The sequence below is a fragment of the Rattus norvegicus genome, chromosome 4, assembly GCF_021556685.1.
Source record: "Rattus norvegicus strain SHRSP/BbbUtx chromosome 4, alternate assembly SHRSP_T2T, whole genome shotgun sequence".
NCBI lineage: Eukaryota > Metazoa > Chordata > Mammalia > Rodentia > Muridae > Rattus > Rattus norvegicus.
Window position 1 is genome coordinate 156,927,675 of NC_141537.1, and position 144,179 is coordinate 157,071,853.

The 144,179-nt window shown below is 41.1% G+C and overlaps 2 protein-coding genes and 2 pseudogenes across 5 annotated transcripts in view; 3 read left to right on the forward strand and 1 right to left on the reverse strand.

Moving 5' to 3' along the window:
• Positions 1-3,968: 3,968 nt before the first annotated feature.
• Positions 3,969-4,781, forward strand: Vdac2-ps4 (voltage-dependent anion channel 2, pseudogene 4; annotated as a pseudogene).
• An 11,853-nt stretch (positions 4,782-16,634) lies between these two features.
• On the forward strand, positions 16,635-66,279 carry A2m (alpha-2-macroglobulin). The gene is given in 36 exon segments (NM_012488.2): positions 16,635-16,773; positions 18,647-18,830; positions 19,606-19,762; positions 19,922-19,974; positions 21,523-21,543; positions 21,805-21,973; positions 22,462-22,546; positions 24,711-24,831; positions 25,524-25,638; positions 25,784-25,893; positions 27,582-27,743; positions 28,705-28,932; positions 29,370-29,433; positions 30,559-30,701; positions 31,288-31,437; positions 34,162-34,329; positions 34,708-34,786; positions 36,127-36,253; positions 39,839-40,067; positions 40,743-40,869; positions 41,336-41,457; positions 42,194-42,245; positions 52,599-52,682; positions 53,364-53,540; positions 53,847-53,934; positions 54,694-54,850; positions 55,118-55,192; positions 56,098-56,278; positions 58,951-59,174; positions 61,874-62,092; positions 62,250-62,377; positions 63,156-63,246; positions 63,923-63,991; positions 65,259-65,361; positions 65,766-65,807; positions 66,149-66,279. Coding segments are annotated over 36 exon segments (4,419 nt in total). The 5' UTR covers positions 16,635-16,675; the 3' UTR covers positions 66,166-66,279.
• A 32,396-nt stretch (positions 66,280-98,675) lies between these two features.
• The window catches only part of Mug5 (murinoglobulin 5), a 60,017-nt gene continuing 14,513 nt past the window's right edge, over positions 98,676-144,179 (forward strand). The window contains exons 1-18 of one of the 4 annotated variants that reach the window (XM_087656974.1): positions 98,676-98,965; positions 100,139-100,322; positions 101,046-101,205; positions 101,309-101,361; positions 118,725-118,745; positions 119,127-119,295; positions 119,677-119,761; positions 120,733-120,841; positions 126,205-126,325; positions 126,464-126,573; positions 127,234-127,395; positions 134,485-134,712; positions 134,917-134,980; positions 137,184-137,332; positions 139,171-139,320; positions 140,570-140,698; positions 141,378-141,462; positions 143,763-143,946. In XM_087656974.1, the coding sequence (XP_087513100.1) occupies positions 98,880-98,965; positions 100,139-100,322; positions 101,046-101,205; positions 101,309-101,361; positions 118,725-118,745; positions 119,127-119,295; positions 119,677-119,761; positions 120,733-120,841; positions 126,205-126,325; positions 126,464-126,573; positions 127,234-127,395; positions 134,485-134,712; positions 134,917-134,980; positions 137,184-137,332; positions 139,171-139,320; positions 140,570-140,698; positions 141,378-141,462; positions 143,763-143,946 (2,249 nt within the window). In that variant the 5' untranslated portion in view covers positions 98,676-98,879. 4 annotated transcript variants of the gene reach the window in all.
• Positions 124,710-124,884, reverse strand: LOC147995048 (thymosin beta-10 pseudogene; annotated as a pseudogene).

Sequence of the window (144,179 nt, forward strand, 5' to 3'; positions counted from 1 at the left end):
GAGATTCTGAGTGACTTGTGCCACTCTCCACTGAATATCTTCAGTGGACATCCCCAAATGAGCCCAAATTCTGTACATCGAAGAGTCTCCCTCCTGCTTTCCTCAAATTTGCCAATGACAAGGCCATGTCTGCATTTCACTTAAAAAGCCAGCGTCATCCTTAAAGTGGGAGAGAAAGACATACCTATTTCATGAAGTTTTGGCTCCATGAAGTAAAATGAACCAGAAAAGTGCTAATCACAAACGCTCCTCATACCTTATTCATAAATGCTTGCTACCTCTGCCTTCACGGATTGTAAAATAAAAGCCTCATCTTTGAAGTCAGGATGTGTTTTGCCATCAACACATGCTTGTTTATTTAGATGAGATTTTGCCTCTCTAAGAGGTAGTTAGACAACTGTGTCCTTTACATTGATAGAATCTTGGACGTGATAACATACAGAATTACAATTTCCTTCTCAAACGTACTATTGCTATTAAAATGTCATTAAATATATTAAACGTTCACATTTCTCTCATCTTCCTAATGTTGTAACCGTAGCTTTGGATCTTCACTTTCTTCTCATCTGGATATACCACATTCTTTTATTGCCCTTCACTAACATTAACGCCACAGTCCAGCAGAGTATCGATGCCTCTCCTACTCACTGTTTACACAATTGCCTGCAAAAGTAAACCTGAATTCTTTCTTATGCAACTCAAACTCTGATTGTCTCTAGTTTTATCTCTTGGCCCCAGTCAACCTGAGTCTCTTTTATTTGCAGTTGGTCTAACACCTCATGTTATTTCACAATTCCATGTCTTTGGCCACGTTGGTTTATCTCCAGAATTTATCACATCTGTCTGTGGGTTAACTAGCAATTCCTCTGGCAGCAAACAACAGGAACACAGTTGCTGGTTGCTTAACCAAGCAGAGAAGTCCATAGGTTGATATTCCAAGGCTGGATAGGCTGATGCAATTGCTCAACCATGCTGGGAAGGAGCCAGGCCTTTTCTGTCTTTTGCACCTTTCTCGCAGGCAGAACTTTGACCTCATGCTGTTGCTCGAGCTTTTCAAGACGGTCACTGAACATCAAGGAGACATCATCCTGCCATGGAGGAAGAATAAGGACCAGTGTGCACACTGAGATTCTGGTTCTGTGTATTTAGAAAGCATAAAGTCCCTGTCCATAAGCCCCACCCAGCAGTTTTCTGCTTGACCTTTATGCTGGCTTGTTTTATGACAACAAGCTGGGAGTCATTTGGGAAGAGGAGCCTTCAGTAGAGAGAATCCCTCCATAAAACTGACCATAGGCAAGCCTTTGGAACATTTTCTCAGTGATTGTTGTGGAAGTGCTCAGTGCATTGTGGGTATTAGTTCTGGGTCCTGTAAGAAAGCAGGCTGAGCAAGCCATGGGTAAGCAAGCTGGTGAGGTGCACCCCTCCATGGCCTCTGCTTCAATTCCTACCTCCTCATCCCTGCCTAGATTCCCCACCGGATGGTTCTGGATGATGAACCACAAGCTATAAGATGAAATAAATTCTTCCCTCTCCAAGTTGCCTTTGGTCATGTTGCTTTATCACTGCAATAGAGACCTAAAGGCAAACTTCACTGGCCAGATCTATCACACGGTCAGTACCAGTTTGAAAATACCCAGAGAAAATATTGTTCTTTAAGCAATGTCTCCTAGGACTCCGGGGCATTGGGAAACAACTGGGAAAATGTCTTTCCACTGTGTATCATATCAAAAGTTATATCTTAGAATTATATAACACACACACACACACACACACACACACACACACACACTCACTCACTCTCATTTCATCATCACCTAAATATTTAACAAGTACCTCATACACAGTACGTAACACTGACTATTGTATAACAATGACCCAAATCCTTCATTTTATGCAATTACATCCAATATTTGGTTTTGAGCCAATATTTTTACACAATATTTTTAGTTTAGTTTATACTCCTCAAAGAAATAATTCTCAAAAAAAGAAATAATTCTCACTGAAGTCATTAATAGAATAACAAGAAGCGATTATCAGTGAGCGAGTTATTAATTACAATACGATGTAGCTATTCAACAATAGTATATTCTTTTAAAATCTATATTTATGTTATATAGGAAACTATCTGCAAAACATTTAAACAACAACAGAGAAAAATATACAGTAAAACATTTATTTGGAAATAAAAATCAATTTACAGTTTTATGTGGAATTAAAGGGACCCTACATAACTAGCTTTGTACATAACTACTTTGTACATAGCTAGCCTTGTTCTTTGGAAAGAAGCACTTCTAACTTCATATTACATAGATGCAGTCATTAGACGGATATGTACTGGAGTAAAGATGACTAAGTCACTCACTGGAATACAATAAAGTTCAAACATATGCCCTTCTGTTATTGTCAAATGATATTTAACAAAGTACCAAGACTATTAAATAGGGGACAGACTTTTTAACAATAGGTATTTGGGGAAAACAAGTATTTGTACTCAGAGAAATAGAGGCAGGTCTTCATGTTATGCCAAATTTAAAATTAAATTAAAAAAGTTGAGTTTGTAAAACAAGACCTAAATTTACAGAACTTGTAGAAGAAAGTAATAGAAAAGCCCACAGCATTGGTGTTGACAATGATTCATAGGTGAACAAAAAGCTCAGGTAATAAAAACAAATCCTGACAGGTAAGATGATGTCAAATTCAGACACAGTATTTCTTACATTTCTATTGCTGTGATAAAATACCATGACCAAAAGTTATGTAAGGTAGAGTTTATTTGGGCTATGGTTCCCAAGAGAGAGGATCCATAATGGCAGAAAGGTATATCAACAGGGACCAGGACTGGAGCCCTGGATCACAACGTCAACTACAAGAATAAAGCAGAGAATGAACTAGACATTGGGTAAGGTTGTAAAGTCTGAAAGCCCACCCCCAGAGATGTACTTTTAGCAAGACCACACCTCTTTAATGATTCTATAACAACCCACAAACAGCACAGTCAACTAAGAACCAATTACTCAGATACCTGAGCCTATATGGGGACACTTCTCCTAACCACCACAGACATAAAATAAAAAAGCAGCCTGGAATGTGAAAAAAATACTTGTAAATCATATCTCTGTTAGGAGACTGGTATACATGATATATAAGGAACTCCTTTGAATGTACAACCAAAAAAATTGGCCTGAGTTTATAAACCGACAAGTGTCTTGGACAGACATTTCTCCAAGGACAGGGTACAAGTAGCTAGAGAGCAGGTGAACTGAGGCTTTAACATCACTACCCAACACAGAAGTGCAAACACAACCACAGTCATTGCATCTGGTGACGGTCAGTGTTTTAAAATGACACAGAAAATAAGAAATATAGACGAAAATGTAGAGAAATTATGTCTCTTGGACACTATTCGCGGGGTTGCAGAAATCAGTTGTTGAGAAGAAGATGAAGTTTCCTCAAAAAGTTAAAAGGAATACATGCTTCAGCGCTCCCACTTGTAGGTAGACTGCCCTTCCTCAGCTTCTATGAGAACTTGGTCTTAGGGCGTCGTCAGACATCAAAATCCATGGATGGTCGAGTTTGTATATAATCTGTGCGTGCTGTCCTGTATTCTAAACATTACCATTAGATTATTTATAATACGAGATACCAGAAGTCATGGAAGCAAAAGGCAGATGGTGTTACTAGAAGTTACGGAGAAGGGAAGTAAATTAATGTTGATTAGTAAATATAAAGTTTCACATTTAAGTGACCAGAATTAAATTTGGGCCCTCTAGCTGCAGTGTCTGCAGTGCAACCTCCAGATAGCAAGTGGCTTCAGCTAAGAACCCTGCCTTGGGCCCCCCCCCCCCCCCCCCCGATCACCTCCTGACATGCGCAGATCACCTCTCCCCTCACCCGCTCTCTACTCTCTAACCCCACCCATGCGTTCGCCTTGGCGGACTGTTTTGTGTGTATGGACCTACCCACAGCCAATGTGAATCCTTCCATTGTATGCTGACCTTGGCCAAGCTTCCTGAAATATTTTCAATAGAGGATTTGACTTGGGGTTGGTAAAACTGGATGTGAGGAGGAAAAGTCACAGTCATGCAGTGGCGTGGAATTTTCAACAAGGAGTTCATCTAATAGAGATGCTGGTAAAGTTACTGAAACCTTTAAGAGCGAATACAAATGGTATGAGCATGGTGAGACATTCACAGAAAAATGGAACACTGATATCACTCACGTTAAGATCAGACTTGCCAACGTTTGAGACTAACCTTTGATGCGAGTTTTCCACCGATCACAGAAAGAAAGGTGATTTAAAAATAGTCAAGTCTGCTTACAAGAGGGGATGTGCAAACCTTGACTTTGATTGTGCTAGACCTGCAATCCGTGTTTAGCTGTCTGTGGTTAGAGGGCTGGCTTGCTGGGTACCAGCTGACCTTTGACAGTGTCAAACCAAAGTTGGCAAGAAGTAACTTTGTGGTAGGCTTCAGGACTAGGGACTTCCAGTTACACCCTAATGTCAACAACGGGGCAGGATTTGCGGAATCAATTTATCCTAATGTGTGTGAAGAATCCGTAAGCATCAGGTTCCAACTGTACTCATTTTGGCATCGCTGTTGAAACCTCGTTGACGCCTCCTGCTTCTGCTACTTTGAAAGTCAGTAAATCTGGTTTAATTGGAATGGGCTATACTCAGACTCTGAGGCCTGGCATGAAACTTATAACTGTCTGCTCTGGTAGACAGGAAGAGCTTTAATACCTGAGGCCACAAACTTCTTGCCTTGGAGTTGGAGGCTTAAGCCAGTTGAAAGAAACTTCTGGAAAGGTTTTCATATTTGGCCTTAATGTATTTCCATGTGTCCAGCAGGTTCTTTCTCCTCTCCCCTTACCCCGAGAAGGCGATCAAAGGTTGATGAAACAAGAACTGTATTTTGCATAGACAGTTGCCTGGTTTTCTAAAATTGTACTGCCATCTAATTATCAATGTTGCCATCATGCAGCAACCTCTAATTATTTAAATGTATTTAACTCTTAAATGTGCTACTCAGCCATAATGAAATGGATGTTGATTAAAAAATATATGGGAAAAACTCTGGGAAAAAATTAAACCTGTTTCACAACAATGTAAATGCAAGTAACGCCACTGAACCCTCTACTTAAAATCTATATGAATGGAAAGAGAGAGGAGAGAGAAATCTGTATAAACAATACAGGTAACACTTGAGGCAACTCATATCTTATGGTCTTCATATCATTTTCTGTATATTGGCTTAAGTGTGAGTTAGTTTTATAATCTAATAAATATTTGGAAACTAAAAATATTCAAATTCCTTGTCTCCTCTCAATTCTTAGAAGAATTAGTCAGACACTTTCTAACATTTCTTTTGCGAAGATGGCATAGGTGAAAATGAGTAGCATATTATACAAAGAAAAAGGGAGATGAGAAGGGGTGGAGGGCAGGAGCTTAGTGTGCCCACAGTAGCCTCCTGAGAGTCCCTAAGAACTTAGTGTGCCCACAGTGGCTTCCTGACAATAGTCAAGAACTAGGTGTGTCCACAATGGCTTCCTGACACTGTCCCAGAGCTTACTGTGTCCACAGTGGCTTGCTCACAGTACCCAAGAACTTAGTGTTCCCACAGTGATTTCCTGACAGTGCCCCAGAGCTTACCGTGCCCACAGTGGTTTCCTGTCAATGCCCAGGATTTAGTGTGCCTACAGTGGCTTCCTGACAGTGCCCCAGAAATGCTATTTATGGACATTAATTTTACTCTAGAACCTAACGCTCTACTTGTATGTTTTCCCATATTACTTATTCTGACCTTTCAAATATTTGATGCCCTTGTCCAGCATGACAGGTGGGTGACTGAGAAAGACTGAGCAAATGAGCAGAGTAAATTAGCTCCACCTTGGAGCAGAAGTCAAACGACCAAGTCGACAGGTTTCAAGGATCTGCCAGTTGATAGACCACATACACACACACACACACACACACACACACACACACACACACACACACACACATGCATACCACACACACAACACACACACACACCCCACACACACACCACACACATACCACACACACACACATACACACACATACACACACACACCACACACCACACACACACACCACACACACACCACACACACACATACACACACATACCACACACACACAACACACACACACCACACACACACCCCACACACATACACACACATACACACATACACACACACATACACACACCACACCACACACACACACATCACACACACCACACCACACACACACCACACACACACCACACACACACCATACACACACACACACATACACACTCACACACACACATACCACACACCACACACACGGAAAATGTCATTTAAAATGTTGAAACCATTCTACATTGTGTACACATCTTTGAGTGATGTTTTAGGCATGTGTGTGCGTGTGTGTGTGTGTGTGTGTGTGTGTGTGTGTGTGTGTATGTGTGTGTGTGTATACATATAAAGTCAGTTAAAATAGGTATTCTCAGTTAAAATAAATTAAGATGGTCTGGAGAAATAGCTTAGCAGTTAAGAGTTTCATGAATTTAAACACACTGAATGCATCCAAATGCATTACATTTCTTCTTGTTATGTTTTCAGTGTTTCGTCTTTTGCACGGAGCCATATTGGATTTGGGCCTAGCCGCTTTTTGACTGCATGGTTCAAAGTGACTCTGGGCTGTTTGGCCACAGAGACTCACCCCGAAGATGACTGCCATAAATCTTAAGATTGTTGGATAAAGCCTCTCCCATGAATTTACGGCACAGGAGTATAACATTTAAGGGATGCCTCAGCTCCCTTCAGCAGATACCTTCCCTCAGCAGATACCAGTTATCTCCTCAGTCAACACCCAGTGTCTCCACCACCTGACCTCATCGCCTGACTTCTTTGCCTCCAGCTATCACTGCCTATACCCTCATCTCCCCCTCCTTCATATTTCACAAAGGTCACTCCCCCTACCTGAAAGCCTTAAAAGCTGCAATGTTCATCCCAATAAACGAGACCTTGACAACAGAACTTTTGCTTGGTCTCCTTCTTCTCTTCACCCCCATTTTGGCCCACAGGTAGAAAGCCTCTTCGGGACCCTGAATAACTGGGTCCCCGCTGGCGGGGACAGTCTTTGCCTGAGTTAAACCCCCAAAGCTGTCAGTGCTGTCATATCAATAGTCCTAGCAACACACTCTAGCATCACCCTTTTGCAGCATCCATTCACAGCATCCTTCAGCAGCATCCTTTAGAAGCTTTCTTTTGCACCATCCACTGGCAGTGCTCTTTATCAATGTCCTTCAGCAACATCCTTTTTATTTGGTAAAGCGTGAAGTCCATCTTGTAGTTCTTTAAAAAAAAAGATGTCATTGAATTACACCTAGAAGAAATAGCTACATATTTTAAGTGTAAAATACCTATGAAGAGCCTTCACTCCATTCTTCATAAGCAAGAAAAACTCAAGATCTAGAAAGTGTCACTGTGCTGAGCATATGCTTTATGGAAGAAAAATGCTACACCAGGCTAAATGAGGGAGTTTAAAAAGCTGTTATAAAGTTACAGGACACACCAACAAGAAATATTTAAATTATTTTCCCTTACAAAAATGAACATTTGTGCTTTGCATCAAAAATTAAAGCACATTAATTTGAGAAAAGACATTATAATGTTTAAGCAACAAATAGAGCTACTTGTTATTACAGTCAAAATATTCAGAGTATGATACGTGATATACGCCTCACGTTCCTTTATAGATAACTTGTAATTGCCTCCAAATGGCATCATGCTATTTCAGGTTTAATGAGAATACTTAATTATACCTTTCCTTCAAAATACAAGAATTATATGGATTTTGTCATTTATTATTGACAGCCTCATTTTAACACATCCATCTTATCATCTTCCTTTTCCTCCTCCGCCTGTTCCACCAAATCACATTCCCAGCCTTTCCTATTCTTAAAACCTCACTTCCTGGCATCTGAGACCTTCTGGTGGCTATTCCCAGTTCCCCATCCCCCACTGCTGCACACCTCTCTTTAATTGTTTTTGATAGCTGAGTAATACTCTATTGTGTAGATGGACCATATTTTCTGTATTCATTCCTCTGTTGAAGGGCATCTGGGTTCTTTCCAGCTTCTGGCTATTATAAATAAGGCTGCGATGAACATCGTGGAGCATGAGTCCTTATTAAATGTTGGAGCATCTTTTGGATATATGCCTAGGAGAGGTATAGCTGGGTCCTCAGGTAGTACTATGTCCAGTGTTCTGAGAAACCATCAGACTGATTTCCAGAGTGGTTGTACCAGTCTGCAATCCCACCAACAATGGAAGAGTGTTCCTCTTTCTCCACATTCTCGTGAGTGTCAGCTGTCATCTGAGTTTTTGATCTTAGCCATTCTCACTGGTGTCAGGTAGAATCTCAGGGTCGTTTTGATTTGCATTTTCCAGATATCTAAGGACATTGAGCATTTCTTTAGGTGCTTCTAATTCATTTGAAATTCCTGTTGAGAATTTTTTTTTTGCTCTGTACTCCATTTTTTGATAGGGTTATTTGGTTCTCTGCCATATAACTTTTAGAGTTCTTTGTGTATTTTGGATATTAGCCCTCTATTGGATGTAGGATTGGTAAAGATCTTTTCCTAACCTGTTGGTTGCCGTTTTGTCCTAATGACAGTGTCCTTTGCCTCACAGAAGCTTTGCAATTTTATGAGATCCTATTTGTCTATAGTTGATCTTAGACCCTGAGCCATTGGTGTTCTGCTCAGGAAAATTTTCCCTTCTGCCAATGTGTTTAAGTCTCTTTCCCACTTTCTCTTCTATTAGATTCAGTATATTTGGTTTTATGTAGAAGTCCTTGATCCACTTGGACTTGAGCTTTGTACAAAGAGACAAAAATGGATCAATTTGCATTCTTCTACATGTCACCAGTTGAGCCAGCACCACTTATTGGATATGTTGTCATTTTTCCACTGAGTGGTTTTGGCTTCTTTGTCAAAGATCAGGTGACCATAGGTGTGTGGGTTTAATTCTGGGTCTTCAATTCTATTCCACTGATCTACCTGTTTGTCTCTGTACCCAGATGCCAGGAAAGCAAGAGACTCCCAGAACCCAACAAGGATGACATTAACTGAAATACCCAACAAAAGGGAGAGAGAACTGTAGAGACCATTTCCAGAGGTTAGGCACTGCCTGCTGTTGAGGGATGGGACCACCCAACCACCTCAAAAATATTAACCCAGAATTGCTCCTGTCTAAAGGAAATACAAGGACAAAATGTGAATCAGAGACTGAAGGAAAAGCCATCCAGAGACTTCCCCAACTGAGGATCCATCCCATATACACTCACCAAACCCAGACACTATTGTGGATGCCAAGAAGTGCTTGCTGATGGGACCCTGATACAGCTGTCTCCTGAGAGGCTCTGTCAAAGCTTGACCAATACAGATGTGGATGCTTGGAGCCAACCATCAGATAGAACACAGGGACTCCAATGGTGGAGTTTGAGGAAAGACTGAAGGAGCTGAAGAGTTTCATAACCCCGTAGGCAGAACAATAATACCAACCAACCAGACCTCTCCCCACCACCCCAGAACTCCCAAGGACTAAACCACCAACCAAAGAGTACACATGGAGGAACCCATTACAAAAGCTGCATATGTAACAGAGGATTGTCTTATCTAGCATCTGTGGGAGGGCAGGCCCTTGGTCCTGTGAAGGCTTGATGCCCCAGCATAGGGGAATGTTAGGGCGGCGAGGTGGGAGCTGGGAGTGGGGTAACACCCTCACAGAAGCATGGGAAGGGGAATGGCATAGGAAGTTTGCAGAGGGGAAGCCAGGAATGGAGATAACATTTGAAATGTAAATAAATAAAATAATCAATAAAAAACCTCTCACATCTGTGTTGGGTTCTCTGTTAAACATACTTTTGACACCATAAACATTGGAACTGCTGTGAACAAACCATACACATGTGACTGAGCCATGAAACAGCCCTGTGAACAACACATGCACACACACATATACACATGCACTTTATTCTTGCTTGATAAGAGAAAATTAACCCCAAAAGATGTCTGCTCTGTGGTTTCATATTCAGAAATTAATGGTGGACATTACAGATAAAAAAATTTCAACACAAATACTGAAAAGAGACAGGAGAGTATTTCTACACTTTGGCATGGAGAAAGTCCTCCTAATCAGAAAATATAACTTCTAAGCCAGCGGTCCTTAACCTTCTTAATGTTGCATCCTTTTAATACAGTTTCTTAGGTTGTGGTGTGTCGGCACCTGCACTGACACGGTACCGAGAATCAGGCGAAAGCCTGCGGGATTAAAGAAGCACACACACACACACACACACACACACACACACACACACACACACACACACACACACACAGGTTATTCGTGTCAAGCCAGAAGAGGAAAGGCCCCCTGTAACTTTATTCACCAAACTATATACCCCAAATACACCAGGTAGAAAATATCTGGGAAGCACAGTGGGAAACCCTGGCTCGGAAACTTCCGTAACAAAAGACTGACTATGTGACCTGAATAAACTAGGGAAATATCTGGGAAGAGCAGCCTAAATCTCAAAGACAAAGACCTAGAAGACAAAAGGCAGGAAAGAATTGACCACCATCCAGGTGTGTTGGTAACAGGCCAGACTGCTCCTTTGTTAGGAACAAAAGGCTTCCATATGCATCAGCAGGGCTCAGCAGGGGTCAAACCCTGCAAGAGACCCAGAAGGGTCTTGTTCAGGTTGAAAGCATTCCGTGATTGTTATCTTCTTGTGCCGGAAATTCATGGGAGAGGCTTTTGTCCAACAATCTCAAGACTTTATGGCAGTCATCTTAACTGTGGCCATACAGTCACAAAGGGGCCAGGCCCAAATCCAATACGGCTCCCTACAGTGGTGACTCCCAACCAAAAAATTATTCTATTGCTAGTTCATAACTGCATTCTTGCTATGGTTATGAATCATAAATATCTGATATGCAGGATATCTGACATGTGACCCCCAAGGGGTCGTGACCCATAGGTTGAGAACCACTGTTCTAAGCCAAGGTAAGCCATGAGCGACAGACATGACACCTGGAAGTGACGATGGTGCCAAGCAGCGCAGAGACAACAGACTTCAAAAGTGAGGGGTATGTTTTGTGCCCCCTCCATAAACTGGTGACATTTTAAAAGTTGACTTGTGGGAACATGGTCTTGTCTTTCATACTGCTGGCAAGAGATTTTATTTCTGAATTGATGACATGGAAGTGTGTTTAAGATGTTTCACAAGACTGTGAAAACATCATGGACAGATCAATTAAAAGGTGTCTGCAGGGGCTGGAGAGATGACTCTGTGCATGGTTGAGAGCACTGCAGCTTTTCTAAGAGGCCTGAGCTTGATTTCCACCTCCTATATTAACAACTCCCAGTCATCTCAAACTCCAGTTCCAGGATATCTGCTATCCCCCCTTGACCTTACCAGGAGTGTACGTGCTACAGAGAAATGCATGCAGGCTCAACATGCATCCACATGAAAAATACCAAAATAAATAAGTCTAAAACTAAACAAAAACACATCTGTAAGGCTTCGAAGAATGTGCATAGTGTGTGGAGACCGTGGTGGAATTTATTGGTTGTAGTAAGTTGGTTCAGTCTAGGCATTAATTCCTCCATATCTCAGTGTATGGTCTACCAACATGGGCATATGGCTGTGGGTGTCTGTTGTCTTCAGATACCCAAGGGAGCAAATAGAATTTAAATGAGAAGACAAAATATGGTAAACGTCTGATAACTTGGGGAGTCTATGGTAACGACATTGTTAGAATAGAGACAGCCGGGAGTCAGTCTGCTTTTATCTCCACTGCTGAGTTTTCATTGTAAGTTAGGGGAGGTGATGAGACTGCAGTAACATAATGTAGTTAGTCCTGAGAGCCTCGCTGCGCACATGCGCTGTCCCTCACTAACAAGATGTAGTCCTGAGAGCCTCACTGTGCGCATGCGCTGCCCCTCACTCCTCGTTCCAGGCCTGCAGCTCTCTGACTTGGTGAGTATGCCTCTGTCGACAACTTACCTTTCTCGTTTTGAAGGTAGTTAATGTGTAAACAGCTGAAATGTCCTTATCATCACGAGGGACAGAAGATCTGTTTCCCATGTTCTCTTGGCTTAGGCGACGTGAGCTAGTGCACACCAAGTACAATCACAGAACTTTCTCTTTCCTGTAAGTCATTTTGCAATGTGAGGGGGAAGTGTTTTCTTACTAATTTTTATTAAGGCCTATTTGTCTCCTAATCTTTTTTTTCTCAACTCCCAAATATGCCCTCGTATTCTTATTGCCACGTGCTCCTTCTGTGTTCTGCACCCATGAACTGCCTTCCTTATTTTTTTACTTTCAGTTACCCTATCTCATATTTCTGACTGTAACACTCGCTAAGTTCTTCAAAGTTGTATAAAACCCTCCACATCGTGTGTTCCCTTTCCCATGAGGGATGGTCTATTCAGGTAAGGAAACTCACATTTTTTTTTTCTCCTGGAAATATTTCTGGACACGGTGCCTTTGGCCAAACCCACAGAAGATACAAATAATCTCTTCAACCACTGATGTAAAATATAAAGATTGATTTTTCTCTAATGTGATAAGGTTTACAGGTTAAAGGTCACTGCTGCAGCGTCTGGTCCACATTTAGCTCCGTGAGGCTTATAGCCCATATGCCAGGCTTCAAACTTGCTGGCAGGACAGCCGAGCCCTGGAGCAGATAGCTTGGCTGGCCAGGACCACATGGTTCAGTCAGAACTGAGGTTCTGGTGACCCCGCAACTGACTGCCCTGCCCATTATCAACTGTTCCTTCTCAAACTCCCCCACCCCAAGTGAAATAGGTTTGAAAAACTTTTCCTCCTTATGAATATGTGAGGAATGGGATACATGAGGAGAGAATGTTCCTCCACCAGGGGTCATTAATTAATTGCTCCACACATTATTATTATTATTATTATTATTATTATTATTATTATTATTGTTGTTGTTGTTGTTGTTGTTGTTGTTATTGTTGTTCCACTCATGCACACAGTGTGTGCAGATCAATTTCAACTCTCCTTTTTTCTCTTACAGTTTCCCAAGCTCAAGTAATCAAGATTATACTTCCAACTGACTTGAATAATTTCCATCTATGCATTAAAAGCTGAAGCAGTTGCCTTTCTGTGTCTGGCCTGTTTAACTTAACACAGCATTCTGCCATCCTTTCATTTATTGCACACGACAGAACATAACTGAATAGTGTTTCATCGCGATACACATCTGAACACATCTGCTCATCCTGTCCTCAGAGTCTCCCTCTGAAATGATTGCTGCACACACATTTGAAATTCTTATCTGTGGCTGTGATAACATCCTGACAAGAGCAACTTAAGGGCTCAAGGTTTAGGGTACATCGTGTTAGGAAATCCAAAGCCACAGGACCATGAAGCACATGGACACATCGCACCCACAGTGGAAACAGACCTTGGGTTTCCTCCTGCATTTTCACACTGTGTAAGGAATGGTCCCACCCAAGGCAGGTAGGTCTTCCAACATCAGAACCTCAGCTATGGTAGCCAAGACATCCACAGGGATGTGTAGAGTCCCATTTTCTAGGATAGTCTAGATTCTGCCAAGCTGACAACTCACTGTAGGAATCATGGCAGCTCAGCCTTTCCCCTTTCATTGGTTGCTCCTCCCCCATTTCATTTGGTTGCTCCTCCCTACTACGTTGGTTGCTCCTCCTCCTACGTTGGTTGCTCCTCCCCCTACGTTGGTTGCTCCTCCCCCAACATGGTTGCTCCTCCCCCTTACATTGGTTGCCCCTCCCCCTTACGTTGACTGCTCCCCTTACATTGGGTACTCCTTCCCCACTTACATTGACTGCCCCCACTCAGCGTTTATAGACGGAATATTTTATTTGTATGTGTTCTAGACTTTCTTGCTCTTTAGAAAACTTCCTTTCATTCAGCATCTCTGGCAGATACACACTCCCATTTTCTCCTTTTCAGATCAACTACACAATTCTCTCCTGTTGCTTATGTTCCCCTGTGCCTGGGCGAAGCTTCTACTCCACGTAGGCACCAAGACGGATGGACGTCAGTGCTCACATCTCTCATCCAGACGAATAGTTGCTGTTCCATAATTTAATTTCACAGCAGCATTGGACACAAACAGCCAGAAATTTGGCAGTGATGACCTTCACTGTTCATCTTCACAATTTATGATGAGGGATCAAATAAATTTTATTAAGGTTTATTCATCCTGTTTAAGAGATTGTCCCTGAAAAAGGCTTGCTTGTAAAAAAATAACTAAAATTCTGTTACAGTTTGAACCAAGATGCCACGAAGCAAATCCTTTGTATTTTTCCATTTTTAATGCTTTTGTTACTGATGTGTTGGCATGAGTTCATAATCACGCTGATCTAGTAAAATGACCTTCGTTAGAATGGTCCTTTTCTTGGGACTCAGAGACCCCTTCATTCTCCTGAGCTTCCCCCATCCCACTTTTGCTCTTCCCATAACTTAACAAAGTTTCCCATGCCCTTGAGTTGAGTGTATTTGTTTGTTTGTTTGTTTTATTAACATCATCTGAGTACCACCATTCTTTTCCACAGCCTGTGCAAGCAGGTGGATGTTGGGACTTCACATATTCAGGCAACTTTAACCTACAAGAAATCACGTGTGTTCTCAAGATCCTGTCCAGAAAGAAAGAAAGAGAGAAAGAGAGAAAGAGAGAAAGAGAGAGAGAGAGAGAGAGAGAGAGAGAGAGAGAGAGAGAGAAAGAGAGAGAGAGAGAAAGAAAGCAGCAACAATATAATTTTGAGTTATGACCCAGGACATCAATAGTTGAACATGGCGATGACTCACAGAAGTAATGGCATTCAAAGTTAGGATGCAGACTACACTCCTAGAACAAACAGACCAAGAACAGCATACTTGGATAGCTCACAAGCCCTTTCTAAAACTATGCATTCTCTCAGCCCAGCCCTCTGTCCTTGTTCCTGTCTGTCTGTCTGTTTCTCATCTTACTCAGTTAAAGGCAGCACAATCCACTTACTGACCAGCTGGGGAATTAAAACAAACACTTCTTTTATTTCCTATCGTCTTCTCTTTCAAAGATACTGCCACTCTGCAACCTCCTTCCAATTCTATCGTGAACATCCGGCTACTGCCCACACGCCATCCACTCATTCTCTTGTCTTCTGGATTATCTCCTTTGCCACCCCTCCATCGTATTTCAGTAAGATTGATCTCTTCAAGGATCAAATGTGAGCTTTCGTATTGCCAAGCTCTTCTCTGATTTAAAGCCAACTCCCTTTACCACCCTCCTAAGTAGTTAGGCATTCCCTTCAGGACAAAGAAATTTCATTTCATTTCATTAAGAGCATCGTCGCTACCCTTGAATATGTATGTCGTTTTAAAGCTTAGAAGGCCCCTTGCCCATCTCCTTCCTCTGCCAAGTCACCACTCAGAATTTATGGCTTACTTTAGATTTCTGCTTCCTTCCACGTTGTTTCCAGCCCACATACAGTGTGTCTCTGGCATCTGCCCTCAGGAGACTTCAACTTCTCTAATGATATCGGTTGGCTACTCAAATGCAAAATCTGTCCTATCCCCTGCCCCGTATCTTGGAACTTTTATGGGTTCTGACTTCTACTTATTTGACATTCTATCGCTAGGTCCTAGCCAAGGAGGACCCATGAATGGTTAGAAATAACCAAGGAGCTGCAGCAACGAGAGGATGGATGCATGAATTAATGAAATTGCCTCCAGGGCCTGGAGACTAGAGAGGGGAGTGTTGGGCAAAAGTGTTTGTGTAGTGAATGGCAAAGTCAGCTGGGGTGTTGGTTAGGCACAGTAAAAAGGGGTTATTTGACACTTGTTACTTTTCACCTTCTTAAAACAGAAATGAGTATATGTGAAGGTTAAGGTCAATGTTATGTTATACTGGAATTTAGAAATTCACTGTGAAGGTTACACTTACTGACCAGCAAGCCCAAGACCCTCCTGTCTCCTGTCCTCCAGAACCCAGATTCTAGCTAAGCATTAGGAAACCTAATCATTTCTCCTGGCCCCGACACTTCATTTTCAGTCAATCTAATGTATAATAATACCTCTAAAGTCAATACCTACTTCCTAGTTTGGTTCAAAATGCTTTCCATAGAAGGGTGCTGATCATGGGCCTCACGTTAAAGACAGGCCTTATGTGGCCCAGAGCTTGCTGGCACACTCCGTTGGAGTGAACTATTCAAGCCTCCCAGGGCTGCTTAAGCCACAGCCTCCTTGCCAACTATCCAGACAGAAGCTCAGAGCATCCCTAAGAGGCTGTGGGGGAGGAGAAGCCGATTATCAAGTTTCATGTACAAAAGAGAAAAAGTGAGCAGTAACTGGAAAGTCCTTAATCCTTCTGGGAATTCTGGCTAACGGGTCAGGAATTAACCTTGGCGGTAATTAGGCCATCAGTGACTCTTTCAGAGAATGTTCAAAAACCTCAGCTTTGTTTGGAGAACTCGTGTGGGTGGGAGCAGCTGTTTGCACAAAGAACAGCATAAAGTCTAGCTGCTCCTCACCACGTCCAGGACCAGATCTCTGGCGGGGAGTAGGGTGCAAGGCAGCCAGGTCTCCGATCCTTTCCGCAGCATGGGGAAGCACAGGCTCCGGAGCCTGGCCCTGCTGCCACTGCTGCTGCGGCTGCTGCTGCTGCTGCTGCCCACCGATGCCTCAGCTCCACAAAAACCGTGAGTCCAGCAAACGCCAGACGCTTCGATTTAGGGTTTCTGTTTACTCGTTTCTTAAAACCATGACCTTCTTTCTCATCTCCGAGATTCTGAGATTTTTCCAAACCTTCCTCAGTCATTCTTCCTCCTCAATACAGTTTTAATCATTTCTCTCTAGCTCTCTGGATTTCGCGATATCCAAACTCCCCCACTGGACATGTAGGACCTTTCTAGGTACTTGTGTCTTCAGATCCTAATGTGGCTCTGTTGAGACTTTGTCCTTGCTGCCCCCTTTACATTCCTCTGTCGGTTTGACAGAAAAGACACGCCTCTCCAGCGTGCGTTTTGTCCCTGGGTTTAAAATCCCCTAGGAATGATTTCAAACGTTGATGTTGATGCTGAAAATGCAAACGACTTTTGTTATGGAGAAAAACTATTGTGTGCAAATAAGCTAGCGATGGATTCTGTGTTTCAAAGAAATGAACCAAGGAGAGTAGACAGCCAGACAGATGGCTGGAACAATACTTGGGAGCACTGGTTCTGGCTGATTTAGAGCAGGTTATACAAGAGGAACGGTGACAAAGAGGTAGTTACTGGAGGCTTTTTCTTCGGGCCTATATTTACACATAAGACGAATGTTACTTGTTTTAATGAGGCAAACCCAGCTCAGGGTCATCATCAATGCTCACGGTGGGAGAGGAGCACACACAATTCTCAACAGAGATGTGCTGTGAGAGTATCTCACTTTTACGTCTAATATATATGGGCCATGAACATATTTTTAGTAAGTTATGTACTAGAACTTCTGAAAATAATCCAATCATAAGAAAGCATTTAACACTTACTAATTTATGGGCACATATATAAAACAGGAGTTACTGTTAGACTTACGTATCCACAGGTGATATTTCTTGTACATTTATCTGTTAATAAAAAAAAATGAGAATTGTTCATGAGTTATTTTGCAGCATAAAGAAATCATAGTATAAACTCTGGATAATAGTAAGTGGCACAAAAATTAGAATTTTTTGAGCATTACAAAAAGAACCTATACATTTTATTTATTTATTATTTTCTCTCGTTGTTCATTTGTTTGTTTTGAGACAGGATTTTGCTAAGGGTGCCTGACAGCATCGAACTTGTGGAAATCCTCCTGTCTCAGCCTCTCAAGTCATGAGCCACATCTCTCAATATTTATTGTTAAGCAGGTGATACTACCTATAATATTTAATATAATAATTCTGTGGAGAAGTTGAAATCTAACTTAAGAGAAATTAAGCCTTATATTAGGTTATCAAAAGACTTTCCTGTTTGAAATTGTAATAAAAATAGAAGTTAACTGGAGTGTTACATAAGAGTCCTATGGCATTTAAGAACATTCTTGAGAGTTGCTGTTTGAAACTGGAGTGTAAGTCTTTATCATACATTATTGATAAGCTGTCTGCCCTGTTCCTGAGTTACCAGAGGATGGATGACGTTTGAATGGAGCTTTTCTCTACATTTGGAAAGGCAAATCCACTTGATGCAAGCATCCAGGTTGGGTAGCCCACACAGACTTAGTTAACTGCAACTGCAGCCGAGACTCTCCACTAGTGACTCTGTTTTCGTGAGGCTCAGCTTCCTTAGTTATAAAATAGAGGCAGGTTCTTGATGTGGAAGTTTTACAGGCTTGCTGAATACATGTGGGTGCCTTCTTATCCCCCACCACCCTCTCAACAAAGACGTTCACTGCAATGGCCTGAGGGGGGGAGGGGATTCTTAGGCCATCCACAGCCGAGTCTGCCTTCTCCTACTCAACAGCTAAGGATGATGATGGTGGCACCGTGATGGGACTCAGAGATGCTCCTAGCAACAACCCCTTCCCTCTCCTCTAACTGCATTCTTCCACCCTCAGAATCTACATGGTGATGGTTCCCTCCCTGCTCCACGCAGGAACCCCCGAGAAGGCCTGCTTCCTGTTCAGCCATCTAAACGAGACAGTGGCTGTGAGAGTGTCCTTGGAGTCTGTCCATGGGAACCAAAGCCTCTTCACTGACCTTGTAGTTGACAAGGACCTATTCCACTGTACCTCCTTCACCGTGAGTCAAGGGGTGGGAGCTTCGGGATGGTAGGCGTGTCAATAAAGAATGTAACTATGGCAACCAAGTGTAGGGATTAAGGATCAACTCATCTGTTTCCAACTGCATATTAGAAGCATTTTGAGAATAAATCCAATGACCAGAGAAAAAATTCTATTTGTCAAAACAACAACAATGATGACGACAATGAGGATGACAGAAACAGCAGGCAGTAGAGAAGGGAAGAAATGTGACTTTTAAAATTAAAATTCCTTTTTAAAGTTCATAAAGAAAGCTAGTTTAAAGGTAGCCATAAGCCACCACTGGTAGTTGACAGGCTACCTCAGACTCTTTTAAGAGTAAAAATTGTAGAAATCAACCTGAGCAAGAGTCCAATATATCTTCAGAGCTGGATGTAACAGGGAATACTTGTAATCTAGTACTGCCAAATGCTTTCTTTTTCCACAGTGTTAGACCTGATTTCACAGTGTTCTGTTAGTGTATAATTACCTGGTCAAATACAGTGTGTAACCGAGTCAAGATTGTACTGTGTCTTCTATACAAACCGAGATGACTTTTTCAGTTGTAGCTCTTCTTAGTAATGTATTTCCTCACCTTAAACTTGGGTCTTCCAATTTGTAAAATATAAGAATCCTTGCCTATGCCAACTTCCCAGAAGAGAATGAAGGAGTGAAATCAAGAAAAAGAATGAGATCTCCATAGAGATATAGAACAGGGGGAGGAGAAAGAGGCTGGAGAGACTTTCCACGTTTTCAGACTCTCTTCTGTGTTTTAGGTCCCACAGTCTTCATCTGATGAGCTGATGTTTTTCACTGTCCAAGTAAAAGGAGCAACTCATGAGTTCAGGAGGCAGAGCACGGTGCTGGTTAAGAAGAAAGAGAGCCTGGTCTTTGCTCAGACTGACAAGCCCATCTACAAACCAGGACAGACAGGTATGATGAGGTCCACAATCAGGATAGCAGCAAAAAGGAAACTCCTCTCTCCTTGCCTGTCCCTCTCAGCCCCTGGGATCCTAGTTCCTTAACAGTTTTTGTGGCTCACCGATAGGACTGGTCAAGGGCTAGGGCTCATCAAAAATATTTCTATTTCAGTGAGATTTCGTGTTGTCTCATTGGACGAAAGTTTCCATCCCCTTAATGAATTGGTAAGTCTCCTATTATTTACATAAAATTATAATTATTTGTGTACATTGGCTAGGACCCTGTTTGGATTGTAGAGGGAGGAGGAGTTGGAGAGTGGAGGAATGAGTTCCCACCTTGCAATAGTCCAGGGTCTTCATTTAAAACACTCCCCCAGGTCGAACAGTAGAGAGCATGTTCTGTCGTGATCTGGAACTCAGTTGCTTGTCATACATTTAAACTTACTCTCCGGTTTCTAACTAGAAGTATGAAAATAAACAGTGGATAGCTGTCTGAAAATCTAAGTGTTATTTCTTAGAGATGCAAAGATTGCTATGAAAGAAATTGGGGGTACTCAGTTTGTTCCTTTTTTGAGGATTCATGACTCTTCCTGCCACCACTTGGGTGACAGGCCAACTCTCCATTCTCAGCTGAGTTTTCCACCACAGCTTCCACCTCACAAAGACTCGGTTCTCTTTTAACTCCAAAGGCAAGAGGAAATGCAGTGGCCTGGGCTTCTCTGTCTCTCACTCCCATACCTACTTCACACAAAATCATGTTGGCTTGGAAGAATACCATTTCTTACAACCCAAATTGTACTCTTTGCCCAACATCTGTAAACAAGACCATGGGAGTAAACTTAATATTGTCTCTCAGCTTCCACTTACCCTCTACCTGAAATCAAATATGATATTCACCACTCTGTCAGCTTAACGTGTTTGTGTGATATCAAGTGACTCAACACATGCACACACAGAGACACACGCACACACATCAAACCCTATGTATGAAGCCAAACATATCATATAGAGTTTTTTTTTCTTCTTTGTCCATCCTTTTAGAACGAGGGTAGACAGACACATTGTTCTTTTCCATACTGCTCTGTTCTGTTCTCAGCATCTAGAATGGCACACAACAGACAGCTAGATATGTAGTCAATATTAGATTTATAAATGGATAAACTTTGGCGGTAGAGATGCTATTCCCATCCCATCTCGTTCCTAGAAGCACCCAGTAATGAATCTCAGCAACTGAGTCCAGGACTAGTTACTGGCTAGTTACTGACTAGTTACTGGCTACATAGTTACTAGTTACGTGTTTATTTTTCAGTCTGTGATGTTGCACAGCCAGGGGATATTCTTGGCTGGGATTAGCAAACGCTATTCCTAACAATAGTACACAATGAGTATCCATTGCCCATAGCCTACTAATGCTTAACATGACCTATTAATTGTTTGAAATGAGTTAATTAAAACAAATTAAAAAATTTTAATTTGTAGAATATGTTTACACACACACACACACACACACACACACACACACACACACACACACACATATATATATATATATATATATATATATATATATATATATATATATATACAGGTAGTAAGAAATGGTATTTTTCCAAGCCAACATGATTTTGTGTAAAGTAGATATAAGAGAGAGAGAGAGAGAGAGAGAGAGAGAGAGAGAGAGAGATTGAGATTCTATATATGTTGATTTAGCCCATGTAAACTAGAATTGAGAATATTTCAGAACATTATAAAATTCTTTTTTTTTTCTTTCAGATTCCTCTACTGTACATTCAGGTGAGTAACACAAATAGTCCACAGATAGAGAAAACACAAACATTTCACGGGAAACCTTCTTTGAGGATTTCTTACAATAGGCCTGACACTTAAGGGAAGGGAGCACTTCCCAGCACAACCAGGAATGCATGACTGGAATTCACCTGTCCTCTGGGCCTTTCTCATTTGCCTTCTTTATGGATAACACGGAAGTTCACATAGATTTCTTTCATAATCTATGGTGTTCTTTGCATTTTAATGAATCATGGTTATTTATTACAGGATCCCAAAAACAATCGCATTGCACAATGGCAGAATTTCAATTTAGAGGGTGGCCTCAAACAGCTGTCCTTCCCCCTCTCCTCAGAGCCCACTCAGGGCTCCTACAAGGTGGTGATACGTACAGAATCAGGCAGGACCGTCGAGCACCCTTTCTCTGTGGAGGAATTCGGTACGGATTGTGGGAACATTGTTTTTCATAACTGAGACCTCTGGAGCTCAGAGTCGGGCTTGTTTAGGTTCGTTTGGTCTCCTGTGGATGATTTCAAGCTTAGAGTAGAATCGATCACATTAAAGCCCAGTGGGGCATGAGTGATTTGTGAATAAATTTTATTTAGTTCAGTTGTTCATAGCAATGCTGTGAATGACCAAAATAAAATATTGTTCCAGTAGTGACAGTGGAAAGGGGGAAGGGAAGGGAAAGGAAGCAGGGGCAGGGAGAGAGACAGGGTGGGGTGGGGTTGTTGAGATTATAATGATCTGCCATAGTTCCTTAATCAAAGTGTGTGTTTGAGAATGAAGTGAGTGTGGATAAGCTGGAGAGTGGAGTTACCTTTACAAAATGCCAGAATATCATGAGAGAGCTGATATGAAGAACTAGGGATACGAGAGCCTTCAACTCTGAAGAGCAGCACTAACCTCCTTTACTGTGACCCACAGTGCTTCCCAAGTTCGAAGTGAGAGTGACAGTTCCAGAAACAATCACCATCCTGGAGGAAGAGATGAATGTGTCCGTGTGTGGAATGTGAGTTGACAAAAATGAAAACAACTCTGTGAAGCAGATTCATTGTTTGAGATATTTTGGATGATTTCCCAGGAGCAGGGGCCACATGGGAACTTTGAGTTCCTTTTTTGGGTTTCCTTATTTTCTTTTATATCCTTATCAACATTTCTATAACTTTCAGTGAGGTGGGGACCACTTATAGAAAAGCCACATGGCTTGGATTGAATTTACAAGTGAGAAAACTATATACATGCACACACACAAACAGGTGCATGCATACATACACACACATGTGCACACATATGCATATTCATACACACATGTGTACATGCATGCACACATACACACATGTGAACGTGTGTGCGCATACACACATGCACACACAGATTTGCACACATGCACACACACATACATGTGTCCACACACATGCACACGTACACACACTCACATAAGTGCACTGAAGGATGCTGGCTTTCCCTTAGCCTTAAGTGATAGCAATACTCTAAGGAGGGAGATGAGTAATACTTGCACATAGAGGAATGTCAGTCAGTAACAGGTCGTGGACTTGACCTTGCAAACTGTGTAAAAAGAGTAGATTTGGAATCTACATCATGCTTAAATCACCAGGCTGCTGCAGGCCTGTCACCTCCCTCTCTGTACACCATTTTCACTGAGGGACTGAACATGCTCTTTTGGGATGATTCCTTTGAACCCAGAAGTGTCTGAAGTATCTTAGGCCCCCATTCTTAGAGCCCTGTAGTAGCAGTAACAGGACAGGAGGCAAAAAGACTAGTGCCACCTTGACATCATACACGTGGCACACATGAGATTGGCTGCTTCAGACTAGCACTGCCGTGACATCATGCATGTGGCACACATACTATCGGCTGCTTCCGAGTCATGGCCACCAAGTCCCCTGTAACTGCTAATCAATGTTCTTGCAAACTGACACAGATGATGCCTGAAATAGGAAGAGAACAGAGGCAAACAAAACAGTCCCCCGTGACATGTATCCCAGAACAGTATTCACTTCATTAAACCTTACAAAGGCAGAGATTTGTACTGGGGCTACATCAAGCAGTAGTTTGAATTTTTTTAGTAGTTGTGAAAATATCTGTGGTTTCAGTTTCTATTTGTGAGTTTGCTGGTGTCACTTTTAAGAATGTGAAATCATGCATCGTCTCTCATGTGTGGATCCTAGCTCGGAATGGCCATATGAGCGCATATAAGTGGGGGAGAGCATGTGCATACACTGTGAGGCTAGGACCCCCTGAGAAGGGAAAGGGAAGAGAATATGTGTGACAAGAAAGTGGGATGGGGGCTGTAAGGGGAGGAAGGGAAAGGGCAAGAACTGAATATGGTGGCACATGCCTGTAATCTCAACACAATGGGATCTGAGGCAGGAGGGTGATGAGTTCAAGACTCCTCTAGGCTGCAGAACTATCTCAAAATAAATTCAATTACAGTTTTTAAAATTTAAAAAATATGCCAGACAAAAGGGGAGTGCAGTGAGACCTAGCATGTGGCGAGGAGGTTTTCTGAGTCAGAGTTCATCTGCCTCTGGTGTGTAATGTGTGGCCCCCGCACAGGGCAGAATGGAACTCTGAGAATGAATTGCTGTAGCAGAGGAGGACGTTTTTTAAAAAAAATAAAATATATTTATTGATAACTTAGTACCCAAACTGTACAATTCCTTGAATATTTGTATAAGCCATTAGTATTTTGAAAATGAATTATTTTTTTTAAATCTTATTTTTCTTGGATATTTTATATATTTATATTTCAAATGTTGTCTTCTTTCTACCACCCATACCCCTTCACCACACCCCTGCATATATGAGAATGCTCCCACACCCACCCACCCACCCCAACCTCAACGACCTGGTATTACCCTATTTGGGGAAATGAGCCTTTATAGCACCAAGGGGTTTTCCTCCTATTGATATTGGACAATGCCATCCTCTGTTACATATGTGGCTGGAGGGCTCTACTAGAGCCCTACTGATACAGGTGAGGATGTTTGCAGCTAACCCTTGGACTGAGCATGGGGAACCCAATGGAGGAGTTAGAGAAAAGACTGACAGAGCTGAAAGGGTTTGCAACATCATAGGAGGAGGACTCAGGAAGGAAGAAACAGGGACGTCCAGTGCTAGCTTTGCATCATTTGGCAATATTCTAATGACAGATACACCTATGGGAAGCCTGTTCCAGGACGTGTGACTGTAAACATTTGCAGAAAGTACAGTAATCCTTCTAACTGCTTCGGCGAAGAGTCCGTGGCTTTCTGTGAGAAACTCAGCCAACAGGTAGGCTTGTCGCCAGCAACGTGGCGGTAAGGCAGGAAGAGAATTTTATAATATCTCTAGGGAATTAAAAATAAATAAGTGACTTAGCTTAAAAAAGTCATTCCTTGTGTTTTGCAATCGCCCAATGTATGTGTTCTAGAATAACAGAAGTTGAGCCAAGCAAAGCCTCCTTAGGAGTCTTCTGTAAAAAGAGAAAAGCCAAAAGCCATGTATCTTTCAAATCACCTTGACCCTGAAGAATGTCAGCTCTATTCTTTTTTCTAGAAGTGAGAACCTGCTACAATTTCCCGTTTGGATGCCAGGAAGATGACACAGGGAGGGTCATCGGATAGGTGATCAATCACCAGATGTCTGATGTGGGTGGGATCACATAGGTGACCAATTACCAGCTGTCTGCTGTGAGAAAGAACCCAGCATTTGGGGAAATATTAGGCCTCTGTTGCAGTAAGATTACCCAAAACCATTAGTATATTTCTCAATCGAGTAGTGTCAGGCAGTGAGTGTATATACATCTCAATTATATACAAGATACTGTTATAAAATTATCAGCAATTAGTCCCTAGGCAGTGCACATTGTACCCTAATATAATAAAAAGTGCCTAGATTATTTTATCATTTTCCCTAAATTCTACCAGATTGCCAACCACTGGTCCACCCAGCCTAATAGGCACCATTATTTTCTCCCTTATTAGTTAGACGGCCGTGGCTGCTTCTCACAGCTAGTGAAAACCAAGTCCTTCCAGCTAAAGAGACAAGAGTATGAGATGCAGCTCGATGTACATGCCAAGATCCAAGAAGAAGGAACAGGTTGTGTGTTGCGGGGGTGTGGGAGGAGAATATGATATTGGCTTCTTGCTTGGCCCGAATTGTGAACTGTAAGGAAGGAGATAATGATATAAGAAATTCGTGGACATGAGCCTTCAACAAAAGAACAACCCTCCTTCTGTTTCAGGTGTGGAAGAAACTGGAAAGGGGCTCACTAAGATCACAAGAACCATAACCAAACTATCATTTGTGAACGTGGATTCACATTTCAGACAAGGAATTCCTTTCGTTGGACAGGTGGGGTATCTTTCAATTCATCAAGACATGTGCTGTCAAAACCCACATCATAGGTACAAGGTCTGCTAAAATTATACCTGGTTAAGAAAATGAAAAAAGTATTTTATATATATATATATATATATGTATGTATGTGTGTGTATGCGTATGTATATGTATGTATATATAGTATATATATGGTATATATACAATTTTTTCATATATGGTATATATACACATATATAATAGTTTTTCATATATGGTATGTCTGTATATATATGTGTGTGTATATATATATACATATACATATATATATATATCATAACCAAATGTCTATGATCTAAAAACTTTTGTTAACTTTTGTTAAAGTTAACAAAAATGGATGCATTTGTCTTCCAAGTTATATGTGAAGTCTATAAAATCATCCAAAAGATGTATCAAGTTGAGCTTTCCCCTTTGTAAATGACCTTTGTTGCAGACCTGTGACAACTTTCTATCGTGATTTTATTTTTTTTACTGTTAGTAGATGTTTAAATGAGCTTTGTGACTCTGCAAGACTGAGGCAAGGACTGTATCTATCCCAGTGGGTAACTGCTGTGTATTACAGTTTCTAAGGTAAAGGCTGCTTCACTGTGGAGGCTGTAGATGACAGGTCTAGACTTAAATGAAACTTGTGGAAGGCTCAGTTATATGGCAGAACAAACTCAGAAACTAAAATCCTAACATTCCCCAAAATCAAAGTGTAGTCCATTTAAAAGTTCTCAGAAGTCTTCATAATTTAATACTGGGAAATAACTTCACTGTCTGCTGTGAGACTGTCTCCGCAGAAGACAGAAAAGTGGAGTTGTGTACCCATTCTTGGGTTTGCATGTGCAGCCGACATCTTCTTGATAAATGTCTTTGATATTTAAGAATTCTCATCCATATCAGCCTGTTCTTCAGCTACTAAACATATGAGAGGATCCATCTCATCATTATACATTTGCATATTATTGAAATTTCATATCAAACTTTATAAATATGTATTATGTGTCAGTTAAAAATAAAAAATTTCAAAGTAGCATAGAGTGAAAAACGAAAAGTCACCAGCTTCGCAGCATAGACTGTGTTGTTTCATTTATTTGTTTGCTTGGCTGAGTTCAGTATTAACAATAGCTTGATTTAGAACCTGATATGATGTCGACTGTGGCTCCTCAATCTTACCCTTGTCCCATGGGAGACACTTCATAAAGTCTGACTACTCTCCAGAAGGCTGGCCATCTAGGACGAGAAGCAACAACATTTACAAATCAAACCGAGATGCAAATGGCACCTGTATGAAAACTCTGCTTGCATACAGAATGCTATGCCATAATATTAAGCCACAGGAAATTATCTTGTCTACCATGAGATAAGTGTCTGAACCTCATATAAAGTTGACTACTGAATTTCCTATCACTATATAATTCTTATATAGCTCCGGGAGTCTTTGCACACTCGCCACAATGCACTCGTTACCTCGCTCCTGTGTATTCTTGTTGCTTTAGATCTCTTCACAGTCTTACTGCTCTCCCTAGGGTTGGTTGCTGCTCACTAAGTTTACATCATTTATGTGTTTGTTTAGCGTCTGGACCCTGTCGCCGCACTGTAGACTCCTGATGATATCCACAGCGCCTGGGACTGTGTGTGCATGCAGTGCCTAGGGGTAGACCTTTGCTTTTAATCCTCAGGTGCTCCTGGTGGATGGGAGAGGCACCCCTATTCCGTATGAAACGATCTTCATTGGGGCGGATGAAGCAAACCTGTACATAAATACAACCACTGATAAGCACGGCCTGGCGAGGTTCTCCATCAACACCGATGACATCATGGGCACGTCCCTAACTGTCAGGGTGAGTGTGGAGAGAGGTTAGAATGGCATGAACAAGTCTTGGAAACAAAATTGCCACCTCAAGAGGTAAAATCTCCAAATCGAGTTTAGTCCTGTGGAGAGAAAACAGCACCATAACTTAGAGACAATTTAAGGTCACCTTCTAATAGTTTTAGTGAGGAAGTAATATTGTGACTAAATATGGGTTCTCTGTTATATAAGAGGGTACGTGCACTGTGGAAAATATTGTACCAGTTACTAAAAAGTCTATAAACAACTAACGTTTCTATAAAATTTAGCAACTTCACTCTTCTGTAAATATTAGTGTTCACCCTACTGCCCAGTTGTAAGATCTTAGCTAATGGTAATGTACTGTATAATTCAAAAGAGCTAGAAAAAAGTATTTTAAATGTTGTTACCATAAAAATAATAAACGTTTATGTTAGCAAATAGGATGCCTAGTCCGATTAAAATATGAAATTCAGAATTACAGAAGGCATTCTCTCACACATCTAAGAGAGGCCTGGAAAGGACATCAGGTAACTCTCCCCCTTGGCTCTAACCAGTGCTTTTCGCAACCATTTGCTCAAGCCCCTGAGGTTACACTGTTTCATTTATTGGTAAAAGCCAGTGGGAACTAATCAGGAAAGACGTGACCCCCTTGTGAAGCAGTTACTGTGTTTGTTGTCCCTGCTGGAGTTCCATAGCTTCAGCGTCTATCCCGACTGGCAAAGGAGCCCAGGCATCTTCAACCAACCAACTGCCACTCTTCTGATCTACAAATACCAAACTCAGGAAGTTAGGTGGGGAAAGCTACAAACCTCTATTTAAGACAGATGGCCTCTCTTTCTTTTACTATAGAGGAAAAGACTTGCAGCTACTAGCGAAGGGGGAGGGGAGGAGTAAATCCACAGACCATTGTGGGGACAAGGGTCCCTAACACATGATCTAGTAAAGTAACACTGCTTTTTCTAATTTCTTAGGCCAAATACAAGGATAGCAACGCCTGCTATGGATTCAGATGGTTGACAGAAGAGAATGTAGAGGCTTGGCACACTGCCTACGCTGTTTTCTCACCAAGCAGAAGCTTCCTGCACCTGGAATCCCTGCCTGATAAACTGCGCTGTGACCAAACCCTGGAGGTCCAGGCACATTACATTCTAAATGGCGAGGCCATGCAGGAGCTGAAGGAGCTCGTCTTCTACTATCTGGTGAGACGGGAGGTCACTCCAGTACTGCCTATACATAACGCTTTCTGGGGGCGAGGGGTGAGGAAACTATGCACGTCCTCACTTTGACTTCCTTTCAAACGTCTTCTTTTAATATATGCGTGTATCGTTGAATGTTTGCCATGCCGCTGAGTGCCGAAGAAGGCCAGATAAGAACATCTGACCCCCTAGAGCTGGAGTTTAGATGACTGAGCTGCCCAGCACGGGTGCTAGGAACTGAACTTGGTGCTTCGGAAGAACAGCACCGCTCCTAACTGCTGAGCAGTCTCTCCAGCCCCTGGCTCCTCTCTCTTACTTGTTTCTAAAAGTCCTACTTCTCCCGGGGCTAATCATTTCCAGCAGCGGCTCAAGAAGACAAGCATGTAGAATGGAAGACAGTAGAAGTCCGTTGGAAATTTTTTTAATTTCCTGTTTTGCAGATGATGGCCAAGGGAGGCATCGTACGGGCGGGGACTCACGTTCTGCCCCTGAAGCAGGGACAAAGTGAGTATGGCACCATCTCCACAGCTCTGCTGCATGCTGACTGCCTGACCTCAGTGCAGTGCACAGGACGCTTCCAAAGGGGCTCTTCTGCATCTGTCACGATGAAGAGGAAGCCGGGACGAATGCGTGCTTCTTTTGTCATCCTTTATCAAATAGTTTCTTTTGTTCTATTATATTTTACTTGGGTTACTTCAAATGTTGATAGGGCCATGAGGATACGGTAGCTATTTTACATTTTCCAGCCATAAATATTTGTGCACTCTCTTCTCAACATGAAAGACATTTTAGAATTGTGTGAACTGAGAGGAGGAAGAGCTTGGGGTGTTTTCTGCTTACCAGGTTCTGTAATAATCCCCCCCCCCTCTCTCTCTCTCTCTCTGTGTGTGTGTGTGTGTGTGTGTGTGTGTGTGTGTGTGTTTCTCTTTTTAAGTTAATGATTTACAAAGGTTTCGCTGGTTATTTCTACCATGGATTGGGACTCTGCCCTGAATATCAGGGATAATAAACATTTAAAGGTTTCCCCCATTCTGATGGGTTCTAAAACCTGACTTACCAGAAATCCATGAATGGGCCCTTCTTTATGTCTTGGTGCAGCAGACTCGAAAATGTTTAAAGCAAACACTACAGCATCCACAGGTGTCTAGACGGGCCTCCATGGGAGTGTAGATCTCCTCTTTAGGAGAAGAGGAGAGGGCCATGTTTCACAGAGGGTAAACAGGATATAAGCATAATTGCAGTATGGAAATCTCCTACCATCAGGCCTCACAGCTTCCTCATGTGTCCTCTCCTAAAGCGAGGAACCATGAATGACTGCCGGTGAAGTCAACACCTCCACTGCCTTAGATAGCATCGAGGCTAGTGTCGGCCAGCGAAAGCTCGAAAGGGAAGAGAAAACACGTAGATGATTTATATAGGAGAGAGGATTTTGTATGATGGTCTTCCCCAGAGCCAGAGTTCTGCAAGGCAGTCAAGCATTTGTTGTGTACACTGGTCATTATGTCCACTCACAAAAGCAGGGGTTGGTCAGGCTGGGTGCCCAGACTGGCTCTGTGTAGTAAAGGAACTCTCATTTTCACTCTGATGTATCTGACCCATGGTTGCCACCTCTCATTCTTCCTGCTCCAGTGAGAGGTCACTTTTCCATACTCATCTCGATGGAGACAGACCTGGCTCCCGTGGCTCGACTGGTCCTCTATGCCATCCTACCCAATGGAGAAGTGGTTGGAGACACTGCTAAATATGAGATTGAGAACTGCCTGGCTAACAAGGTGGGTCCTTCATAGAATAAAAACCCAGCACTTATAACGAATAATCCCTGTGGTCACCTATTCTTGTGTGGATTGAAGGGTTCAGTGACTATCCTAGGAAGGTTTTGCAAGGCCACTGCAGACTCACATCAGAGAGTGATGGCCTCCATCTCAAAATTCACTGTGCAACATTGACTCTCAGCATGTAACGCAGCTCTCAATGATGCCTTCTTCCTCTCTGTGGTGGAATGTTAGGAAGGTACACAGCCAGTTTAAAGGTCACAAGAAGCTCAAACAAAAATGCTTAGACCTTTATGTATTCCATAAAGCCAGAGCTAACAAGCACACTTATATCAGAGGTAAAAGACTGAAACTTCAAAATGGCCAGTTCAGAAGCATCTCTAGAGACCATTACAATTGTCTAACAGAATCTTGAGAATCAAAGCAAAGTTCAAGAGGGGAAAAGACCTCACTCAAGAAGCACAACACCAACTACTGTGAGATCTACCAATGTCAAAGGCGAGAAATATCTGGGAATTATAAGAGACACATGGTGGGGGTGGGATTCAGAAGTTGATTCTCTTGACCTTTCTTTCCAATCTGTCAGGTGGATTTGGTCTTCCGCCCGAATAGCGGTCTTCCAGCTACCCGTGCCCTCCTTAGTGTCATGGCTTCTCCTCAGTCCCTTTGTGGCCTGCGAGCTGTGGACCAAAGCGTGCTGCTCATGAAACCTGAGACTGAGCTCTCCGCATCCCTGGTAAGTCCCTGTCAGCCTTGGAGATGACAAGCATGGGAGGGCCTTGAACAAGGAGAAATGCTTGAGTAATGCAAGACCTATTGAAACTGTAGTGACACTGAGGAAGGGGGAAGAGAATGAACAAAATATATTACATGAAATTCTCAAAGAAGACATAAAAGCATGAAATAAAGCAACTGTAGTTTGCTGTAGATTAATAATTTTGAACTTTGACACTTTGCTTAGTGAGGAAGAAGATGTGTTCTCCTGTATACCCCGTTTCCTCTCACATTGCTAGCCATGGCAAATGAAAGAATTATGTAAGTGTTTGCCTGATATATAGAACCAACCAGAAAATCAATAGTTGGAAAGGGTAGAAACACAGTACAAATTAACCAGAAAGACTCATGATGCAAGCATCAATGTCTTGCTCCAGATCACGTGACTATGTAAACCCAGCTGTGGCTGAGTTGAGCTCTGAGCTTGGTAGTGCTGGGGAGAGCACGAGGCAGGCTGTAAAAAGGTGCTACAAGAGGGGCGTGGCCCTGCAGAATAAACAGGATTATTTCTGATTGTAGAACCAGAGAGGTCATGATAAATATGCTTATATATAAGAGGGCAGGGCAGCCGGGAGTCATAACTCTGTAAAATCAATAATGATGATTTCTGAGCTAGTTTTAACATGTTGGGAAGCTGACGAACTTCATGAGGTAGGTCTGGGTGGTCTGTTTGCCTGCGGTAAGACTACACAGACCTAATAGTATTTCAGATGTCTGCTTTCATGAGAAAGGCACCAACTAAAATAAGGAACATCACAAAGTGAACATCATTATTGAGAAAATAACTTAGGAAAATAAACCACTGTACAAGTGACATTGAGAACTAAAATGCTTGAATGACATAATGAAAACTTACACCATTGTCCATAACTGCTCAGCAGTCTATTCTAATTGTAGTTTGCTCAAAGACTCACGTTTTCATAAAGCATACAAACAACTGGAATATGTTTTTGCTACAGTATTTATGAAGGCTTACAAAATAAATAATGTATTTTTTTACTTCTATAAAAAATATAAGTATAGGGTTGGCAAAAAGGCTCAATGAATAAAGGAGCTTGCAGCCAATCCTGATCATTTGAGTTCAATCCCCAGAGCTCACATAGTGAAAGGACAGAATCACTCCAACAGGTGCCTTCTGACTTACACACACACACACACACACACACACACACACACACACACACACACACACACAGTTTTTTAAAAGGGCAGTGTGATGGCGCACATCTTTAATTGCAGCATTCAGGGGGCAGAGGAAGAAAGATCTCTGTGAGTTTGAGGCCAGCCTGATCTGCATAATAAATTCTGGACAGTCAGTACTGCATAGAGACCCTTTCGCAAACAAGCAAACAAACAAGGTTAATAAAGGAAATGGAAGTTTAAGAAAATAAAAGTTCTTGGTCTGTGAATGTTAGTTTTATAGTATTGTGTATATATTGTGTGTGTACCCTGCGTGGGTGTCCGAGAACTACCGTACAGGGTGCATGTAGAGGTTAGAGAAGAACTTTCAAGTGTCAACTCTATCCTTGCCCAGTAGGCTCTGGGGATTGAACTCGGGTCCTCAGGCTTGTGTGGCAGACATTCCTGTTGTGCCACCACCTCCGTCTACAGTGCTTTTCAAGTGGTGCTTTAATAGAAATGTTAAAATGTATATTTAAAGCACATACTAAGAACATTTACAATAGCACAGCAAGGACAAAAATGGCATTGTTTTGTGTATGCGTGATGCGATTGCTGTACTTGTCAGAGTTGTAAAATGGTGCCAACTCTAATGGACGTGGAGGAGACAGTCTAGTAATTCTGTAGTGGTGAAAGAGGAGCATCCAGGCATTTGCAACAGGACCTGAGTCCCTCTCCATCCTCTGTCAGTATTTTACTAATAAAACAACTTCGCCTGCAGTTTAAGTCATTCAGCGAACAGGAACTGAACACCTACTGTGTTCTCTGGGCTGTACTAAGTGCTGGGGAACTCGTTATGAGCTACGGAAAGTCAGATGTTTATGTCTTCTAAGATTTACACTTTTACCATTGAAGTGGAAAATATATGTTTTGGAGAAAAACAAAGCAGGGGAGGGAGGCTGTCAGGGAGGAGCTAAGGAGGAGTCCCTTGTGGATCACCACAGGCTCCAGGCCCTGTCTTTTCTGACCACAGTCACTTTCCTGTGAACGCTCATCGGGGTTTCAGTCAGCACGTCGTCATGTCTGTTTTACTTCTCTCCCCAAGTGAGTTTGAAAGCATCGTGTCCGGTATTCCAGAGTTCAGCCCTTAGGGACTGGATGATGTCCTGGAGTATTTTGTCTCTGTGACTAAAACCTTAGGAGTTCTGTTTCCTCCCATGAGGAGGATGTTCCCCATACTTGCTCTCTCTGGGGCAAATGATGCCAACTTTTGCCTATGCAGAATCGGCGGCCAACTTCGAGGTGGTGGCAGAACTATCCCTTCACTCCTTCTCCCTAAAGTGTGGCGTCACCCACGGTCCAGCTTAACTTCTTACTTACTAGGGTGTTATTTCATTTCAGTGTTGAGAACATAGTGTCTACTGCCAAATGGTGTGACCAGTATCAGGACCCTTGATTAATTAAACAAGGAGTACCTTAGGTTTTGGTGCTGCTGTCCTTGGGGGTTTTCTCCTTGTTGCTTAATAAAAAGCCACAGACAGCTCTTACCTGCTTTGTGTTCCTGCAGATTTATGACCTGCTACCAGTGAAAGACCTCACTGGCTTCCCTCAGGGTGCGGATCAACGGGAAGAAGACACTAATGGCTGCGTTAAGCAAAATGACACTTACATTAATGGAATCCTGTACTCGCCAGTGCAGAATACAAATGAAGAGGACATGTACGGCTTCCTAAAGGTAGACATCTTAGAGACAGGTCTAAAGGTTCCTGAAGTATGCCGTGTGGAAAAGTTATTTGTTTCCATGCCTTCTTATCGCAGTTGAAACTAACAGAATAAAGAAACCAAGTGGCTTCTTCCGGTTGCCACCCGGAAGGGATCTGCCTAACGCAGCAGAATTGGGAGCAGAAGTTTTAATGATTAGTGAAGTTTTCTTTTTATTGAAAGTCATTACCTTGTGATATTTCTAAGTATTACATATTAATTTATCACTGTCAGGTGAATTTAAGGGACAGCATGACATAATGTCCCTTCAGATGCAAACACAGAAAGTTTTTATTCAGATGAAAGGAGGTATGTGGGGGGCACACTAATCAGGTGGTTGTTTCCTTTGTAGGATATGGGCTTAAAGGTATTTACCAACTCGAACATCCGTAAACCCAAAGTCTGCGAACGGCTCAGAGACAATAAAGGAAGTGAGTGCGTAAAATACTGAACTGAGTAAGACAAAATTTTAAAAATAAAATGTGATCAAAATTCGCTGAAACCTTGATTCAGCTGTAATAGGGGTGTAACATAATGTTCTTAACAATCAAAGCTCAAATCTGATACCGGTGCCCCTCCATCCAGTGTAAGTCTGAGGAGTGTGGAAGGCAGGTTGTGAACAGTGGTCTAGGAGAAGTGCAGGTCCAACACAGACACAGTGCGAAGAAAGGACGGATTCTGAGCGGTTAGAACGTCAGCCAGAAGCACTTCTATCTGCCGATGGATATAAGGGGGCTGGAAGGGAAGGAAGGTTCCCAGGATTCTAATCATGAAAACAGAGTCAGAAATGCTCACAAAGCAGGACTGCATTCTCTCAGGCGGGGAAAGATCTCCCTCGATGGCCCTGAAGTAAACAGCAGTAAACGCGCTCCACTCGGGGATCGAACCCAGTGCCTTGCGCTTCCTAGGCAGGCGCTCTACCATTGAGCTAAATCTCCAACCCCAACACACTCCGCTCTTTTCAGCAACGTAGGCTGTTTCTTTGCCAAGTCATAGTAGGCAGCATGGATTAATTATCATATTGGATGTGTCAAGTGTGGGGGAAAAGGAAAAATCTAGGAAAAAGTTCTATGAGAATCCATTTTCTACATGAAATTTACTACAGAGAATCAGATATTTTTATTTATAAATTGCCGAATCTTTTATTACCAGGATTTACAGGAAACATACCTATCATCTGCCCCTGTGTTTACTGCCCGCCCGTGTGTCTGTTGCTGTACATTTCCCTAGAGTAGGTGGCTGTTAAAAGTCTACCAGCACTGTACTCATAGAACGTGACAGTTTGGGACAGCCAACTGATGCTCTCGCTCAGCATGGAATACCTAGTTTTTCTATCCTTGATTCCTCCATTGATGTAAACTGTTTCTCAGAACCACTACCATTGGTTTTTTTCTATGCTACAAGAGATGAGGATGGCAGGCTAGCCTACCGCCCTCCTCCCGACCCAATACCCTGGGTCTGTCCATTTGTCCCAATGGGCAGTCGCTTCCTGGGATTCCACACAGCCATCTCTTTTGCATACAGTTCAAGGCTTCCCGACACACTTCTTCCAGTTCTGTGCTAGGCATTTTCTTCCCCGGCTCAGTGTGTTCTAGTACCTCAGAATTCAGCTGGAATGTCACTTCCTCAGAGAAGGCTCCCTCGTTGCCCATATGCCCTTTCCTGGCTCCCATCGCACCTCCTTCATCTTTCTGTGGTCGCTCTTCGGTAGCGCACTGGTGCAAGCTCTATCTTTGTACTGATAGCCCTTGTGTTCTCTCGACCACTGTAGTACCAGCTGCGTACCACCTCGTAAGCCAAAGCCACATGGACGCTTTTCTAGAGTCTTCAGAGTCTCCCACAGAGACTAGGCGAAGCTACTTCCCTGAGACGTGGATCTGGGACTTGGTGGTGGTGGAGTAAGTAGTTTATTTTTTTATAAGATACCGAAGTATGGCTCTATCACAGGTGGGACTTCCGAGAGCTTCCCCCTTTTAGTGTATATATTCAGAATTGCTGAGCACAGCGTTTCGCTGTCACCGGGAAAGCATTACTAAGTTTGAGCAACACAGAAGCCCCCTAAGTTAAATTGATTTTTAAGTATTTATTCCGTCTTCAGTGGGATTGTTGTCTTTACTGCTTTTTCAGATAGCATGCTACTAGCTTAGAAATGCAAACATGCATTCATTTTTGCATCTAATAACATCGCCGAGTTTATTTATTAGTTCTGACAACTTTTTAAAATAACTTTTGAGATTTTCTTCACTTGGGATCAGATAACCTGTAAAGAGGGATCATCGTCTTAGTCGTTTTCAATTTGGATACTCTTGATCTCTTTTTCTAGTCTAATTGTTCTTGACAGTATTTCTAGTGCTCCACTGGACAAGCCTGAGGATAGAATTCTTACCTTGTGCTGGATCTTACAGGCGAAGAAGCTTTTGGGTCTTCTCCATTGGTTATAATGTTAAGCGGGCGCTTGTGAGCAGTTTATATTGTATAGATAATAGAATGTATTAGGTAGTATATATTATATAGATGCAGAAATATAGATCTATCACAGTTTTTTAATTCCGGTGAGATAGAGAAAATTTCTTTCTATACTTATGTCGGCGCCTGCACCGACAGGGTACTGAGAATCCGGTGAAAGTCTGTGGGATGAAAGAAACACACACACACACAGGTTATTCGTGTCAAGCCAGAAGAGGAAGAGAGCCTATGGTTTCTTTATTGACCAACTATATATCCCGAGTACAGCACTTAGCAGGTATCTGCCAAGCACAGTGGGGAACCCTGAGACTTCAGAAACAAAGGACTGACTATGTGGCCTGAATAAATTAGGGAAATAACCAGGAAGGGCAGCCTAATGCTTTGACTCAGGTGAGAAGTACCTGGCCAAACTGTCAGTTGGGAACAAAAGGCTTCCACATGCAAGGGCAGGGCTCAGCAGGGGTCAAACCTTGCTGGAGACCCAGAAGGGTCTTGTTCTGGCTGAAAACATTCCATGAATGTAAACTTCTTGTGCCGTAAATAACAGGGAGAGGCTTTTGATCCTACAATCTAAGACTAAGGTCAAACAGTGACAAGGCAACCAGGCCCAAATCCAATAAGGCTCCCACATACTTACTTTTTTGAGAGTCCATATCATGAAAGGATGCTGGATTTTTTTGTCCTGTATTATAGTATCTATTAAGATAATCATATAGACTTTACCTCCTGGGTGGCTAATGTGGTTTGTCACACTGATTGCGCTGTTTGACACTCAGCGGTCACTGTTTAATCTTTTGAATGTTCTGTTGCGTTTAGCAGCTATTGTTCTATTAAGGAATGCGGCTCTTTGTTAATTTAAGATATTGGTTTATAGTTTGATTTTCTTTTGAGATTCTCATTTGATTTTGATATCTCAGTGTGGCTGGTCTCTCCTTCCATTTTTGGATATCTCTGAAAGGCTGATATTAATTTTTCCATAAATTAGAGCAATGGATGAATGAAGCAATCTAGTCAGAGGAGATACACAAAATGATTTTGTGCTTTTGAAAGCTGCCGATACTTTTTTTCTTGATCCAGCATTGGGTTCAGTCTAGAGAGTCCCCCATTTGTGCCTATTCTGCTGTTTTTTCTCAGTGTTCTGTTAGCGTCTGTTTGGTTGTGTTTCAATTTTGTTATTTCTCAATGGGATTTGTCTGCACATTGTGTCCATGGTTGAACATAAGGTATTGAGATCTCACATTATTTAAAAGACACTTCACCAACCAGCCAAGCCAGAGAGATGCTAAACCAGTGGTTCTTAGCCATCCTAATAAGCTGACCCTTTAGTGCAGTTCCTCATGTTGTGGTGACCCCCTCAACCATAAAATTATTTTCATTGTTACCTCATAAGTGCAATTTTGCTACTGTTATGAATTGTAATGTAAATATCTGTGTTTTCTGAGGGTCTTAGGCAACCTCTGTGAAAGGGTCATTCAACCCCCAAAGGGGGTGTGACCCACAAGTTGAGAACCTCTATTGAGATGTTTCTCGGGTCTTTGTGCTGGTTTGAACATCCTGTTTGTCATTGTGGTCACCAGGAGCTTGGCATGTACCAAGATCCTTCAGTGCCTTGAGATAGCCGAGATGGAGACCAATGCACTGAGACAGGGCTGGCAGTCATTTGCATTTAAAGTATTTGTTCCAGGCCGTTCTTTCTCCTGGGAGCTGGGTTCACACTGTGCAAAGCCGAGGGGAAGGTCTGTGACAATGTCTCTACTCTTGGTCATAATGAACGGCACATATTCCTGTCCATCCTTTCAGTCCCCCTCCCCAGGAGCCAAGCAAATATCTTGTCCTTTTGCTTCCAGAGGCAGGCTAGCTGTCCGGACAATGCGTTGATCTGTCTCTGGAATCATCCAGCAGAAGCAGCAGTATGAAAGGCCCATGCTGTAGTTCAGGTTCCCAGAGGCTCGTTAAAGGCCTGATCCTCTGATGAAACCAATGTCACCAAGTGTCAAACTTATTCCAGGACAAAACTAGGAATCCAACACCCCCCATGCCCGGACTCCCGAACCCCCGGACCCTGACCCTCATTTCTCTTTGCGCTGAGCCCTGGGAGGAAGCCACTGGGCATGCGCACACATCCATTGCACATTTTCTCATGTTCTCCGTGTCAGAGATCTTGAGATTGTGAGAATCACTCAGTCACAGAGATGGATGGCTTAGGAGGCAGACCAGACCCTTGGACAAAACTACAGAAGTAGAAGTGCTTCATACATTCAGGAATTCCTTCTAAGGAGAAGTCTAAAGGAGAACCCTGGGTAGAATAGTGAGAAGCATCCACCTTTCTATTCGGGCTCCTGTCGGTCTGCTGTGTACCTTTCTCTAAAGTGGGCTAGCAAGGAGTCCAACTCTCAGAGAGCCAAGGAGGCTAAATGAACCTCTTCTAGGAGAAACTGAAAACTCTGATCTAATTTTTCAGTTTCCAGTTTTCTATCCCACTGCTGTTTTTGAGAGAAGTTACCATGTTACCTATATCCTCTGGTTCGAAAGAAAAAAAACTTTTGGAAAAGTTTAATTATATGTTTCTAGAAAATGGGCATAAGGACCAAATGCAATCAATCGCCATAGGTATTAGTGAAGACGTGCTTCTTTACTGATAAGCAAACCAGGTTAAGCTTAAAATAATTTCAGCCAAATAGACACAGTAGTAGCAAAAGTAAAAATGATACAACCAGTGGGATCGTATTCTGTAACAAAAAATGAGATCAGTATCAATTGCAGGCACATAGTTCATAACTATGCTTTTCTATGAGATTTAGCGCTAATTGTTGGGAGATGATCTCAATATGGGCTTGATTGGAAACAGGAGGCAAGCCCACCATTTCTTCATGGAAAGCGTTGGCTGTGCCCTTCCATTACTGGTATTTGTACTGAATGCACTTAAGTTATGATCATAGAATCATCGGTAGGACTCTCCTCCCAAGGGGATTGGTTTAGCTGCTCACTCTCTTTACTTCCTACCCCACCCCCTGCAGCTCAGCAGGAGTGGCTGAAGTGGAAGTGACAGTCCCCGACACCATCACTGAATGGAAGGCCGGGGCCTTCTGCCTGTCTAATGACACTGGTCTGGGCCTGTCTCCTGTGGTCCAATTCCAAGCCTTCCAGCCCTTCTTCGTGGAGCTCACAATGCCCTACTCCGTGATCCGTGGAGAAGCCTTCACGCTCAAGGCCACTGTGCTGAACTACCTCCCTACATGCATCCGGGTAAAGATTCACTTCCTTAATTGAGCACACTCAAATTAAAACTCACGTTGTCAGAGATACCAAGAACGAAACGATTTTTTAAAAAAGAATAAATGAAACCCACCTCTTGCCTACTCTGTAGGAAGATGCTTTCATACTTGATTGGTATGTTGGGAAAGTGGCTATCTCTACGAATCAACCTACAGTGACGAGTTTCTAGCATTGATCATAATCCTTTAAAGTTAGGTCATCTGTGCAGTAGAAAGATTTCTTACACGAGCAAGCATCGCCTTCATGGTCTCATGTTTTAGAGTTTGTAGATGCGACTTCTACATTCCTATATATTTAATTTTCCTCAGTGCGTTCATTATACATGGCTTCCTTTAAAATGTTGTTTGTGTGCATCTCTCCTCGGTCAAAACCATAACTATAATTATTTATAGGTTTTGTGTTGGGTCCCAGAACGAGTGCTTACCCAGGCAACACTCCCTCATTGTCTTTCTTCTGGTTCCAGCACTTGAAAGGCCGAGCACCTCTCCATGTGCTGAGGTTTAATCTGTGAGGTGCTAATAAACGGACCACAGTACTGGGGCCTTATTTGTCTCCCTGATGTTAGGTGACAGAATATCTAAGCATCTCCAAGTAGGCTTCCATTTAAACCTTCTACCTTTAATCCTGCTTCTCATATGGCTGCAGGTTGCCGTGCAGCTGGAGGCCTCTCCCGATTTTCTGGCTGCCCCAGAGGAGAAGGAACAAAGGTCTCACTGCATCTGTATGAACCAGCGGCACACCGCGTCCTGGGCAGTGATCCCCAAGTCATTAGGTGAGCAGCAGAGTCCAGAGGCTCAGGAGTCCCTGCCAGACCCTAATAAGCAGTGCTTCTTCCCCCAGGAAATGACCCTCCAGGCGATAGGACCGCTTTTCTTTGACTTCCATTCCAGAATGGCAAGCGCTGCCAGGTTTACTGGTGCACACCAGCAGTCTGGCACTTAGAGGGCTGAGAGAAGGTCAATCATGAGTTCAAGGCCATTCTTGCCTGCATAATCAAGGCCCACTCAAAGAAAACAAACCAGCAGCCACAACAAAAAGAAACCCTTTCCTGTAAGTGGAGGGCCTAAGGGAGCCTCACTTCCTCACCTCCACCTCTAGAAACACCGACCTCTAGTGGATGCTACTTCCCTTGTGGCTCTGGTGTGTTTAAAAATCTAAAGCCTTGTAAATTCCCAGTTTGCAAGCCTGGGGGAAGAGGGAGCGTACATCTCTCTACTTGGCTTTTCTTTTTCTACTAGGAAATGTGAATTTCACAGTTAGTGCCGAGGCACTGAACTCTAAGGAGCTGTGTGGGAATGAGGTACCGGTGGTCCCTGAACAGGGCAAAAAAGACACGATCATCAAGTCCCTGCTGGTTGAAGTAAGTAAACGTGCCTACCTGACAGGATATGCCAAGGCACAAGAGCGAACTCAGTTAGGGTCTAATGATCTTTAGGATGTCAACTCTTCTAATGTTGAGTAATGCACAGCCCATAATAAGATTCACAATAACATAAACATTAGGTACTGTAATAATTATAGTTTATATATGTATATTTCACAAGTTTTCATCTACCTATTATCAATTCATCCATCTCTCTGTCTGTCATCTCTCTCTCTCAATTATCTATCATCAATCATCTATCTCTCTATTATCTATCATCTATTTATCATCTATGTGCCTATCATCTATCAATCTATCATCTATCTCTCTGTTATCTATTATGTATCTATCACCTATCATCTACCTATTATCTATCATCTATGTATCTATCATCTATCTATATATCATCTATTATCTATCAATAATTTATCTATCTATCTATCTATCTATCTATCTATCATCTATCTATCATCTATCTATCTAATTATCTGTTGTTCCCCATCCTTCTCTATGTCCACACTTGCTATTTATCTTCATTAATCTTCACTCATTTTCTTTTCTACCAATCCGTCTTTATCATATACTTACAAGGACTAGGATTTATTTAGATAGTGGGGCCAATCCTTCTTTTCACACTGTGGGACTCTGTGGTCCCCGAGTCAACAACACACATATCCTGAAGGTCAATGCATTTCATCTGAACTTTTCTTTTCTTTTTTTTTTTAACCTAAAGCCCGAAGGTCTAGAGAACGAAGTGACATTTAACAGTCTGCTTTGTCCAATGGGTAAGCCTCAACCATTACAATTGTACTCTTTTTGACTAAGGCTTTGTACCACTTGAAGTCAAAGACTGTTTATATGTTCCTGTGGGGTGAAACCCTAAGTGTCATCAATACAAAAGAGTTAGAAAGTAGTTCTTAGAGAGGCCAGGTATGATGGTGAATACCTATAATGCTAGCACTTGGAATGCTGAGGCAGGGGGATCAAACAGACAACCTATCACAACAAAATGAGGTTTCTTCCTAAGAAAAGGCTCTAACTCCTAACTAAGTCCCTCGGCAGCAATTTCTGAGAGATTCTTCTTTGTTCACTGTACTCTTTATTCGTCATTGAAAATTAAACATCTGTACCTGTGTGGGTTCATTTCTATGGTCTCTGTATTTTCATGGTGGTCTCTCCGCCTATATTTTAATGTAAATATCATGTGATTTTAATTATGTCTGTTTTGCAACATGCTTAGATACGACGTAACACCTTCGGTTCTCATCGTTTGGCTTTTGATTACCTTTGTTGTTGTTTTTTCTTTTTGCTCCCAATTTTGTAATAATATTTGATGGGGGGAGTCTTTGCTCCCTTCACTCCCAAATAACTGTATGATATTTCTATGCCAGCTCTCGCCTGCTTTGGCTCCTGAATAAGTGATTCAGAGACCCGGTATTTTTATTAATGTGCTGCCAGCGCTCTGCTGGGCAGGTGCTGAGTTATTCTGATCCTCTTAGGCCTATTTCCTTGCTACGTGGTCCTTCTCCTTCAATCTGAGTCTTTCTCTGGCTCATTGCTCCATTTTGCATGCTTTGGAAGAATGGATGGTCAGGAAGAAGTGGGTTGGGTCTCCCCAGAACTGAGCCCAAGAGTCTTTTTCCTCTAGCTACCTAAGCTCCTGGAGGTGATTGGCTTTCCATGTCTGCTGCTTACTGAGGTGAGCCACAGGAATGATCTTTTCCAAAGTGTCTTTGGAGTTCTTTATCCTTCCTCATACTCCATACTTTACCCTATGCTCCACTCTCCACCCCAATTTAACCTTTCCTATCCCACTATTTTCGTTAACTTTTAAGCCAGTGCAGTCTGTCTATCCTCCCTTGAAAACCCAGCTTCATGGCCCCTTAGCCATTTCCTGGTGTTTATAGCTATTCCAAGTGAAACATACAATGTGGGAATTCAAAGCTGACACCCACAGGTGGGAGAATACATGTGACATTTGTCTTTCTGGATCTGGATGACCAGGTCGCTCAGGAGTGACTATTTCCAAATCCATGCATTTTACCTCAAAATGTTATGATTTCTTTTTAAATAGTTCAATAATATTCCATGTGTAAAGTACATTTCATTCATTTCATTATCCACTCATTAGCTGATGGACATCTATGTTATTCCATTTCCTGGGTGTTGTGAATGGAGTAGCAATGAGCATGACTGAGCAGGTGTCTCTAGAGTAGGCTCTGTGGAGTCCTTTATGTGTATGGCCAAGGGTGGTACAGCTGGACCCTGTGGTAGATCTATTTTTACCTTTTTAAGGAAACGCCACAGTTCAGTTATTTCCACAGTGAGTGAACCAATTTGCATTTCTACCAGCAAGGTATAAGTATTGTCCCTTCTCCACATTTGGGGAGACTTGAGGGTATGTAATATGATTAAAACATGTATGAAACTCCCCAAGAACTATTTTGTTTTTCAAGGAACTTTTTTTATTGGATATTTTTATTTTCATTTCAAATATTATCCCCTTTCCAGGATTCCCATCCATAAACCTCCTATACCATCGCTCCTCCCCCTTCTTCTATGAGGGTGTTCCTCCCGAATTATGCACCCCTTCCCACCTCCCCACACTGACGTTCTCCTACACTGGGGGGGGGGTCCAGCCTTGGCAGGACCAAGGGTTTCTCCCCACACTGGTGCCCAACAAGGCCATCCTCTGCTACATATGCAGCTGGAGCTATGGGTCTGTCCATGCATACTGTTTAGGTGGTGGTTTAATCCCTGGGAGCTCGGTAGGGACTGGTTGGTTGGCATTGTTGTTCTTATGGGGTTGCAAACCCCTTCAGCTCCTTCAGACCTTTCTCTAACTCCTCCAATGGGGACCCCATTCTCAGTCCAATGGTTGACTGTGAGCATCTGTCTCTGTATTTGTCATGCTCTGATAGAGCCTCTCACGAGACAACTATATCAGGCTCCTGTCAGCATGCACCTCTTGGCATCAACAATATTGTCTGGGTTTGGTGGCTGTGTGTATATGGGCTGGATCCACAGGTGGGGCAGGTTCTGAATGACCATTCCTTCAGTCTCTGCTCCAAGCTTTGTCTCCATATCTCCTGCTATGATTACTTTTGTTCCCCCTTTTAAGAAGAATTGAAACATCCACACTTTGGACATTGTTCTTCTTGAGCTTCATGTGGTCAGTGTATTGTATCTTGGTTAACTCAAGCCTTTGGGCTAATATCCACTTATCAGTGAGTGCATACGATGTGTTTTTTGTAGGCATTGGATTATCTCACTCAGGATGATATTTTCTAGTTCCCTCCATTTGCCTAAGAATTTCATGAAGTCACTGTTTTTAATAGCTGAGTAGTACTCCATTGTGTAGATGTATCACATTTTCTGTGTCCATTCCTCTGTTGAAGGACATCTGGATGCTTTCCAGCTTCTGCCTATTATTAATAAGGCTGTTATGAACATAGTGGAACATGTATTCTTGTTATATGTTGGAGCATATTTTGGGTGTATGTCCAGGAATGGTATAGCTTGGTCCTCAGGTAGTACTATGTCCAATTTTCTTAGGAAACTGCAGACTGATTTCCAGAGTGGTTGTACAATGGAGGAGTGTTCCTCTTTCTCAACATCCTTGCCACCATCTGTTGTCACCAGAACTTTTGATCTTAGCCATTCTGACTGGTGTGAGGTGGAATCTCAGGGTTGTTTTGATTTGCATTTCCCTGATGACTAAGGATGTTGAACATTGCTTTAGGTACTTCTCAGCCATTTGATATTTCTCACCTGAGAATTCTTTGTTTAGCTCTGTACACCATTTTTAATAGGGTTATTTGATTCTCTGGAGTCTAATTTCTTTAATATATTAGATATTAGCTCTCTATCAGATTTAGGATTGGTAAAGATCTTTTCCCAATCTGTTGATTGCCATTTTGTCCTAATGGCAGTGTCCTTTGCCTTACAGAAGCTTTGTGATTTTATGAGGCCCCATTTATCCATTCTTGATCTTAGAGCATAAACCATTGGTGTTCTGTTTAGGAATTTTTCCCCTGGGCCTATGTGTTCGAGGCTCTTCCCCACTTTTTCTTCTGTTAGTTTGAGTGTATCTGGTCTTATGTGGAGGTACTTGACCTACTTAGACTTGAGCTTTGAGAATGGATCAATTTGCATTCTTCAACATGCCGATGGACAGATGAACCAGCATCATTTGTTGACACTGCTATCTTTTTTCCATTGGATGGTTTTGGCTCCTTTAAGTGACCATAGGTGTGTGGCTTCATTTCCGGGTCTTCAATTCTATTCATTGATCTACCTGCCTGTCTCTTTACCAATACCACACAGTTTTTATCACTATTGCTCTGTAATACAGCTTGAGGTCAGGGATGGTGATTCCTCCAGAAGTTCTTTTATTGTTGAGGATAATTTTTGCTATCCTGGCTTTTTTGTTATTCCAAAATGAATTTGCAAATTGCTCTTTCTAACCCTATGAAGAATTGAGTTGAGATTTTGATGGGAATTGCATTGAATCTGTACATTGCTTTCAGCAAGATGGCCATTTTTACTATATTAATTCTGTCAATCCATGAGCATGGGTGATCTTTCGATCTTCTGAGATCTTCAATTACTTTCTTCAGAGACTTGAAGTTCTGGTCATACAGATTTTTCACTTGCTTTGTTAGAGTCACACTGAGGTATTTTATGTTATTTGTGACTATTGGGAAGGGTATTGTTTCTCTAATTTCTTTCTCAGACTCTTTATCCTTTGAGTAGAGGAAGGCTACTGATTTGTTTGAGTTTTATATCCAGCCACTTTGCTGAAGTTTTTTATCAGACTTAATTCTCTGGTGGGGTCACTTAAGTATACTATCAAATCATCTGCAAATACTGATATTTTGACTTTTTCCTTTCCAACTTCCCCTTTCTATTACTTTTGACCTCCTTTTGCTGTCTGATTGCTCTGGCTAGGACTTTGAGTACTATATTGAATAAGTAGGGAGAGAGTAGGCAAACTTTTCTAGTCCCTGACTTTAGTGGAATTGCTTCAAGTTTCTCTCCATTTAGTTTGATATTGGCTACTGGTTTGCTGTATATTGCTTTTACTGTGTTTAGGTATGGACCTTGAATTCCTGACCTTTCCAAGACTTTTAACATGAAGAGGTGTTGAATTTTGTCAAATGTTTTCTCAGCATCTAATGAGATGATCATTTTTTTAAGTTTGTTTATATAGTGGATTACATTGATGGATTTCCATATATTGAATGATCCCTGCATCCCTGGGATGAAGCTTACTTGAATCTGATGGATGATGATTTTGATGTGTTCTTGGAATTGGTTTGCAAGAATTTTATTGAGTATTTTTGCGTCAATATTCATAAGGGAAATTGGTCTGAAGTTCTCTTTCTTTATTGGGTCTTTGTGTGGTTTAGGTATAAGAGTAATTGTGGTTTTGTAGAAGGAATTCGGTAGTGCTCCATCTGTTTCTATTTTGTTGAATAGTTTGGAGAGTATTGGTATTAGGTCTTCTATGAAGGTCTGATAGAATTCTGCATTAAACTCACCTGGTCCTGAGCTATTTTTGGTTGGGAGACTTTTAATAACTGCTTCTGTTTCTTTAGGGGTTATGGGACTGTTTAGATAGTTTATCTGATCCTGATTTAACTTTGGTACCTGGTATCTGCCTATAAAATTGTCCATTTCATTCAGATTTTCCAGTTTTCTTGAATATAGGTTTTTGTAGTAGGAGCTGATGATTTTTTGAATTTCCTCAGATTCTATTGTTATGTCTGTTCCCATTTCTGATTTTGTTAATTTGGATACATCCTCTGTGCCCTCTGGTTAGTCTGGTTAAGAGTTTATCTATCTTGTTGATTTTCTCAAAGAACCAAGCTCCTGGTTTTGTTGATTCTTTGTATAGCTCTTTCTGTTTCTACTTGGTTGATTTCAGCTCTGAGTTTGATTATTTCCTGCCTTCTACTCCTCTTGGGTGTATTTGCTTCTTTTTGTTCTAGAGCTTTTAGGTGTGCTGTCAAGCTGCTAGTGTATGCTCCCTCCAGATTCTTTTTGGAGGCACTCAGAGCTATGAGTTTTCCTCTTAGAATTGCTTTCATTGTGTCCCATAAGTTTGGGTATATTGTTAAAAGTTTTCATTAACTTCTGAAAGATGTTTAATTTCGTTCTTTATTTGTTCCTTGACCAAGTTATCATTGAGTAGAGTGTTGTTCAACTTCCATGTGTACCTGGGCTTTCTGTTGTTTTTGTTGTTATTGAGGACTAGCCTTAGTCCACGGTGATTTGATAGGATGCAGGGGATTATTTAAATATTCTTGTATCTGTTGAGGCCTGTTTTGTGACTGGTTATATGGTCAATTTTGAAGAAGGTTCCATGAGGTAGTGAGAAGAAGGTGTATTTTTTTGTTTTAGGATGAAATGTTATATAAATATCTGTTAAATCCATTTGGTTCATAACTTCTGTTAGTTTCTCTATGTCTCTGTTTAGTTTCTGTTTCTGTGATCTGTCCATTGTTGAGAGTGGGGTGTTGATGTCTCCCACTATTATTGTGTGAGGTGCAATGTGTACTTTGAGCTTTAGTAAGGATTCTCTTATGAATGTAGGTGCCCTTGCATTTGGAGCATAGATATTTAGGATTGAGTGTTCATTTTGGTGTATTTTTCCTTTGATGAATATGAAGTGTCCTTCCTTATCTTTTTTGATGACTTTTTGTTGAAAGTCGATTTTATTCTGTATTAGAATGACTGCTCCAGTTTGTTTCTTCAGACCATTTGCTTGGAAAGTTGTTTTCCAGCCTTTTACTCTGAGGTAGTGTCTGTCTTTGCCTCTGAGGTGCGTTTCCTGTATGCAACAAAATGCTGGGTCCTCTTTATGTATCCAGTCTGTTAGTCTGTCTTTTTATTGGGGAATTGATTCCATTGATGTTAAGAGATATTAAGGAATAGTGATTGTTGCTTCCTGTCTTTTGTTAGAGCTGGAATTCTGTTTGTGTGTCTCTCTTCTTTGGGTTTCGTTGCAAAGAGATACTTTCTTACTTTTTTCCTTTTTTTTTTTTTTTTCAGAGCTGGGGACCGAACCCAGGGCGCTTGCTAGGCAAGCGCTCTACCACTGAGCTAAATCCCCAACCCTCTTACTTTTTTCTAGTGTGTAGTTTCCCTCCTTGTGTTGGAGTTTTCCATCTATTATCCTTTGTAGGGCTGAATTTGTAGAAAGATATTGTGTAAATTTGGTTTTGTCTTGGAATATCTTGGTTTCTCCATCTGTGTTAACTGAGAATTTTGCTGGCTATAGTAGCCTGGGTTGGCATTTGTTTTCTCTTAGGGTCTGTATGACATCTGCCCAGGATCTTCTGGCTTTCATAGTCTCTGGTGAGAAGTCTGGTGTAATTCTGATAGGTCTGCCTTTATATGTTACTTGACCTTTTTCCCTTACTGCTTTTAATATTCTTTCTTTGTTTTGTGCATTTGGCATTTTGACTATTATGTGACAGGAGGAGTTTCTTTTCTGGTCCAATCTATTAGGAGTTCTGTAGGCTTCTTGTATGTTTATGGGCATCTCTTTCTTTAGGTTAGGGAAGTTTTCTTGTATAATTTTGTTGAAGATATTTACTGGCCCTTTAAGTTGGGAGTCTTCACTCTCTTCTATACCTATTATCCTTAGGTTTGATCTTGTGTCCTGGATTTCCTGGATGTTTTGGGTTAGGAGTTTTTTGCATTATACATAATCTTTGACAGTTGTGTTGATGTTTTCTATGGTATCTTCTACCCCTGAGATTCTCTTTTCTATCTCTTGTATTCTGTTGGTGATGCTTTCGTCTATGACTTCTGATCTCTTTCCTAGGTTTTCTATCTCCAGGGTTGTCTCCCTTTGTGCTTTCTTTATTTTTTCTATTTCCATTTTTAGATCATGGATTGTTTTGTTCAATTCCTTCACCTGTTTGGTTGTGTTCTCCTGTAATTCTTTAAGTGCTTCTACTTGTTTACCTGTGTTGCCCTTTATTTCTTTAAGGGAGTTATTTATGTCCTTCTTAAAGTCCTCTATCATCATCATGAAATGTGATTTTAAAACCAAATCTTGCTTTTCTGATTTGTTGGGGTACCCAGTATTTGCTTTGGTGGGAGAATTGGGCTCTGATGTTGCCAAGTAGTCTTGGTTTCTGTTGGTTAGGTTATGCTTGCCTCTTGCCATCTGGTTGTCTCTGGTGTTAGCTGGTCTTGCTGTTTCTGACAGTGACTTGACCCTCCTGTAAGCCTGTGTATCAGCACTCCTTGAGACTGACTTTATCCCAGCCAGGTCTGGGTACAAAGAGCTGTGGGACTGGGTCAGCTCTGGGCACAGGCAAAAACCAGAAGAGTCCTGTCTCAGACTCCTTCTGGGTTTGTGTGTCCTGAGGGCTCCAGGCAGGTCCCTCAGTACAGAAGTGGTGGTCTTAGCTCTGCCTTCAGGTGTGTCAGCACTCCTGGCAACTGGCTTTCAGCTCTGGGCACAGACAGAGACCAGAAGGATCTTCTCTCTGACTGCTCCTAGGTTCCTGTGTCCAGAGAGCTCTAGGTGGGTTCCTCTTGAGGTGAACAGAAGTGGTGGTCTCCCCTCAGCTCTCAGGTTCATCTGCACGTCTGAGAGTCCATCTCTCTTCCCTACAGAATTTGGGTACAGAGAGCTGCAAGTCTGGGTCAGCTCCAGGTGCAGGCAGAAACCGGAAGGGTCTTGCCCCTGACTGCTCCAAAACTAATTTTTTAAAGTAGCAAATGTTAGCTATGTATTTAATGTTGTTGTTGTTATTATTGTTATCATTATCATTATATGGAGGGAATTTGAGCCAGGAAGATGGAGGATAACAAGGAATAAAGGAAAGGTTAGCCAAGAAAATCTGAGAAAGTTATTCCACTTGATAATCAGAGCCTTTATCTCTTGGCCAAACAAATACAATTTATAAGCATTGCTTCCATCCCATAAAGAAGAATGGTGTTCTGTTGTCTTCTATGAAGTGTTCTGCAACCATCTGTTAGGTAGAGGGTTGCTTAAGTGGGAGTTTTATTCTTTTTCTCCCTGGATGATTTATCTATACTTTGAATTGTGGTATTGAGGTTCCCCACCATTATTGCATGACAGCCTGTATCACTCTGTACCCTTTAATATTTGTTTTGTCTATATACTCTGATTTGGAGGTACATGCATTTTTACAATTGTTATTTTCTCTTCAAGAATGAGTCTCAAAAAAAGAATGAGTCTCTATAAATGTCTCTAAATCTTTTCATATAATTTTAATTTTATTTTGCACGATAGAAGTGCCATTATCCCCATTTTTGGTTCCCATATGGGTCCTGAAAAGGTGATTCTGTTGCAGTGCCACATAGTTAGGTCTTGCTTTAATCCATCCATTCATTTTTGGTCTTTACATGGGAGACTCTTACCCTTTTGCATCTGAGGTGGGTTATTGACAGGTAAGTCCTGCTCTACTCCATGTGTTAACCGTTCCTGGCCTGTAGGTGTAGATGCTTCATTTCTTCCTTTTGTGGTCTGATGTTTGTCTGCAATGTTGTTTTTAATCCTTTTTAGATTTTATCTACTAACAAGACTTTCTTTCTGCTTGCCCTAAGGTTTTATAGCAATGTGCCTTGAGCTATCTTCATCCGAATATGTGTAATCTAACTGTGGCATTGCCCTCAGGTTTTCTGTGAGTTGGACCACAGTAGGCTTCCTGTGAAGCCAGCATACCAACTGGGGTGGACGACTCTCTCTGGTTGTCTTTTTCCCCTGTACCAACTGGGCTTGGGGAGATCTCTGTCAAGTGCTGTGTCAACTGGGGAAAGCAAACATGAAGTGGTTAAAATGGCGCCATCTTTAACAGTTCTGCACTTCTGGTTTGAGGTCTCTCCAGTTGTGGGTCACCTGTTCCAGGCATCTAAGACTTGTTTCTGTGTAATGAATTTCCAAAGATGCTCTAGTCCCTGAAGAGATGCTGGCTGAGCCTTGCATGGGGCTTAAGATTTTCCATCTCATCACATTCTCTCTAGGCTTGGTTACAAGCACCTCCTTGTCTTTTTGCTTCCATAAGTTCACATTTCCAGAACATACACTCAGCATCTTTATCTAGCTCCATTGTTTACAAATGTTGTCAAAATTTTGGATTGAAAATATTTTGATCCTGTCTTGATCATCATAAGAGGAGTTGAACTTTGCTCTTGTTTGTTTGAGGCATTTTTATAAAATGTCATTTGACCACACATGTTTGAATATTTTGTCTCTTTTGACCTAGATTGAATGGTATTGGTTATTTGATGGGCACATTATGTTTCCTTTCAACCTGACCTATGGTATCTGACCTCTTATGTAACTCAACATTAATTTTATGAGGATGAGATGATAAATATCGCAATTTCTTTTTTTTTCTTTTTGTAAATTCCACCAAGATTAAAATGGCACATATATTTATTCAACAATTGTTATCTTATTTTAAATAAGCCCACATATTTTCTTCCACCTTTTTATTTTTATTTTTGCTTAGAGTATTTCTCTTTCAAAATGATTGACATTAACTTTGTGAAGAGGGTACATAGGAATAACTTTATGAAAGAAAAATAACTATTATACTTTCCACTTTATTTTTATATACAGTGATTGTTTTCTTTATAATGAGTCAGGTACTATTCATTTGTTCACTCTTATTTTAGAGGTTTCCCATTAAGATATACCACATTCACATCTGAAAGAAAGGACATGACATTGTTGTAGAGTTTGAACTTTTGAGGGAGGTTTTCTTTGCTTATTTATACACACGAACCTTTGTTGCATTTTTCCCCTTTCACGGCTTTTGAGAGAGAAGCTGTGAGTGGGAAAGCTAAAATGGGTCATCTTATCCTGCAGACAGTGGGGTGACTGCCACCAACCTCCAGCTCTGTACTCTCACTCACTTGTCACCTTGTTTGGAAATTCTACTTCACACCGAGGAGATTTGGAATAAAAATCTTCAAGTCTCAGTAACTTCTAAGATCAGGAGAAAAAAAAGACTGTTTATCTTTTAAAAGGAAGAACTTTTCAGAAGTAGCTCATGGTTAAGGCACAACTCTAGTTCTGGGCCATCAGCATCTCTGAAGGATCCAGTGCAGAATGGTCTCCCCTGTGACTGTGCTTCTGGCCCTAGGTGCTGAGGTATCTGAACTGATAGCCCTGAAGCTGCCATCAGACGTGGTAGAGGAATCTGCCAGAGCCTCTGTCACAGTTTTGGGTGAGTTCATTCCCTAGAGAATTTGGACATTAACTTTTGCTGTATTTCTTTTTTGTTCATATATTTGTGCATGGGTATATACACACACCCACACACTCACACACATATTTATATGTAGTTTGTATTTATACAGCAAAAATTGTTTTTACTTTAAAATTCTTAATTTTCTTAATTAAAACATAATTACATCATTTTCCACTTCCATTTCTTCCCTCTAACCCCTCCCATGGTTTCCCCTTGCACTCTCTCTTAAGATATTACCTCTTTTGTAAAAATTGTTTTGACATATACAGACACACTTTTAATATAATAATGTAACTTCTCAGTCCATATGGTGTTACTGTTCTATAAATATCTATTCAAAACAAAAGACAACAACAACAAAGTGTGGTAGTATATACCACAATCCCAACATTAAAAGCCTGAGGCAGGAGGATACATGCATAGTCTGTGGCCAGCCGAGGTTAAAATATACATGCATACATACATATATACACAAATTCATCAAATTACAATTTTAACTTCTCTTCTTTGAACTGTTTCCAATAATTTCCAAATTCCAACAATTCCAATGTCCTGTCTGCACCCTTTGTAAAGGTACTCATTTTCTTAAACATGGCTAATTATTTATTTCGGATATAATCTTAAAGGTCATTATTTCCCATTTCTCCCATTTTCTAGGAGATATATTGGGTTCTGCCATGCAGAATACACAGGATCTCCTCAAGATGCCCTATGGCTGTGGAGAACAGAACATGGTTCTCTTTGCTCCTAATATCTATGTCCTGGACTATCTGAATGAAACACAGCAGCTGACACAGGAGATCAAGACCAAGGCCATTGCCTATCTCAATACGGGTAGGTACTGAATGAGAGGGTGAAGGTTGGCAGTATTGTTTCAGTTGGCTTCTTCAATGAGGTTGAGTTATTTATCATTACAACTGCATATTATCCCACTAACACAATAGAAAACACCAGCACGGTTTATTTCATAGAAATAACTCTACTCTCCAACTTCTAATAACACGTTATGAACCCAGAGCATGCTTTAGATATGGCAAAACAGTTTTAAACAGGTACAAGAGAAGTCAAGCATTTTAATAATCTTTCTGGCTACCACAGATCCTCACCCTGCCATATTGTTTCACTAACCCCCACTCACAGGCTACCAAAGACAATTAAACTACAAGCACCGGGATGGCTCCTACAGCACCTTTGGGGATAAACCTGGCAGGAATCATGCCAATACCTGGTAAGGGGAAGCCCATGGCTTGAGTTCTTATTTTGAACAAGCTCTTTACATGTAGCACCCTAGTTATGTCAATAACAACTCTGTCAAGACATGTATTGTTGAAATTAGTGTGAATTGTATTAAACAAGTGCACCAATATTGGAGAATTAACAAGCAGAGAATCTGATATTCAGATATATGAATGTTAAATGTGTTCTTAAAAGTTATCCTGGTCATATTATATATAGCAACATTTTCTTTTCTAAGTTCCCCTAACCAAGAGTTTTAAAGGGATATAGTGAGCATATCACATGACTTCTAGATAAGCCGTATCGGCTTCACTTTTTATTATCTTTCTTGGATCATACTTACCTTGGGAGAGGATGGATTCATTTAGAGGGGAAAGAATTAAGGATAGAATGATGCAAAATTTTAGTTTTGCATTCCTAAGTAAAAGCAAACATAAAGTTACTGCATGTAACATGGACATGTGACGATACTGTCATCAATACGTAGCAAGAAACCTTCCAAAGGTCAAGAACCATCCCATGTTGTTTCATCTTCTCAAAAAGCCAAGAAAAACAAGTGTGTCAGAAATTTGTAGATTCTTTATTATGGCTAAGGCAAATTCTGGAGACCGGGAAGAGGGAATCTCCAGTGTCCACCAATTCCTGTTAGATACTTCTTTAGTGTCAGGAAGGGACTCTCAAGGCATGTTGATGTGATGGGGCTCTAAAATCATTGTAACAGCAAATATACAATCATTTCCACCTCACTCAGGCTCACAGCCTTTGTACTGAAGAGTTTTGCTCAGGCTCGAAAATATATCTTCATCGATGAAGTACACATCACCCAAGCCCTCTTATGGCTCTCTCAGCAGCAGAAGGACAATGGTTGTTTCAGGAGCTCCGGGTCACTGCTCAACAATGCCATGAAGGTGAGTATTCCAGAGCTAGTTCTGGTTTATCCATTATAAGATCTGTGAGCACAGAGATTGTAGGGCAGAAATTACAGGCAGAGCCACCAAAGAACAATAAGACCTAGACATTACCAAGAAAGAGAGAATAGAGTTCATATTGATTGTAATGTAATGTTTGGGGGTGGATATTAAAAAATGACAGGTTCCACAGCACAGCAGAATAAGAATAGCTAGTTAATAAAATTCCTAGAACTACTCAGATCACTTCTTCTTGCCCATTCACAGGGAGGAGTAGAAGATGAAGTCACCTTGTCTGCCTACATCACCATAGCTCTCCTGGAGATGTCTCTTCCTGTCACTGTAGGTGCCACTTCCTTCCATATCAAAGGATGGTTCTGAGTGCAACAAAACTCTCTGGCCTGTTGTCTGAGACTTGAGCTTCCTAAACAGCATGTGTCTGTTTCCCTTCTATGCAGTGCAAATGCTTCCCAAACCCATTTGCTCCAGCAGAGAGGAAAGGTTTGCATTTTCTGAGGGCTGTATCTGTGCTGTTTCTCTCCTTTAGCCATTTTCACTCCCTAAAGAATCCTAAAGGCATGGCTAATACCAGATAAATACTTAATGGTAAACTATTTAATTTTTTACTTTTAAGAATTTCATAAATGCATCTACAATCACATAAATCATATCTACCCCATTCCGTTTCCTCCCTCCAACTTCCCCTGCCTTATCCTCTTCAACTCATCCCTTCCCACATCATGCCTGTTTTTTGAAAAATATAACTGCAAAATCCAGTTAGTGCCGCTAATATGTTCATGGGTGTGGATCCACACATGGGGCTCTGATGGGAGGCTGCATTCTTGAGAAATAATGATTCCCTCTTCCTCTAGAAACTACCAAATGCCACGAGAGCCAAAGTAGAGGGTGGGATATGGAGAACACCTGCCCCATCTCTGCCAGAATTTTGACTGGCTTGATCATGTGTCTTGTGCAGGTAGCCCCAGCTACTGCAAGCTCATGAATGTAATAGCCACACCATCTTCAGAAGCGAGCATGTCATAACACTCCTCCCCATCCTGTGGCTGTTACATTCTTTCTGCCTCTTCTGTGATATTTCCTGGGCCTTGGTTAGCTGCTGCTTCTTCCCTGCCTGTCTAAGAATGAATTGGAAACCCTTCTTATCGCCAGGTCTACTCTGTCTGCTCACCTGGGAATGTCAGCACCTTTCCTCACATTGCTGTCTCCTTTCTGCTCCCCGATCACAGCATCCTGTTGTCCGCAATGCCCTCTTTTGCCTGGACACAGCCTGGAAGTCAGCAAGGGGAGGAGCTGGTGGCAGCCATGTCTACACTAAGGCGCTGTTGGCCTATGCATTTGCCCTTGCTGGTAACCAGGACACGAAGAAGGAGATCCTGAAATCACTCGATGAGGAGGCTGTAAAAGAAGGTGAGTGCATCTGAGACCATTCTCCTGCTAACATGTTGTGTATCAAAACCATACTGCAGAATTTCCCTGCTCTGCCTTTTGTAATCTGTCCTCTCTGCTACCCATAATCTATTATCTAGATGTATCTATCTATTCCAAGTAGAATTTACTTTTAAAATCTAGGACTTTTAGAAGTGAAATCACACATCAAAAACTAAGAAGCATCAGGTGTAGCAGTGAGAAGCTCAGTGTTGGAGATTTGTTCCAAAATGAAGTATTCATGTGAAGCCGGGCAAGCCATCCAGTCACTGATGGTTCCGCTCCTTCATCTGCAAACAACTCTGTTCCCCCTGGAGTTGTCGAATAGAATAGTAACGAATAGTAAATGTGAAGACAGTGGGGTCTGTGGCCCGGTGGTGAATGTTACAAGAGAATAGCTGTCATTACCTACTACTAAGATGTCACTTCCTAATCTAAACCTGACCCTTACTTGGTGACCTCGTGAGAAAGTTCTGGTGTTTTATTCATTACACAAGTTAGTCATGTTGATCGGTCTTTTTTATTCTCAGGTAATAGTTTTCCATGTGTCGCAGCTTATATGACAAGTTAAAGAGACAGAAAATACAACGCACATATCCAGTGAACTTGTCTTTCTTCTTTGCTAGTGTCATTTAATGTTCTTAATACATTGAGAAATATTTCAGTTGTTGCAAAAGGCATAAAGAATAATTAGAAAATACCAGAGTAACTCATTCCCAGTGTAAAAACTAAAGTATTCTCAGTGCATAAAAAAAACCCATGTGTCATTTACACCTCTAGAGATTAACATTATCTTAAATTCATTATCATGATTTCTACTTATATGTATATATGCGATATATATCTATGTATTTCTTGCATATGTATCCATAAATAATATTTTAAGTTTTTAAAGTGTCTAGCTTTATGTATGTAGTATCATACCCATTGATATCTCGCAGCTTGTTTTCCTCTTGATTTTTAGGTGTAAGATTATAGTAATGAACCTCCCTTGCAATAGCTATTGATTTTCATTCTTCGTCTTCTATTTGTTAGACAAAGTCCTGCTAGGTAGCCTCAGCTAGCCTCAAAGTCACAGCTGTCCCACCTCAGTCCAAACCCAAGTACTGGGATTACAGATGTGTGGCACTGTGTTAGACTTCTTGACTGCTAACACAGCAGTAGATGCACAGGTGCCAGTCTCTGTGCGCGCACCAGTTTCCTCCAAGTTAGACTTCTAGTAGCACAATGAATGACTCATTGTAGACGAGACGTTTATTTTCTTTGCTGACTATTGCCAAGTTGCTCTCAAAGAAAAACTGACTTTCTGTGACAATCCTTGTCAGTCCTACTCCTTAACGGCCGTATCAGCTGTTTTAAAGACCACAGTAATTTTTTTGACAATCTAATGAGTATACATTTTTTAATCATTCCATGTGCTTTGTGATAGTCACAAGAGCCTCCTCAGGAAGGGCTTTACAAGATATCTAATACATTCTGGTTAAGCTCTAGATCCTGTCTGAAGCAGACAATACCCTCAGCCTATGAGAAAACTTTCTCCCATCACACAACTGTAGTAACTGTCTTAAGTCGTAAGTGGTTAAAGGGCCTGTCACTCTTCCAACAGCACCCTACATTGGCTGGATTGAAATGTTGACTTCCCATTTACACCTAAGGACCGTTATCTCTCTCTCTTTTTTTTTTGTCTACATATTGTGTTTAATTTCCAAATGAAGCAGAAACAAGGTTATAATTATATCTAACATGATATGACCATTCCCCATGCAATCATAAATCCAACTATCTTATATATAACCACAGAGGTTATATATAAACATAAAAAAGGTTGTAAAACCTTTTTTATTTATTTGTTCATTTATTATTAAACATGGTCTCACCGTATGGGCTAGGCTTGTCTGGAACTTGAATGTAGCTCTTGATGCCATCAAACACATTGCATTTCTCCTGCTTCAGCCACTCTAGTGCTAGACTCACAAATATAAGCTACTATGTGACTCACACAGTAATTCTAGCTAACCTTTTGTGGAGCAGCCAAACTGTCTTCCATCACAAATGAATCATTTTATAGTTCCATCAGCAGGATACGGGATTCCAATTTCCCTACATCCTCAACAACATGTTTTTTACCTTTTAATTATAGTCATCCTGGTGGTTGGGAAAGTGGTTTCTCCCTGTGGTATTCATTTGCATTTCTCTAATGACTAATAATGTGGAACATCTTTTCATGTGTTTTGGCTTTTTCTTTAATTTTAATTTTTTACAGTTTTGGGGAAATGTCTACACAAGTCCTTTGGTCATTTTTATTTGAATTGTTTGTCTTTTTGACCCCCCTCAAACATATGATTTGTGGATGTTTTTATTAAGTTTGAAGGCTGGCTTTTTATTTTCTTGATAATATCCTTAAAAGTATAAGAGTTAGTTTTATTTCTTTTCTTCTTTTGGTTTCTTTTTTTTTTTAGCTGATTCTTTGCATTGTTTTCTTTCTTTCTTTTCTTTCTTTCTTTCTTTTTTTTTTTTATTAACTTGAGTATTTCTTAAGAATGACCTTTGAAGAGCTGTCCTCACTTTAGCTCACTTTAACTGTGTCTTGGATACTTCCAAGCAATTAAGTGCAAATATTTAATCACTCATACGCATCCTTTTTCCACCTCCAGAAGATTCTGTCCACTGGACCAGACCTCAGAAACCCAGCGTGTCAGTGGGCCTCTGGTACCAACCCCAGGCTACCTCGGCTGAGGTAGAGATGACTGCATATGTGCTCCTGGCTTATCTTACCACTGAGCCAGCTCCAACCCAAGAGGACCTAACGGCTGCCATGCTCATCGTGAAGTGGCTCACAAAGCAGCAGAATTCCCACGGTGGCTTCTCTTCCACCCAGGTCAGTGATTGGCTAGAGCATTTTACTTCATCTTTAGTTAGTGAAAGGTTTGCTGACTAAAAACACACATGAGAAGAAAACAATGAAGGTAACTTGGAGGATTATTCAGATACAGAGATAATATAAAGCAATTCAAAGACAGCTAAAGAAGAATTCTTAAACTCTGACACTCTACCTCAGTCTTGCATTACCATGGTCTCCTGTTGCTGTAAAATTATAAAAAATAAAAGGCTGTCTTTTACCCCACACTAGGTCTGGCACTGCAGTGCCCCAAGATATCTGGTAGACATCTTCATCTCAGCAGCAAAGTCTCTCACTCATTTTGCTCTATCTCATATCACACTGCTGATGGCTTCTCTCTGAGCCTGGCAACAATCTCTCTACCTATCCAGTCCCAAGGCAGGTTGCCACCCCATACACATGTCTCCAGCTACCATATACTATCTTGGACTTAAATCACCACATGAAAGAACACACAGCACAAAAACCTCTGATCCAATTGATAACATATAATTTGCTCATCTAGACACACAAATCCCTGTACACATCCATTCCTTATGAATATTCATAACAAACTGTAAAGGTGCAGGCAGAGAAGAATCTTAACATCTGCCTCCATGTTCTCACGGCCACTTCTCTCTCGTTCCAGTCTTCTCCTCTCTCTAAAACTTTTCTCCCACCCATCCTTCCTTCTTATCCAATGACAGGCCTCATTCTATCGAGTACCTAACTTCACCTGTGTGACATCATCCTACAGTCTCCTAGTTTCAACAACAAATCTATGTGTTCACAGCAGGACACCTATTGTTCTTCTTGAAGGCTAAGATTCTCTTTTGAGCTGTTCATAGGAACCCTAACTCAACATTATTTCCTTACAAATGTGTCCATTTGTAGGCCTATATTTAAACCAGACACTTTTGATGGTCTCCAGATGCCTCTTAGTATACAAAAATATGTTTACTCAAGCTCAACTCTATATTCGTACACCTAAACAATTCATCAGCATGTGCGCAGGAAGACGCTTTATTCTCAGAGACATATGTTAGCATATGTCCTCTGTAAGTGAAAGGAGGGTATAGAGAAATATAACCTTGTCTTTTTCTATTGTGTTAAAAAATAAGATTATTTTCCCCACATGAATAAAAAATGAGTTATTTTATTAAAAATGTTTTATTTATCTCTTAGAAATCTATTATTTAAATATTCCCTCACAGCTCATGCCAGCAGCATTGAGAATGTGTGTAGCAAGGGGGAGTTGAGCACAGGTGGTATTTGCTGAGCTGGGAGAGCCAAGTCAGAACAGCAATATGTCAGGGATTTGTTTATAAGACTCTGCTTCCTTTGGAGAAAGCCTGACTCTGAGCACAGTTATAAAAGGCCTCGGCTTCTCATCAGCAGAGAAGTGTTTAATTTGGGAAGGGGACCAGACTAAGTTTTGGCTAGGAAACAGCAGATAGGATCACAATGGTCAAAGTGACATCATAAGTAAAGACCTAATGCCAAGAAAGCACTCCATTCCCATTTACATATATTTTCGACATCCCATATCACAAAACTTTATACAGGGGGAGATCAAAATTAATTTGCTGACTTATTTGTAGGATGTACAACTCAGGGCATATAGGTGATGCTATGATCCTGTTATCCACCTGAAGGTTATAATCAATCTTTAAATCTTAAATATCTACATGAGGACGATACAAAATTAGGAAACTAAACCCCGTGTGACTGCTAACAGATGTTGGAAAATAGGAGTTTTCATACCTATATTAGTGTCTTGTCTTTTTCGTTCATAACAAAATACATGAGAGTAGTTCTACAAAGCAAGGAGGCTGTGTTTTGCTTTTTTTTTTTTTTTTTTTTTTCCGGAGCTGAGGACCGAACCCAGGGCCTTGCACTTGCTAGGCAAGCGCTCCACTGTGTTTTGCTTTTGAGAGTCCAGAGAGCATATGAACATTTGAAATAAGGTTCTGGTGTGGGCTGCTTTGCCTGGTGGCTTTCCCACCTTACAGTGGATAGCCATGGAGGGAGCATATTTGGGAACATGATACCCTATTTGAAAGCAGGAAGCCAGAGATCTGGATAGGTGAGGATTGTCCTTTTTATGACAACCTACTCACAAGAGCTACCTGGGATTCCCACCAGAACAGAATCCCTTCCAGGATCCACGCTGCCAGTGACTTAAGGACCACTGCATTAGTTCCTTTCTTATTGCTGTGATAAAACGCCACAACCAAGGCAACTTACAGAAGGCAAGGGTTGTTTGGCTTATAGTTCCAAACAGGTAAGAGTCTGTCTCTTGGTGAGGAAGAGGAAGAGGAAAAGGAAGCGTGATGGCACAGGGCAGATGTGGTGGCAGGAGCTAGACACCAAGGAACCACATTTTGAACATGAAGCATGGAGCAGAAAGCCAAGTGACATTAATGCAGGGTTTTTTTACTCTGGAAACCCACCCCCAGTGGCATACTTTCCCTCCAGCAAGGCCACCATCTAAAATTCCCCACAGAGTGTCACCAACAGGGAAATGCACAAGTGTTCAACTACATGATTCTATGTGAGACATTTTCAGTGAAACTAGAACAGTCTTCTACTGATATTTTCATCCAAAAGTATCACTGTAGGGCCTAAGCATCAGAGCTCTGGGCAACCAATCACTAAAGGATGTGGCCATCCCTGAATGAGTTATCCTCTTCTTTCAGGACACTGTAGTGGCTCTCCACGCTTTGTCCAAATACGGGTCCGCCACTTTCACAAGAGCTAAGAAAGCTGCACAGGTGACCATCCGTTCTTCGGGCACATTTTCTACAAAATTCCAAGTCAACAACAACAACCAATTATTACTCCAGAGAGTCACATTGCCGACTGTGCCTGGGGATTACACCGTGAAGGTGACAGGAGAAGGCTGTGTCTACCTCCAGGTGAGACTTGGGTAAAGTAGGAGGGTCCCAGGAATCGCTCTTCCTGTAAAAGGCCAGAACTCAGGCGAGCAAATGGACAAGTCAGAAAAAGAGGAGGGAGCCGAGGGGAATCCTGAGGAAAGGAGAAAAACAGATGCCTATCTTAAATGTGCCACAGACATCCTTGAAATACAGTGTTCTCCCGAGAGAGGAGGAGTTCCCCTTCGCTGTGGTGGTGCAGACTCTGCCTGGGACATGTGAGGATCCCAAAGCTCACACCAGCTTCCAGATCTCACTCAACATCAGGTAAGACCAAGTTTCATAATCCGGGGAAAACAACCCAGCTTTTTACTGGAGCTGATCACTAAACAAAGCTGTTGGGTAGCAAATATCTGGATCTGTTTCAGAAATAAGGTATTAAGTTGGTAAAATCGAGTTTCTCAGCAACGGAGCTGTGTTGCCTGTTCTCTACCTTCAGAAGTTAATTCCCTCGAATCATCACTTACTCCTGATAATAGATTAATGAATAGTACCATCCTTTGTCTATTACTTGAATTCCTTCTATGTAATGAGATCCTTTAGTAATCTTGGTCTTTGCAGAAAAAAATTCTGGGAAGATTTAAATGAAAGGAAGTAGTGGCTTTTCCATTGTAATTCTACTATCAATAAGTAAATCTAGTCACATACGGTATAATACGTTTGGAAAACAGCATGCATGTACACAGCAGGAATCAAGTGGCCACAGAACTCACAAACACTCGGCTTGCTGCTCTACCCAGGAAACTCTGGTGATAAAGTGAGGATAACAGAAAACCCAGAACAGATTAGAACCCTCTAGGGCCTGTCACCTGTCTAGGCTTCCTTAAGAACACAGACCTGAGACCACAGGCTTGAATTCTGGTTCCAGATCCGGTTTCTATGGGTTTACTCAATTCTGTACAAATTCTAATGCACACCAGGTTTTTCAGGATCCTTGGAAAGTCTTATGTGTACTTCGTAGAACCATACAGTATACACTATGCAGACAGAGAAAAAGACTTTACTGATTTGGGAAAACCTAACTTTTCCTTTCCTGAACCTTCAGTTACACTGGAAGCCGTTCTGAATCCAACATGGCAATTGCTGACGTGAAGATGGTGTCCGGCTTCATCCCCTTGAAACCAACAGTGAAAATGGTATGCTCACTATAAGGCCAGGATAGCACAGTTCATTTTATATGTTATGCATCTCCAGATCAAGATAATATTTATTAAAATACTGTTACATTAACTCTTAAAAGATGTATGCCTGGTCCAAACAAAGTGTGATTGTGCTTGTATATGTATCACTGTCTGTATCGTGGCTACTGGGGAAACTTGTTAAGTTTCCTTTTATTTCTTTATGCTAATTAAAATATAGTTACATCATTTCCCCCTCTCCCTTTCTTTCTTCTGTCTCCCATGCTCCCCTCTTACTCACTCTCAAATTCATGGCTTCTTTTTCTTAATTATCATTACATATGTGTACATGTCCCTATATGGGTGTATATGTATACTATGCAAGCACATAACTATACAATACAACTTGCTGAGTCCATTTCTTGTTACTCATATGTATAGATTCAGAGTTGACCGTTCAGTGATGGATAACCCCTTTCTTCAGATAAATCAACTTTACATGTGTGTTCCTATGACATACCAATAGCATGTGCCCTTTATCCAAATTACCTCTCATTTTTACTTTTACTTTTTCATGTAAAAGGAACCTTTGAAGAAATTCTACCCTCAGGATATTTTGATAATAGATATTTTCATTCTTTTTCCTGAATTCTCCAGGAATGCTTAACATTTGTGGTGTCTCCATTTTCTTTAGCTTGAAAGATCTGTGCATGTGAGCCGAACAGAAGTCAGCAATAACCATGTCTTGATTTACCTGGATAAGGTGAGACCCCCGACTGTCTATGTGGAAAGCACATATATAATCGTCCTCTAGAAACTATCTGGGAAGTGTGTGTCTGTATTTTAGAGTCGTGGCCTCTGTGCTAGAGACATGAGATTTCTAGTATCACAATGGCTCTCCTCTCTTTGGAGTTATTTCACCTGAGCCTGTAGGTGGACTATACTCCTGGCGTATGAATACTTCTGCAATATAATCCAGGGATGTGAATACTTCCAAGCCTGAAAGACAGTCTCCCCAACAGGTTTTTATTATAGCAACCAGTTAGCTGGGAGATACTGAATAATGCAAGGAAGATAAATAATAATGCATAATTATGATTAGTCAGTCATTACATCATCATCTTCATCAACAGTTGAAGAGGGGACAATACCGTGAATCTCAGCTGGCCCTTGGGCCTCGTGATAGTAAAGCTGCAGTCCATCCATGGACCAATAATTGAAAAGATGGGAACAGTAGCCGAATTATTCAAACTTCTATTGATAGGAATTTTGCTGACACAGCAACAGTGACTTGATTTTTATAGAATTCTTTGGGTCTGCGTCTGTATTTTTACAAGATGGAAAGGCAAAACTGCTGAACCTCTGAAGTTTAAGAGAAGATATAATAGATAGTAAAACTGATATTATGTATAGATCCCTCCATGAACAGAGCCATGTGCTGGCATTGATTAAGGCAGTTGTTCCCAGGCTGGAGAGATGGCTCAGCGGTTAAGAGCACCGACTGCTCTTCCAGAGGTCCTGAGTTCAAATCCCAGCAACCACATGGTGGCTTACAACTATCTGTAATGAATCTGGTGCCCTCTTCTGACCTGCAGGCAGAACATATTAAATAAATAAATGTTTTGTTTTGTTTTGTTTTTTTGAAAAAGGCAGTAGTTCCCAAACTGTGGGTCAAAACACCTTTTGGGAGGGATCGGGGGAGAATCCATATCAGTTATCCAGGATATCAGATATTTACATTACAATCATAGCAGTAACAAAATTACAGTTAAGTAGCAACAAAATATTGAGGAACTATACTAAAGGGTTGAAACATTAAGATGGTTTCAAACCCTGGATTAAAGTGTAGGAACTTGCTAAGTTATATTAGTCATTTAAGAAGTAATTTTTGGCAATATTCCATTTACTCTGGGTGTTTTCTATACCAAGCACAATATTGTCAGCTGATAAAAAATCTCTGACCCATAAAACCACAATTAATTTCAACATGAAAAGTTCCAGGATGTCACTTAGCCCCTTTTGATTTCCAGGTGTCAAATCAGACGGTGAACTTGTCCTTCACGGTTCAGCAAGATATTCCAATAAGAGACCTGAAGCCAGCCGTAGTGAAAGTCTACGATTACTATGAGAAAGGTGAGAGAGAGCAGCCTGAACAGAGACATTCAATTCCCAATACCGAAACTTAGACTTGGAATGAGCCAGGCTGCCAAGTAACACTGGCTTCTTATTACTTCCTGTTGTGTCCTTCGGGTTTGACACCTGCCCCTTTCATCTCCTTACTTCTGTGGAAGAAAGCACATTTTAAAACCATCAACCAGAGAAACCAACTAACCACAGAGTTTAACTTTTTGTCAGATAAGGATGTACAACCACCGACTGTCAGGAGTCCGGGGTGAAATGTGGCTCACTGTAGCTGGAAGGCTACCCAGAGCAGCAAGCAGAGGATTAGGGAAATGACGTGGGCATTTCTGGTGCAAACACAGATGCCCAGAGTGACATCACATAATGCGTTTGTTTCTGTTTTCTCTTTTACTTAGATGAGTTTGCAGTTGCAAAATACAGCGCTCCCTGCAGCACAGGTAAGTAGCTCATATTATTTTAAAGGGCTTCCAGAATCCCTCTAGCTTGTGTCCCAAATTTCCTCCTCCATACACTTCTAGGTAAATACTCTCCTTTAGGAATCATTTTGCTTAGATTGCATATTATTATAGCAAAATGTATGCTTTCGGGGAGGTGTGATGCCTCTTAAACCCTCAGCTAGTTTGCTGCACAGTCTATTGGGTAATTAGCTGTTGTGGGTCTCAGCTACTCCTGTATTCATTGGGTTGTTGTAGACACTATGCGGTTCAGACTTAGAGGGGATGATTTGTTCATGCAAACCCATGCCTACCTTAATTTTCTCTTCTTTCCACTACCACAGATTATGGAAATGCCTGAGGACGCAGTGAATAAGAAGTGTTTCGCCAGAGCCCTGACCTCAGGACTTCCCAAGAAAAACAGTGTATTTGTATTTCCAGAGATTTGATCAATAAACCATTTTTTTCATATCTACCCATCACCATTCCCTCATTAATTCAGTCATCATTTTTTTACATTTTCATGCTTCCACATCTAGTACTCAATAAAAACTGATGAAAATCAGGAATGGAAGGAATTTTAGAATACCAAAAGGTATTGGTTTCAGTGGGATTTATGGATGGGGGATGGGTCAAAAAGTATTGGATCACAGCTCAGAGAGAGTAAAGCATGTTCAGTTATAGAGATACCTCAAGGAAGAGCCAAAGAGTGAATGCTTATGAGCCAATAAAGACTGACTTGACCAGAAGTACAAAGTTGGGTATGTTGATATTGGACAATAGCCTTACTGCTTGGGATTTACGTGTTCCACGTCACGCAAGGCTAAAACCTCCTGAGGAGTAGTAAGAGTGACCCGTCCATCACTCTTGACTCTCGGGTTCCATGGCAGAAGGCAAACTAAAGTTTTAAAATATTTGATGCAATTATTCTCAGAAGTAAGACCACTCAAGCCCAAATGGGAGAGCTGTTCAATGCCTGCATCTCGGGGGTCATTGAGTCAGGGTGGAAGGATGGTGACGAAGTCGAGGGGCATTAGACACAGAAACCAGCGTTCTGTGCTCTCAGGTCCCTTCAATCCTTATTTTATTTTTCTTGTATTCAACATTCAAATCATTCATTATGGGAAATGATACGTGGAAGCTTCCAGAGATTTGTAGAGAAAGAGTACACGCAGACAGAAGAATTCAGAGGTACTCTGAAGGCAATCCTGTCTAACCGGCCTTACTTCGCCATGGAAAGAAGACAATGTTTGTTTACTTTGGCAGAAGACAAGTGGAGGTGGATTAAACTGAGGCCATAGCCGGACTTTGAAATTTAGTCAGTCCTTAAATGCAATCATGTCTTATGATACATTATGCTGTGGGCACCTCACAGCCCTAGACCTTTCCTCTCTGTCGGTGTGGGACTCATAACTGAAAATGCTTTCAGAGAGCATATCATTTAGCTGTCGCACCTAGTCCAAAAAGGTTCATTAATGAAATACTATTGCCTCTCATCTGGAAAGCACAGGACTATTTGATATAATATCGAATAAAACAGCACTGCAGTAAACACAGCTGTAAACGTTTCTCTAAGCCGGACTCATATCACACAGAGGAGGGAGGCTTCTCTGTCTTCTATGCCCATGATTTGCCCTGATCTTGGGTCTTCCATTGAAGCCATTTTATTGGTGGAGCTTACTACTAAGATTTCTTTTTGTTTAATTGCACCCCTCTTCTGTATACTATATTGTCTTCCTTATTTTATTTACATGTTATTGCCCTCAGAAGGCAGAGGTGAAGGAGACCACCAGCCTCAGGCCAGTCTGTGCCATGTGACAAGATCGTGGAGAAAGAGAAGGGAGGAGGCGGTAATGGTGAGTGAGAAAGCAAAGAGCTTGCAGCTAGTCTCAAGGAACAAAAGCAGCAAACCAGAAGAGGGCAGAGGCTCATCACAGAATTGATCTGTATACAAGCAGGAATTCTGGGGTCCCCCTAGCATGCAACTGTGGTAAAAATCCTCCCTTCTCTTGTCTTCCACCAGCCAGCTGCAGAAAGCCATTTTGAAGAAGTCGCTGCTACTTGATATCCCTACATTTTGAGAGTTAAAAGGCCTTCTCCTCCCCCTGTGCCGCCCGCTCCGGAGAGCTAGGGCACAGAGACAGGCCTTGAATGTCTGCGCAAAAGATTAACAATCCTGCATGGAAAACTATTTCTGTTTTATACAATTCCCTTCGTTAATGTTTTTATTTATCATTTGGCAGCTTCATACATGTATACAATGTTTCTGATCCCACCCACTTACAACTCCCTTTCTTGTGTCTCTTTCCATCTTTCCAACACACCTCCACCCAATCTTCACGTTCTCTTCTCTGAATCCCATTAATGCCCACGTGCACTTAGATACGGAATCTTCTTCATGAACAAAGGCAATCTACCCCAGACTTCCACCTGAGCAAAAGCTACATCCCCAAAGAAAAATGACTCCTCATCTCCAGTAGCCATCAACTATGAATAAATGGCTTCTCATCTAGGGCAGAGCCTCGAAAGCCCCTCCCCCACCCACGCTGGGATGTTATCTAGCTCAACGTTTGGAAGTTCTTGCGTAGATAACCACAACTACTGTGAGTTCATGAGTATTTCTCAGTACTCCTCATCTTCTGGCCCTTACATTCTCCCTTCCCTTTTACTGCCCTCTTCCATGATGTTTTCCAAGCCTTGGAGGTAGGGAGTCCATATTGATGTCCCACTTTGGGGCTAAGCACTCAACTGTCATTTATTCTCTACACCTTACCCACTCATGAGTATCTTGCAATAACCACTGATTATGAAGGTGAAGAAGGAGGAGGAGGAGGAAGAGAAGGAGGAAGAGGAGAAGGAGAAGGAGAGAAGGAGAGAAGGAGAGGAGAAGGAGAGAAGGAGAGAAGGAGAGAAGGAGAGAAGGAGAGAAGGAGAGAAGGAGAGAAGGAGAAAAGGAGAAAAGGGGAAAAAGGGAAAAGGAGGAGAAGGAGAAGGAGGAGGAGGAGGAGGAGGAGGAGGAGGAGGAGAAGAAGAAGAAGAAGAAGAAGAAGAAGAAGAAGAAGAAGAAGAAGAAGAAGAAGAAGAAGAAGAAGAAGCAGCAGCAGCAGAAGCAGCTTCTCCAGAAAAGGCTGACAGGAGCAATAATATATCAAGCATAAACATTAATATTTAGAAGATAATTTGACAACAATGTCCATTAAAGATAAGACAAACAAACCAACCAGTACTAGGAGGTTCCCCTCCCGGGTCCATGATCTTTCCAGTCACATCAAACATGAGTTTCCTCCAGTGAAGCAGTTCTTAACTACATCCAGAAAGTACTCAGTAACCCCCATAACACCCAAGCATAATTGCACCAGTGGGTCCATCTTACCTGGAAGATTAATATTATAGGATGCCTGGTTTGTAACTGTGTAGAGCTACTGATCATGTTCTCCTGCAGAGACCTGCATAGCTCTTTCTGGCACTGTGAAAGGCAACCCGGAGCCATGCTGCTGCACCGTGGGCAGTCAATCCATTCTAGGAGAAGGGAGAAGCATGATACCCATCTGTACACAGGAGAGCACATTGGGTTTTGGTGATTATTTCCAAACTCAGAACTACACAAGCAGTTATAGTTAAATTCTGTGAGACACAATAAGGAAGGAAAAGAACCTAATAAATAAAAAGGAGAGATTTATAGAGATTGGGGCCATTTGGGGCGGAAAGGAACTGAGAGGTCTAAATACATAGCACATAAATTGTGAAAGAACAGAATTCACTAGTAAAAGAAGGAAAACTATATACAAAAAAGTCACTATTGACGTGTCACTCCCTATGAATACAGGATAAGAGTGAAATAGCAATAACCACTTAAAATCTAATCCTATCAGAAAGTACAAGAACACTGATATGATATGGTGGGAATTAAGACTGCAGCACATACATGATTGGAAAGGAAAAGAGAGAAATGACAATTAGAGGATTGATAAGAAGAAAATATAGGAGAGAAAGGTAAATAGAAGGTAGGGATACGAGGTGAGACAATTTATATAAAGATATAAGAGATAAGAAATACAATAAAAAATGTAAAAGGAGTCCCAGGCCTCAGGAAGCTTTAACTCACAGTATCCTTCCAACTCCCGTCACAGTCAGTCAAATCACGTGTATCCCGTTACTGTCTCTTATTATATATGTTTTTAATTGGGTTTCGAGATTGTGGGTTTTCATATAGCTTTCAAACGTTCTTTATTTGGGTTAACTCTGACATGTACAACACACTGGTCGAAGTTTCAGTTTTGACCTGAAATGTTGTCTTTCAAATTCCATGATTCCACGATTCCACGTTGCTCAAGGTCCCGCCACCAGTCAGTGATGTAAATCAAAAAATGTAAAAAAGAGAGTCCCAGGCCTCAGGAAGCATTAACTCCCAGGATCCGTCCAAACTCCTGTCACTGTCAGTCAAATCACATGTGAGAAGAGGTGGGACTTCCGGGAGGTCAGACCTAACTGAGGGAATTGACTATTGAACCTGTTATGTCCAAGTCAAAGGGACCCTGAAGACTACCGAGGAGCAGATTGTGATGCAAACACATAGGGGTCTTTATTATGAGCACTCAAGCAAGGTCTCTTACCATCCCATCTCACAGCAGGTCAGAATGAGAGCCCTGAGTCTAGGGGTGCAGAGTATTTATTGTAGTTATAGCAAGCTTGGGGAATTTCCATATGGGTCAACAAGATAATATTTTTAAAAACTGCATTTCTGGCATCATCTGCAGGAACCAAAAACAGGGCCAAAACCGCCAACAAACAGGATAGCCAAGTTGCCTACTCTCTGCAGGTTATCTTCAGTCACTTATATGTACTTTGATCCTGCTACTGTGGCCTGATTGGCTGTTACAGGGTGTGTGTGGAGGGAGTGCAGAAAGGTTATGGAGGGGTTAGCTGTCATAGGATGTTTGCTCAGGTGGATTTTGTGATTCTCTTCCTGGAATTGGAGTTTAGCCCCTGGTCTCGCACAAAATGGAGCTTCTTCATAAACGGAGCTGGTTGGGCTTTACAAAGCCAGATCATTGAAAAGGATATTGGAAACCCTCCCTCGACCCTCCCACAATCCACAAACTCTCCCATCAAAAGCCTCCATTGTGGTCTGAAGCCTCATTACAGACGCCAAGGCAACCAAACCTTTTCTGCTTGTAAGATGTCTCTTGATAGATTGTTTCTCCAGAGGTGAAATGAGCTAACTCAAGCCAGATTAAAATATATAAAGGCAAATTTCCTGCCATAGAAGGAAGAAATAGGAGAGGTGGGAGAGAAAGGGAGAAAGCAAGAAAGAACATGCGCAGGGATGGGGGTGAGCGTGGGGCGCCAAGGAGAGAAAGAAGACAAAATGTCTGGATTATAGGCAAGAGCCTCTAGGGGAAAGGCAGACCAACCTCTGGGCTGTAAAGTTCAGGGTTGGGAGCAGGGTATGTCAGGTAGGCACTGAGGGATTCTGGGAGAACCTGGAGGCCAGGTCCGCTTTGGTGTGTAAAATATGCACCATAGCCCCTTGTCCCAGGGTCTGCCAAACATCTCTCAGGTATTTTGTTACAGAAGCTAGATGCTAACTAGCACAGTAGGCTCTACAGACACCTCACATCCAAACCCCTGCACCCGTAATTTTACACATGAAACACAAGCTCACATATTCTTTGCTTTCAGTCAGCAAACACACCCCAATCTATAAAAGTGAGAGTTGCCGGGTAATACACACTTTTCTCCTCCCTCTTCATCTGGAACATACGACGATTCACCAGATGGCCGCCATAGTTTTTCTCTAACTAAGTAGATTATCTTCTCAGCCTTCCAAATACTTTATCCACTGAAGTTTTAATACAGTCTATGGATCTTTATCAGGTTAATTTTCTCTGCCAACTAAAGAATTAAGAGGCAGGAAAAACAGAGGGCTGCAGAGAAATCGCAAATACCTCAGAGAGCAGCAGACAGGATCAGCAGTTGAAGAAAGTCGTTTATTGGTCATAAGGAAACACACACATGCAGCAGACACACAGAGAAAAATATGCTACAAAAGATTTTAAAGTCTCCAAAGAGTCTTCCTCCCTTAATTTAGGATTTGTTGAAGAAAAATAGGAAGGTCGATTGGTCCGTGATGGTTTGTCACGTGACCTGATCTGAGCCACCCTTAAGCTTGGGGATCCCGTCCATTAGCAGAGAGACCTGCTGGTGGGAAACAAAAGCCCACAAGGCCTTTCTCTCAGATCAGGAGGGTAAATGTCTTAACCACTATTCTATAACTATGAAGAGACACCACGACCAGTGTCTGTTAGAGTTCCAGTGCTGTGAAGGGACACCATGACATTGAAAATCTTATAAAGGCCAACATTCAATTGGGGCTTGCTCACAGAGGCTCAGTCCATTAGCATTATGGTGGGAAGCATGACAGCGTCTAGGCAGCCACGGTGCTGGAGGACCTGAGAGTTCTACATCTTCATCTGAAGGCCCCTAAGAGAAGACCGGTACCCATATGTTTGGAAGGTCTCACCGCCCCCCCCCCCACAGTGACACACTTCCTCCAACGAGGCCACAACTAGTGCAACAACGACACACCTCCAAATAGTGCCACTCCCTGAGCCAAGTGTATTCAAACCAACACAACCAGGAAACTCTTATAAAAGAAAGCACTTAATTGTTTAAAGTTTCAGATTTAGTTCTTTATAATCCTGGCAAGGACCAGGGTAGCTTGCAGTCAGACATAGTGTTGGAGAAGTAGCTGGGAATTGGGGCACACAGAGAGAGGGGAGAGCAGGGACGGAGAGAGGGAGAAAGAGGGTAAAAGAAGGGAGGTATAGAGAGACGGAGGGAGAGACAGAGGGAGAAGGAGAGAGAGAGAGACAGAGGGAGAGGGAGAGGGAGAGAGACAGAGAGAGACAGAGAGAGACAGGGAGAGACAGAGAGACAGAGAGAGAGACTGGGGACTCTTGCAGAGAGCCAAGGAGATATAGTAGGGACCCCATAGCATCTCAGGAGACTGTTGTTATCAATCTATTAATACATTAAGGAAATGACCAAGAAGACACAGTCAGCAAGTGGAGGCACCATGTCTAAAGTCAGCCTCTGCCCACAGTTTTGAAACACAAACAAATGCAGCCCAAACTTCCCGAGTTCATCCAATACAGCTGCAAATGAAGCCAAGCACACTCTGATAACACCTCTCTGGAAGGTTCTGTGTCAAACAAACCACATTTTATAAGTCTGGATGGTTTGATTGCCTGTGAGGTTTTACAGATTTTTAACAGAGAAAAGTCTATCTTTCCTTCATCCCCAAAACATGCTTTATGATGAAGGAGGCAATCCAGTGTTTGTATGATGATCCCCCATTCCCCAGCTTCATTGATTTACTCATCCATCTGTGACTGGCTATTGCCTCCTTTTTTACTTATTTTTATTTTTTAATTTTTTCCCCATCTTTATTAACTTGAGTATTTCTTATTTACATTTCGATTGTTATTCCCCTTCCCGGTTTCCAGGCCAACATCCTCCTAACCCCTCCCCCTCCACTTCTATATGGGTGTTCCTGTCCCGATCCTCCACCCATTATCACCCTCCCCCCAACAATCACGTTCACTGGGGGTTCAGTCTTGGCAGGACCAAGGGCTTCCCCTTCCACTGGTGCTCTTACTAGGCTATTCATTGCTACCTATGCAGTTGGAGTCCAGGGTCAGTCCATGGATAGTCTTTGGGTAGTGGCTTAGTTCTGGAAGCTCTGGTTGGTTGGCATTGTTGTTCATATGGGGTCTCGAGCCCCTTCAAGCTCTTCCAGTTCTTTCTCTGATTCCTTCAACGGGGGTCCCGTTTTCAGTTCAGTGGTTTGCTGCTGGCATTTGCCTATTGGCTATTGGCTCCTTAACTCACTATATCCCACAGGAACATCATCCCATCCCACTATATATGCCTCCATTTCGACTGGCTGCCTATTGCACTTGTGTAACTCTCAAGTGAGCAAGCAGCAAGATAAATCCTATGTTTTCTATATGAATATTTGAAAGGAAGTTATAGGAAGTCACTCCTGGGAATTGAGAAGACTCCATTGGCATTCACTTTTCTCTTAACCTATGGTCTGTGGGCAGTCAAGCTGTGGCTTATTGAGAAAATCCCAAGGTTGTTTTCCCTCTCCCTTGAAGGTCTAGAGGTTTTGTCCTATGCTTTTCTTCCTGTTCACCCCAAGGAGAGCTAGATTAAATAGAGAGGTAAAATAGGGGTGTATTGAAGAGCCTGAGTGCACAGTTATTATGAAGCTAGGCATGGCTTCAAACTTTTAAAGTATTCCCACTTTTTAAAGTATTCCCACTTCTTTTTAAAGTATTCCCACTTTTTAAAGTATTCCCACTTTTTAAAGTATTCCCACTTTTTAAAGTATTCCCTAGTCTGAATCATTAGCTTTCAGAGGAGTAGAAGATGGAGAGATAGAGAGGCCATGGAATCTTGCCAATGTCTCCAAGTGCTTTCATGCTCAAAGAAGTTCTACCTAACCATGTTCGGAAGGCAGCCCTAGAAACGCACAACAAGCCTGCTGAAATAGTGCTTCATGTGAGGAGGGAGTATGGAGGGTACACACTGGACTTTCCAGGATCTTGTGGAATGAATTGGACAGGGATATGTGGGTGGGGAGAAGCAGGATGATTTGGAAGCAAAAATTGGGTCATGGTTGTGAGAAAAGCTCAGAAGGCCACAGGCTCAGATGTGGCTCAGTTGGTGTCGTAGTTATGTTTTAAGGGCTGTGAGGATACGCCATGATGGAACAACTTATAGAAGAAAAAGGTTATTGGGACTTACAGTTCCAAAGGGTTAAACCTTTATCACCAGGACGGGAGCCTCGCAGCATAAGGGCACCTTAAGTGTCAGAGACTAGACTTTTAGACTTTTGTTTATCTTTTGGCAATCCATCTATTTACCAGGTCAGGATCCAGCCTGCCCTGAGCCCAGAAAGTAATTTTGGGGGTTGAGACCCAACTTTGGACCTAACAGTGAGTTGGTGCTTGCTGCCAATTCTGATGACCCCAGCTAAATCTCTGGGATTCATGTTATTGGGGACACAAAGCTTCTTGCATCCAAAGATCACTAGGGAAACCAGGAATGTTAATCTTGCGTTAGTGTCTCCTCAAAGGAAGAAATACTTGTTTTCCACTCAGAAGGCTAGAAGTGGATGTTGTTAAGGACATAGTGAGGACGTTGCTATCTGCAGAGGCAGACCAAACCTAAATCCCCCGAATGTTTATCCTTGACTCTACCTCTCCAGACTTTTATCTTTAGTTCTCAGGGAATGGAACCCAACTTTAGGGGAGATGTACTTGATAGCCTGCTGACCTCTCTGCTATCACAGTGAGAGGCCATAGAAGACTCTAGGCCTTTAGCTGTAGAGCCCACCTTCACGGTCACATGAAACCTGCAAACAAGTTTCTATGTGGTCACACCTTATGCTTTATTGTGTCCTTGGAATTGGAATGATGATTGTCTGGGAACCTAGGGTGGGAATGATTGTGGCCTGGAAACTCGTCTCCAAATTGTACTGTATTGAAATATGCAGGCTGCAAACCAGACTCCTGGAGTTTGATCTGGCCTAACAAAGTCAAGCTGACCCAAGATTTCATTCTAACCTCTTTGCCGCTGTTCACTTCCCTGCCTGCCATGCTGCTATAACACTGTCAGGGATCCTTGTAACACATGAGGAAACTGATTCCTGCAAGCTGTACTCTGATGTCTATACACACACACACACACACACACACACACACACGTTATATATATAAATATATGTATATGTATATGTATATGTATATGTATATGTATATGTATATGTATATGTATATGTATATGTATATGTATATGTATATGTATATGTATATGTATATGTATATGTATATGTATATGTATATGTATATGTATACCACAGTGTGATTTCACAAGCAAATGTAAAACACAAACCCGAATCAATATGGAAGGAAACCACGTTTGGTCCAAGCTGCACGTCCCACAGGAACTGGCTCTGGGCTCACCACTGTGGCTCAGCTCTACTCTAGAATGTCCTTCCTGCTATGTCTGTGTCTCGCTGGAACATGCATCAAGATTGCTCCCTGGTGGGAAGCAGGGGAGGTGGGCAGAAGCGCCCTGTATCACCTGTACACATCCAGGAGTCACATCATTATACATGAATCTAGGTGGTATCGTAAAGGGCATTTGCAAAGTAGTAGATTTACTGATCATTTCCCTAAAAAGTGACCCAAAGAGACACAGTCTGGGCGGCCCTGACTCTATCGCTTGGAAAGTCCATAAATTAAATGAAAGTTTGGATTTGTTCTGCTTCAAAACAATGAAGGCTGCCTTTTCCTTTGCACTCTCCTCGAATTTTTGTCTGTGGCGGTGTTAAGTTCATGCCTGTTGGTGAGAGTCCCTCCATAACATCATGGCTGGTTAGCGCAACCTCACAGGTGCAGAGATTAATACCCATAACAAGAGTACAGTACATTCCTTTCCATTTTGTCTCATGTGTGTCCACACATGAACGTATGGCATGCATTGCTTCTTCACGTCGAGAAGGCATGCATGCATTCACTGTTTCCTGGTTGTGGAGGTCATTTCACCATCTGCTTTACTCTCCTGCTGCCTTGATTTCCCCTCCCTGATATGCTACACTCTTGAGATGTGACATAGGAGATACCATTTTTCCTGTTAAGTTGCTCTTACCCAGGTTGTTCTTTAGAATCCTGCAATAGAACTGGCATCACAAAATCGCCAGGTCCATGACGAGTCCCTGAGTTCTTCGTGAGTTGGGAGGAAAAAATGATGATTCTCATTTGCAGACTGAAGACTCTCAAAGCCTAGAAATAAAACCACTACAGACACAAAAACTCCAAGAAGAACTTGTCTCCTGTCACATCTCAAGAGTGTATCACATCATTTGGCTAGAGACTCACAGATGGTGTAATACCAGGAGCCTCTGATAGCTGTGGCAGGGAACAGACAACTGCAGGTACAAAGGCTTAGCAGTCATCATTGTAGATACTAACGTATGCCCTTCATGTGAAATAAAACAAACCCTGCTTATATTGAATCTGTCAAATATCTTGTAGGATTAATAAGAAAAGTAATATTCTTTTATCCCTCCAAAATAATATGGTCTCCCAGATATGTAGAAGGGACTATATGAGCAGTTACAACAAGGTAGGGAAATTTACATCTACGGGTGTTAGATGTACATACAGCATCCTTAGCCTCAGGCTTGGTGGAGTATGTCTGATTCTGAGATACGTTCTTAGAGTATTCTTTTACATAAATAAGATATAACAGTTCAGATATCAAGGTTGAAAGTCTTAGTCATTGTTATATTGCTGTAAAGAAACACCAAGACCAAGGAAACTTTTATCAAGGAAAGAACTTAATTGGGGCATCCCTACTGTTTCAGAAGTTAAATCTCTCATCATCATGTTGTGGAACATGGCGGCTCACAGGCAGGTGCTTGAGCAGTAGGAGAATGCTACATCGTACCCATGGACAGAGAGCCAGAGAACCTGATTCTGGTATGGACTTTTGAAACCTCAAAGCCCATTCCCAGTGGCATACATCTACCAACAATGAAGAGATCTCTGTATCTTTTGTAGTCTCTACAGTGTTTAAAAGTCCAGAGTCTCTTTTGAGATTTGAGGCAATCTCTTAACCACCATCCATGTAAAATCAAAATCAAAAAGCACATTGACGTAGAATGACATAGAATATACATTACCATTCCAAAAAGAGAACAGGGAGCCTAGTGAGGAAATACTGGACCGTCCTCCCCAAACTTGTAAAACTCCTATCAGATAATTAACCAATTGCTTTCCCTTTTAAACCCACATGTTGCTGTGTACCAGGGAGTGAGACAACGTCAGTGGTACAGGGGGAGAGAAACAGAGCCTCACAGCTGAGAGGCATAAAAGCAGTTTCTCACCCAGCTTCTCATCTCACACAAATGAGATGCCTCCCTTTAAAAACCTTCCTTCTAACTGGTTCTACATAACACAGCTTCTATTTGGGCTTAGGGCTGTTGGCCTGCTAGCAGTAACTAATAGATGGTCATTTTAATTAACTCTGTAATCTTTTTCCCAATGGATTTCATCTCTCTAACAGGTGTCTCTAGAAATCCAGGCTTTACCTTCACAGTTTCATGCCATGGACTCTCTGAGCCTCCATGCAGGGCCACAACCCTTACATATGCCTGGGTGCAGAGGCTTTTCTTTGCAGGAGATTCTACAAACCCTTTCTTGTATCCTTGATTCTAAAGACAAAGCCATGAACTGATGCTGCCCAATTATGCTGCTTAATCAGGCTGGAACTTGACCCCCTTTAAAATCACATCTGCATCAGCTTTCTGTTGCTCACGCTGCCCTTCATTGCTTAAGCTTGTCTACATTACCTTTCACACATTTGAAGCTTTCGTTGGTGGGGTCTTGCCCTGAAGTCAAGATTCCATCTAGCATTGGGCTCTTCTTGACATTTTTTAATCTTCTTGAACACTGGACTTAGCTCCATTACATTTACTGTTTCCTTTTTCTCCCAAACTCTACATCTGTTATTTCTCTCCCACCCTACTTGTCTCTCTTTATTGTATATCTGCATGAGAATATCAGCTAGTAACCATGTCAATACTAAGTTCTCTTGAAATCTCGGCCAAGGCCACTAATTCAAAAGTCTTCAATTCAACCTCAGGCAAAACAAGGGCAGAAAGCAGCTTCATGCTTCACTAAAGTATCCCAAGAACAGTCTCTAGGACTCTCACTAATATTTTCCCTCCAGAAACTTCTTGAGCTGGGCTACCATAGGTCAAATCACACACAGCACTGCCTCCCTTGTTCTGCTACGAAGGCCCAGTTAGCCCCAATTAAAGCATCTGACTGCCCGGCCCGCAGCAGCTCTCTGCTCCCAAACCCCGTGGGAGAGAGACCTCACCGCCTGATCAGGTGGGCACTCCTGAGGCTGCAGAGCGGAGGAGACCACCAACACTGCCCACCCCTGCCCACATCCCTGGCCCAAGAGGCAACTGTATAAGGCCTCTGGGTTCCCATAGGGGAGGGCCCAGGGGCGGCAGGACCCCTGCGCCTGAGACACCGCCGGAACCTGAAGGAAACAGACCGGATAAACAGTTCTCTGCACCCAAATCCCGTGGGAGGGAGAGCTAAACCTTCAGAGAGGCGGACACGCCTGGGAAACCAGAAGAGACTGCACTCTGTGCACACCCAGATGCCAGAGGAAAACACCAAACGTCAGCTGGAACCCTGGTGCACGGAGGCTCCCGGAAACAGCGGCGCAGATCTTCCCAGTTGCTGCCGCCACGGAGAGGACTTAGGCAGTACCCCACGAGCAAACTTGAGCCTTGGAACCACAGGTAGGACCAACTTTTCCCCTGCAAGAAACCTGCCTGGTGAACTGAAGACACAGGCCCACAGGAACAGCTGAAGACCTGTAGAGAGGAAAAACTACACGCCCGAAAGCAGAACACTCTGTCCCCATAACTGGCAGAAAGAAAACAGGAAAACAGGTCTACAGCACTCCTGACACACAGGCTTATAGGACAGTCTAGCCATGGTCAGAAATAGCAGAACAAAGTAACACTAGAGATAATCTGATGGCGAGAGGCAAGCGCAGGAACCCAAGCAACAGAAACCAAGACTACATGGCATCATCGGAGCCCAATTCTCCCACCAAAGCAAACACGGAATATCCAAACACACCAGAAAAGCAAGATCTAGTTTCAAAATCATATTTGATCATGATGCCGGAGGACTTCAAGAAAGACATAAAGAACTCCCTTAGAGAACAAGTAGAAGCCTACAGAGAGGAATCGCAAAAATCCCTGAAAGAATTCCAGGAAAACACAATCAAACAGTTGAAGGAATTAAAAATGGAAATAGAAGCAATCAAGAAAGAACACATGGAAACAACCCTGGACATAGAAAATCAAAAGAAAAGACAAGGAGCTGTAGATACAAGCTTCACCAACAGAATACAAGAGATGGAAGAGAGAATCTCAGGAGCAGAAGATTCCATAGAAATCATTGACTCAACTGTCAAAGATAATGTAAAGCGGAAAAAGCTACTGGTCCAAAACATACAGGAAATCCAGGACTCAATGAGAAGATCAAACCTAAGGATAATAGGTATAGAAGAGAGTGAAGACTCCCAGCTCAAAGGACCAGTAAATATCTTCAACAAAATCATAGAAGAAAACTTCCCTAACCTAAAAAAAGAGATACCCATAGGCATACAAGAAGCCTACAGAACTCCAAATAGATTGGACCAGAAAAGAAACACCTCCCGTCACATAATAGTCAAAACACCAAACGCACAAAATAAAGAAAGAATATTAAAAGCAGTAAGGGAAAAAGGTCAAGTAACATATAAAGGCAGACTTATCAGAATCACACCAGACTTTTCGCCAGAAACTATGAAGGCCAGAAGATCCTGGACAGATGTCATACAGACCCTAAGAGAACACAAATGCCAGCCCAGGTTACTGTATCCTGCAAAACTCTCAATTAACATAGATGGAGAAACCAAGATATTCCATGACAAAACCAAATTTACACAGTATCTTTCTACAAATCCAGCACTACAAAGGATAATAAAGGGTAAAGCCCAACATAAGGAGGCAAGCTATACCCTAGAAGAAGCAAGAAACTAATCGTCTTGGCAACAAAACAAAGAGAATGAAAGCACACAAACATAACCTCACATCCAAATATGAATAGAACAGGAAGCAATAATCACTATTCCTTAATATCTCTCAACATCAATGGCCTCAACTCCCCAATAAAAAGACATAGATTAACAAACTGGATACGCAATGAGGACCCTGCATTCTGCTGCCTACAGGAAACACACCTCAGAGACAAAGACAGACACTACCTCAGAGTGAAAGGCTGGAAAACAACTTTCCAAGCAAATGGTCAGAAGAAGCAAGCTGGAGTAGCCATTCTAATATCAAATAAAATCAATTTTCAATTAAAAGTCATCAAAAAAGATAAGGAAGGACACTTCATATTCATCAAAGGAAAAATCCACCAAGATGAACTCTCAATCCTCATCTTCGATTGGTTTATATACAAGTGTGCAATTTCTAGGCTTGAAAGTAAAATGATGCTATCTGGTGCTGGATAGAGGAGCCTTATTTTTTATTATGGCAGCTTGCTATTTTTGTAACAGGGTGATTTGGTTGAACACAATAAAGTACAGTAGTAACTGATCTCCCCCTCTTCCTGGATGAGTGAGGAGATGATTAAATGTTGATGTCAGCAACCATGAGCATATTCAGATGAGCTTCTGCTTCTGTTGAAAAGGATGCTGTGTTTGATTGTGGTCCGAAGCTTTGAAGCACTACTTGGCATCTCCTTCCTTGGAGGTCTCACTGTTTTAACATAACAGATTTGATAGCTTGTTGGTAAGGTGAGGTCCAGCTTGTCTCCACTAGGTCATCTTCATGTGAATCCAGTGGTTATACGGTTTTGTTCTAGGGATATTTCATTTTTTTAATAACGGTTTTAGCTGACATTCATGGAGAGAATGAATCCTTAGAAGTGTGCCACTAGTGAAAGGAAATCCTGTCTAGAGTATGTTTCTTTACAAAGCTGTGTCACACCATCCTTTGGGCCCTCTGCTGGAAAAGTAGAATCAAGTCTCAAATAATGCCTTTTAAATTGTATCCTCTAGTATTATAGATGTAGGACAGTACTGTATCATACCTCTGTGGATGTAAAATAGCTTGTACCTGCTTTATGATACGTAGTAGTGACCGTGCTTTATCAGAGCTGTTTTTAATGATGTTGCTCAGAATGTTTTCTTTCCAGATGATGATTGAGAAGCTAATTTAAAAAAAAATGGTGCCAGGTACCACAAGAGTAACAGAACTGTGCTGTTTTCTCGGGTTTTGTTTTTTTACTTTTTTTTTTTAATGGAGTGTGCTGGATGTCTCTACAGTTTTGTTCAGATGACTGCAGAACCTGGAAAAGCTGTTGCTGCTGTTGATGCATAACACACTGCTATTATTGGTCTTTTTATATAAATATAAATATATATATATATACAGATATATAATTTGAATTTTTTGAAACTTTACCTGTGCTGTCAACTTTCGAAAAAAGTATCCCCGTTTACTGTGTTGAGTTGGCACTGTACAGAAATTAACAGCCATATTGGTCTAGAAATGTTGAACTTAAGTTTTTTCCATTTGTACAGGGGTAACACACTGTATTAAATATGTAAGGTCTTATATACGTGGGTTTGATTACAAAAACTAATAAAGTATTCTCTAAATTAAAAAAAAAGCATCTGACTGCTTTTCTAGCCCAGAGTCCCTAAATTTTCCATATTTATACAATAAACAGCACATCAGGCATGTAATGATAGTACCCTAGACTCTGGTACCAATTTCTGTCTTAGTCAATGTTCATTTATTTGACTGTGAAGAGACACCATGATTAAGACAACTCTTAGGAAAGAAGGCTTTTAACTGGGGGCTTGCTCATAGTTTCAGAGGCTTAGTCCCTTATCAGTGTGGTAAGGGGTATGGCAGGATGTAGGCAGGTTCTGGAGCAGTATTAGAGAGCTACATCCTGATCTACAGTCAAAAAAGAGGGAAAATCTTGATATGGTGTGGTCTTTTGATCTCAAAACCCACACCCTCATGACATAATTTCTCTAACAAGGCCACAGCTCTTAATCCTTCTAATCTTTTCAAACAGTGTCACTCCCTGGTGACTAAGCATATGGAGAGGGAGATATTCTTTAAACCACTGCAGTTAGTAAAATGCATAAGATGGCCCAAGATTATTTTGTTTCTTAACTACCCATATCCTATGGGGCAAATGGACTATGCCACTGTACAGAAGAACGTAAGGTTGAGCCAGCCTAATCCTTGGGAAATCTTAGAATTGAGAATGGCAGGCATGAGGTCAGCTCCCTACCAAATGACTTGATCTGGAGCAAGTTACCATGACACCCCATTGAGAGGACCATGATATTTACATAGTATCAAAACCTGGAGTTCTCCTTGTTAATGAGGTATCTAGATAGGCTCTGAGTGTTTAGCCAATGAGTTTCCCTTCCTGGGCATTCCTTCTTGCAAAAGGTATTTAATCTATGGTTCATTTTGAGTAAGACATATGCATTCACACCCACCATCAAATAAAGTAGTTTGGACAAGCAGGGACCAGCTCCTTCATCAACGATCACTGCAGGGGGAGGCCTTCATTGTAAAGAACTATGCCCACATCTCCCAGAGGCCTTCTCTCTTCCAGCCCCTCCAAACTCAGTCAGAACCAAACTGGACTCCATCCTATCCCAGGCTCAGCCATCTCCTTCCTACTTGGCATTTTGGGGAAGTACTGACACTCTATCCATTCTCAACTCACTTTGGTACCCCAGTGGTGTCTGGGTACACAGGAGACAGAAAACTGCAGGATCCATCCCAGACCTTGCTGTTTCTAATCTTGGGAGGCACAGGCTGGGACCCCTATCATGAACTGTGCTCTGCCACCCCTAAGCAGCTTACAGGTGGGACTCAGGCTCTCCAGCGGTAAGGCAGAAATATGGCCGGACAACATCCTATCTCACCCAAGACTGCCAACACTCAACAATGAAGCACCTTGACTTCAGACTTGACTTTCTCAGACAACCACAGCCCAGGCAACGAGGTAAGTCACATGAGACTGAGGAAGGATGGGAACAAACCAGTTCTAAACGTATCCTGAAGTCCTCATGTCTCTGAGTCATGTTAGTGGCTCCTACTACTGACTCTGCATCATCTTGTCCCCTCACCATCCAGGTTTCTGCCCCTCCCAACCTTTTCTCTTCTTTGAAGCAATTTTAGCTGCTAAGACACTTCTTCCAGGGTTTTATTTTGATTAATTGCTCATAATTAAAACTAAATTTATTTGTGCTGTAAACACAAGCTACTTGGCTCTCAAGCATCCAGGGAGCCTTTTTCTCTATCTCCTAATTTGATGTAGGAAAGCTGGGATTATAGACGGGCAGCACCGTGTGTCTTGCTTTATCAGGGTCTTGGGATTCAGAACTCCTGGGCCCAAGCTTGCCTCGAAAGTGATATAACAACTGTAGCATCTCTCCATGTCCCATGAAGACAATAATTAATAGTCTTTTTTACAAAAAGAAAAGATAAATTCTTTCCAAGACAATTTCACTGGAGAGATCGTCTGTACATGAAAGAGGAAATAACATCAACCCTCTATTATCTCTCTTAGAAAACAGATGCATAGGTAATGCTTCCTAAATCATGCCATTATTTTAACATTACCATGATATGAACATAAGGTAAATAAGTAATATGGAAGGAAAACTAATACATGGAAGGAACAAAGATGATGTTTGTATCATCAACAAAATATGAGTAAATCAAATCCAACATACAGCTTATTCATCAAGATCAGGAGGAGTTGTTGAAGGTAAGTTTCTTTCATCAGTTTATAATGAATCCTCTTGTGCAAAAGACATGACTTGGCAGTAAAGAGCATGACCTGCTTTTTCAGAGGACAAGGGCATATGTTTTAGAGTGTTATTGCTGTAAAGAGACACCATGACCAATGCAACTCTTATAAAAACAAACATTTAGTTTAGGCTGGCTTAGAGTTTCAGAGGTATAAGTCAATTATCATCATTGTGAGAAGCATGGCAGCCTGCAGATAGACACGGTGCTGGAGGAGCCTGGAGTTCTACATCTTGAACTGAAGGCAGCCAGGAGGACACTGTCTGCCACACTGAATAGAGCTTGAGGATAGGAGACCTCAAAGCCCACATTCACAGTGACACACTTACTCCAACAAGGCCACACCTACTCCAACAAAGCCACACCTCCTAGTAGTGCCCATCTCCATGGGCCAAACATTCAAACACTATGGGGGTCTATGGGGGTCATACCTATTCAAACCACCACAGTATGGTTCCCAGCATCTATATACAGCCACTGTATCTCTAAGGGATCTGATGCCCTCTCTTGAGTTCCATGAGTACTGCACGCGTGCGCGCACGCGCGCGCGCGCACACACACACACACACACACACACACACACTCAAACATGAAAATATGCATAAATGTGAATAAAATAAGGGACTTGTAAGTGGCTCAGAGTTAAGAGCACGTATGGATTTTGCAAAGACCTGGGCTCAGTCCCAGCACCCATGTGGTTGCTCACAATCATCTATAACTCCAACTCCAGGGTAGCTGATGGCCGCTTTTATTCTCAGAGGCCACCAAGCACGCATGTAGTACAAATTTGTGTTTCAGAGCACACATGAAAATAAAACTCAACAATTCTTTGAAAAGATAAAGTAAAACAAAGGAAACTGAAAGTCAATCCATTTGGTCAACTATATTGATGGAATCAAAAATAAAAGTTGATTATAAGAATTGGTGTAGAAAAAAGTGAAAAATGCTGAATGCCAGCTTTTTTATTTATTTATTTATTTTTGCAAAAACCTCTCCACAAGCTAGGATTAGACATTCATAACATCACAAATATCTGAAAGCAACATGATATTTAATGAGAGAAATTAGGTTCTTTCTCCCAAAGACTGAGAACAGACAAATATCTTTTTCTCTATTCAAACCCAATCTCCCATTAGAAGCCTTATGTAGATAACAGGTAGGAAGAGAAGAGAAGGCATGTGCCTTGGGAAGGAAAAGCATTCTCCTCAGACAGCAAGCTCATGTATGTTGACAATGTCATGGATTTAACAGAGATGTTTATGGAACGGTTCAGTGATTGTTGTGGAATATATGGCCAATATTTAAAAATCCATATTTGCTTATATATATAAACAATGAAAACCTGAAACTACTTTTTATTAAAAAATTATTATATCTTATGGACTATATTACTATATTCCAAAAATTAGATAAATATGGTACAATAGGTAAGGTGTTATGTACAGCAAATACAAAATTATTGTGACTGAAGTGAAAAAGTCTAAATAAATAGAAAGCTAATAAATAGAGCAAGCTAGATTTAACTGAGATAATTAGATCGATCATAAGGGCTGAGCCTCTGTGAATGGATCAATGCTGGGGAAAGTTCAGTCTTAGACATAATGCTGCCTAAGCAATTAGCTCAAATCCTGGGCCCCTCTGAAAGACCATTTGAAGTCAAAGGGTAGCAGACAGATGTCTACCAAGGTGTGTGGAAGGTGCAGTTACACCCTCCCAAAAAGAGGGCGTGTTCTGAGCACACTGTGTCCTGAATAGAAAAGAGTATTTGTGTCTTTCCACAATATCTGAACTTACTGAAATAACAAAGTCACAAGGTGTGGAGGTGCCAGAAGCAGGAAATGGTCAGACATTCCTATTGTCCTTGCTAACCTCCGCTGAGTTGAGCAGCTTTGTGTAATCATAAAATTTTAATTAGGAATATTAGAACTCAATAACATATTACATACTAAAGTTATCATCTTTCTTTCATCCTTCTTTCCTTTCTTTCTTTTTCTCTCCTTTCCTTGTCATTTCTGCTTCTTTGATTGCTAGCTATACTTTGGTTTTATAATCACTTTAAGGGCCTAAGAGGCCACGGAAGCATTGAGGTTTCAGAAGCCAGATAACAAAAACACAAATGCATCTGCAGTGATAACAGAAGCTGCAGGAAAGCTGAAGACACATCCTGGGTCTGAGATCAGAGGTATAGACTTGAGTCCAAAGGAGAAAGGACAGTGGCCAGGACTAGGCAGATAGATGGATAGACAGCAGGTCCTATGAAGGGGAATACAGAGGCCAGTTGCTTTGTCAATGGTAGGGATTAAACCAAGATGAAGTCGTAGGAGTCAGTTCTCCATCTGCCCATCTTCAAAATACACTGAAAGACAAGGTAAAAGCTTTGCAGGAAATCTCCCAGGGGACAATCTTCCTGCAATTTCCTGTCTTCATGCAGGGCAGAGAGGCAGATCAGGGTTGATGCTTTGGGCGAAAACACATGTGACAGAATGAATGAACAGGATGTAGAATAAAGAACTAAGCTCATTGGGGGACAAAAGCAGTAACAGAAAAAGCAGCCCTCCTCCCACCCTCCATCTTCATGTAGGTTGGTCTTGACTTCACAATTGCCAATTAAACAAGAAATTTATTTCCACAGTTTAATAATAACCCAAGCTGAGGCATTTGTTGGAGGGCAACATGACACCACCTTCCATGGCCATAGAAATAAATCCTTTTTGAGCATATTACTCTGCAATGATGGCTTTCTCAATGATACGGAATCCATCAACCACTGTCTTTTGAGATCTAGATTTTCTCATGAGAAGTCACATGAGGATATTATAGGGTAGTTGGGTTAAAGCTTCTTCCTTTGAGGTCCATAGATGTTCCTCACCTGTCCCTGTGGCCTTGGAAACAGAGTACCTTTTTTACAGTATCTCCATGTAAGTGAGGGAGCACTTTTTAAAACCTATGTAAGTTTAAAGCAAAGGGAATTGAATGCCTGCATGCAGAGATGATGAGTCTGTAAAAGCCAAATCACAAAACCATTAAAGAACTCTTCCTAACTCTAAGTAGTAAAAGCCAGTGTCCATCACCAGGGAAGTCTATCAATGGTTCCGGAGTCTACCATTATCTGGGTCTTTATTAATCATTACTATAAAGAGTGAAAGGCTGTTTTTACATGAAATATGTCCTGTGCTATCTGATGTTGTCCTCTTAGGTAGGCATTGTTTGAGAAATTAGGAAACCTTTATATGTATGGCCTGGCTGGAGGTAGGAGACCTGGGAGATTGTCAACACAGTGAAACCAGTTGCCTTGGACCCTGCTGCCAGTGGAACAGCTGAGTCCACCACCACACTGGGCCTAGTCCTCTGAAAACCAGTACAGCATAGTTTTATGTGTCACTTTGACACAATTTAGAGCCATTAGAGAAGAAAGAGCCTCGGTTGAGAAAATGCCTCCATGAGATCCGACTGTGGTGCATTTTCTCAATTGGTGATCAATGAGGGAGGGCCCAGTCCATGGTTGGTGGTACCATCCCTGATCTGGTGGTCCTGGGTTTTACAATAACGCTGGCTGAGAAAGCCATGAGGAGCAAGCCAGTTTGCAGCACCCTCACCCTCCATGGACTCTGCATCACCTCCTGCCTCCAGATTTCAGCCCTGCTTGAGTTCCCATCCTGACTTCCTCCCATAATGGACTATGATGTGAACGTGTAGGCCAAATAAACACTTTCCTCCTCAACTTGCTTTTTGGTCATTCTTGTTTTGTTATAGGAATAGAAACCCTGACTAAGACAAAGTCTTAGCCAAAATGATCTCCACCTCTCTTGAAAAGAACTAAAAGATGATAATAGTTTTTGGTCAGCTGCAATTGGCAAATGTATCCCATGACCTCACAAGCTGCCATTGTGGTAGTAGCCCACCCACAGAAGGTTCCCAGTTGGAACTGGATCTTGTGCACACACTGAAGAAAGGCAGTTGGTTGGTTGTAGAGCAGTTGGACTCAGACTTTGGTTCTCAGAGAATTTTATTTTTTATTGTCCCTCTTTGGAATTGAACATCGGTGATTCCCACTGACCAGAACATAATGAGTTTGCTTCCTGGTGAATGGGTTTTTTTTGTTGTTGTTTTGTTTTCTGTGCCTGGATTTTTGAGTTACAGTTTATTGTTTTGGGTTTAGTTTGTGCATTTGCTTCAGGTGTTATTTTTTTTAGTTACTAGTATCACCTGTTTTCTATTGTTATCTCTTCATTTATATTTGACATTTTGTATGTTGACTTATTTCTTTACTGTAAAAGCTCTTGTTAGTATATTTTAGCTGTAAAAAATAAGGACTTTAATTATATTTGGATCATAACCACCAGCTTGTTACTCCTCACACCACACCACCCTTCAAGTCTTTCTCTGTAGTTATAAATTCCCCTATCATGTTAAGAGTCCTACCATACCACACTGCCATTCAGGAGGCAAAACACCCTGGGGATCTTGAGGGATGGCATAGTTCCTTTGGGCAATACATTGTCACCAACAGGCTACCATCTTTTTGATGCCTATAACTATGAGTTCAAGAAAAAGGAAGAAGGTCTCATGCCTGTAGGTAGAGAATAGAAGGCCTACAGTAGTTAGTCATTAGAGAATTTAAGGGTCTGAGCCAAAATTATCTCTGCCTTTCTTGAAAAGCTCTAGAGAAAAGGGCCTTAAAGAAGCCCGTGTGTTCACTCTCCAGCGACATCTCAAATCCAAGTCAGCACAAAGCTTATCCTTCTTGTTACTGCTGCTCTCATTAAGGTAAAAAAAATGTCCTCTTCAAGGTTTGTATATGAGAAGTCACACTGCCTCTTGTCTCTAAAATGCTGGTCTCTTGCACGGTTGTGTTTGGAGGAGTCATTAAAGACCAGGACAGTGGAATCCACCAGGAGGAACTGGGTCATTAGAAGCAATGGGATTTGCCAAAGCCATGTAAACAGCTGCTTCAGACCCATCTTTCCAAGTCTCCAGCCATGCCTTCCCTGTTGTCTGAGAGCATGGGTCAAAATAGAACCTGTGTACAGTACATTGCTTCTTCTCAGGGATTTAGTCATGGCAATAAAAGTAATGGAGTGCTTGGGAACAGGAAGTGAAAACATTCTTTTTTGGTTGTGAAGAGCCATAATGATTGCCTCAGTTCTTGCTATAACTTCATTGGTGCCATGGTGACAAAGTGAAGACCCCTCCCATTGAAGGCTGGAAGTGGGGGCAGAGAGATGCTGGATCTTGTCCACATACTACACAGAACCTGTTGTTTGGTTGGCTGCAGAGAGGTTGAACTTACAGATTGGTTCCTGTAGACTTTGGTATTATTGATCTCTTGAAAACAGACATTGTTGATCTGATTTGACATCCAAAGAGTCAGTTTGTATCTGGTTTTGCTGGTTTCGATTTATATCTCTTAATTGGTTTCTGGATTAAGTTTGGTTTTAACTTGAATTTCTTGTTTTCTAGACCTATAAAAATATTCTTCCCTTTTTTTTTTCAGAGCTGGGGACCAAACCCAGGGTCTTGGGCTTGCTAGGCAAGTGCTCTACCACTGAGCTAAATCCCCAACCCCCTATAAAAATATTCTTAAATAAGCACAGATCATTGATGTTTTTCAATTTAATTTTTATTTTAAATGCATTGTTAGTGTGAATAAGAAGTAGACAATAAAGTATCTCATCATGGTACGTACTTGAAAACATCTGCTGAAGCCTTATTTATAATAGCCAGAAGCTGGAAAGAACCCAGATGCCCTTCAACAGAGGAATGGATACAGAAAATGTGGTACATCTACACAATGGAATATTACTCAGCTATCAAAAACAATGACTTTATGAAATTCATAGGCAAATGGAGGGAACTGGAAAATATCATCCTGAGTGAGGTAACCCAATCACAGAAAAACACACATGGTATGCACTCATTGATAAGTGGCTATTAGCCCAAATGCTTGAATTACCCTAGAGGCACAGAACACATGGAACTCAGGACGGATGATCAAAATGTGAATGCTTCACTCCTTCTTTAAAAGGGGAACAAGAATACCCTTGGCAGGTAATAGGGAGCCAAAGATTAAAACAGACACAGAAGGAACACCCATTCAGAGCCTGCCCCACATGTGGCCCATACATATACAGCCACCCAATTAGACAAGATGGATGAAGCAAAGAAGTGCAGGCCGACAGGAACCGGATGTAGATCTCTCCTGAGAGACACAGCCAGAATACAGCAAATACATAGGCGAATGCCAGCAGCAAACCCACTGAACTGAGAACGGGACTCCCGTTGAAGGAATCAGAGAAAGGACTGGAAGAGCTTGAAGGGGCTTGAGACCCCATATGAAGAACAATGCCAAGCAACCAGGGACTAAGCCACTACCTAAAGACTATACATGGATTGACCCTGGGCTCCAACCTCATAGGTAACAGTGAATAGCATAGTAAAGGGCACCAGTGTAAGGGGAAGCTCTTGGTCCTGCTAAGACTGAACCCCCAGTGAACGTGACTGTTGGGGGGAGGGCGGTAATGGGAGGAGGCTGGGGAGGAGAACAACCATATAGAAGGGGAGGGGTAGGGGTTAGGGGGATGTTGGCCCGGAAACCGGGAAAGGGAATAACAATCGAAATGTAAATAAGAAATACTCAAGTTAATAAAGAAAAAAAAAGAAAAAAGAAAACATCCACTGAACAGTTATATCCACTAACCTTTGATGAGCTTAAAGTTTTTCTGTCCTGATAACTATCTTTCCATGACCCCTCCTTGAAAAATCAAAAACATGCCAGCTGGACCCTAGCATTGGTCCTGATAAACTTTGGCTTTCCTAATCTCTTGGACCTTGATATGGGCAGGTTTCCTCTTTGTTGGTTTGGTTTTCGTGTTGTTTTTCCTTTTCATTCACACACTCAATTCTTTTGCTTGAAGCATAGATTTCTGCTTGTGTGTTAAATTTTCTTAATTGTTCCTTTGTCAACAGTTTGTGTCTGCCATGTTTTCCTTTGGTTTAATTTTCTTATTTGAAATCTTCCCTGGAAGATAAGGAATTTATTTCCCTGTGACACTTTTATACACTTATGTACTGAACTTGGGTCATCATCTACTCTGTTCCACTGCAGCAGGCCCTGGCATGTGCCTGAAAGCCTCTCATTTTTATTAAGGTTCCAGCTATGTATCCATGGCCTTAGTTAGGCTCTCCTTATCTCTGGAACTGACACGTTGAAGACAAGCAACCCTCAGTCTGTTCACATTTCAGAAAAAGACAAAATTTCATTCTTCATGGCTGAGCATGGGCCTCTTCACTTGTCCTCCTTATATGCTTATTGTTGACCACTTGGTTTTTGGAATTACCCTAAGATCCCATGCTGAACCCAACATGAACACAAAGTATCACCTCTAGCATGCATTGAAATGTATCTGAACTACAAAGTAATCTCCTAACAGATGTATATGTGAATGTTCAAGAATACTGACAGATGCATTTATGTGTATGTATGTATGTATGTACGTATGTACGTATGTATGTATGTATGATGTTTGTGCGTGCGGCCTATGTGTACCCATGTGCTGTTATCGTTCTGACACCAGAGTAAAACTGGCTTTATAGGTTGTTTAGAATGATCTCATCCTTTTGGTGAAGCAGCTTGAATATTCTTCTTCATGGCACTTTACAGCCAGTAGCTAATCTCCATCAATCTGTTAATCTAGACTCTCTTTCTTAGGGGAGATTATATCACATCTTCCTATCTTGTATTGACCTGTTCAGGATTTGTAACATCCTGAATTTATTATCATGCCAACAGGTTGGCAGTGGGAAGGCAGAAGATGGTTCATAATTGATAACCTCTTATCAATTTTTGTGTCTGAGAAATATCTTTCAGGATTGTCAGCACTCTGGAGTACAAGTTTGCCCCATAGCCCTGAGGGTTCCAATGGATTCTAACTTGTCTCTTCTGTGTCTCACATTTTAATAATGTATGTCTTCTGAGTGATTAATGCCAAGGGTTTGTCAGATTGGTTTGTCCCCTCAAATTTCCAGGCCTTTGTTTGTGTGATTTTTGTTTCAGCATATATGTGTCTGCTTATTTCCAGCTCTGATATTTCTTCTTAGCAGTTTGCATAACTGCTTTGGGGTTTGGGTTGATTTTTTGTTGTTCTTAATCTCTGAACACAAGATGCATCATTAGGATGCTTGAGATTTCTGTGATTTTCATGATATAGAAACTGAACCTAGTTCAATTCCCAGCAAACACATGGTGGTTCACAACCATCTGCAATGGAGTCTGATGCCCTCTTCAGGTATGTCTAAAGACAGCCACAGTGTACTTACATAATAAATAAATCTTTGAAAAAAAATGAAGCCTAAATGCACAGAAACTGAGAGCCATAAACTTGTCTGCTAGGCCTTCTTTGGTTTTTTGTATTTTACTTCTAGCACCTTGTAGTGGTGTCATTACCCACCTAGAAGTGGTAGAAATGAAGGTGGAATTTCCATGCCTGTATCTCTGTGATGCAAATTTGCCATCAGCATTCACAGACATTCCAGGTGGTCCATGTCCACCATTGTGGATGCTATGTGTTTCTTGAACTACACACCAATGGAAACCCAGTAACTGGAAGAATAAATAGACTTAATGATGTCCTGGCCATTGTTAAAAAAGGTATCTTTTTTAAAATCTTCTACCAGAAAAAAAGTAGTGGTTACATTCTTGGGGTAATTGGGCTTCTTCAAAAGATCCATTCAAAAATGGGTCTTGCATGTCTCCTAACCCTCCCTCTTTCCCTTAATGGGGAGATGGAGTTAGCCTTCCCTGCTCACATTCATGGCTTCTGAGGACAGAAAAGGAAAGAAGATAAATGAAGAAAAATGTAACAAGGGTTCCTCTAGGTCCAGATCACCTGATTTATACAATACACTAGATATCAACACGCCTTGGACTTCTGACACACAGGAGAATCTTGTGGATGCATACGACATCTATCTCATATCCAAAGACCCCCTCTCCTACCTGGAGGACAGCACTCCTGATTTGAGCTAAACTCCATGGGACAAGGGTGTGGAAGCTGAGGTTGAGGAGAGTGGGAGCACCAACTGGCATGGGATCCCAGAAACACAGGATGATGTTGATGTGACTGATATTATACACACAACTGGAGACATGAATTAAACTGACCTACAGTTTAGTGAGAGAACATGTACTAATATAAGAAAGCAATCCTACAAAAGCAGCTGGAGCTCATTCCCATCCCTCCCTTGTTGGGCCACTGCAAAGGCATAGGTGTCCCTTGCTCTGGCATAGGTGAGCTATGATCCATCCAGGAGGTTAATGCCTAAGAAAATACGTTCATAAAAAATGTTTGAGATTGATAAATGCAAAGATGTTTTGAAGTTGATAATTGCAAGTTAATATGTATAAAGTTGGCAAATGCAAGTTAAGTGTTAGAGAGTATAAGAAGATGTTTTAATGTATATAAATGCAAATTATTGAGAGGTAAGAAATGATTTAAAGAAAAAATAGTAAATGATTCATATTCCTCCTACATACTATTGTTATTTCTGAGTTTAAAGTTTTAACATTGATCAATGGAGTTCTGAGCCAGTGCTACTAAGAGGTACAAACATCAAGTTTTGTTAATTATCTTGCTGAAATTGTAACCAATGTCCCAAGCATACAAGAGGATTTGGATAGATGGCTAGAACAAAGAATTGACACATTATATGATATAATTCAGATCATGGGAGATGAGGTATAAGGAATGAAATTCAGAAGCCATTTGGAATGTCATACTCAATATTTGTATAACTCCACAAATGTATAATGAGAGGTAGCATAACCAGAACACAGTAAAAAGGCACACCCAGGATATTTGGCATGACACTAATAGTTCTTTAGATTTGTTAGCCCTGCATAATGAGGTTGCAAGATTAAGCCTTTGCCTTTTGATGCTGCAAGCATTTCAGATGATATTTTGAAAGAATTACAGGCCATTTTACCTTCATAGTCCTCGTTTACATCTCTTATTGGGTGTAATGGGACTTGGTTTTGTGATCCTTTTTATGGCCTGCCTAATACCTGCTCTTCTGAGAGAAATCCTGAGAGCTTTTACAGATGTCAAAGCAGAGTTACATAAATTAAAGCTCCAACATCTTCCCTAGCAGAAGTTGGTAGTTAATGACAGGTAAGACCATCTTGAAAACTTTCTCAACCTAAGACAGGCCACGAATACAAGATTGTTCATATCCCAATGATGGGAAAGAGCTGTGTTTCCAGATGGAAAACAAGACAGGCCCAACTTTCTGTTCCAGGACTGATAAAGTGCCTCTTATAGATAAAAAAAGATGGCTAAGATTCTCTCAGAGGTGGATCAACCTAAGACAGGACATGAATACTTAAATTCATGTACCGATGACGGGTAAGGTCCATATCGCTTGAGAGGATGCCTAAGACAGGCACAGTCTTTCTGTGTCAATGGCTGAGACAATTTTGGCTTGTGTAGATTAAAAAGGGGGGACACGCAGGGAAAACTTCTGGAGTTAGCTTTGACTTGCTTGTAATAATCATAAATTAGTCTCAGACATCTTTCTTGTTTTTAATTAAGACATGCATGCATTATGCCCTATCAAGTTCCTCCATTTATGCATGAATCCTTGAGAAACCCTCTTATCCTGAAGGCAGGCTTAGTCAAACACAGTGTACATAATAAACTCACCATGTAATGATGAGGCCATTGTTTATCTTCCTAGAATTGGTCATGGTTTGTGCTGCTTACCTTTAAAAGACACTGAGAAAGTATACTTGCTCACTGGCATGGTATTAACCAATGGCACTCCCAAAGCTGTCTCTTACAACTTCATTCTGACTTTCCTATAATCATCCTCACTTGCCCAGCTCTAGCTCTCATGTTGACTGATTGACTGGCTCCTGCAACTCTGGATATCAGCAAGTGGTATCATGTGGAGCCTTTCTGACTAGGAGTCACCTTACTAACTTTCAGGAAGGGAACAGCTCTCTGAGTCAGCAAAGGCAGCCCAGCTGACAGGAAATACAGGGGCATAATCTGTGGGGATCACTGAAGCTCATTCTATTTCAGTTCACTTGTGGTGGAAGATGAGTTTCTGAAGCCTAGACTTAATGTAACCCCAACATATTTGAGCCTTTTCTTTAGAGAGCATGTTGTGGTCAATGGGAATTTGGCCATTTGTGACACATTGTATGGAATTTGTGACATCAGTTTGTATGGAATTCACATCTTTGGCCACATCTTACACCTATAGTCATAACCAAGTCGATATAGCAGTCTGCTCCACTCGCCCTCATTACAATCATAGTGCAGTAGGTCATCATAATAGGGGCATGAATCTCGATTCTGTGATACCCTGGATCATTTCCCTTTCACTATCCACTTACTGATGAGGCCCATTCCTTCTGTCTTAATTTATAATCTATTGCCATGTCAAAATATCATGATCAAGGTAATTTATAAGGGAAAACATTAAATTTTGAGGCTCCCAGACAAGAAAACAAGAGTCTACATCATTTATGAGGAGAACATGGCAACAAGCAGACAGGTATGAGTCTAAAAGAGTGCTGAGAGCTCATCTCTAAGAGAAGACTGACTTCCAGGCATCTAGGAAGTGGGTGTGATAGCCCACACCCGCAGTGACACATCTACTCCAACAGGGTCATACCTTCTAATTGTTCCACTCCCTGGCCTGAGCACCTGTAAAATCATCACACCTCCTCAAGACAAAGGTTACTTAGTTTTATGAAATATGAGAAAAGTTAATCTCTGATGAATGAGGTCATAAGAGCAACTATGGAAGCCATCCATTTATCTAGGTTACTTTCCTTCATCACCTCCTAGGCACAAAGTTTCTTATGCTTGTGGACATGTTCACCCTTTTGTCCATATCAACCAGAATATCCACTTTTGACATTAAATACACAACTTTTAAAGCTAGTCTGCCCCGTTTCCCAGTATTCTAACATGACTAGAAATTGATGATAACCCATGGTGTTCCTTAGTTTGCAGGCATTCATTAGTCATACACTCTAGACAACGCAGAGACCATATTTTACCACTAGCTTGTCCTGCATCTTGTACAGAGCTGCAAAGAACACTGGCCATAGCACAGAGTTTTTGAGCCAAATACTGTTGATTAACTTAAGCTCATGAGAGAAGACATACATTAAGAATCTAGCCAACAAAACTGTCCTTCTTATGTCATGGATGAGAGCTCACTAGAAAAATGCTGCTGCAAACTTAAGGACATGGACTTAGAATTCATTACGACTTAAGAGCCTTGCATGGCAATGGTGTGCCTATAATCCTACTTCTATGGAGTTAGAAGGACCAAATCCCTTGGGATTCCTGTGTTAGATGGTTTAACCTAATTTACAACTTTCAGCATCAAGAAAAATGTCTCAATAAGCAAGGTAAAAATGACCCAAGACCTCTGTCCTCTTTACAAACAAGTAAACACATGCAAGTGCTCATAAAAACATAGACATATGTACTCAGATACACTCACACAGACACAGACACACAGACACACACAGACACAGACACAGACACAGACACACACACACACAGAGAGACACACAAGGCATGAAAGAGAGGAAAAAGAGAAAAACATTGATTAACATTTAATCTTTCTGAAATGACAGTTTTTCCCAGCACCAGATACTCATGATGCCAGGACAGAATCTGAGAGCACTCTCAAGATGTAGCTATAAATTAAATTAGTAAGGGGTTTATAAAGGCAAAACTAACAAGGGTATGTACTTAATGCTTAAGTGCAGCCAGCCACACATCCGGCCTACATGCAGAAAAGCACACATCTTTCATGCTGTCAGAGGCAAGCAAACTTGTTTACAGGAGTGAAAACACGTGATGTGTTATCTTACATAAACAAATCAGGTAATTCCAGGTATAATTCTCACATTCTAGGAATGTCATCTGTCCTAGGGCAAGTGGGGCTCACAGGTTAGAGCCATTTTGTTTTGTATTAATTTTTAAACTTTTAAACATAATATCCACCATTGCACAATATTCTATCTTTTCTGATAGTTTTTGTTTGTTTTCAGTATGTCTGGCAAATATGTGTCTCTTGATCGACATACCTTAGACATAACTGATATTTTTAAGTTAAAATGCAAAACTGCCTCATGTTGTTTTTGTTTCTTGTATTAGGATCTTCACACATAACTCGAAGCACTAAAATGTACAATAAATCTTGATGCATGTCCTGTTTCTCCCACACCTGGGTGTCTCTGACTCGCATGGTCAGTGTGAGAGACCAGACCAACTCCAGCCTGGGTTCAGGCTCCATCTTAGAGAGCCTGGCCTAAGGTTGAACTCAAGTTACCCAGCAAGCCTGCATCTAGCACTAGTTTCCTATTGATTAATTTGGGTTCAGAGGTCCAGCAATGAAATACATAAGTTTTATGTTGTTTTTCCTTTCAAACCCGGGCATATCTCTGTGAAAGCTCTAGCTGTCCTGAACTAACTTTGTAGAGCAGGCTCTCCTCATGAACTCCCAGAGATGTGCCTGCCTCTGCCTCCTGAGTTTTGGGGCTAAAGGCATGCACCAGCCTGCCAGGCATAAGTTTTATTTTTTTCATCCCTTACATGTTTCCATTGCATGCCCTTCTAGCATGTTCTTTCTTTCTACTCAATGCCTCACCATTAATGTTGATTCAGCTTATGCTACGCCTCACTCTCAAGCCAATGTCACAGGATCTTTGCAAAACTAAACAGCCCTATGACCTAGACTAGAAATTCTAATGTGGTTCCCAACTCATACTTAATAACCTTCCAAAGGAACCGAGCTGCGTCCCAAATACTGGTACCTCATCATTTTACACAATCACCTGTAGTTGCACAGGTTACACTTGGCCTCCTAGTAAACCGCAGAGATAGATGCATGCTTCTAGATGAGGTTTCTGTTCTAACAAAGAAGATTCATGCACAGTGACTTGTAGCAGAGGAGTTTTTGAGCTTGCCCAGTTTCCACAGTCCCCCTTTTATACACAAGACACAGAAAAGTAGATACTTGAATGATCAGAGCCAGGAGAACTTAAAATCTCCAACCTGGACCACTCTAGTGACTCTCAAATAAGAAAGGAGAGAAACGGAGATGCCACATCCCAGAGCGTGCTACTAGATTCTAAGTGAGTAGAAGAGAGTGAGGTGGTAAATGTCACACAATCATAGCAGAGTCATGCACGGAGAAGGCTTACTGGTCATTAAATTGAGAAAGTCTGCTCTAATTCAGACTAAGCAAAATCTGTGTCCTTGATCCTTTACCAACACTGTCCACAGATCCCCTGGCACATTTCGTGCAACTGGTGTAATTTATTTGAGTTGTGCTCAGGCCAGCACTGAACACAGTGACATTCACAGAGAACAAATATTCTATTTTGCTATTTGAACACCTTGGGCAGAGTTCTGTTTACAGAGAGGACTCATAAATAAGCCGCTGTGGATTGGAGGACTCTGGAAGCAGTGTTAAGGAAGAGGACAGCATAAGCCCTGTCCTCTTGTCTTACTGTCGTCCTGTCCTCCTGTCCTTCCATCATGAAGAAGGACAGAGAGGCTCAGCTGTGCCTTTTTTCAGCTCTTCTTGCCTTCCTGCCTTTTGCTTCCTTGCTCAATGGAAACTCGTGAGTACCACCAAGACCCTCTTCCACATCATCCCTCCTCCAATCGGAAACTATCCATTTCCATTCACAGTTCCTTTCCCTGAAAAACTCACAAAATTCTTTTTACTTTTTAATTAACAATTATGTGTGTGTATATGTATATATGATTGCAATTATACACATACAATTCTTACCTGATTCTAGGTGATCTTTTTTCCAATTCTAAAGCAACCAGTGTTACTAAACTGTGTGGTATGATTTAGAATAGTATTCCTCTTATTACTGAACAAGGAGTGTCTCAAATCCCAATCATCAGAGAATTCTCAGGTGTTGAAACTATTTAAGCACTTTGTAAATAAGCATTTTAATGGGTTGGAAATGTGTAGCCTATGGTTCAACCATGAGACGGATGAGATGTCTGGCACATCAGAACCCTGTGGATGTTTGTGTCCTAAAACAATACTCTTGTTACGATCAAAGACTTTGGATTAAACTACCAATAGAACTTTTTATTTGATGGTCAAAATAACCATATAATTAGGATTATATTGTTGAGTGATTTTATTTGTATCTGTGACCAGAAAAATATATTTAAGGTGGTAAAATTAAAAAGCAAACTAGTGGTATTTTTGCATAGTGTGATATAGCAATGACTGGCTAGATTTGGAGGGCAAACATCCCTAATTATAGGAAAAGATAAAGAATGATTCCCACAGACAGACTTCGGCACTTGCTCAAGTGTAACATAGGTAAATTATGCAAGTTTGAATTTCACAGTCACATCATAAACCTTTATTTGAAAAGTACCCCAAAATAAAAAATAGGGTATTGAGTTATTTTTAAGGATTAAAATGGTAGTGAAAAACAATCATGATAAATTTCTATGAAAAGAACAATTATTCCTCCTGGATTTTCATTTAAAAAATAAACCTTTCTAGAACGTGCATGCTGGTTGCTTAGTGACAGGAGTGCACGCCATTCAAACCTGCCCTGGCAGGTATCACTGCTGAAGGTGGTGATTGACGAGCTAATAATTGTCTTGCCACTCTGCTGTGTGACAAACTGTGACACTGCCACACTGTCAACCTGACATCTCAGACTGTTGAAACATGGATGGTAATGGTGACTGTGATGAAACTCCAGTTATAGACAATGACATCTGTCGTCAGCTGTCCGGAACCCCTTCCTTTCCAGGAAGTATATGGTGCTGGTCCCGTCCCAGCTCTACACCGAGACCCCTGAGAAAATCTGCCTGCATCTATACCATCTGAATGAGACAGTGACTGTGACAGCTTCCTTGATATCTCAAAGGGGAACGAGAAAACTGTTCGATGAGCTTGTGGTTGACAAGGACTTGTTCCACTGTGTTTCCTTCACTGTGAGTACTAAGTATCCGTCCTGATTTGTTTACATACTTATGCACATGCGTGTGAGTATGTACATACAATACCCATACATGTTTCCAAAAAATGTTATTCTAGAAACATATCTGTGATCTCAAAACAATAGGATTTTAGAACATTTACCCAATAAACAAATAGAATACATCATTCCACCACAAAATGAGAAGTCAAAACTTGTCCCATTGAATTCCCTCAAAAAGCCCACAGACCAGAGAAAGAAAGGGTTCTCCAGTTCATAGCACTTCCTGCTAATAAGTTAATAAACTTTCAAACAGCACTCCAGATAATTAGGTTCACAGCTCCTATGCATAATCCTGAGATCCTGAATAAGTGATGGGTTTCTTCTTTGGGACCTATCCTCAAGACATAATTCTTACCACCATTAATACATTATCTTATTCTCTACCTCAGTTTGAGAGTTAGAGCTAAGTTTCTTTTGTGTCTTAGAGGTAATTTTCAATGAAGATTATATTTACTCTGTAAAGATGACTGTGTTTTTGTTGTTCACATAAACTCCCACTGACATACAGAAAATGATTTTTCTTTTCATCCCTTTCTTTTCCTGGCAATTTTTCCCTCCATGTAATACTTAAACAGAAACTGATGGTGCCTCCACCTCCATCAGAGAAAAGGTTAATGAGGTACTGTAAGAAAGGCAGAGGGAGATGGTGAAGGGTCTGTGTTCCTGTCGTTCTCAGATCCCTAGATTGCCCTCTTCTGAAGAGGAGGAGTCACTCGACATCAACATTGAAGGGGCAAAGCATAAATTCAGCGAAAGGCGTGTGGTGCTTGTGAAGAACAAAGAAAGTGTTGTCTTTGTCCAGACTGATAAGCCCATGTACAAGCCAGGACAGTCAGGTATGAAGCTCCACGGTGGGCAAAGGAATTAATACACCACCCTAAACATGGTGTGAAGAAGGCCTGGGTCTTTGGAACTCACTAGAAAATTCTCTTTTTCCAGTTAAATTTCGGGTTGTCTCTATGGATAAAAATCTACACCCCCTGAATGAGTTGGTGAGTTTTTTACCTATGGGTATTGGTGGGTTCTTCAAGACAAAATGTCACAGCAACATTCTAATTTCCAGCTCCTTCTGAGACGTGGGTTAGCCCTTTTTTCTATTCTGTTCCTTTGCCACTTTATAGCCTCAGCTCTTCTACCATTGGCCATCCTATGGCTTCCTTATATGTGACTGTCCTTATTTGGACTCCATTTGACTGGATAAGTATCTCTGGATTGTCTTCATACTCTGTGGAGCCTTATACTGTATAGAACCTTTTAGGTTTTTCAGTCATTTCTTTTCTAGATTCTGTTACCATCCCTCAGAAATCTATTCCTAGTGTGACAGGGATATTTTTCACACAGTCTCTATTATTTTATAACCTCATATTTAACACTTGGGTTCTTCCCTAGATGAATTCCTCTAAGAATAAAATTGCATTTCAGTCTCCTGTGCTCTGTGCTTAGGCAAGTTGTGTGTATCTGTGTTAAATACTCTCTCCTATGAATAGAAGGTTCTCTGATGAGGCATGAGGGATGCTTTAATCTAGAAACATAAAGATAAATCAACAACAGTTGTCTTAATACTGCGTCCTCTAGCAGCACAATGATAGTGTGTTCTCACATGGGGCCTATGATGTGTGAAGCCCATGATTCCAAGTGTGTGGGTTTCATCTTGCACAGTGGGACTTAAGTCCAGTCAGACAATGGTTGGTTACTTCCTTGACATTTGTGCTACTATTGCTCCAGTGGTCATGTCTTACCTGGACAGTGGTTCTCATAGTTTATAGGCTTCATAACTGGGTGAGGATGATTGTTATCTTCCCCCTCTGATACTATGCATCACACCTTCCAGCTGTATGGAAGCCAGCCCATAGGGGTGATGAATCCCGTCTGTACCAGCTTTACTGTAGAATATGAAATCCTAAATTGGACATCTAAATCCCATCCTCACCTCCCAAGACACCAAGATTATTGTGTCATGAGGAAAGAAAAACCGTAAGAGGCAGAGGTGAATCCTGTTAGATCCAGAATGCATGCAAGGGAACAATCCCTAACACAGCCTGGCGGCTGCACATATGAACTTACAGTTGCATTAGCATACACAAGCATATGCAGAACACTGCCATGGAGAGGGGAGATGGACACGAAGTCCAACCCCTAGCTGAGGAGCTCTTGTTAGGACAGCTACTGGGAGAAAGTCAGTTATCTTTACTAGGATAGACCCTGCTAAGTCAACCATCCTTCAGTGGAAGTCCACATGTCCAAGAATATATGGGTATGCAGCACAAATTATACTTAATGGATAGAAAAAAGGAGAGAACACTAATCAGGTATGTAGGGAAGGGCGGTAGGTCTGGAAGGGGTGAATATCATCAGAAAATACTGTAAAAATGTCTCAAAGAAATACTTAAAAATTAAACAAAATGTCAATCCACTTTTACTTACTTTCTCCTTTACAAATAGCAAATTACAATAGACACCATTTTTTGGAGATTCTAAAAGTTCTACTTATTCCAATAATCTGTTGTATAATTTTACCATGTATATATTTTTCTTTTTTCTACAATTTATTCTTCTCTCATACAAAACATCCTGACCATAGCCTTCCTTCACCCTGTTCCTCCTAGTCTCCCCACAACCTCCGCTTTGCTCCAGATCCATTTCCCTTCAGAAAAAAGTAGCCCTCCCAGTGATTGAAAATGGCAAAACAAGATACAATAAGACTAGGTACAGACCCTCATATAAAGTCTGGGCAAAACAACTCAGTGGGGGGGGAAGGGTCCCAAGAGCAGACAAAGAGTCAAAGACACACCCACTCCCACTGTTAGGACTCCCACAAACACCCTGAGCTAAACCAGCACGGCATGCAGAGAATCTAGCACAGACCCCAGCAAGCTCCATGATTGTCACTTTAGTCTCTGCGAACTCCTGTGGGTCATGCTTTACTGATTCTGAGGGCTGCATTCTCTTGATGTTCTTGACTCCTCTGTCTCCTACAATCCTTCCTCCCACTCTTCTTCAGGGTTTCCCAAGCTCTGTCTATTGTTTGGATGTGAGTGTCTGCATCTCTTCCCATAAGTTGCTGGAGAAAGCTTTGCTAATGAAGACTGAGCTGGGGAGGGCACCATGAGTATAGCAGGATATCATTAGGAATCCTTTCATTGACTTTTCCCCTCAGTTAGTCATGTTTCATTCTACACTAGGACTCTGAGCCATCTAACGTCTCCTTCCTAGCCTTCTTTTTTTAAATTTTTTTAAATTTATTTTTTATTTTTTATTTTTTATTTTATTAACTTGAGGATTTCTTATATACATTTCGAGTGTTATTCCCTTTCCCGGTTTCCGGGAAAACATCCCCCTCCCCCTCCCCCTCCCCCTCCCCTTCCTTATGGGTGTTCCCCTCCCAACCCTCCCCCCATTGCCGCCCTCCCCCCAACAGTCTAGTTCACTGGGGGTTCAGTCTTAGCAGGACCCAGGGCTTCCCCTTCCACTGGTGATCTTACTAGGATATTCAATGCTACCTATGAGGTCAGAGTCCAGGGTCAGTCCATGTATAGTCTTTAGGTAGTGGCTTAGTCCCTGGAAGCTCTGGTTGCTTGGCATTGTTGTACATATGGGGTCTCGAGCCCCTTCAAGCTCTTCCAGTTCTTTCTCTGATTCCTTCAATAGGGGACCTATTCTCAGTTCAGTGGTTTGCTGCTGGCACTCGCCTCTGTATTTGCTGTATTCTGGCTGTGTCTCTCAGGAGCGATCTACATCCGGCTCCTGTCGGTCTGCACTTCTTTGCATCATCCATCTTGTCTAATTGGATGGCTGTATATGTATGGGCCATATGTGGGGCAGGCTCTGAATGGGTGTTCCTTCAGTCTCTGTTTTAATCTTTGCCTCTCCCTTTCCTGCCAAGGGTATTCTTGTTCCCCTTTTAAAGAAGGAGTGAAGCATTCACATTTTGATCATCCGTCTTGAGTTTCATTTGTTCTAGGGATCTAGGGTAATTCAAGCATTTGGGCTAATAGCCACTTATCAATGAGTGCATACCATGTATGTCTTTCTGTGACTGGGTTAGCTCACTCAGGATGATATTTTCCAGTTCCAACCATTTGCCTACGAATTTCATAAAGTCGTTTTTGATAGCTGAGTAATATTCCATTGTGTAGATGTACCACATTTTCTGTATCCATTCCTCTGTTGAAGGGCATCTGGGTTCTTTCCAGCTTCTGGCTATTATAAATAAGGCTGCGATGAACATAGTGGAGCACGTGTCTTTCTTATATGTTGGGACATCTTTTGGGTATATGCCCAAGAGAGGTATAGCTGGATCCTCAGGCAGTTCAATGTCCAATTTTCTGAGGATTCTCCAGACTGATTTCCAGAATGGTTGTACCAGTTTGCAATCCCACCAACAATGGAGGAGTGTTCCTCTTCCTCCACATCCTCGCCAGCATCTGTTGTCCCCTGAGTTTTTGATCTTAGCCATTCTCACTGGTGTGAGGTGAAATCTCAGGGTTGTTTTGATTTGCATTTCCCTTATGACTAAAGATGTTGAACATTTCTTTAGGTGTTTCTCAGCCATTCGGCATTCCTCAGCTGTGAATTCTTTGTTTAGCTCTGAACCCCATTTTTTAATAGGGTTATTTGTTTCCCTGCGGTCTAACTTCTTGAGTTCTTTGTATATTTTGGATATAAGGCCTCTATCTGTTGTAGGATTGGTAAAGATCTTTTCCCAATCTGTTGGTTGCCGTTTTGTCCTAACCACCGTGTCCTTTGCCTTACAGAAGCTTTGTAGTTTTATGAGATCCCATTTGTCGATTCTTGATCTTAGAACGTAAGCCATTGGTGTTTTGTTTAGGAAATTTTTTCCAGTGCCCATGTGTTCCAGATGCTTCCCTAGTTTTTCTTCTATTAGTTTGAGTGTGTCTGGTTTGATGTGGAGGTCCTTGATCCACTTGGACTTAAGCTTTGTACAGGGTGATAAGCATGGATCGATCTGCATTCTTCTACATGTTGACCTCCAGTTGAACCAGCACCATTTGCTGAAAATGCTATCTTTTTTCCATTTGATGGTTTTGGCTCCTTTGTCAAAAATCAAGTGACCATAGGTGTGTGGGTTCATTTCTGGGTCTTCAATTCTATTCCATTGGTCTATCTGTCTGTCTCTGTACCAATACCATGCAGTTTTTCTCACTATTGCTCTGTAATACTGCTTGAGTTCAGGGATAGTGATCCCCCTTGAAGTCCTTTTATTGTTGAGGATAGCTTTAGCTATCTTGGGTTTTTTGTTATTCCAGATGAATTTGCAAATTGTTCTGTCTAACTCTTTGAAGAATTGGATTGGTATTTTGATGGGGATTGCATTGAATCTGTAGATTGCTTTTGGTAAAATGGCCATTTTTACTATATTGATCCTGCCAATCCATGAGCATGGGAGATCTTTCCATCTTCTGAGGTCTTCTTCAATTTCCTTCTTCAGTGTCTTGTAGTTCTTATTGTACAGATCTTTTACTTGCTTGGTTAAAGTCACACCGAGGTACTTTATATTATTTGGGTCTATTATGAAGGGTGTCGTTTCCCTAATTTCTTTCTCGGCTTGTTTCTCTTTTGTGTAGAGGAAGGCTACTGATTTATTTGAGTTAATTTTATACCCAGCCACTTTGCTGAAGTTGTTTATCAGCTTTAGTAGTTCTCTGGTGGGACTTTTGGGATCACTTAAATACACTATCATATCATCTGCAAACAGTGATATTTTGACTTCTTCTTTTCCGATCTGTATCCCCTTGACCTCCTTTTGTTGTCTGATTGCTCTGGCTAGAACTTCAAGAACTATATTGAATAAGTAGGGAGAGAGTGGGCAGCCTTGTCTAGTCCCTGATTTTAGTGGGATTGCTTCGAGTTTCTCTCCATTTAGTTTAATGTTAGCAACTGGTTTGCTGTATATGGCTTTTATTATGTTTAGGTATGGGCCTTGAATTCCTATTCTCTCCAGGACTTTTATCATGAAGGGGTGTCGAATTTTGTCAAATGCTTTCTCAGCATCTAATGAAATGATCATGTGGTTTTGTTCTTTCAGTTTGTTTATATAATGGATCACGTTGATGGTTTTCCGTATATTAAACCATCCCTGCATGCCTGGGATGAAGCCTACTTGGTCATGGTGAATGATTGTTTTGATGTGCTCTTGGATTCGGTTTGCCAGAATTTTGTTGAGTATTTTTGCATCGATATTCATAAGGGAAATTGGTCTGAAGTTCTCTTTCTTTGTTGTGTCTTTGTGTGGTTTAGGTATAAGAGTAATTGTGGCTTCGTAGAAGGTATTCGGTAGTGATCCATCTGTTTCAATTTTGTGGAATAGTTTGGATAATATTGGTATGAGGTCTTCTATGAAGGTTTGGTAGAATTCTGCACTAAACCCGTCTAGACCTGGGCTCTTTTTGGTTGGGAGACCTTTAATGACTGCTTCTATTTCCTTAGGAGTTATGGGGTTGTTTAACTGGTTTATCTGTTCCTGATTTAACTTCGGTACCTGGTATCTGTCTAGGAAATTATCCATTTCCTGAAGATTTTCAAGTTTTGTTGAATATAGGTTTTTATAGTAAGATCTGATGATTTTTTGAATTTCCTCTGAATCTGTTGTTATGTCTCCCTTTTCATTTCTGATTTTGTTAATTTGGACGCACTCTCTGTGTCCTCTCGTTAGTCTGGCTAAGGGTTTATCTATCTTGTTGATTTTCTCAAAGAACCAACTTTTGGTTCTGTTGATTCTTTCTATGGTCCTTTTTGTTTCTACTTGGTTGATTCCCGCTCTGAGTTTGATTATTTCCTGCCTTCTACTCCTCCTGGGTGTATGTGCTTCTTTTTGTTCTAGAGCTTTTAGGTGTGCTGTCAAGCTGCTGACATATGCTCTTTCCTGTTTCTTTCTGCAGGCACTCAGCGCTATGAGTTTTCCTCTTAGCACAGCTTTCATTGTGTCCCATAAGTTTGGGTATGTTGTACCTTCATTTTCATTTAATTCTAAAAAGTTTTTAATTTCTTTCTTTATTTCTTCCTTGACCAGGTTATCATTGAGTAGAGCATTGTTCAATTTCCAAGTATATGTGGGCATTCTTCCTTGATTGTTATTGAAGACCAGTTTTAGGCCGTGGTGGTCCGATAGCACGCATGGGATTATTTCTATCTTTCTGTACCTGTTGAGGCCCGTTTTTTGACCAATTATATGGTCAATTTTGGAGAAAGTACCATGAGGAGCTGAGAAGAAGGTATATCCTTTTGCTTTAGGATAGAATGTTCTATAAATATCCGTTAAGTCCATTTGGCTCATGACTTCTCTTAGTCTGTCTACATCTCTGTTCAATTTCTGTTTCCATGATCTGTCCATTGATGAGAGTGGGGTGTTGAAATCTCCCACTATTATTGTGTGAGGTGCAATGTGTGTTTTGAGCTTTAGTAAGGTTTCTTTTATGTATGTAGGTGCCCTTGTATTTGGGGCATAGATATTTAGGATTGAGAGTTCATCTTGGTGGATTTTTCCTTTGATGAATATGAAGTGTCCTTCCTTATCTTTTTTGATGACTTTTAATTGAAAATTGATTTTATTTGATATTAGAATGGCTACTCCAGCTTGCTTCTTCTGACCATTTGCTTGGAAAATTGTTTTCCAGCCTTTCACTCTGAGGTAATGTCTGTCTTTGTCTCTGAGGTGTGTTTCCTGTAGGCAGCAGAATGCAGGGTCCTCGTTGCGTATCCAGTTTGTTAATCTATGTCTTTTTATTGGGGAGTTGAGGCCATTGATGTTGAGAGATATTAAGGAATAGTGATTATTGCTTCGTGTTATATTCATATTTGGATGTGAGGTTATGTTTGTGTGCTTTCATTCTCTTTGTTTTGTTGCCAAGACGATTAGTTTCTTGCTTCTTCTAGGTTATAGCTTGCCTCCCTATGTTGGGCTTTACCATTTATTATCCTTTGTAGTGCTGGATTTGTAGAAAGATATTGTGTAAATTTGGTTTTGTCATGGACTATCTTGGTTTCTCCATCTATGTTAATTGAGAGTTTTGCAGGATACAGTAACCTGGGCTGGCATTTGTGTTCTCTTTGGGTCTGTATGACATCAGTCCAGGATCATCTGGCCTTCATAGCTTCTGGCGAGAAGTCTGGTGTGATTCTGATAGGTCTGCCTTTATATGTTACTTGACCTTTTTCCCTTACTGCTTTTAATATTCTTTCTTTATTTTGTGCGTTTGGTGTTTTGACTATTATGTGACGGGAGGTGTTTCTTTTCTGGTCCAATCTATTTGGAGTTCTGTAGGCTTCTTGTATGCCTATGGGTATCTCTTTTTTCAGGTTAGGGAAGTTTTCTTCTATGATTTTGTTGAAGATATTTACTGGTCCTTTGAGCTGGGAGTCTTCACTTTCTTCTATACCTATTATCCTTAGGTTTGATCTTCTCATTGAGTCCTGGATTTCCTGTATGTTTTGGACCAGTAGCTTTTTCCGCTTTACATTATCTTTGACAGTTGATTCAATGATTTCTATGGAATCTTCTGCTCCTGAGATTCTCTCTTCCATCCCTTGTATTCTGTTGATGAAGCTTGTATCTACAGCTCCTTGTCTCTTCTTTTGGTTTTCTATATCCAGGGTTGTTTCCATGTGTTCTTTCTTGGTTGCTTCTATTTCCATTTTTAATTCCTTCAACTGTTTGATTGTGTTTTCCTGGAATTCTTTCAGGGATTTTTGTGATTCCTCTCTGTAGGCTTCTACTTGTTTATTAATGTTTTCCTGTGTTTCTCTAAGGGAGTTCTTCACGTCTTTCTTGAAGTCCTCCAGCATCATGATCAAATATGATTTTGAAACTAGATCTTGCTTTTCTGGTGCGTTTGGATATTCCATGTTTGTTTTGATGGGAGAATTGGGCTCCGATGGTGCCATGTAGTCTTGGTTTCTGTTGCTTGGGTTCCTCCGCTTGCCTCTCGCCATCAGATTATCTCTAGTGTTACTTTGTTCTGCTATTTCTGACAGTGGCTAGACTGTCCTATAAGCCTGTGTGTCAGGAGTGCTGTAGACCTGTTTTCCTCTTTTCTTTCAGCCAGTTATGGGGACAGAGTGTTCTGCTTTCGGGCGTGTAGTTTTTCCTCTCTACAGGTCTTCAGCTGTTCCTGTGGGCCTGTGTCTTGAGTTCACCAGGCAGGTCACTTGCAGCAGAAATTTGGTCTTACCTGTGGTCTCGAGGCTCAAGTTTGCTCGCGGGGTGCTGCCCACGAGCTCTCTGCGGCAGCAGCAACCAGGAAGATCTGCGCCACCGTTTCCGGGAACTTCAGTGCACCAGGGTTCCAGATGGCATTTCGTGTTTTCCTCTGGCGTCCGAGATGTGTGCAGAGTGCAGTCTCTTCTGGTTTCCCAGGCATGTCTGCCTCTCTGAAGGTTTAGCTCTCCCTCCCATGGGATTTGGGTGCAGAGAACTGTTTATCCGGTCTGTTTCCTTCAGGTTCCGGCGGTTTCTCCGTTCCTAGCCTTCTAAGCAGTATGGGGCATAGGGTTCCTCTCATGGATTGGGCTTCAAGTTAGGCCAGTCATTGGTTGGCCGCTCCCACGAGCTCTGAGCCCCCATTGCCTCAGCACCTCTTGCTGGTAGGACAGGGGTGGGTCAAAGGCTTTGTGGCTGGGTTGGTGTCCCAACCCCACCACTGGGAGCCTTGTCTGGTCATAGAAGATGGCTCCCTATCCTCCATTACTTAGAGTCCTCACAAAGGTCACCCTCATAGATTCCAGGAAGTTTCCACACCACCCTCTAAATGTCTCCTATTCCATTCATCTCGCCCCATACTCTCCCCCTCCTTCTCTCCCTTCCTGACCGGATCCCTTCTGTTTCCATCCCCACCCTCCCTGAGTCCACCTGCAAAATCTATTATGTTTTCTCTTTCCAGGGAGATCCACGCATCCCCTAAAGCCCTCCTCATTACTTAACCTGTCTGGGACTGTGGATTGAAGTATGATTACCTTTTACTTTACAGCTAATGTCTGCTTATAAGAGACATCATGTTTGTCTTTCTATGTCTGGATTGCCTCAACTTAGATCATTACATCTAGTTCCATCCTTCATTTGTGTGTGTGTGTGTGTGTGTGCATGATTCTGCTGGACAATCCCTCAATCCCCTTGCCTACCTCTGTAGGCTTATGACGCTGTAAACTTTCCAGTATATGTTGTTTTGGGTTTTATTATTCTGCTGAAACACCATGACTATGGCATCTCTTATAAAAAACAAAAAAAGACAAAAACCAAAAATATTTCAGAGGTTTAGTCCACTATCATCATGGCTTGAAGCAGGTAGACATGGTACTTTAGGCACTGAGACTTCTACATCTTAATCTGCAGACAGCACACTGCGTAGCTTGAGCATTTGAGACCTCAAAGACCACCCACACATTTCTACCAACAAGATCACATGTACTTTGTCAAGGCCACACCCTCTAATAATCCCACTCCCTATGGGCCAAACATTTAATCACATAAATCTTTGGAAGTCACTCCTACTCAAACCACCCCAGTTGTTGACTCACTTTCTAGTACTTTGTGTGGCTGTGTAGTACTGTTTAGTTGTGTGTTTGTGTGTATGTGTATGTGTGTGTGTGTCTGTGTCTATGTCTGTCTGTGTGTGTGTGTGTGTGTGTGTGTGTGTGTGTTTGTATCTGTATATGTGTGCTAGCCAGAAGACAATCTGACAGTCTCAGGTGTCTGATTTAGGGTACCATAGAACCTGGGCTCTGAGTCACAGCCTCTGCCTGCCCTGAGACTTGATGGTCAGGTTAGGCTGCCTGGCCAGTGACCCCTCAAGATCTATCTGTTCTGCTTGCTTCTCCAGCTGGGATTACAGAAAATACTTGTGCCTGCTTTTTATGTGGATTCTAGGATGAAACCCAAGTTCTTTTTTTTTTTTTTTTTTTTTGTTTTGTTTTTTTGTTTTTTTTTTAATTTTTTTTTTATTTATTTTTTTTATTAACTTGAGTATTTCTTATATACATTTCGAGTGTTATTCCCTTTCCCGGTTTCCGGGCAAACATCCCCCTCCCCCCTCCCCTTCCTTATGGGTGTTCCCCTCCCAACCCTCCCCCCATTGCCGCCCTCCCCCCATAGACTAGTTCACTGGGGGTTCAGTCTTAGCAGGACCCAGGGCTTCCCCTTCCACTGGTGCTCTTACTAGGATATTCATTGCTACCTATGGGGTCAGAGTCCAGGGTCAGTCCATGTATAGTCTTTAGGTAGTGGCTTAGTCCCAGGAAGCTCTGGTTGCTTGGCATTGTTGTACTTTTGGGGTCTCGAGTCCCTTCAAGCTCTTCCAGTTCTTTCTCTGATTCCTTCAATAGGGGACCTATTCTCAGTTCAGTGGTTTGCTGCTGGCATTCGCCTCTATATTTGCTGTATTCTGGCTGTGTCTCTCAGGAGCGATCTACATCTGGCTCCTGTTGGTCTGCACTTCTTTGCTTCATCCATCTTGTCTAATTGGGTGGCTGTATATGTATGGGCCACATGTGGGGCAGGCTCTGAATGGGTGTTCCTTCAGTCTCTGTTTTAATCTTTGCCTCTCCCTTCCCTGCCAAGGGTATTCTTTTTCCTCATTTAAAGAAGGAGTGAAGCATTCACATTTTGATCATCCGTCTTGAGTTTCGTTTGTTCTAGGGATCTAGGGTAATTCAAGCATTTGGGCTAATAGCCACTTATCAATGAGTGCATACCATGTATGTCTTTCTGTGATTGGGTTAGCTCACTCAGGATGGTATTTTCCAGTTCCAACCATTTGCCTACGAATTTCATAAAGTCGTTGTTTTTGATAGCTGAGTAATATTCCATTGTGTAGATGTACCACATTTTCTGTATCCATTCCTCTGTTGAAGGGCATCTGGGTTCTTTCCAGCTTCTGGCTATTATAAATAAGGCTGCGATGAACATAGTGGAGCACGTGTCTCTTTTATATGTTGAGGCATCTTTTGGGTATATGCCCAAGAGAGGTATAGCTGGATCCTCAGGCAGTTCAATGTCCAATTTTCTGAGGAACCTCCAGACTGATTTCCAGAATGGTTTTACCAGTCTGCAATCCCACCAACAATGGAGGAGTGTTCCTCTTTCTCCACATCCTCGCCAGCATCTGCTGTCACCTGAGTTTTTGATCTTAGCCAATCGCACTGGTGTGAGGTGAAATCTCAGGGTTGTTTTGATTTGCATTTCCCTTATGACTAAAGATGTTGAACATTTCTTTAGGTGTTTCTCAGCCATTCGGCATTCCTCAGCTGTGAATTCTTTGTTTAGCTCTGAACCCCATTTTTTAATAGGGTTATTTGTTTCCCTGCGGTCTAACTTCTTGAGTTCTTTGTATATTTTGGATATAAGGCCTCTATCTGTTGTAGGATTGGTAAAGATCTTTTCCCAATCTGTTGGTTGCCGTTTTGTCCTAACCACAGTGTCCTTTGCCTTACAGAAGCTTTGCAGTTTTATGAGATCCCATTTGTCGATTCTTGATCTTAGAGCATAAGCCATTGGTGTTTTGTTCAGGAAATTTTTTCCAGTGCCCATGTGTTCCAGATGCTTCCCTAGTTTTTCTTCTATTAGTTTGAGTGTGTCTGGTTTGATGTGGAGGTCCTTGATCCACTTGGACTTAAGCTTTGTACAGGGTGATAAGCATGGATCGATCTGCATTCTTCTACATGTTGCCCTCCAGTTGAACCAGCACCATTTGCTGAAAATGCTATCTTTTTTCCATTTGATGGTTTTGGCTCCTTTGTCAAAAATCAAGTGACCATAGGTGTGTGGGTTCATTTCTGGGTCTTCAATTCTATTCCATTGGTCTATCTGTCTGTCTCTGTACCAATACCATGCAGTTTTTATCACTATTGCTCTGTAATACTGCTTGAGTTCAGGGATAGTGATTCCCCTTGAAGTCCTTTTATTGTTGAGGATAGCTTTAGCTATCCTGGGTTTTTTGTTATTCCAGATGAATTTGCAAATTGTTCTGTCTAACTCTTTGAAGAATTGGATTGGTATTTTGATGGGGATTGCATTGAATCTGTAGATTGCTTTTGGTAAAATGGCCATTTTTACTATATTAATCCTGCCAATCCATGAGCATGGGAGATCTTTCCATCTTCTGAGGTCTTCTTCAATTTCTTTCCTCAGTGTCTTGAAGTTCTTATTGTACAGATCTTTTACTTGCTTGGTTAAAGTCACACCGAGGTACTTTATATTATTTGGGTCTATTATGAAGGGTGTCGTTTCCCTAATTTCTTTCTCGGCTTGTTTCTCTTTTGTATAGAGGAAGGCAACTGATTTATTTGAGTTAATTTTATACCCAGCCACTTTGCTGAAGTTGTTTATCAGCTTTAGTAGTTCTCTGGTGGAACTTTTGGGATCACTTAAATATACTATCATGTCATCTGCAAATAGTGATATTTTGACTTCTTCTTTTCCGATCTGTATCCCTTTGATCTCCTTTTGTTGTCTGATTGCTCTGGCTAGAACTTCAAGAACTATATTGAATAAGTAGGGAGAGAGTGGGCAGCCTTGTCTAGTCCCTGATTTTAGTGGGATTGCTTCAAGTTTCTCTCCATTTAGTTTAATGTTAGCAACTGGTTTGCTGTATATGGCTTTTACTATGTTTAGGTATGGGCCTTGAATTCCTATTCTCTCCAGGACTTTTATCATGAAGGGGTGTTGAATTTTGTCAAATGCTTTCTCAGCATCTAATGAAATGATCATGTGGTTCTGTTCTTTCAGTTTGTTTATATAATGGATCACGTTGATGGTTTTCCGTATATTAAACCATCCCTGCATGCCTGGGATGAAGCCTACTTGATCATGATGGATGATTGTTTTGATGTGCTCTTGAATTCGGTTTGCCAGAATTTTATTGAGTATTTTTGCGTCGATATTCATAAGGGAAATTGGTCTGAAGTTCTCTTTCTTTGTTGTGTCTTTGTGTGGTTTAGGTATAAGAGTAATTGTGGCTTCGTAGAAGGAATTTGGTAGGGCTCCATCTGTTTCAATTTTGTGGAATAGTTTGGATAATATTGGTATGAGGTCTTCTATGAAGGTTTGATAGAATTCTGCACTAAACCCGTCTGGACCTGGGCTCTTTTTGGTTGGGAGACCTTTAATGACTGCTTCTATTTCCTTAGGAGTTATGGGGTTGTTTAACTGGTTTATCTGTTCCTGATTTAACTTCGATACCTGGTATCTGTCTAGGAAATTGTCCATTTCCTGAAGATTTTCAAATTTTGTTGAATATAGGTTTTTATAGTAAGATCTGATGATTTTTTGAATTTCCTCCGAATCTGTAGTTATGTCTCCCTTTTCATTTCTGATTTTGTTAATTTGGACACACTCTCTGTGTCCTCTCGTTAGTCTGGCTAAGGGTTTATCTATCTTGTTGATTGAAACCCAAGTTCTTATACTGGCAGCCAGAACATTGCCAACTGTGTCTCCCTTCCTTTGTTCACCTCCCCAAAGGGGAGTGGACATCATAGTTTCAACTCTTCCTTTTTAATTAGTTAATTTACAGCCCAAACACTGTTTCCACCCCCCAGTCCCTCCCTCAGAGTCCCTTCCCCCTTCCTTTCCCCTTCTTCTCTGAAAGGGTGAGGCCTCCCCTGTGTATCTCCCCCACCATGGCACATCAAGTCTGCCAGATTAATCTCATCCTCTCCCACTGAGGCCAGACAAGGTAGCCATGAGGACTGAGCTGCCAATCTGCTACACATGGAGTTGGGGATGTGAGGGGATGGAGGCTCATTCTAGCTTATGTATGCTCTTTGTCTGATGGCTCAGACTCTGAGAGCTCCCACGGTCGGGGTTTGTTGGTTCTGTTGGTCTTTACATGGGGTTTGTACTTCCTTTGTGACCTTCAATCCTTCCCCCAACTCTTCCATAAGTGTTCCTGACCTCCATCCAATGTTGTCGGTACCTGCATCTGCTTCACTGAGATGCTATGTGGAGCCTCTCAGAGGAGAGCACTTCCATTTTTATTTAGGGTAAATTCTCTTCCATGAATTAATCTTTTCTTCAGAATTTCATCAACTGCTCCTGGATGTTTCATATAAATTTTACTATCAGGTTGCACTTCTACAATCAGCCTTGGAGATTTGATTGACATATTTATAACATATATATTGATTTGGAAAGAGAATGAATACTAAACTTTTCTGTCTAATACATATATATCTACCCATTATTTTAGACTTTTAAAATATATTCCTTATGGTTTACAATGTTATTCTTAGGTCTACTGGATTTCTTAACTGAAATTAATTCAGTCCCTAAACCATACTTTTCATAAAAGAATGGAGTTTATAGAATTTATAATTTGTTACCTACATTTTCAGTGGAATTAAAATTTTTCAAAGTGTCCCATTACTTTTTATCATGCTGATCTTTCTGAATTCACTAGTAAAAATTACTGACCTTGGATTCGGATAGGTTTTGTGTGATGGTTATAAAGTGGTCTCCCTACTACTGTTTAGGTTCATTTCTTTGCCACTGAAAAATTAAAAGGAAGGAAAAATCTTGAGCACAGAGCAGACAAAATCAGCCACTGAAGAAAGGCTTTTACCAGAGGTCAAGACACACACACACACACACACACACACACACACACACACACACACACACACAGAGCAGGCACATGGGTGAGAAGACTCTGTAGAAGGGGACTGGCAAGTCCTGTCTCTCTCTAAGACTGAGGCCTTTAAAGATCTTTGAGAGGTCTTCTTTCTTTAATTTATGGTTGATCAGTTTGATCAAAGACAGAAACTTTAGGGTAAATGTGTCCTGGTCTTAGCCTTGTGTCAGACTGGTCTACTACAGAGTTGCCCTAGTAGTAGGAGGTAGAGCCCTAAGGCATTTTTCTGAGATCAGGAGTGTGGGGAGGAAGCCAGAATTTCACCATTTTTATTATCTGTTTGTGGTTCCTCTTTCAATCTGTGAACTTGCCAGGAACTGGTCTAATTTTTCGTCCCTCAGTCTGATAGTAGCAGTTTTACTCCTTCACTCACAGTTTTTATACCTTAGTTTTCTTTGCTGGCCACATAGTCCGGGGCCTCAAGGATGAGATTAAAAGATATCATATGTAGGACTTCTGTGAATAGTTTTTTGCTTCACAAATTTAATTACTTTGCTGTGTCTATTGTTTTATTTTGTTTTGTTTCACCATGTAATTCTGGCTGACCTGGAATATTCTATGTAGACCAGGATGGCCTGGAATTCATAGATATTCACCTGCCTCTGCCTCTCTGCCTCTGCCTCTGCTTCTGCCTCTCTGCCTCTGCCTCTGCCTCTGCCTCTGCCTCTGCCTCTGCCTCTGCCTCTGCCTCTGCCTCTGCCTCTGCCAAGGTTGCTACTGTTAATGCATATGCCCTCATGCCTGTCTGGATCAAGTAATGTTCTTAAAGTGTATTAAGTCAACAAGTACCTCTTTTCCCCCCCTTGTTTCATCCTAAACTTATAAAATTCAAAGTACAATTTGCACATTCCTCCTCCTCCTCTTCCTCCTCCTCACCTTCTCCTCCTGCTCCTCTTCCTCCTTTCTTCCTCCTATTCCTCTTCTTCCTCCTCTTCCTCTTCCTCCTCCCCTCCTCTTCCTCTTCCTCAGTACTTAAAGGTGAAAGTTAGAACAGGAAAGGGAAGGTGTCTGTCCTACGTACAAATTATTTCAGAAGGTCAGGAAATAAGGCACACAGAAAATAGAGGGTATCTAGTGTCCTGAAGCCAGGTTACACTGCAGTGAAACTTTTCTCATTCCAGCTGAATGTAGTATTTGTCTATGAATATAAGCATAAGTTATTAAGAAGGCAGCTTAGCACCATGACAATTAAGCTAAACCAAAGTATCATCCCCAACCTCTGAACCCTTAGACTTAAGACTTCCTCAGTCATGGGTTGTTGACTGGGTTTTCAGTACCTGATATGAACTCCATCTTGCAGAACAAAATTCAAACCTAATCAGAGCTCGGTTGGTTGCCACCATTAAAGTTGTGTCCTGTAGGGAGCAGCACATATAGATAAAAAGATGGCGCTGACATCAGGTGGTCATTTGTGGTAAACAACCTTACAGCGCATGTGTTGGCATACCTCCAGCATCAACAAGGCTGGGGTGATATTCATGCTAATGAGGTATTTCATGCTCCACCAATCCCTAGAGGACAAAATTACAGCCATAGCCTGTTTTGTATATAAGGCTAGTGCCTTTGTTGCTCGGGGTCCCCATATCAACAATGAGGCGTTCCTGCAATAAAGGCTGTTGAGAAGAATCCGACTATGTTGTGTCTTCCTTGCCGGCTGAGGTGGGCGTTACAGTGTCCCTATTGCATGGGCACATCTTACCTGGCAGGTTGGTGTTATATATCATAGGGTTCTCAGCTGGATGAGACCATAGATGTCTGCTCTCCTGCAGCAATCTCTACAGTACCTTGTAGCACTGAGAAAGCTGCTAAGCAGGGAGGAAGCCACAGTATCAGCTTCATTTCTCTCCACCATTTATCTAAGGTGTGTGGTGTCTTCCACAATAGAATATTATCAACTAGTTACTGCAGGCAATCAAGAAGAGTAACAAGATTTTGGGGGCATCTCTAGGGCCTTCCTGACAAACATGTCATTGAGTAATACCTCATGCCTAGTACTGAGACCTTTGTTTAGTGACCCTTGACCCTGAGGTACAGCATCATCTAGACATGCAATGCTTCCTCCTTCTACCTCTCCTTCTAACTTATGTTTCTTAATTCCTGTATACAGCAGTGAATTTCCACTTGGCTTTTTCACAGATCCTTAGTATTGGTTAACTTTCCTCTCTCCCTTCTCACACCCTCCCCTCTCCCCTCAAAATATTCCTGCTTTGGACATACATTTTGTAATCTCCATACCATAAAGGCTCAGGGTGGGCCTCCCAGAACATCAGAGAAATCTTACTGATGATGTCCCTCAAATTTCTGTTTGTGAGTTCCAATCTATTGAGTGATTCATATGACTCAAAGAGTTCTAGAAAATATAATGAAAAGTTCTCTATGGTGGTGAATAGGCTTACAATTGACTTTCTAACTGGATATTATGTTCATCAAATTTTGGCTGAAAACCCTATTCTAGGGCTTATGCTATAAATCTATTGGATTTGCTGTGTGGGTGACATTTTTAAATCAGTGGTTCTTAGCCTTCCTAATACTGCCACCTTTTAATCCAGTTCCTCATGTTGTGGGAACCCCAAACACATTTTTTTGTTATTTTTGTTGCTACTTCATAAACACAATTTTGATACGGTTATGAATGGTAACGTAAACATTTTTGAAAACAGTTTTGCCAAAGGGGTTGTGACCTGCTGTTCTAAACTAACGTTGTTTTCCTTGTGTTTCAGTTTCCTCTGGCTTACATTGAGGTAAGAAATTTAAATGTTTCATAATCAGAGAGAAATCAATCTGATGAAAGTAACCTGATGGTGGAACGTTGTTGAATGTTGTTGGGTCAGCAGCCCTCTGCCATTCGAGATAATGAGTTTGCTATTTCCCACTTCACTGTTATTTCTTTTTCCCCAAAGAAATATAACCAAGGTCCCAAATGCTTCCATCACCAACACAGTGATCTTTTTTTTTTTTTTGGTTCTTTTTTTCAGAGCTGGGGACCGAACCCAGGGCCTTGCGCTTCCTAGGCAAGCGCTCTACCACTGAGCTAAATCCCCAGCCCCCCAACACAGTGATCTTAAAAGCATTGTAATACTTAAAACTTTACTGACTTGGGAAATTTACACCCTCATTTACAGGATCCGAAAATGAACCGAATTATGCAGTGGCAAGACGTTAAGACTGAGAATGGGCTTAAGCAACTGTCCTTCAGCCTGTCAGCAGAGCCCATTCAGGGCCCCTACAAGATAGTGATTCTCAAACAGTCAGGAGTGAAGGAAGAGCATTCCTTCACCGTCATGGAATTCGGTATGGATTGGGAAAACCAAAAGGAGAAAGTGGGTGTCATAGGTTTCTGGTTATCATAGAATGAACTACTTTGGGTTTTAGGCTCGGTTTCTTCTGACTCTAGCTAAGGCTATCCATCTCCAACTTTCAGAAAGTTCTGGGATTTTTCAGAAGCAAATTACTTGTGTTCTTGTTTGTTTGTTAATCAAGTAGATATCCCTGTGGTTTGCAAGAAGTGATATAGCACATAACCACTCAACATTCTAACTTTATTGGGGGTGAGGACATTGCCTTAATAATGTGAAATCTCCATTTCTGGACAGAGAATGATCATTTAGGCAACAAGACAACACATTTCACATCTCTTCTCTGAGCATCTCCTCTCTCTCTCTCCCACATTAGTGCTTCCCAGATTTGGTGTCGACGTGAAGGTCCCAAACGCCATCTCTGTGTACGATGAAATAATCAATGTGACTGCCTGTGCAACGTGAGTTACCTGCTTCTGTCCTTTCCTTAAGAATGTACTCGGACACAGAAGATCCCTGGAATAATGCCTCATTTTAGAATATGTAGAAATGCTACACTTGTGTCCTTCCCCCAACTAGAACATTTCCCCTGTGGTGTTCGTTTGTGTCCTTTACTGCTCTGCATCAATCGCAGTGCAATCATTCGCTGCGTGCATTGCTGATATCAGTGGATAAAATCAATTGTTTGAGGCAGTAAAGACTTCCTGCCTTTGGAGACAGGAAGGGACATAATAAGATCCACTGACCCATGTGAAGAGAACATAAGCACTAAGTCAAGGCATCTCCCTGCCTTCTTATGGTGTGACAGAAAGAACAGAGAGACAAGAGCTTTCTGTCTGCCTCCACCCCAAACCACTGCTACCCAAGTTTAACCTTTAGGCATCTCAGCCTTCTGCTTGAATTTCTGGACTTGATAAATGAGGACCTTGCACTACAACCAATAAAAGTTCTATTTAAGTCTAGAACCATAAAGAAGGAACTTGCAGTATGTGCCTGAATCAAACAGAAGGCCCACACCCCAGCCTACATTGGCTTGTCATTCCAGTGAACCAGCTCAAAAACTAAACCATAGGACAAAGGCCAAGGACTGAGGAGGTGCGTTAAGTTCTGAGTCATTTCCCATCCTCCCCACTCATTTCAGCCCCATCATCTAGTAGCTGAGGATCCTGGTTTGGTTACTTAATCTTTTCAAACCACAAAAAGGAGAAAACCAGGTCTTCCTAGGTTCTTAATAGAGCCAAGAACCTATGTTTTATTGTTTATTAATACATTTATTTACACTGCTAATTCTTAGCATATACACTTAGAATGTGTGAGGAGGCAATGGTGGTCCACGTTTGTGCCCATTATGAAACCACACAGACTCAGTGAGAAGACAGTGGGTCTCTTCTTTAGAAAGACCCTGGGTCTCTGTGAATTTATCTTGTGACAGATATACCTATGGGAAGCCTGTCCCAGGACATGTAAAGATAAGTCTTTGCCATGGAAATCCAACCTTTAGCTCTGAGACAAAGTCTGGATGCAAAGAAGAGGACTCCAGGGTGAGTGAATCTGTTCAAAGGCCTTTTTTTTTTTAAATATCCAAGGTTAACCAACAGAAAAGCACACAGCAAAGATGAGAGGAAACACTTAGCCAGATGTTGACAGAGGATGTTCTGGGACCTTGGACTGTAGCGCAGGGATGGAACAGTAGCCCAGGCATGTGTGCAATGCCCAGAAGACCACACTGACAGAAGTGATAACCCTCGGACCCACCACTGTTAAAGGCACATTTCCACAACTTTACTTGGACACCAAATTTATTTTGAGCACATATTCATTATATGAAATAGTATGTTTACGTCATTTCTATACATGAGTGTCATGTCTTTTAACTATATTCCCCTGTCCCATTGCCACCTATGTTCTCTTGGGTCCTCATTCTTATGTGTCCTCTTCTCTTCCTAGGTAACCTCCACTACTTTTGTGCCTTGTAGACTATTCTTTGAAGGTGCATTTTAATAAGCACATATAAAAAAATAAGTAGTTGTTCAAAACAATAGCCTTCTATACAATATATTCATTCATGCACATCATGTACCTGATTACCTACCTCAGTGCTTATCTGATTCTCTCCTTCCTTCCTCCCGCCAGACCTTTCCTCCTCCCAAATGGAACCACTGTTTTGCTGTCTTCTGGTTCTGTTTTGTTTTACCTCCCATAGGAGAGAAAGCATGCACTGTTGTGTGTCAGAGTCTGGTATATTTTGTAAAAGGTGGTCATCTCCATACCCTTAACATTCTCCTATTTGGTTTTGATTATCAGTTTATCTGGTGGACTCTCTTGTCTGTGACTCATTTAAATGGCAAGCCATGCATGGGAGCATGTTTTAGTATACTGATATAGATTCCTTTTGTAGATTCCTGACAGTGGATCATATGGTACCTTGACCTCTCATTTTCTGAGGATCTTCTAGACTGACTTGGCTGTACTAGGTTGTAGCCTCACCCACAATGTACGAGATGGGTAGGGCATGAGGCTCTTCTGCTCACTGTAAGCATTAGAGAAAACAGGAATGTTAAACACAAGCTTGTCTCCTCAACAAAGGACACAAGACCACACCTGAACTATTACAGACTCTGCCTTTCTAGACTTTTATCCTGAGCAGTTTCTTGGTCAATAAAACCCACTGTTATGGGAGATGCCATTTGTAATTTACCGACATGTTTTCTGTAGAGCCAAGTGACTCCTGACTCCCACAGACTTTTACATTTATCTTAGTCATTCTCAGCAGTTATTGGCTACCTATAGCTCTTGATCTAGGTGTGGGGTTTGTGGAATTTCCCCTTTCCACCGCATTGGCAGGTTAACTTGTTTTACCATTATTTAAATCTTCTTCTGGCAAGCACATTGTTGAGATTTTTATGGGTGTCTTTCCCTGTTGTGTCTGAAGGACACTATTTTTGCAACAGGCATTCTGGTCTTTTATAATCTTCTGACTCTTGTTCTATGATTTTCCATGATCCTTCAATGTAGGGTTATGTTGGAGATGCATTGTTGGGGATGGGTAATCCTAGGCAATTCTGCATTTTGATGGGTTGTGCATCTTCATGAAGGTCTCCATCTCTGGAAAAATAAGGTTCTTTGATGAGGTGAGACCCACATGCATCTGTAAGGACAAGACTTTAGTAAAGGACTATATTGATTAAGGAAAATGACAGTAGTAGGCTGCTGTCTATAGAGTGCTTTTGACTGTTGAAGTTATCCATTTCTTCTTAGTTTAACATTTGTATTTTGGATGAATGTAGAAATCTGTCCACTTCTTTTAAGTTTTCTAAATTAATTCGGTATAGGTTTTTGAACAACAACAGTCCAAATCTCTTCAATGTCTGTATAATATTACCCTGCATATTTTTATTCTATTAATTTGGGTCATTTTCTTTCTTTCATTGGTTAATTGTGCCAAAGATTAGTCTTGATCTTATCTTCTTAAATAACTGTCTCAGTTTTTGTATTCCTTCTTTCTGTTCTACTAGTTTCTGCTCTGGTTTTTATTATTTCTTCCTATTTGCTAATACAGAGTTTGGATTGATCTTTCTTTTTTTAATGAATCCTTGATGTATATTATCAAGTCATTTATTTGTGTTAAATCTTTCCCTTATTTTAAGCAGCACTCAGAACTAGTTATATCTCTCTTGCTTTGAATATCTTCAAGAGACTTTTGTGTCATGTTTTTATTTTCATTTAATTCCAGGATTTAAAACTCTTTTTCTTGAGTTCTTTGATTCCCTCATTATTAGGTAGTGTGATGTTTGATTTTCATGAATTCATGCAATTTCTTTAATTCTTTGTGCTATTGATTATAAGCTTTATTGCATTGTGGTTAGATAGGGTGCACTGGGTCATTTTAACTTTTCTGTATTTTTCAGACTTTCTTTGTTTCTCACTGCATCATCTATTGTGGAGAAAATTCCTTTCACTACTTCAAAGAATAATTATACTTTAGTGTTTTGGTGGAAAGTTCTATAAATATCTGTTAGGGCAAAATGATAAATTGGTTTTATTTAATTCTGATGATTCTGCCCTTATTTTTTTGTCCAGATGCCCTATTGGAGAAATTAGGGTGCAGAAATCAACTATAACCACTGAATTGTGTTTCATCTGTGTCTTGAAATCACATGGTATGCTTTTTATGAAAGCGTGTGTGCTAGACCTTGGTTCATCTATGTTTATAGTTGTAGTGTCTTTCAGTTAATTTTTCAGTTTATCAGAATAAAGTGTCCCACTCCATCTCATCTAATTAATTGTTGCTTGAAATTAGACTGGTCAGATATTATAATAGTAATTCTGCTTGATTTCTGGTTATTTGCTTTGAATACTTTTCCAATCCCTTCACTCAAAGTGGTGTTTACCTTTGAAGATAAAGTAAGTTTCTTGAAAACAACAACAAGACTGATTTTGTTTCTTAATCCATCCAACCATCCTATGCCTTTTGATTGGAGAATTGAGGCCATTAATATTTAAAGTTATCACTGAAAGGTGCGTGTTGATTGCTGTCAGTTTACTTTTGGTGCTATTTATGTTTAATCCTATTTTATGTTTCAGTAATTATAGTTTCATTTGTTTTCTTTCTGAAGTCTGTTAGCTTTGCTTATTCTCCTCTCCTTTCAAAATTCTCAGTAGAGCTGGTTTGGTGGACATGAATTCTGTTAGCCTATTTATAGCCTTACAATTTTTTTCAGTTTAGGAACTTCTTGAGCCTTGTCAGTTTCTATGTCCTGAGCTTTATAAGTCTTGTTTATGTCCTGAGTCTCAGTAGCCTACCTCCAGATGGAAAGATTAAATTCAGATGAAATTTCTGTGTAACACCCTAACAATTATTTTTTTTGGCCAGATGATCAATTTAATGAGTGTGTAGTGGTAAAATCACCCATTATTATTGTACTGGGACCCATCTATCCTTTGTTTAGTAGTGTTTCTTTTATGAACTGTAATGCACTGACATGTTTACTCAGTAATTGGGGGTAGGTATTCCTTTCACTAATAGGTAGTGACTATTTTATTTCTTGTAACTAAATTTGGACTAGTCAATTCTATCATATATGAGTATTGATATTTCTCTTTTTCTCAACTTGGATTTTCTTGATCTATCCCTTCCTAGCCTTTCATTTTTGATGTGTGTGTGTGTGTGTGTGTGTGTGTGTGTGTGTGTGTGTGTGTGTTCTTTAGAGTCTAATTAGTTAGCTTTTTTTCTTTTGCCACGAGGTGCATTTTATTTTCATCAGTCATACAAATAATTTTCTATATCACAGGGAAAACGGAGTGCCTGGGTGGGTTCACAGTACAGCTTGTGGCTTGTGTCTGTCCATCTTCCCCATCAGAAACGGGTCTCAGAAATGATGAGGCGAGGCGGAAAATCCTCCTAGGCTTCTAGGAAATTTTACTCCTCTTTTCTTGTTGAGTGGTCTCTTTGGTTGGCTGGTGTTCTTCTCATGCTCTTTGGTTTTCTCCAGGTTGGCCTTAATGAAGCTTGCAATTTTCTTCATGGATGGCTTGCCTGCCATTTTCTTACAACTCTCTCTCTCTCTCTCTCTCTGATCTTGTGTTCCAGTTCCTCCCACTCACATTTCTGCAGAAAAGGATCTAGCCTGTGTCTCTTAATTAAAGACTTAAAATCATTTATACTTGGAGTTACTGTTGATAATTATGTGTTCATTCCTATGACTATTGGACGTTATTTATCTTTTATTAAGCATCACATCTGTTGCTGATTTTCTCAGTCTTGTTCTGAATAGATAGCACTCAGATCTTTCTCTGCAGGCGTAAATCCTCTGTGAGATCACCAGTCATTTCCAAGACTACACTATTACTTGTCCAGCATTATGACAATTTGCATATCCTAGGATTCAGTTAGTGAAGAGCTGTGCCCCTTCGTACATATCATGTTTCCCTGATTCTTCCTGTTTCCTGTATTTCATTTTTTTATTAAATAATTTATTTACTCTACATCCTTTTCACAGCTTCCCCTCCTTCCTCACCTCCCAGTCCCACCTTCTCACTTCCTTTCACTCCTCCTTCCTTTCTCCTCAGAAAAGGAATGGCCTCCCAAAGAGATCAACCAGCCTTGGCATACCAAGTTGCAGTAAGACTAGGCACATCTTCTATTGAGGCTACATCAACAAGGCAGCCCAGAAAGGAGAAAGGGATCCAGATAAACTGCCACAACAGCAGAAAACCAAAGTTGTTAGAGCAATGCAATTTAAATGATGTAAAGTTTACTACTATACTGACAATAATTGTAACAATGAAAATGGCAAAAAAAAGAGTAAGCCGTTTAGCTAAACTTTAATTTGGAACAAAATAATGGTCCTGGTGACTCTTATCTTTCACAGTTCAGAATAATGTCAATTATTTCCTATGAAGGCTATTCTCATTCATCGAAGGAACAGCAGCTTCTGAGTACCATTTCACTCTGAAAATGGATTACACTTTACTTGCTGCCACTAGGTATCAAGCCAGCAGGTTCACGTCTGCTAGTAAAAAGTACCATTGAGTTACATCCATGCCTGTGTTTGATATTTTAATAATAGAAAATAATTATTAAGTTCTAATGGCATGCAAGTTAAGTGTTCTGTATATTATAATTTTGATATTGTATTACACTTAATATTCCTTAATAGATGGATTAAGTACTAAGTGGATACTTAGAATATAATCACTGTGTTTATGGATGACCAAGCCAAGACAGCATTGGGACTGGTCATGCTCACACAGCAGCACAGCGTTTAGGCTGAGTCCCAGGCTTAGAACCAGAAGACTATGCACTAAGCACTCTCTTTCTGATAGAAGCCCTCGTGTGTGGGTTTCAGTAGACCATCAACCTGACCAGTGTGCCTTGTCACCTTGCTTTTATCTTAAATATCAGCTAGACAACAACGGCTGCAGCACACAAGAAGTGAACATCACTGAGTTCCAATTAAAGGAAAATTACCTCAAAATGCACCAGGCTTTCCATGTGAATGCAACTGTTACAGAAGAAGGGACAGGTATGTGAGTAAGAATATAGAAGATGGCGCTGTGAAAACTGACACCTTTTCACATCGATGGTAGTTCAGAGGATGCAGAAAGCAAGCAACTCTCTAACCAGCTTGGGCCTTCAATGTCATCACTACTTTCTTCCTCAGGGTCAGAGTTCAGTGGATCTGGAAGAATTGAAGTCGAAAGAACCAGAAACAAATTCCTATTTCTGAAAGCAGATTCGCACTTCAGACACGGGATCCCATTCTTTGTGAAAGTAAGGTGCTTTGTGCTTCATAGGTGGCAGAACTGTAAAAGGTGCTTCAAGGCTGTTCTGCTGATGTTAAGCGTTTCTGACATCATGGGTTGCAAGACTAGAAGCACAGCTTAGTGGTGGAGTTTGTATTTCACATGGCCAAGCACACGAGTTCAATTCCCAGAACTAAAGTGAAGATTAGGAAAATTTATCGAGAGGCTCCAAATCTCAAACCTATGCAGCAGAGTTTTTGTTTATAACTGCTGCGCCTGAAAACCTTAAACCCCAGAGTATCACTGTGTTTCAATGGTGAAGCAACATGAGCTACATATTCATAACACACCCATGCTCGCTGGTAGCCTCTGCTCCCTCACAAGCTGTTCTTGTGATGGTGTCAGAGCATGTACTTGCAGTGTTTTACAGGATGGGCTCATTGATGGTCCCTTGTGAATAATAGGAAAATAGGAAGCATCTATAAAGCATCTGTTATGAAATTAAGAGTATGATACCTTCAGTCTCTGTACTTTCACAGCATAGCTCGTTCTGCAGGTATAGATTTTCAGAAAATTAGTGAATTAGTGACTGCATCTTTGGAGTCTTTGTATAATACTGAAACAGGGGTTTCTCTTCCGTGTCATATACCCATGCCTAGACTATACTTTCCTTCCTTGTTCAATTTAGGTCCGCCTAGTGGATATCAAGGGAGATCCTATCCCAAATGAGCAGGTCCTCATCAAAGCACGAGACGCTGGCTACACCAATGCTACTACCACTGATCAGCATGGCTTGGCAAAGTTCTCCATAGATACCAACGGCATCTCAGACTATTCCCTCAATATCAAAGTAAGTCAGAAATGAGGAGGACATAAGATACAAGGTGAGACTTTGCAACAGCTTGAGCTCAATGTGTAGCTTAATGAAAAAAAAGTTTCATGCCAAACTCTTATTTTTAGGCAAAACACAAAAAGTTTCTGAGCACTCATAGAAGTATCAGCATATATTGTGAACACATTTTAAATACAATTATTTTCCATAGTCTCTTTTACTTTATTTATGTTTGAAATATCTCAAGTTAGGACCTTGAAGCAAAAAAAATGATTAAAGTTCATTTTCATCTACTTAGTCAAGGATATTTGTTGTGTATCCTCAAATTCATTACCCAAATATGTTGTGCCCATTTTCTCAAACAAGAGATACTTGTTGTGTAACTGAATGTGACTGACATTACACTAGTTCCTACTTGAGATGCACATTTGGGGTGGGGGGTGGGGAGAGGATAGAGAGAGATTCAACACTTTCTAGAAATGCAATTTGGAAATACAAAAACTCTAGAGATCTGCAATCTGCAGTCAGCTGGAATTTGACAGAGTCCCCCCTGTATATCATAGCTTAGTCAGATATGTCACAAAGGGGAGCCATTTGAAGAGAAGCTCACTATCTGACTTTCCAGGAGAGGTCTCTGAAGACCCTGCGGCCTTACATCTCTAATCCCAATAGCCTTTTCCCCAGCTGTCTCAGCAGGCCCCTCTCTGAGAACCCTTGTGAGGACAGCAATGCCAGGGGTGACTTACACACATCTCTGGCTGCAAATTTAAATGGTGGAACTCATAAGCTATATGAGTTCTTATAGAAAGAAGCTGAAAAGCATGTCCCTTTGAGGATGGACCTAGAGATAGGGTGGAGTGTGGATTTCGATGGGGGAGGGAAAGAGTAGTGTGACACTTACTAGGTGGCCAGTCAGTGTCACATTACTCAGAAAGCTTTGCTTTGGACGTTTTCTCCAAACCCAGAGGCTCAGAGTCACATACAGGATAAGATGTCAAACTTAATTAACTCCAGTCCTCCACCACAACACCCGTCCATGCAGTCACACACGCACATGTGGACTGATAGGGTTCCTTGGTTGTAAGGAGAAACTCCATCAGAATTGGTTTAGCTGGCCTGATTGGATCACACGTAGCTCCCATCGTCATTATTTAACATCTCCCTACACAAATACGTACATAGACTCAGTGACCATAAGTCAGCCCTGCAGAGCGGCACACATTATCTTAGCTCAGTTAATGGCTGAGGCAGGTGTGCTCATCTTTCTGATTGACCATCTGCCTTGATCGGCTTGTCTGGATCTCAGATAGGACAAGGCTCACTACTGTCTATTCTTCTCCTGGGACTCCTGGTGACCCTAGAAATGAAGCCTGAGGGAAAGCGCCGTGTCTTCCTAAGTCAAGAAAATTGGTTTTCCTTTTTCCTTCGTGATCTTATTTCAGGTTTTCATCCTTCTCCCTCTCCTCCTTTGAATTTTATGTTTTTGTTTTGTTTTGTTCTTTACTGAGGATAGAAAGTATCAGGCTTTATTCTGGAATTTCATACATTTTGTCACTTAATCCTCCTCTCCTGATTATCCCTCCAGCCCCCCAAGTTGCAAGAGTCTTCCTTCCAAGTCCTCATAACGGAGTGCAGACTCCTCTTCTGTTCTTCCCTGATTTTCTTTCTCATTCTTTGTTCTTGTTTCCTTTCTCTCTGATCTTAATCCTTTTTTTCTTTTTCTCAGACTTCCTTACTGCTGCTTGAGTAATAACGTTTACCTCTATTTTCTGACTTAACATTTAACTTATATTGTTTTTTCCACTTTCTATGCATTGGAATTTGGGGCTATTCTTAATTGTTTTTTAATTACATCACTACATCTGATTTGTTTTGTTGTTGATGAATTTACTGAAATGTCCTCCATGTCCCTTGGGTTTGTTGGAGACCAAGCCTTTGAAAGAGGGCTACTCATGATGAAAATGACCTTATAATAGTAGGAGTTCTATAGCCATCATAAGAGATGTTTAAATTGAAGCATCAAAATAGAAGAAATATGAAAAAAACTTACCCCAAAGTTCTTAATTTTTCAATAACTGAACTCAAAGCTATTGAAGCAAATGAAAATTTATATGAATAATTTTACAGTTCTGATTTTTAAAATTATTTATGACAAAATTGGACACATGTGCAACACCTTACACACACACACACACACACACACACACACACACACACACACACAAATACTGCCCAATAGAATAAAGAAGAGATTATAGATTTTGCCAAAGAAGTCAACAAACAAAAATTCTGAAGGCTTTTTTTTTAAAAAATGGAAATATATAAAATAACCTAAATAAAAAAAAGTAAGTAGAAGTTTTCACTGATAGACTAGATATAATGGTAGAAAAATAGCAGGGCATAGAGATAATGAAAAATAATTATTACATTTAATGAGTGGTGAAGAAAAACTAAAAAACCATGGCCCCAACTCTTAAGGCCTCTAGAACTGAGTTAGGAGACAGGGCCTGAAGGTGCTGGCATTGCACAGAGTGTAACATGCAAGCAAGTGTCATGGAAACCCACTCAGTGGATGAACAGAACATTCCCCAAGCTGAGAAAAGATACAGACATGATAGTACAGGACACATTTAGAATGACAGACAACTAGAAAAGAACTTCTTAACTAAAATGCCAAGAATACAGAAAGAAAAATAAAAAGATTACTAAATGCTGCAAGATAGAAGATCCAGCTAACATACAAAAAGAAACCTTTCAAAGTAACAACAGTCCTTAGCCACAGAAACTCTAGAGGCTAGGACCCTGGGAAGATACAATTAAAGTCGAAAATAAGTAAATAAATAGATAAAACAGAAAAAAAAAGTTGGTAACCAACTTTAATATTCAGATGAAGTTGTCCTGAAAATTGAAGGGCAAAGGATGAGATGTGACCCAATACAGACCTGCAGAAGTACTTCAAAATTTCTGAGCTCTTGATAACTTTGAGAGGACCTAGGTTCAGTTTCCAGAACCCACAGGTAGCTTGCAACCATCCATCACTCCAGTCTCAGGGCCTACAATGTCCTCTTCTGACCTCTTCAGGCATCTGGCATATAAATGTTGCACACACATGCACGCAGAAGAAGCATTCATTTAAACTAAACTAAATAATATTTTTAAAAAGTTGAGTAAATTAATGGCACTCATGACTACCATACTAGCATTGTGAAAGATACTTTGAGAAATACTACTCAAAGAAAAACAAGAAAATATGCAATCATCAGAAGTTAGAAAGAATAATCTAGGGGCTGGAGAAATGTCTCAGTGGTTAGGAGCACTGACTGCCCTTCCAGAGGTCCTGAGTTCAAATCCCAGCAACCACATGGTGGCTCACAACCATCTGTAATGAGATCTAATGCCCTCTTCTAGTGCGTCTGAAGATAGTGACAGTGTACTTACATATAATAAATAAATAAAGTTTAAAAAAATGAAAGAATAATCTATCATAGAAAGATAAAATGGAAAAAAAACATTATCAATTCATTAAGCTAAGAAACTTTTAAGCTGAACAAAGGAGGAAGAAAATATCAGAGAGCATCCAAAACCAATATGATGGTAATATTTACTTAAACTTGGCAAGATGTGGAATCACCTCCACCTCTGCAGCGAGCCTCTGAGGGAGAGATTAGGTCATCCTCTAGTCATGCTGTGAATAAATTCATGGGTTAATTTAAATACAAAGACCCACCATAAATATGGATCTCACTTTTAGCACGGCCATGCTCACCTCCACCTCTCACTATCAGTGCTACTGCTATTGCTATTGCAACCATTTGCAGACATCTGAACCAGTTTTGTTGTGGTTGTTTGCTTGCTTGCTGGCTTTGGATGTTCAATGTGCTCTAGAGACCAGTGGCTATCCAGGCATCCTCAAGGCCTTTGACACCAGATTGGGACTGCTAAGACACACAGCCTTGTAGTCTAGGGATGCTTACCTGCCTCCCAGCCTCTCCAACAGTCTAAGACAACTATTGTTGAACTACCCAGACCACACTGTAAGTTAATCATCATTAGTTTATCTTCATTCTGTCAGCTTTGTTCTTCTAGATAAACTTAATGTAACCATCAAAAAAATATAAACATAGTACTGTAACATTCAGTACTGTTAGTAAATACCAATTTACATCTCTGCATACAAAATAGAAATGAGCATAATAGATTTTAAAACAACATCCAACTATTTGCTGTGTACAAGAAACTCACCTCATAAAAATGATAGCACAGAGACTGAATTGAATGAAAGAAAAATTATAGTTCAGCTAAATGAAACTCTAAAATAAGAATTAATTACTATGCCCATATATGACAAGTAGATTTCAAGCATTTTAAAAATGAAATAATGCATCAGGAAGATACACATATAAATGTATATCGCCCAAAAGTTGGTTCAATGATTTTCATAAAAAACAAACACGACTAGAGCAAAAGAACAAATAGGTATAACTGCAAATTATTATGTAAGTAACTTCATATATAGTGTGTATTGATAGATGTATCATTGTACAAAGAAATCTCAGATTAAACTGCACCTTGCATCACACAGCCTTAGCATCTGCCTACAGAGCACAATATCTAATAGTGATGAGATACACATTCCCATCAGCAACTGATGGTTGTTTCTTTAAGATAGATCTCATTTTAGATCATTGAGTAAATGTAAACCAGTTCAAATATTTTAAATCATGTTATCATGATACAAAACACTATAATTACAAATAAATAATGAGACAAACTAGAGAGCATACACAGGTATTTATACTAAATAATACTCTTGACAGTGATCATTGGAACATTGACAATATCAGAAGGGTGATTTTTTTTATTTCCAGATTTAAAAAAATCACATCAGAATTTGTACAGTCTACAGGGATTTAAATTCTAAGAGGTGTGTGTATAGTAAACCCCTACACTAAATAATCAGATCCCTATCAAATAAATAGTGTTACGCTGTATCTCAAAGTGTTACCTAGAACAGGACAAATACAAAATTAGTGAAAGGAATAAAATAATAAGTATGGCTGAAAGTAATGATGGGGACAAAAGGGAACAGTAAAGACGTCCACTGAAACCAACAATGATTCTGAAATCACAAAGATAAAAGAAATTGAGTAGACTTTATCCTAACCCAAAGAGAGTTAAAACCCAAATTAGCAAATTAGAGGTAACTACCACAGAACATACTGTGAAATCCATGGGGTTCTTAGAGAATAATCTGAAAGCTTTCATTCCAATAAATTAGAAAATCCAGTAGAGACAAGTGAGTTTCTGGATATTTATATTGTACCAAAACTGAGCCAAAGGGATGTTAAAAAGAACCTAAATGGATCAGCAATGAGAAATAGAACTGAAGAAATAATTAAAAGGACCCATAAAAATTAGAGCTGAGACTGGGAAGAACTCATTGCTGAATTGAACCAAACTTCAAAAAAGAAATATTATTGCATAAAGACTCAAAATAAGGAATGCCTCCTAACCCATTCTATGAATCTAGAACAACCCAGAGACCACAACTAGATGAGGAAATGGTGACAAGAAACCTTCAGACTAATTTACTCAATGGACTTTAAAGGAAAGTCTGCATGAAATTCTTTCATGCCAAATTCAACTACACATTAAACAAATCATATGTACCATGATCAAATTGATTTCTTACCAAGAATGCATGGGTGGTTTCACATTTGTAAGCTGAGAACTGTGAAACAGCATATGAACAGAATCAAGAGTTAAAAATCACACGGTCATCTCAGTAGACCCAACAAATCATCTATTTTCAAGACACTAAATACAAATGGTCAGGAAACACATGCAAAGATGCTCACCACACTTGGCTCTCAATAAAATGAAAGCTAACACTATGTTGAAAGTTCATCTCACCCATCAAAATGGCTATCATTAGGAAAGCAAGGTTATGAGAACCTATATGCACAGCTGGTAAGAAGGTAAATTAGTGTGACCATGAAACTCAGAGCTTCTACAAAAATCCAAAATGAAAGCAGTGTATAGTGCAGACATGCCACAGCCATATGCATGTCCATATGAGTCAAAGGTAACATATAATAGAGATCTACATCCCCACGGCAATTTCAGCAGTTCTCAACACAGTTGGGCAATGGAGCCAACTTTAATGCCTAGTGATGGATGAGTGTTTACAGAGACTCTCTTATGCAATGTATAGAAGCATCACCTGTCAATAAAATGCTGTTGGCCTATTACCTTAGGCAGGAAACAGGGAGGTAGAAATTCTGGTACAGAGAAGATTTCTGGGATAAAGTCAAGCATGGGGGCTTAACCCCAAACTGAGAAAAGGTAACCAACAGAATAGAACAAACAGGATAATTAAATATGACCTAACGGGAGGAGCCAAGGTTTTGGACTAGACAATTATTTATAATAATTCAGTCTCAGAATCATTAATTCGTCAACTTGGGCATGGTTTGAATAGCCAACCATTACATGAGTGGATAGAGAAAATTGGAAATACATGTACATTGGACTTTTACTCAGATAATTATAAGAAGGTTATCCTGTCTATAGAGAGATGCATGGATTTATAAATTGCAAATTTAAGAAAAAATTATAAGACTAGGTGAAATTGTTTCCATATGTGGAATCTAGGGAAAGAACAGGAATGAAAGTAGAGAGGGTCTATTAAGGAAGAAGGAAGTCAGCACGAAACATAGGATTGGGTAGTAAGGCGGCTGAGTATACTCAGAGTACTTTACATTAATATATGAAAAGGTTCTCATCAGCCCATTAATTCATACATTCATTATGCCTTAAAATTTATATATGTAAACATTTTTCATTATGTATTAGATACACAAAAATGCTTCCTTTGTTTCATAAAAAATTTACTTCCCTTTTCACTCTTCCCTGGTGTAAATATTTGCCTCAATTCTGAAAATTCAGGGTGTTAGACATCAATTCATTTAATGAAATTCCCCTCCCTTTTTATTAAGATATACAAAATATTTAATCATTAAAAGAGATGGGAAAATCTGCTGATTCATCACAGAGGAGAGATTCTGCCTAGGCAGTCTATGGCATAGTATTTTCTTGTTTCTCCAGGTCTACCACAAGGAGGAAAGTTCATGTATCCATTCCTCTTGCACAGCAGAAAGACACGCAGAGGCACATCATACGGCCTATGCTGTTTACTCCCTCAGCAAGAGCTACATCTACCTCGACACAGAAGCTGGCGTCTTGCCCTGCAACCAGATCCACACAGTTCAGGCGCATTTTATTCTGAAGGGGCAGGTCTTGGGAGTGCTGCAACAGATTGTTTTCCACTACCTGGTGAGTTCTGGTTCCAAATTGGAAAAAAAAGAAAAGAAAAGAAAGAAAAAGAGAAAAGAAAAGACCATGTTTCTCCTGACTCATTGAGATCTAGGCTGGGTATTTCTGCCTGGAATACAATAAATTCTTCTATTTCTTCTAGCACAGTTAGAAGAAAGCCTTGCAAAACACAGATGTAAGTTTGGAAAATACTTTCCATTGTAGGTCATGGCCCAGGGCAGCATCCTCCAGACTGGAAACCACACTCATCAAGTGGAGCCAGGAGAATGTAAGTGTTTCCTCACACCGAAACATTTCTCCAACTGAGTGTCCACATACTCACCATGGAATCTCATGACTGAGCAACTAGCAGTGCCATCATGTTTGTGTGTCTCCGTAAACATTCTCCACAGTAGGATCTCATGGCTCTGCCCTATGATGTGAGTTATTACTCATACCATGACCTTCAGGGGAAAAGTCCCAGAGTCCCAAACTGAGTATCCTTCGACATGGTGAAATATCTATTGTGAATAAGTAACACCTGAGTACACAATGTACTGTGAGATATGACACATGTGCAGAAACTGTGCTCTCACATGCAGATTATCCTCAACATGGCAAAGGAGTTATCTTAGTGTCTGTCCAAAAAAATAGTAATAATCTGGAAGATGTCAGCTTTGGTCCTTCCCATTCTAGATACAATGATTTACATATATTTGATTCGTTTTTATTATTTTTAAATTATGTGTGAGGTGCTTGTGGGTAACTATGAGCATGTCAATACAGGTACTATGAAAGCCAGAGGCATCAGAACCCCTAGATATCCTGGACCTAGAATTACAGAGATCTGAGCACCCTGGTGTGGGTGGTGGGAATCAAACTTGAAGAGCATTAAGTGATCTTCAGTTCTGAACTCTCTCTCCAGTCCTTTATTTTAACTTTTAAAGACATTTTATTTATTCTTTGAAAGTTACATATATTTATCCAATGTATTTTAATCATACACTCTCTGCACTAATCCCCCCTCTCTCGACTCCTCTCTGCCTACCTCACCAGGCCCCTTGCCTATTTTATGTGATTTTTCCCTAACCCATTGAATTCTGTTAGTGCTACCCATACATGACAGTATTGGGCCAGTCCCTGAAACATGGGCAGTCTACCAGGAGCCGCATCACTGAAGAGATCTGACTCCTTCTCCCCTCAGCAGCCATCAACTGTGTTAGCTCCTCAGCTAATAATGTGTCTTTGCAAATCACTCCCCTTCCGTGCTGGAATATTGATGAGTTAGCATTTGTGAAGGTCTTGGGCAGGAAACCATAGCTGCTGTGACTTCTGAGTGAAGTCACCCTGTCATCTCCTGATATCTGCTCAGTTCTACTGAAACTTGACTCACTTGTCACTCCCTTAATCGGGCCTCTTCCACCCACTCCTTAAAATCCCAAGTCACCACTGAATCCTGGTAATCTTGATGCTCTGTTCTGGTCATCCTTCCCTTCCCAAAGAGCACTTACCACATGCAAACACATTTTCTATAATTTAGCTTCTATTATTCATCTCCCTTCATGGCCATATCAACTGCTGGGAGCGTAATTGAAACCATGCACTATTTACAGGCGTCTCACCCAAGATAATGACAGTAAAACTCTTCTTCATATTGAATTAAAACCAGGACTGGTTAGGAATAGTTATATGATCACTCTAATAGCTTCAAAATTATTATTGACACTGACTAATAGCATGTTCTAGATGTAAACCTGTGTGCTCCATGCAGTCAGAGATAACTTTCAAGTAATTTCTAGAAGTGGTTGATACTCAGTGGATACTCAACAAATTCACCGAAAGGGGGCTTCCTTGTCATTGATCAATTATAAAAACTATTCAGCTGTTCAATAAGATATGCAGTCAGTTCTTCAACAAACACTAAGAGGGAATCAGAGCATCGATCGTGAGAAGTTTTATGAGTCCCCTCAGGGTCACCAGAAACAATAAGTGAGACTTCAAAACGCACAAAGTTCTCTGAAGAGAAGTAAATAGTGTGAACATTGCATTGAAAACCAGTTCAGTACAAAGCAATGCCTGTTCTATCAAACGTGTCTGGCTCCTCTAGGTGATTATTAATTTTCAGCTCCCCGAGTACCAGGATTTCCTCTTACCATTCTTCCTTTTATCTGAATAATAAAAGGGACATAAGCCAAGTTTCTCTCATCCTGTTTATAACGGGAAGATCTAACATGGTGTTTGGGATGCCGAGGTATAAAAGAGATATGAGGTTAGTATATGATTGGCTATCAATAACCAATATAACTTTGACAGTTAACATCCTGGTGGGAGATTTTCTTTGAGATACCCTCCTGAGATCATTAGCAAACAACTAACCGCAGGACAGGAAGACGCCTCCCACATCTGGACAGTCCTCCAAATCCCTGTGTTCAGTTATTTGTGTTTTCCTGTCAGTATTCTGACCCACAACCATCTCTTCCCATTCCCTCCAGCTCAAGTACAAGGCAACTTCGCCTTGGAGATCCCTGTGGAGTTCAGCATGGTTCCCGTGGCTAAAATGCTCATCTACACCATCTTGCCTGATGGAGAAGTGATTGCAGATTCTGTAAAGTTTCAAGTTGAAAAATGTCTTCGCAACAAAGTAAGGGATTTATTACCTAAAATTTCTATTTAAAATGAGGGAGTCTTAAAGACACAGATTTCAGATCAATATGCTAAACCCAGTCATTGCTGTGTGCCTATTGGCAAAGATGAGAACGGCTCCAGAGTGCCAGATTTGAGTTCACAAGCCACACACATGGTCAGAGGTTACGAGAAAGGAAACAAGGAGATGGACAGCAGGAGAGAAGGACTCCTTAGTACCTACTTTAACATTGTGAAGCTTACTTTGTGCTGTATTTATCTGTGTATGCACATGCACATGTGAATGAACACTTGTGGCAGAAAGAGAAGTTTTAGAAGTCCATGTTCTCCTTATTCGTGAGTCATAGAGGTCATGCTCAGGTCAACAGACTTGCCGGCAGGTGCCTTACCCACTGAGTCATCTCATAGACCCTTAATGTCACATGATCTCAGTCACATAATCCAGTCAGAGGACCCAGGCCTATCAATTAATTGTTGGTGCCTTTATTTCCCTTCAGTGTTTCATTATGATTTTTCTATACGTGTGATAAGAACCTAAGGCCTTTGCTATTGAATGTGTGCAGCATCATAGATCTTCAGTACCTGTTCACATTAGGCGTTGAAACTATGTCTGCTGGTGAGCATCTATGCTTTGCTTGGTCTAGAGTAGGTAACGTTGCCTCTGATCTGCTTTCTCGGCCCCTTTCACTGCAAACCAATTTGCTTCACTCACTGAAATGAAATAGGAAGCATTGAGAGATGAAGATGAATGATAGATGATCGGTAGACAGACAGAAAGGCAGAAGTAGACATATTTCCAATTAGAATACTGATTTTTCTACCCCATGTATAAGACTCTTTGTAAAAAAAAGTCCTTTAAAATGAGTAATTTTGTTGGGGGTTTTTGTTGTGAGCCATTTATTCCAGCTCTCAGGAGGCAGGCAGATCTTTGAGTTTGAGGCCAGCCTGGTCTACAAAGAGAGTTCCAGGACAGCCAGGGCTGCGCGCGCGCGTGCGCACACACACACACACACACACACACACACACACACACACACACACACAATTGTCAAAAAAACCTCACTGGAAAGAGACACACAGAAAGATGGGAGGAGTGGGGGGAAGGAGGGAGGGAAGCAGGGTGAGAAGGAGGGAAGGACAGGGATAGGGAGAGGGGCAGGGACAGAGACAGAGTCAGAGATGGAAAATAAAGGGAGGGGGAGATGTTGAGGAGAAGATAGGGGGAAGAGGAAAAAAAGGGGAGGTGGAGAGAGAGGGAGGAAGTGTAACTTCAGGGCTGCAGAGATGGCTTAGTAGGAAATAGCACTGCTGGCACTGAATTCTGATTCCAGCACTCACGTAAAAGCCAGGCGTGACCAAAGGGTCCTATAACCCCAGTGATGTGGAGGTTAGAGGCAGGAGAATTGCTGGGACTTGCCTGCTGCCAGTTTAGTTCCAGGGACATTCTCAAGAGAATAAGGCACTGTGTGGGAGCAGGGCACCCACACCCTCCTCTGGCCTCTGCTGGGTGCATGGGTACATACACCTGCACACGTGTGTGCATTGCATCTCAGTCACATACATGTGCACAGACACCAAAAATGATCTATTAGCAAGATTTCAGGGATCCGAAATCTGCATTAGTTGCTTTGGAGTTTGACTGACACATTTCCTGTTTTCGTAAATCAATCCCAGGGGAGAAAGAGGAAGCAATGAACCTCAGTTATGTTTCTGACAGTATTCATAATCTGGAAAAACACATGTGACTGCAGAGTTTCCGGGTGACTCCATGTGGCAGGTTTCAGGGCTGCAAGCAGGAACCCAACCCCTGCTAAAGCTTGATTTTCCTTCCCGCAGGTGCACCTGAGCTTCAGCCCATCCCAAAGTCTTCCAGCCTCACAAACCCATATGCGGGTTACAGCTTCTCCTCAGTCCCTCTGTGGCCTGAGAGCTGTGGACCAAAGCGTGCTGCTCCAGAAGCCTGAGGCTGAGCTCTCCCCTTCCTTGGTGAGTCACCTTAAGCCTCTGTTCAACAGAGTGGGCTCTGGGCCGGAGGTGGCCCTAGTTCTGATGAAATTGCTTGTTCGGCCACAAGAGCTCTTGAACACTAAAATACTGCATTTCATGCTGACAGTGTCTGTAAGGGAGCTCTCCACTCTAAAATCCCAGAGAACAGATTAGAAAACTTTAGCCAGGCCCTGGGTTCGGTCCCCAGCTCCGAAAAAAAGAACCAAAAAAAAAAAAAAAAAAAAAAAAAAAAGAAAACTTTAGCCAATAAACTGAAGACAGAGAAGGAAATGAGGCTCTCTGAGTTGCAAAGCCTTCTGTGCTCTTACTGGACTTGTCCTACCCCAGACGTGGCTTGTCCCCATTGGATGTTCATGACTGAGCTTTTCAGACTCATACTGCATGTGGGAGCCAAACGAAACCGTTTGTACAAATAGAATCTTGCACATCTCAAGAGTTCTCCAGAATAAGAAAAAAAGGATATATAGTGGTTTAAAATTTTAAATTTTAAAATGCAAGGTTCTCACCTTGTTTTGAAAATTCTCAGAAGCACAAATTAAACCATGCACTATTTACAGGGGTCACACTCAAGATAACGACAGTAAAATTCTTCTTTATATTGAATTAAAAACAGGACTGATTAAGAATAATTTTATGATCACTAATAGTGTAAAAATTATTATTGACACTGGCTAATAGCATGTTTTAGAATGTAAGGGAGATCTGTAAATTTAAAAACCGAAATCTTTAGTTCCGATACTGCTGGGAACTTACCAGTCCTAAACTGACACATAAATTACACCAGTATTTAATTAGCTTAATGATGAGATTTTATGATGCACGTGCAGAACATGCTTTGGAAAGTATCCTGGTAAAATGTTTCTCTTTTTGATTTTTACTTTCCCCAATTGTTTTTAAAAAGACATTTCTTGATCAGTTGTTTAGCTGACAAATACGGTTTTAAATTAGTTTTAAAGCGCAAGGGTTGTTTAAAAGGGGTGGGGTTTCCTTGCTCCGCCCACTCTGTCCTCTCCCTGCTTTGGGTACCCATACTTTTGATGAGGACAGCTATTTCTTGAACATTTGTGGTGGTCACAGTGATTTTTTTTTTTGAGTATCTTCCAAGAAAGCCCAAGAAAGATGACTCTGTGGGAACCAACCAGTTAGTCAACTCAGGAACCACAATGTCAGCCGAACCGAACTGGAGAAACGTTCCCCACATGCACCCTTAATCTCCTGTCTCTTACAGATATATGATCTACCAGGTATGCAAGACAGCAACTTCATTGCAAGTTCCAATGATCCATTTGAAGACGAAGACTATTGTTTGATGTACCAACCAATCGCCCGAGAGAAGGATGTCTACAGATACGTGAGGGTGAGCCCATGCTGCTCTGTGAATTATTTAGGTTTATTGAAAAGCTGTATTAGTAAAGAATTTTAGGCTTAGGCCAAGGATCTGAGTCACTGGCCAACCACCCCACCTAATATGTGGTGGTGCCCGGGTTCACTCCTAAGCCTTCCAAAATTTACACCTTGGAAAGTGGACAGTCTAGACTATGTTTTTACTCTTTATGGAGGAAACTGGCACACAGAGAGGAACTGACATTGTTGTTATAATAATTATTATTGTTGCCATTATTATTATCATTATTATTATTATTAACTGTTGTCATTATTATTAATGGTTTTACAGACAGGCTCTCATTATGTAGCTCCGGTTGTCCTGGTTCTCACTCTGTAGACCAGGCTGGCCTCAAAGTCACAGAGATCTGTCTGCCTCTCACGTGCTGGGATTAAAGGAATGTGCCACCATGCATGGCTGAGAGCAACTTCTAAAAATAGCAGCAGTGTAGCAGAAAGAAGGCCTGCACATGAGCCTCTCTGTAAACTCTATGTTCCTCACTGCACTCCATGAGTATGAGACACACAATTTGAGTAGGAATTCTACTTGAACATGTAAAACTGTATGTGAAATAGTTACTGAGATTTTTATAGACACGTTTTTTTTTTCAGAATTTTGATATATTTTGCTTGATTAGTACTTTTCTTTCTAGGAAACGGGTTTAATGGCATTCACCAACTTGAAGATCAAACTTCCTACATATTGTAATACTGACTATGACATGGTTCCATTAGCAGGTAAAATAACAAATCAGTCTTTTCAAAACAAAATGAATGTGAATTGTTTATGGAAGCTGGAAAAATGAAATTGTGGTGCACATAGAGCATCTGAGTAAGAGGAAAAGAACCCAAGTTTACCAGAACAAAATGTACCCAGATGTATGGTGCTACTACAAGGAAGTTAAAGGCTGGAGGTCCTTAAGTCAATGTTAAAATAAGACAAAAAATGCAATAGTCATTGTGACACAGGATCATTGTGTGAAGTGGGAAGAACTTTTGCAGAAGGGTCGTGAGAGGTGAAGAGAGTTCCCTAAGCATTAGAGAGGAAAGGGACAGAAAAGTCAGGCATTGCAAATAAAGGAGAGGACAGGAAGAAAAAAATCACACTCATATACTAACCAACTGATCACTTAGTCTTCCCCTCTTCCTCTCATCCGAGTTTCTTTCAGAGTGACTGCACCATTTGCACCCCACCAAGAGTGAATGAGGGCTCCCTTTCCCCATATTTTCTCCAGCTCTTGTTGTCAGTTATTCTTTTGACCTTGGCCATCCCAATTGGGGTGAGATGAAATCTGTTGATTTAATTTGCGTTTCCTTAGTTGCTAGCATAGCAAACACTGTTAAAAGATATGTCTTAATCTTTTAAAATTGTTTCAAAACCACTCTTCAGATACACAACCCACTTTTTATCTTGGGCTGTTTGTTTACTTGACGCTTTGTTTTTTGAGTTCTTTATATAGTCGGGATATCTATTCCCTATCAGATGTATAGCTAGAAAAGATTTTCTCCCACTCTCTGGGCTTCCACTTCACTCAATTGTTTGCTCCCTAGTTGTGCAAAAGCATTTCAGTTTTGTGAGGTCTCCATTTGTGAAGTATTTTCCTTAATTTCTAAGTGAATGGATCTCCTTCAGAGAGTCCTGTCTTACACATACATTTTGTAGGGTTGCTGCCTATGGTTCTTCCCCTGGCAGTTTTAGGTTTCATGTTGAGGTCCTTGATCCATTTGGAGTTGATTTTTGTGCAGGGTCATAGATATAGGTCGACTTCCATTCTTCTACATGTGAACATCCAGTTTTCCCAGCACCATTTGTTGAAGATGCTGTCTTTCCTCTGGTGTGCGTTTTGGCATCTCTGTCAATTATCAGAGGGCTGTGGTTACAGGAGTGTGTTTAGGTCTTGTATTTTGTTCCATTGATCTACATGTCTATTTTTGTACCTTTACCACGCTGGTTTATTACTCTACCTCTGTAATATAACTTGAAATCATGAAGCCTTATCTTTATTATCATTTATATTCTAAATACTAAAATGTATTATTATAACTGTTAACATAAAATGAAACCTTATTCTGACTGGACTGTATTAATTTTCCTCATACTGTTTTGAAAGGAAATTGAAATGTCTTCACATGTTTCTAAAAGCAAAAGAACCCGAGGCACTGTGAGGACTCTAAACAGTGGAATAATAGGGAAACTATCCCTGTAGCTGTTAAGGTGATGGGTGAAGAAGGTAAAACACTAGAAAATAGTTCTTGAAGGCAAATATGAAGACTGAGGTCGGGGTACAGGTTGTGGTGATCACAGGGGAGGACCATGGAAATGCAGCTCTGTGTGTATATGAATTAAAAAATTGGGAGAGATACTCCATGCTTAGAAGTCAATAGGGAATACTTAGGTGAAGCCCTAACTAAATCTGCATGTATACTCGTTCTTGAGAAAAAGCAGAGTACAGAACCTCAATCGCCAGCTTTAATTCCTACATTTCTTGCCAGTCCAAACCCAAGCCAATGCTATGATTGTTGGGTAATAAACTTTCTATTTCTAACACAAGAGTTTGTACTTATACCTATTTCAATTTTTATATAAACGGAAAACATATTAAAATATTGGGTCAATCCTACAGATCTTAAGAAAGAAAAAAGATGGCAAGAGTATCTCTGACGACAATGTAGACATCATTCAGCTCTTGTCTGGAGTGATTCTCATTGTAGCCACGAGATCTGTTACCTAGGATCACATTAGGGATATTCATTCCTCCTACGGGGCACCGTAGATCTTTAAGCATTCACTAACCATCCAATTCCAACCCAGGAAAATATGTTTCATAGTTCCTTCCAACTCCAACTGCTCTAGGCGAGGTTTTACCTTTTTGACATAGATATTACTTAGTCTCCTCCAAAATGAGTGATTCATGGCATCATTTCCTGTGTAACCATAATAGTTTCTAACAGTCAAGAAGAAACTGAAGATTAAGCTACATTAACACTGTACCATTGTGTCTCATTGTGTATTCATTTCTTCCATTGTAACTTAATAGTACCTGCTGTGGCCTTGGATTCTTCAACTGATAGGGGAATGTATGAGAGCTTGCCCGTGGTAGCAGTGAAAAGCCCACTGCCTCAAGAGCCACCACGTAAAGATCCACCACCTAAAGATCCAGTTATTGAGACCATTAGGAATTATTTTCCTGAAACCTGGATCTGGGATTTAGTCACAGTAAAGTAAGTGATTTCCATTTGTATGATTTGGGTTGGGTATAAATGTTTTTCCTTATTTTCTTGTATTTCTCTAATTCAACAATTTTTATGATAAGCAAAGGAAATTAGTCATTTAGAAAACCATAGCTTATCAACCCACCAATTATAAAATACATGTATTTCCATCATTCCCAGAAAATGTGCATAAAAATTATCATGGAACTTTCTGATAGTTAAAGCCATTCAGGATCACCATG